At 46.1% G+C, this 131,549-nt stretch overlaps 5 protein-coding genes across 18 annotated transcripts; 3 read left to right on the forward strand and 2 right to left on the reverse strand.

Moving 5' to 3' along the window:
• Positions 1–14,722: 14,722 nt before the first annotated feature.
• Positions 14,723–42,435, reverse strand: C27H12orf4 (chromosome 27 C12orf4 homolog). 3 transcript variants are annotated; one of them, XM_004596352.4, is made up of 14 exons: positions 42,278–42,435; positions 39,312–39,506; positions 37,176–37,321; positions 35,068–35,249; positions 31,431–31,530; positions 31,211–31,332; positions 28,558–28,664; positions 28,012–28,209; positions 26,023–26,151; positions 23,759–23,833; positions 21,451–21,653; positions 17,456–17,513; positions 15,851–15,918; positions 14,723–15,262 (listed from the first exon to the last, which is right to left on the reverse strand). In XM_004596352.4, exons 2-14 carry the CDS (start codon positions 39,502–39,504, stop codon positions 15,170–15,172), a joined length of 1,674 nt encoding a protein of 557 aa, XP_004596409.2. In that variant the 5' UTR covers positions 39,505–39,506; positions 42,278–42,435; the 3' UTR covers positions 14,723–15,169. The 3 variants fall into 3 exon arrangements, with proteins under 3 accessions (XP_004596409.2, XP_058512104.1, XP_058512105.1); XM_058656121.1 differs by lacking the exon at positions 42,278–42,435 and adding an exon at positions 42,001–42,260; XM_058656122.1 differs by lacking the exon at positions 42,278–42,435 and adding an exon at positions 39,683–39,701.
• Positions 42,436–42,753: 318 nt separating this feature from the next.
• RAD51AP1 (RAD51 associated protein 1) lies at positions 42,754–54,307 on the forward strand. The gene is made up of 9 exons (XM_004596353.2): positions 42,754–42,782; positions 45,300–45,349; positions 46,806–46,947; positions 48,067–48,176; positions 49,665–49,751; positions 50,220–50,399; positions 52,061–52,225; positions 53,459–53,605; positions 54,171–54,307. The coding sequence occupies exons 1-9, from the start codon at positions 42,766–42,768 to the stop codon at positions 54,305–54,307; spliced, it is 1,035 nt and encodes a 344-aa protein (XP_004596410.2). The 5' UTR covers positions 42,754–42,765.
• On the forward strand, positions 54,227–87,084 carry DYRK4 (dual specificity tyrosine phosphorylation regulated kinase 4). Of its 12 annotated transcripts, none has more exons than XM_058656111.1 (15): positions 54,227–54,358; positions 62,095–62,188; positions 63,696–63,725; positions 64,506–64,622; positions 65,311–65,449; positions 67,530–67,693; positions 70,167–70,303; positions 70,612–70,752; positions 72,519–72,657; positions 75,056–75,137; positions 78,270–78,442; positions 80,684–80,744; positions 82,923–83,052; positions 85,396–85,571; positions 86,803–87,083. In XM_058656111.1, exons 2-15 carry the CDS (start codon positions 62,102–62,104, stop codon positions 87,042–87,044), a joined length of 1,818 nt encoding a protein of 605 aa, XP_058512094.1. In that variant the 5' UTR covers positions 54,227–54,358; positions 62,095–62,101; the 3' UTR covers positions 87,045–87,083. The 12 variants fall into 12 exon arrangements, with proteins under 12 accessions (XP_058512094.1, XP_058512092.1, XP_058512093.1 ...); XM_058656109.1 differs by lacking the exon at positions 54,227–54,358 and adding an exon at positions 57,129–57,237 and having other exon boundaries at positions 86,803–87,084; XM_058656112.1 differs by lacking the exon at positions 54,227–54,358 and adding an exon at positions 57,862–57,932.
• A 1,125-nt stretch (positions 87,085–88,209) lies between these two features.
• Positions 88,210–96,040, reverse strand: AKAP3 (A-kinase anchoring protein 3). Its single transcript, XM_058656108.1, has 3 exons — positions 95,945–96,040; positions 90,614–92,947; positions 88,210–88,591 (listed from the first exon to the last, which is right to left on the reverse strand). The coding sequence occupies exons 1-3, from the start codon at positions 96,038–96,040 to the stop codon at positions 88,436–88,438; spliced, it is 2,586 nt and encodes an 861-aa protein (XP_058512091.1). The 3' UTR covers positions 88,210–88,435.
• A 7,052-nt stretch (positions 96,041–103,092) lies between these two features.
• Positions 103,093–121,347, forward strand: NDUFA9 (NADH:ubiquinone oxidoreductase subunit A9). Its single transcript, XM_058655968.1, has 11 exons — positions 103,093–103,239; positions 104,610–104,780; positions 105,072–105,169; positions 107,232–107,323; positions 108,352–108,493; positions 110,928–111,030; positions 112,413–112,480; positions 113,548–113,624; positions 116,739–116,834; positions 118,727–118,793; positions 121,071–121,347. Exons 1-11 carry the CDS (start codon positions 103,191–103,193, stop codon positions 121,242–121,244), a joined length of 1,137 nt encoding a protein of 378 aa, XP_058511951.1. The 5' UTR covers positions 103,093–103,190; the 3' UTR covers positions 121,245–121,347.
• The last annotated feature ends 10,202 nt before the right edge of the window (positions 121,348–131,549 follow it).

Genomic DNA, 131,549 nt, shown 5'->3' on the forward strand with positions numbered 1-131,549 from the left:
ATACAGTGGATGTGTTATTTAAATAAACACTGAATGAAAGTCTTCTGGATTAGCTCCCTGCTAATGCTCCTGAGAAGCTGGCCCAAGATCTTGGACCCCTGCACCCTTGTGGGAGACCTGGAAGAAGCTCCTGGCTTCTGGCTTCGGAGCAGCCCTGCTCTGGCTATTGCAGCCTTTTGGGTTGTGAACCAGCAATGGAAGATCTCTTTCTGATTTGAATGAAGATTTCTTTTTTCACTCTGCATCTCTTTTTCTCTCTCTTTGTCTCTTGTCCTTAAAAATAAATAAGCAGTTTGTGGCATGGGAAAGCAGTCGAGGATGGCCCAAAGATTTGGGACCCTGCAGCCGCGTGGGAGACCTGGAGGAAGAGGTTCCAGGTTCCCGGCATCGGATCGGCACGCACCGGCCGTTGCGGCTCACTTGGGGAGTGAATCATCGGATGGAAGATCTTCCTCTCTGTCTCTCCTCCTCTCTGTATATCTGACTGTAATAAAATAAATAAATCTTTAAAAAAATATAAAAAAAAAATAAGCAGTTAAAGGAAGGGAGCGAAGGAGGGAGGGAGGACGGAAGGAAGGAAGGAAGGAAGGAAGACGGAAGGAAGGAAAGAAAGAAAAGAGAAGGAGAAATAAAGGTTTTCCTAGAGAAAAATTGAGGAAATTTATTGTCTGCAAACTTTACTTGCGAGAAATTTAAAGGGAAATTTTTTAGAGAGTGGAAAACACAATGTAAATGAGAATCTTGGAACTAAAAAAAAAACATCAAAGAAAGAATAAATGAAGTTAAAAAACTTAAAAATTATTGTCCTTATTCTAGTTTTACCAGATGTCAATCATGTATTACGTATACTGATGTGTATAGTATGTGTATGTATAGGTGAAATGAGTGATAACTTTAATGTAGGTCATGGGAGGCACGTTAGGAATATTCTGTTATTCTAAGGCACTTCACTGTCGGTGAAGAGAGGTCATTTAAAAGCGGACTTGGATTAGTTGTCAGTGGATATTACAAACTAAAGGACAACTGCTAAAAATGTAAAACAGAAGTATAGCTGATATGCCAAGGAGAGAAAATGGAATCATACAAACACATCAGTTAAAACTATAAAAAGGCATCAAGACGAGAAGACAAAATGAGAACAGTGAATATAAAACAGTGACAAATATGAGATATATGAAACCAATTGCATGACAACCATTTTAAATTCCAGTGGTCCAAATTAGGAGACAAAAATGTTCAGAGTTCATATAAAAACAAGACGCAATTAGCAGTCCCCTTTATATGTAAAGACAACTATTGGATTAGAAAAATAAGAATGGGGCCTGGCGCGGTATTTAGCAGATAAAGTCCTTGTGTTGCAAGGGCAGGGATCCCATATGGGTGCCGGTCCGTGTTCTGGTGGCTCTGCTTCCCATCTGGGAAAGCAGTCAAGGATGGCCCAAAGCCTTGGATTCCTGCATCCGCTTGGGAGACCCGGAAAATGTTCCTGACTCCTGGCTTCAGATCAGCACAGCACCGGCCGTTGTGTCTGCTTGGGGAGTGAACCATCGGACAGAAGATCTTCCTCTCTGTCTCTCCTCCTCTCTGTATATCTGACTTTGCAATAAAAATAAATAAATCTTGGGGGAAAAAAAGCAGATTGTGTAAGTTTCTCATTTGGTTCTCTTTTGAAAGTATTTTGGCCTTTTTGGATCTTTCCATTTCCGGTACCAGTCCTTTATGCTAGCTCTTGAAAGGCATTGAAGTTTCTACCTTGTTTTCTGGGACGCCTTCTCAGGGGGAAGCTGCCTGGCTGCCACATTTGGAGGACACTCAAGTCACCAGTGGAGAAGTGAGAGCTAGAACCACAAGCCAGCTCCTACTCAGGGGACCTGCGATACCTGTCAGCCCTTCAGATGCCTGCTGTCTGGCTGAAACTTGACTGGACCTTCCATGAAGCCAGGGCCAGGAGCCAGCCCACCTAGCCAGGGCCATTCTGGAGTTCCTGAGTCAGACACTAGCAGATAGAACATGTGCTTATTTTCATCTGCCGTCATTGGGTTTTGTGTTCATTTGTTACACAAATGATCAATATAGTTAGCGAAGCCTTTTGTGTTAGGACTCACATTTTGACTTCTCAGCTTTTGATGTCCACTGTGTTCCTTGCACATGCTCCTAGTGCTTGAGGCTTGCTCCACAAATGGCTCCAACAGGGGTTCTTAGCCACCGCGTCCCCAGATGTCCCCAAGCTGTGCCGCTTCCTTGCCTCTGCTTTGTGTCTCCATCCTGATTAAGCACTTGGCCTACAAATGTCAAGAGTTTTCAAAATGAGCTTCCCATAGGAAGAAACCACTCATGGCCTAGCTGATTACTACCTGCAAGCCAAGCCCACCCTCTACCCGATTTTGTAAATACAGTTTCATCTGAATACAGCCAGGCTTGTTTGTAACACATTCTTGGTCTGCCAGAGCAAGGGCAGGGTTGAATGGTTGTAACAGCAACCAAATATAGACTTTGAGCTGAAGAGTTTGTGATCCAAGACTTGGGGTTTCCCTCTCTCTTGCTCTTTTTTGGGGGTAAGATTTATTTAATTCATATTTAATTTATTTGAAAGACAGAGTTACAGAGAGGAGGGGGAGGTAGAGAACTCTTCCATCTTCTGGTTGGTTGACCACTCACCCTCGCAGCCTCCCACCCATGACTGTAGTCCAGGGCTGGGGCAGACCAGTGCCAGGAGCTCCTTCCAGATCTCCCACGTGGATGCAAGGGTTCAAGCACCTGGACTGTGCTCTGCTGCCTTTCATGCGCTTGCAACTGCATAGCAAGTGAAATGGCCGGGACTCAAACCAGTGCCCGTATGCTGGTGTTGCAGGCTGTCCTTCCATCTCCCATGCCAGAATGCCAACACCTAGGGATTCTAATATTTCACATTATGTTCCACCCCACACAGGACTCAGGCTACAAAACTACTGCAGTTAAATGGGCACAGCCCCTCTCCACTTGGCGACAGTCACCTTTATTAACCAGAGGTTCGGGATTCACCTCTGTCATCTCACCTCTGCCCCATGCGAATCATCAGTTTCTTGCAGACAGTTCTGCTGCAGTTTCTGTCTTGTTTGTGCTGGAGTTCTCAATCCAGAGAAATGGGCGCCTAGTTCTTGATTTTCTTTCTCCCATTCCTTTCTCTTCCCTACTTCTTCCTTCCCTCTCACCCCCAAAGAGTGGGTAATATCACACATACAAGAAAACTCCTAACATTTAAACTTGGTACACATAGATTGAAAAGCAGTACAAGGAAGTGGAAGATTTTGGTTCTGGAAGCAGACAGACACACACACACATGCACACAGACGCAGACAGAGCCAGGCAAGGGTGGCATGGAGGTTCTCTCCCTGTCACGTAATCACAGAGCATCCCTCAGCTCTGGCCCTTCGAAGCGGAAGAGGAACAAGAGTCATTCCAGCTATTACAGAGTCCTAGACACCAAATGAAACACTCTGCTGTAAATTGTATATAATCAGTGAGGAAGGCTTTCATTTCTCTGTGGTTACAAATGACGCTTTTCCTTCCTCTTGTCTAAGAGGAAAAAACTGGTTTAGATCAGTCTGGGGGAGTTGCATTTGGCCGAGATGGCCAAAAGCTTCCCTGGATCTTAAAAGGGCCCCTGTCCTCCGTAGAGTCATGGAAAATCTTTGTCTCTTTTCTTATGCCCACTTCTCTTTTCCTCTTGCACACAGGGTTTTTTTTCCTTCTTTTTCTTTCTTTCTTTTTCTTTTTTTGCCCTTGGGACAAAACACACAGACTACAAAGTGGTGGAAATTTTCAGATGGTTGGAAGTGATGGGTGAGGATTGCTAACGCCTGCCCATCCTAATGCATTTGTGCAATTCTAGGCACAAGTGCCCGCCCTCTGGGAGCCTGCAGTCCTGTAGGGAGACCAGCTGTTTGTAGGAGCTTGAGGATGTGCAGATGTCTGAATCCCAGGAAGCACAGATGGGGAGGGATTATCTGACACTGTTTCCCCTCAGGTTTTGTACCTGTGGGCAGCTGGGGATGCGCTGTAGTGATGGGTGAGGTTGGAATGTCCTCGGTAGTCCAGTCTCTGGATCCCGGCTGCTCTTCCAATATATATTCCTCTTAGCTCCACACCGGGAAGGATTCTGAGAAGGCTAGATCCACTCTGCCCAGGGAATGAAGTCTTTCAGAATGGAGGAAGAATTACATACACAAAAGTGTTGGAAACCTAAGAGAGGAAAACAGAGTTTTGCACTGTGCAGAAAAGAGAACAGGGAGTTCCTAAGGAAAAAAAGAGAAGACAACATGATGTGGAAGCCAGAGTTCACGCGCTGAGCTGCGTGGGGCGGGCGGGCAGGGACAGCAAGGCCTGCCGTCCTACACAGTGGAAGCTGTTCCATCCTCTCGACTAGTTCCTACCACCCCACTTGTGTTTTTGTCTTCCATTTACGTTTTGTTCCCATCTACTCACTGCTGTTTTCTGTATTTCATTCTGAGTTCATTAAGTCTATGCTAGTTGATCCCTCTCTCATGTTTGTATCAATTAGTCATTGACACCATTTTTCTGTCTTTGGAAGGATTCTATAACATGATATATTTACTTCTCAATAGTTTTTATTTTCTTTCACCCATCTCACTACCTGTTTCATCTGTTTCTCTTCCCTGTTTATTATATGTTAAAGATTTAGTTGTCTTACTTAAAAGGCAGAAAATTAGAGATAGATAGATAGATAGATAGATGTCTTGCATCCTATGATTCATTCTCCAAATGGCCATAATAGCCAGGGCTCAATCAGGCCAAAACTAAGTACCAGGAAACCCATCCTGATCCCCTACATGGGTGATAGGGGCTCACCCAACTGGGCCATCTCTGCTGCTTTTCCAGGTGTATTCGTAGGGAGCTAGATAGGAAGTGGAGCAGCCAGGACTTGAACCAGAGCTTCAGTACAGGATACTGGTGTCGTAAGTGGCAATCTAAGCTGCTGTGCCATAAAAGCAGCCACCATTTGTTTTTATTTTCATATTATTTCTCTTTTGTGTACAAATGATATCAATGTTAAATTATTTCATCCTCAGAATTTAGCCAACAGATGCCATATCATATATATATATGGATATATGTGCATATATATATATATATATAGATATGGATATATACACACATACTCTAAAGACTCCACAAAAAGCTGTCCAATCAAATTTAATAAGGTTGCAGCATACAAAATTAATAGCATTTCTATACACTAATAATGGACTACTCAAAAGGCAATAAACAATCTCATTTAGAATATCATAAAAATAAATAACTAGTTAGGAATATATTTAATACCAAAGAGGTAAAAGACCTGTATACTGAAAAGCATAAAATATCAATGAAAGAAATTAAAGAAGACAAAAATAAACGGAAAGATATCCTGTGTTCATGGAGTGGAAAAAGTAGCATTGTTACAAAAATCAAAGTAATCTCAGTCAAATCTCAATGATTTTTTTCTTACAGAAGAAGATACAAATTCTAAAATTCATGCGAAATTACAAAAGGCTCCAAACAATCAAAGCAAATTGAGTTAAAAATAACAAAGCTGGAGGCAACACACTGCTTGGTCTCAAATCTATCACAAAGCTTTAGAACTCAAAACAGCATGGTACTGGTAAAAACAAGCAGCAATAACAAATACCCAGACACCTGGACCAGTAGAACAGAGAGTCTGAAAACAAACACACTCAGTTATGATGCGTTGATTTCTGACAAAGGTACAAAAAACACCAACAGGGAAAACAATATTTCACAGATCAATCATGTCAAGAAAACTCAATGTCCATATGCAACACTGAACAAAAAGCAACTAAAAGTTAATTGCAGGCTTTGATGCAAGACCTGGCACTACAAAATTAGGAGGAGGAAACCTTCTTGACATGAGTCTCATCCAGACTTTCTTAGATCTGATCTCGCTATAGCATAGACAACAAAAGCAAAAAATAGACAAATGGGATTGCATCAAACGAAGATGCTTCCTATAAAATGGGAGAGAATATGTGGGAGCCAAATGCTTGGTGTGAAATGTATTTACAACACAAAAGGGATTTAAATACCTCACTAGTTAAAAAAAAATGACTGAATTTAAGAACAGGCAAAGGATCTGAAGAGACATTTCTCAAAAGAAAGCATGGCAAGAAATACCTAAAAATAAGGCTTGTCATCACTCTTCATTAGAGAAATGCAGGCTGAAACCACAGTGAGACATCTCTCATCTGTTAGGACAGTGTTAGCCGAACAGCATGAGCTAGTGTTGACAAGGAGCTAGGGAAAGACACTTGTACCTAGTTGGTGCTAATGTAAACGACTACAATCACTATGGAAAACAGTATGGCACTTCCTCAAACAATTAAAATTAGAATTATCATACATGCCAGCAATTTCACTTCTGGTCACATATCCAAAGGAAATGAAATCGATTATGTTGAAAACATGCATCCATCCGTGTTTATCGCAGAGCCATTCACATGAACCAAGATATGGGATGAATTTTAAATGCCCATGAACTCAGGAATGCATACACATACTATTCAGCCTTGAAAAAGCAGGCAACTGGGACTGACATGGTGGTCTAGCGGTTAAAGTCCTTGCCTTGAATGCAACGGGATCCCAAACGGGCACTGGTTCTAATCCCAGCAGCCCTGCTTCCCATCCAGCTACCTGCTTGTGGCCTGGGAAAGCAGTCGAGGACAGCTCAAAGCCTTGGGACCCTGCACTTGCATGGGAGACCCGGAAGAGGCTCCTGGCTTCTGGCTCCTGGCTTCGGATCAGCTCAGTTCTGGCCATTGCAGCTACTTGGGGAGTGAATCATTGGATAGAAGACCTTCGTCTTTGTCTCTCCTATCTGTATAACTGACTTTGAAAGGCAACCAGGGCTGGCGCTGTGGTAAGTGGGCGAAGCCACCACCCACAGCAGTGATAACCCAAGACAGCACTGATTTTCCTGGCCTGGCTGCTGTACCACTTACGATCAAGCCGCTGGTCATGCACCTGGAAGGAGCCTGGTCCTCTGAACACACCTGGGAGACCCAGATGAAGCTCTTGCTTTCAGCATGGCTCAATCTCGACTCCTAGGAAATTTGAGGAGTGAATCAGCAGATGGTGGATCTTTCTCTCCCTTCTTTCCTCCCCTCTCCTCTCTGTAACTCTGCCTTCTAAACAGATCTTCAAAAATCTTAGAGTATTGATTCCTTCAGACTACAAGTCCTCTTTGCGCTGTAATATTCTGGCTTTTTCTTTTTTTATTGAGATTCTTTTTAAAAAAAGATTTATTTATTTTATTGGAAAGTCAGTTATACAGAGAGAGGAGGAGAGACAGAGAGGAATATCTTCCATCCACTGATTCATTCTCCAAGTGGCCACAATGGCTGGAGCTGAGCCGATCTGAAGCCAGAAGCCAGGAGACTCTGTCGGGTCTCCCACATGGGTACAGGGTTCCAAGGACTTGAGCTGTCCTCGACTGCTTTCCCAGGCCACAAGCAGGGAGCTGGATGGGAAGCAGGGCTGCTGGGATTAGAACTAACACTCATATGGGATCCTGCCATGTAAAAGGCAAGGACTCTAGCCACTAAGCTACTGCGCTGGACCTATTAGCATGCATTCTTTAGACTGGCTGTTCCTTGAAAGAAGGGTCCCTTTTTTTTTTTTTTAATTCTTGTAGCTCAGCATCCCTAACAGTGCCTGCTACTGAGTGAATATACTTAGAAAACTATATGACTAAAAGAAGAAATGACATTTTCTATTCTCAAAATGGCTCACAAACACCTGTCTTACTTTTTTCAACTAGACCATAAAGGCCTGTAGGAAGCATTTTAAACAGCGTTTGTTTGCCACAGGACACATGGCTGACCCTTCAGCAGCTTGGTAATCCATTGGTTTGGCAGAGAATATTGTCCGTTTTACACTCTGTCTGGATGGTGAGGAGAGTCCCCAGGATGCCCGGGGGCATGGTGGCTGCTCCACCCCTAACCACAGTGGCTCATGGTCCACCACTTTTGGCATTCACAACAGCATTTGGAAAGAGATGTAGTAATTCCCCCACCCCCAACTTGGGGCTTATTTTTAAAGTCAGTGGCTGAGAGTGCTTACAGGATATAGTGACAGAGCTGAGAGCTCTGAGTTGCCTGCCGGAGGGGTTGGGTGCTAACCAAGCACAGATACGGTACTGAGTACTTAATTCTGGGCCTCTGTTGCCCTGGAGGAAGAAGTCAAGCCAAAAGAGAAGGGTCGATATGTTCCCCAGACAGATCACTATTTCCATGGAGTTACAGCTACCTAACTGGTTATCATTTTCCAAGCCCTAAAGTTTCAAGACTAGAGCCAGGCCAACAAGAGGGTCACAGACCTTTCATTCGCTCCGTGGAAACTACAGTTTTCTTTGGGGGGCTGTGTGTGCCTTGTACTCTGCTAAGCATTAGAGTTCAAAATGTGGATGTGACAATTTCTGTCCTTCAAGAGGTGACAGAGAGGTGATGAGACTGATAGAGAAATGAACAAATAAAGATATTCATTTGGGAGGTGCAAAAATGGTGGTAAAGAACTAAGCAACCCAGATTCAGAGTCCCTGAAGGAGCAGCATCTAAGATGCAGCCTGGGGATGAACCGAAGGAAGTCACACAGAAGGAGGGAACATTCCAGAGAACAGAGTATGTGGTATCCAAGAGATGAAAGAAAATAGCATATCCATAAATCTGAAGGACAGTTGCCCAAAGCAGAGGTCACCACATAATGGCCAGTGAGCCAACTCCGGCCAGCCACCTGTTGCTTTGATTAAAACTGGGGCATGGTGGAAGAATTGGCAACTGGAGACTGGGAGACAAACTGTGAAAGGACTTGGAAATTGGCTTAAGAGAGTTCACTCTTTAATAGCAAGAGGAAGCACTGACATATTTGAGGGAGGGACGTGGCATGATGATATGGAGTTTCAGATAGTGATGTTGTTATTGAGACTGGGAGAGGAAGCAAAATCGGAATTGAGAAGACCAGTTGGTAGAATGTACATAGGCAAGAAATGGTGATCTTGATCATGCAGATGCCAGTGGGATGCAGAGAATTGGACCAAAAGATAACAAGGAGTTGATGATTACTTGGGTATGGGAGTGTGGAAGGATGGTTCATGAGGCCAACTTTCTGTTTGGAATTTTTCCAAGGCAAGGAAGATGCTGCGGTAGTGATCCAATAGTCCATTGAGAGCAGTGGATTTCTGCTAGCTCCTTGAATGCTCTAGAATCTCTATTGTTTCATGACTTTAGATGTAGAAACTCTGCCACCAGGCAGGCCTCCCCTTACAATGCAGTTGTTTTATGCATTCTGTCTACACACACTGCAAACTTCATTAGATATTGTTGTACTTCTTAAAGCGTTCAATCCTCAAACCCACTTTAAAGAACTCAAAAGGAAAAACATTATTTATCCAGATAGTCACCATTCATATTGGTTTTCCTCCATTCCTTATGTTCCAAGTTTTCTCCTGAAATTCATTTTCCTTTTACCTGCGGAACTTCCTATCAGCAATATTTGTAAAAGACGTCTCCAGAATTCCCTTTCTTCCCCTTCTGACTCGTCCCTGCTTCACCTTCCTTCCTGAAGCGTATTTTCATAGGACACAGCATTTGTTGGCAGCCTTTGCGAACGTGGTTCTACTTTCTGGCTTTCAAGTTCCTGAGAAGGCATCTGTTGTTATTCAGCTTGGGGATCTTTCTGTCTCTCCTTTTCTCAGTAAATCTGCCTTTTCAATACAAATTGTCTTTTTAAAAAATAGATAAAAAGAACAAAGAAAAGTGTTTGGTCCCATTGTCCCCGTCTCCTCCATAATCACCACACAGATGAGTGACTTTCAGGTTCTCTAAACGCCTTTCATCCTGGGACATCGTCTCCATAACTCCCTCACTTTTCATCCTCCTGCTTTCGCTACCATCTGTAAGCCAGGAAACATCTCATTGGTTCCTGTTAAGAAAGTCAAAAGAGATGACCTAGCGAAGCATTTCCTCGTTACAGCTGGAGTAGGAGATTCCAGAACTACTTCATACTATTGTTATGTCTACCATCCAGGTTCACCCGATACAAATATGACAGTTCATCCTGCTCCACTCGTCCAGGGTTAGTCACCTACCCTGTGACTTCCTCCTGACATTCTAACCTGCCCTGTCTTTTGTATCCGAAGCTCCTGCCATTGCTGGCACAGGTGGCATGCTGTCTGCCTGCCAGGTGGATTTGTGCTTGACCTGTGAAGACTGACAAGGGCTCGCAGAGGACATCCACTCATGTACTGGAAAGACAGGGCTAGGCCATCTGTTCTCCAGGGGTTCAACATCTCTCTTGCCCCAGTGCGCTGCTAAGGCTTCTATTCTGACTCGCGCAGCATTTGCCTCTGCTTTTTGCTGCCCTGACCGTAGCCCCTCAGTACATGCCGGCTGCTACAGTGCTTTCTCACCAACCCAGCTCTGCTGTCAGCTCCTTGAGGACACCGTGTTTCAAGTGACTCGGTATCCCTACTATTCAGTGAAAGGAAGGAAGGGAAAGAGAAAGGTGAGACAGGAAGGAAGCAAAGAAGGGGCGACGGGAAGGAAGGAAGGAAGGAAGGATAATAGCAACAACTATTTATAGAATGACTATATGCCAGGCAGTATGCACTTTCTTATTTAATCCTTCCAACTACTCAGTGAGGTAGATACTATTATTAATTTCTCCTAGTTTATAGGGGAGAAAGCATGCCTGGGAGGGTTAGGCAATACACCCAATGTAACACCCCCAGGGAATAAAATTGGAGCCAACGCTGGAGCCAGCTTAATTCTGCCTCTTGATCTCTGATGCTATACGCTGACTCAAGAGTCTCTGAGCACAGACCAGCTAATAATCAGAAACTGAGATTTGTTACAAAGAAAGGAAAAGGGAAGTTCTGAAGAGAGGGAAGGGGGAAGAAGCCGTCAATGCAGCCTCCTGATGCAGCGGCCATCCCTAACCTGCCACAGAAACACGTCTCCAGACAGGACGCGGTGGCTGCTTGCGAGTGTGTTCCAGCTCTCACTCTCCAAGTATTTCTACAAGCAGCTCTTAAGTGCGTTTGTGCTGACAGCACACCTGTATTGTCTGTGCTCATTATTCAGTAGTTACGTTCAACAGCCACCTTGAACAGTGGCTGGCATTGTGGTGCATCCAGTTTCAAGCTTCATCTTGCAATGCCAGCATCCCCTATGGGATGACTGCCCTGCTTTTGACATAACATTCTTACTAACGCATCTGGAGAGGCAGCAGCAGATGGCTCCCGTACCTGGGCCCCTTCTATGCATGTGGGAGAGTCAGATGGAATTTCAGGCCCCTGCGTTTGGCCTGGCCCAAGCTGTTGTGGGCATTTTGGAAGGGAACCAGCTGATGGTAGATCTCTCCTCCCTCCTCTTTGTGCTGCTGTTCGAGTAGATGAAAATACGTAAATAAAACTTCAAACAACCAAATTACTGAATACTAAACCATTGCTCTTAGAATAACAGGGTTAGGGCCCGGCAGGCGTGGCCTAACAGCTAAGTCCTCGCCTTGAATGCACCGGGATCCCATATGGGCACCGGTTCTAGTTCCGGCAGCTCCACTTCCCATCCAGCTCCCTGCTTGTGGCCTGCGAAAGCAGCTGAGGACGGCCCAAGGCTTTGGGACCCTTCACCCGTGTGGGAGACCTGGAAAGAAGTTCCTGGTACCCGGCTTCGGATCAGCGCAGTACCGGCTGTTGCGGCAGACTTGGGGAGTGAATCATCGGACGGAAGATCTTCCTCTGTCTCTCCTCCTCTCTGTATATCCGCCTTTCCAATAAAAAAAAAAAAAAAAAAAAAAAAAAAGAATAACAGGGTTAGATTCATGCGAAATGCGAACCTCTGTTTACACTTTCATCATCTGACCAATACATAAGCTTCTATTGGTTGTGTTTCTATTTAGACATTTTATTTAATATCTACTGATGATGATTTTTACACAGATGTTGGTTCTTTCGAACTAAGCAATCCGATTTCATCGAAGTGAGAAAAGTCCGTCTTAGAAAAGCAACCCCTTCTGCTTAGAAACTGCAAAATTGCTGAGTCTCTGCAGTGTGAGTTCTGTCCTTACATGAGAGAACCACAGATTCTTTGAACAGGAACATTCTTGTGAATTCCTCTGTTCTTTGAAAAAAACCTCGCTGCATCTCAGCAGCATTCTCCAGGCTGCAGTGCCGAGGACTGTGCACGAAGAGCCGATTGCCTCCCAGGCAAGTCGGGCTGCTCCCACTGGCATTCTTTTTCATGCATTTCTTCTATTCTGGTCACAATCGCATGCAGAGGAAGAGTTGGTACTGCACCCCTAGGTCAATGACAATGCACGGTTTGGTGTTTTAAGAGCAGAGAGGGGAAAAAATCAGGACAGAGCAGCACAGAACCCTCAGGCTCACTGCTCCTGCCTCTTTTCCACGGCATATTCGAAAAAAAATTTTAAAAAAATTTTTAATGTTGTTTACTTAGTTGATTAGAGTGGGAAGGGTAGATTAGGGGGGAAGTAGATGAGATCCTTAATTCCAGATTTTCTTTTTCTTCTTCTTGTATCTGAGGGAAGGAAGGGAAATAAAGGGAGAAGCCACACCCAGCCTCCCAACCACCTCAGTACCCGGAGATGGGGAAAAGCTATCCAATGTCATCCCAGGGTCCCCAGTGTGGAGCATGCTCTGAGAGTTATGCTCAAGTGGTTTTGATAGTTCTGACATGCTGTTGATCTCCCCATTCCAAGGATGAGAAAATTCTTCCAAGGTCCATTGGCTGACTTAGTACACCTTAAGGGTCTCCATTTGCCCAGAGATTTGCTGTCAATGTTTGGCTGGGGTAATTGGCCAATTTGTTCTGCCTTCCTTCCTCTGTTATGGTGCCAGATGTCCTCTGCAGGCTCCAATGGACTGCCATATCCTCCATGTGCATCTGGGTATACCATCCACTGCTCAATCTAAGCCACTCAGTAGGCCCAGTTCTGACACAAGCACTCCACAGTCAGACCACAGATCCCACAATTCTCCCTATGGTTGGAATTCTGAGTCCAGCAGTTCAGGTGGGGGTGGATTTCCAAAAAATACCTTGTTTGAGGAGATTCCAGACCTGACTCGTGTGTGCTTGCTAGTATGGGGCCCAGCTCTGTCCATCACCCACATCAGCCTATGCACACACTGGTAGTTGCAATTACTGGCTCAGCTGTCTCCATAAACCAATGGATGCTGCGGCCCAGCCCAACCCTGCTCACCACACGCTTGGCCCTCATGTGAACCAGCAGGTGCTGCAGCCTAGTCGGAGTGACCCCCCATTAACTCTCATTCCTGTGCTTACCAGTAATGCAGATTGGTTCATTCTGTCCCACATCCCATTCAGCTCTCATACACAGCAATGGACATTGAAGCCTAGCTTAACTGAACTGACCGCACTATCTAGCCTACAGTCTTGCCGGTGAGTGCCACCATCTGTGTTAGCCAGGTCCACTCCCAGCCCTGGTTCTCATGCTCACAGGTGAGAGCTGCAGCCCATTAGAGAGGTGCCCAGTTTCTGTACCAGGTCCACTCCCTATCCTGAATCTTGCATTCTCCAGTTGGTCCTTCAGTCTAGCTTGACGGGATTTTCCAAGAGTTGTGATCAGCTTCTCCCAGTTTCTTGGCCATTTCTCATCACTCTGTTCTGCTCCTATCTGCACCGCGGACACTGAATGTCAGTCAGCCTGTGAACTGAATCAGTCTGCCACGGCTTGACACTATCCCTGCCCGCAGCTGTATTAGTCTCACTGAGAACAATACAGTCTCAGCACAGACTCTGAGGGGAGAAAAAAAAAAAAAAAAAAAAAAGAGAAAACCAACTGTCTTGGTATAATCACTGAGCTCGCAGACGATCTGCCAAGTGCTCGGTCTGATGGGCATTCTGCTGGGTAGATGCCTCTTGAGTGTTCTCTAAGCACTGCAGCTTGACACAAGGAAGCCAGGACACACTGAGTTATGCAGAGCACTGTGTATGGACACTGCTTTCTATACAGCTTACTGCATTTAGAAATACCAATAGAGTGTGTGCTTCTTGTTTCTGGGATCAAGCTGTGCCATGTCATCACAATGCCGAAGACCCTCCATCTCATCCTCTTGGCTGGCTACCTCGTCTGCACACTGCTTTGATGTCTGTGTGCATTTGTCAATGCCTTGGTTTAACGTCATGGTGGGTCACGGCGGATGGGTTGAGGAAGGGGTAAAGGAGGGATACAGCGTGCCTGGGAAGGAAACACCAGAGGAAGAAAGGGAAGCAGTAGACACAGGAGTGGGGACCCGTTACCGCAAAGCAATGCAAGGAGAGAGATGAAGCGACCCGAGAAAGTAGGAAGTAAGACAAGTAAAAGATGATTCTCCTTGTCCAATCGTCGTCACGTTGATGAGGACTCAAGTGCGGCCAGGTGGTGGTTTAGAAGAGCTTTACAGAAGGCTTGCAAGAAAGAACACTACTTTCCCAGCCCACGCGATGCTATTAATAGACCAGAGCAGGGCACAGAGGGAAGCTGAGACACAGGTAAAGAATCCGAAGCCTTTTCTGGTTCTAACTTACACGACCTCGGAAAGCGGAGACTGAAAGCCCGACATTCAAGGAGGACAATTTAAACCAGCGCGCCTGTCTCGTACGTTTGCTTCGACAAGAAAGATTTCCACGAGAAGTCTATACTTACAAAGTCTATACTTACAAAGTCTCTTTCGGGATCTTTAGATTTTGATTTGGCAAATGGGAAAGGCAGATCTTGCATGTGTAACGGCTTGCACCTGATACAACTCAAGCCCATTTAAAAAAAAAAAAATGTAAGCGTCTCTCCAAAAATGTAGCCAACAGTTTCCTGAGGCAGGTGTGTACCGGGCTGCGACACTGCAAGGTTGAATACACACCAGTGTTCAGGAGGGGCGGTGATGGTAGAAAAGAGAGAGGTTCTTTCACAAACAAATGTGTAAGGTGGGGACCGAGCCCTGGGTCCCTGCAGGATGGAAAGCTTCGGGACGCGTAGCAGACATGGTGTGGTGGTTTGATTTGCGGCTTGGGCTGGGTGCCTTTCTCTTGACAGAACCCTGCATAGCTCGAGTTCCTGGAGAGCCTCGCAGTCCTCCTCTGCCAGCGCGTCCGCCTCCCAGGGCCTAGTGCTTGGATGTCAGCGTCAGCGTGGAGGAAACCCTGAAGATCTGGGGCAGCATGTTGCTGAGCTGGTAAAACATCTCTTCAGAAATACTCTGTATGAAGTTTAAAAAAAAGTGTGCATTTGTTAAACCACCACAGACTTTTTTTTTTAATGTTAGAAGTACTTTAAAATATGAACTTCGTTCCTGATATGGGGTGCCAGCCTTGGGATGGATCTTTTACGATGGATTTAGTTGCATGGCTGTGGACTTGAGCTGTTTTTCTGGCTCTGTCCTGAGAGTTTGTTTTCTGTCAAGTGAGATTGATTATTGGGAAAAAAAAATCCCTAGGGAACGCTAGTGCAACCCTGATTAAAAAACCGCTCGTTTGGCTAAATTCTAGGCAGCATACAGACACAGTCCTCGAGAACGCCCTTACTCATGAACGCTGTGTAATCCACACAGCATGCATGAGGAGAAAACCCGGGAAAAATCAAGCAAGTTTGGTTGGGGGCTGAATGAAAGATCTCTTGACAGTAAACCAAGTGCCTGATGGCATCCAAATGCTTCTCTTAAAAATACAACAAGTGTTAGCACTTGAATGTTACACTTGGGAATTCAGGGCAGTATTCCCAGCTGTACATGTGGGACACAGTCTAGAACAGAGATAGAACTGGGGTGAGAGACACGCAGGTCACGCACCTGTGGAACCAGAAACTGCACCGTCCTGGAGATGCCGCCATCCCACGAAGCCATTTCCATCATGAACCCTAAAACAGAAAGCGAGCGTTGCTGCGTTGTGGGTTCTGGCCACCAAACCTGCCAGTCAGGTCCTGGGCCAATGTGAATATTCATACTGCGGGGGTGGTTTCCAGGCTGGCCTTTTTAGGCAGCTGCTGGTCACTGGGAAGGCTCCCCCTGCACGACAGACCAATCCTCTGGGCCACAGATTGTTTTTGTTTTGTTTTTGCTAATTTTTAAAAAAATCATTTATTTATATTGGAAAGGCAGATCAGATTTACAAAGAGAAGGAGAGACAGAGATCTTCCATCTACTTCTTCATTCCCCAATTGGTCGTCATGGCCAGAGCTGAGCCAATCCAGAGCCAGGGGCTTCTTCCAGGTCTCCTATGCAGGTTCAGGGGCCTAAGGCTTTGGGCCGTCCTCCCCTACTGCCTTCCTGGGCCACAAGCCGGGAGCTGGAAGGGAAGTGGAGCAGCCAGGACATGAACTGGTGCTCACATGAGATGCCGGCAGGGGCAAGGTGAAGATGCAGCCATTGAGCCAAGGTGCCAGGCCCTCCACACAGGATTTAACAGGGCTCGGCCGGCACACACTGGGGATTTCCTATTAGTACAGAATATTTAGGGCCTGTTAACTGAAGGGGCTGAGATTATTACAAGCTAATTAAGGACCTGGCGCCGTGGCCTAGCAGCTAAAGTCCTTGCCTTGAATCTCATATGGGCGCTGGTTCTAAATCCGGCAGCTCCACTTCCCACCCAGCTCTCTGCTTGCACCTGGGAAAGCAGTCGAGGACAGCCCAAAACCTTGGGACCCTGCACAAAAGTGGGAGACCTGGAGAAGGTTCCTGGATCCTGGCTTTGATTGACTCAGCACTGGCCATTGCGTCCGCTTGGGGAGTGAACCATCAGACAGATCTTCCTCTGTCTCTTCTCCTCTCTGTATATCTGACTTTGTAATAAAAATAAATAAAGCTTTTTTTTTTTTAAAAAAAAGCTAACTAAATATGTGCTCACTATTTTTTGCTTTTGAAGAAAATGAAAGCCAGAATCACAGCAAAATATATAACAGAAAACAAAACCTCTTCTTCATTAGTATTATTTTAGAAGGGCTGGAGATATACTTGTGATAAAAAAAAAAAAAAGGAAAAATCATTCTAAAAAAATTTTCTTGCTGGACATGTTGGTGAAGTGGCAGAGGACAGATATAACATCCACATGGCTTCTTCCAGGCTGTTTCACATTCAGTATCTGGAAAGAGGCGTTGGTGTTGCGGTGTAGCACGTTAAACTGTGGCCTCGGAGTCTACAGTGCCAGCATCCCATGTGGGTGCCCACTTGAGTCCTGGCTGCTCCCTCTTAACGTGCCCGGGAAAGCAGTGGAGGGCAGCCCAAGTCCTCGGGCCCCTGCACCCACACGGGAAACCTGGAAGAAGCTCCTGGCTTCAGACCAGCTGCGTTCCAGCCCTCACAGTTACTTAGGGGAGTAAACGACAGATGGAGGATCTCTTGGTCTTTCCAAGTTACAACCAATCAACCAATCCTTCCTGTTGGCAGAAGGGTACTCACCTTTGACACACTTAAACACCAGCTCGGCTCTCCTTAAACACCAGGGTATAGTCATTTCCTAACAAGAGAAGCAAAACAAATACTTCGTAAAACATGAAACAGGCTCAGAACGGGGCTTGTACATCCCATGAATAGATTCCTGTTGCTCCTTGCTAAGTGTGACTGTCTTGCCTCTATTTCTTGGATGAGATGTTTTGGCTGTTATACCACATCTGTTACAATGCCAACCAATGTGATTAGCCTAGTAAATATAACCAAAACAAACAGATCCTTAAATCATACATCATCAATTCTGTAGGCAAATATAAGTGACATGGGGATTGGTTACTATGTTCAGCAGCTTCATTCGTATTTCTGGATAATAATGAAACAAAATGCTTGCTCTGTATATCGTATGCTGTTAAAAAAATGTAATGTTAATGAACAGCTCATCCCAGTCATCTCACAAACCAATTCATTTCTCTACTCTTCTTTCTAACCTTGCCCAGATGTGTGCACCATGTCTGCATGAGACTGCAGACATACGTTTCACAGTTTCCACAATACGATTAGTGGTTATGTCATTTTAAGATTTACTTCATTTGACAGGTTGGTTTTTTTTTTTTTTTTTAGGATTTATTTATTTTTACTGGAAAGGCAGATATACAGAGAAGAAGAGAGACAGAAAGATCTTCTGTCCAATGGTTCACTCCCCAAGTGGCCACAACGGTTGGAGCCGAGCCAATCCGAAGCCAGAAGCCAGGAATCCCCTCAGGGTCTCCCACATGGGTGCAGGGTCCCAAGGCTTTGGGCCGTCCTTGACTGCTGTCCCAGGCCACAAGCAGGGAGCTGGATGGGAGGTGCAGCAGCAGGGAAATGAACCCATGTCCATATGGGATCCCGGGTGTGTAAGGTGAGGATTTTTTTTAAAGTCAGAGTTAAGAGGGCAGAGGAGAGACAGGGAGAGGAAGGAGGGAAGGATAGGAAAGGGAGAGGAGAAGCAGAGAGAGGAGAAAGGAGGAGAGGGAGTCGGAGACACAGCAGATAACACGTACAATGGGGACTTCACTGTTTGTCTTGGGGGAGCAAACTCTGCCTTTGTTTATTATTTTCACATTCAAGAGCAACAGAGTAGGTACAACAACCTTGGAAAGGTATGGAGCGATATCCACCAGAAGTAAATGTGTACATACCCTGAGGCCGACAGAAATAGCAAAGATATGTACTAGAAGCAACAGGAGCCATAAAAATCAAAATCTGAGAGCTACCCAAATGTGCAAAAGTAGTAGACTATCTAAATAACTGTGGCTTCAATCACACAATGAGATAATATGCAAACACGAGTGTGGACCCTCCACGGCCACACACAACACGGATAAACCTCATGGATAATCCTGAACGGGAGAAGGCCAGAAACAAGATCGACTACAAAACGAAGCCTGATGAACTCTGGCTTCTGGGGTGAACCAGTGGTCATCTTTGCAGAGGACCTTCCTGGGGTGCTGGGAGCGTGCTGCTTCATGACCTGGGTGCTGGCTGTGTAGATGCTCAGACCGCTGACAACGGAAGCTATGGACTTCTACGAGTATGTGTGTATTGTGCGCCGATAAAAAGTTTGAAAACAACCACGTAACTAAAACCTTTAAGCTCTGACTTACTCAACATATTAGCGTGAAAGCTAAAACGAAGGGACAATGCCCAGATTCCTGGCTTGCAGCTTCATTTCTCTTGGATTACACTGATTCTGGTAAGAGAGTTTTCTTCAGATCACCAAGATGTACAGTGATAAAACTGGTGTGTCTTTCCCCATGCTGATAGGTTTCTTCTTCATTTTCTTTTAAAATGTAATTACACCCTTCTACAGCTCTTTTTCCTATCAGAGCACATGAACTCTTTCAGACGCTGTCATTATCTTACAATAAACAAAATGTGGTAAAATACACGTCCAGCATTTCCGTTTGCTGGAGGAAGCAAGCACCGCCGGAACACGCTCTGTGATGCTTGCACGGAAGTGAAAACAAATACTACCTCTATATCCTGGGTAGTGTTTGTCCCTGCTTGGAGAATAAACCTCTTGACCTGGATGGATGTTTCCATACAAATATGGGAGCATGGTGGCTCAGTAAACTTCTGTCTGTTGAATTGGACACTTAGGAAGTGAACTTAATGATCTGCAGGTGGCTGTCCCGATTTAAAACAAGTAACTTTTGCAACATTGTGGGAGACAGAATGCTAGTAGAATCAGATGTCTGGAAGTGAAATCCAACTTAGTGGCTTTTGGAAACACTGTTTTTGAGGTTGTTTCCCACCTACATAGGACCATTTTTATAAACTGGTTAACCAGGAGTCCAGCTGCATGGATGGCTGGAAGGCTCCTTGGGGCAGAATTTGTCATAAACTTTGTCACTCTCCAAATTCCCTTTTATAGACTGAATGGACCAGTGAATGATGACTTGACAATGGCTAGAAATTTCTGATGAACTTCAAACTTCTCAAAGCTGCAGTGGGCAAAGAACACGGTCGTCCTTCCTCCCGATGCCATGTTAGGCATGACCCAGGCTATGGAAGTGAACAGAACGAGAAGTTAGGGAGCATGACAGATCTTCTATAGGATGGAACCAGTATTCCCCTCGATCACAACAATGATGTGTTTGTGAAAAACAACACTGGGTGACACCAAGTGGGAAATAATTCAGAATCACCCTGTTTCACATGGAAGGGATCCTATGTATGTAACAAGCAAGGCTTCTTACAACGCAACAGTCTAGCTGGGGCTTAATGTGAAAAGCAAGGCACGCAAGCTCTTACATTGCCGTCTATAATCTCACATTTCTACCAACCTCTTACTTATTTTGGTGAGTTTACTTTGAATGACCAATAATCAAACTTGTTCCTGACATTTACAAACTCTACTTGTGGCAGAAGGCCATTTTTCCTGATTTCAAGACACGGCCTCCTTAAAAGAGCCTCCTGACGCTGGCCTCTCTGCGCCAGGTGGACGGCTGGCTGCCAAGGAGGCCTCCTCTGCCCTTTGGGTCTCAAGCCCCTTTGTTCCTCCACTGCTTAAACCTGACCTTTAGTCCCTGTGCTATTTGTACCAATTACCTCCTACACCCAGTTGTTAGGTGAGTGAAGGGAAAAAGCAGGAAGGTGAGACAGTCATGAAAAGAGAATTGTTTTTTTCAAAATAGAAAATGTTAGCTCAATACATTACATAATAAAGCAAGGTAAGATTATATCACGTGTTAACTCCATGTTAACAGCTGCTTTGCGTCACCTTGCATCTCCTGTCGCTACTGAAATGTACGGAGAGAATACAATCCTGATATTACCTTAGCCCGAATGTGTGTGGGCGGGAAATGAATGCAACTGAAGACAAACACGAGGGAGAAGCAAGAGGGGGCAGCAAAGGAGGGGCAAGGGGAGGGACACAGGTCATGGCCAAAGACGAAAACCAGATTGATTTTATGCTTCACCTATTGTGGTTCAGTACCACAATGGTTTTAAGAGTTAACTCAGTTTGGGCTGGTGTGGTAACCTAGTGGCTGAGGTCCTTGCCTTGCATGCGCTGGGATTCCATATGGGCACTGGTTCGTGTCCTGGCTGCTCCACTTCCCATCCAGCTCCCTGCCTGTGGCCTGGGAAAGCAGTGGAGGATGCTCCCACCCTGCACCCAGGTGTGAGACCCAGAGGAAGCTCCAGGCTCTCGGCTCTGGATCAGCTCAGCTCCGGCCATTGCGGCCACTTGAGAAGTGAACCAGCAGATGGAAGATCTTTCTGTCTCTCTTACTCTGTAAAACTGACTTTCCAATAAAAATGAACAAATCTTAAAAAAAATTATTCAGTTTTGTGCTTTTGTCACCTAACACTGTTGATTAGATAGGAGATACAAAGGTCCATTGATTAAAAAAAAAAGCTGTAAAAATGTACAGCAGATTATTATATAATACTAATATCCAGAATATTCAGCCATACTGATAAATTCGTAAGATCATAGGAATGTTCTAGCTACTTACCTCAGACATGTCATGGACCAGCAGGAGAGGAATGCTTATGGTGGTGATGTCATGGGTGCAGCAAACTTTGAGGATATTTCGCAGTCCCATAATGGCTGGATCCCGAGCAGTGATATTCCCCGATTTGACATTGTCATCCACACAGAGGTGAAAAGCAACATGGATTTCTGAGAGATTAGAATGCCGGGTGATGTAAAATTCCCCTGGGGATGACAAGCACGGGCACGGTTTTTATGGCGTCCTTCACATCCCCCCCGTTGGACCGGCGCAGGCGGCAGCAGGGCCCTGCGGGGGCTGAGAGCGCCCATGCCTGCTGCTCCTTTATTCTTGGAATGAGGGGGAGAACTTCCTCCGCAATCGGCTGGCAAACAGGTCTGAAGTGACCAGCAGGTGGCAAACAAACGGAAGCATTTCTGATCTAAATGCTTCCTTCAAACGTGAAACTCGACCTACAGAACTTTTTATTTGATTGCTTGTTTTTCTCATGATCTTCCGCTAGTCAGTTATTCAGGGCGGAAACACAGAGGCTGTCCTTCATTGCTTCCCCGCAAGCCCTCAATGCCCGCGTCCCCACCTACGACGCCATCCACCACTGCCCGAGGTATTTTCAGTCCCACTGCCAACAGCGAGCCCTGAGCGTTCTACCTTTGCCACCGTCACGCCTGCTCATGCTTTCATCCTCTGCCACCCAGAGACATTCTCTTCACTGGTTTCTCTGCCTTCATTCCTTGCCCGTCTGTAAGCCATTTCTTAGCTCTAGCCACAGTAACTTCAGTATAAACCATATTATATAACTCTCTCACTTAAAATCATCTGACAGGCTCACATTAGATTTAGACAAACCAAACTGGGACCAGTGGTCATGTTGTGGCAGGGTGGGTTAAACATTCCATACGGGTGCCGTTACTGTTCTAGCTGTGCATGAAATAGGAAAAGCAATGCCTGACTGCTTTCCTGGTAAGGTTGTTGTGACAATTAAATGACATCATCGTAAATATTTAGCTAATGAGAGAGTAAGCCTCTGCTTAAAAAAGCTCTGGTAGAGCTTTTTCTATACAGCTACAAGTTTTAAATAGTTTGTGCTTTCCATCTCTTTCCATTTCTTTGAACTCTTGGTCGTGTAGACATTCTTTAATTAAGTGAAAGTTCAGATGTTACTATAGTATCTTTCTGTGAATAGTCTAATACTCCTTTTCTAACAGACACACCCTCCTGATTTGGCAGGTGGTAATGAAACACTAATCAGCACTTCACCCCCAAAAAAGAGCAAGGAAGCAAACCCAGTCATCAAGGGCTAAGCTGCTATAAACCTGCTCATCGGGATCTCCAGAATAGCAAGAAGACCGGCACATTTTAAGAAAGCCACAAAATATGGATGATTGAAATTCTGGATCTGTGAAGAGAAACAATAAATCCTTCACTACAGGTATTTTTAGACGGCGAGGAGGACGGTTTCCTGTTCCACAAGGTGGAGGAAGCAGCACGCGGTGATGCTAACATCGTCCCCGAGGCAGGTGGTCTGCAGGTGGGAGGGAGCTCGGGGGCCGAGGACCACAAGCCGGCTGGCTACGATGGACGGGGTGAATACCAGAAATGGGTGTAAGACTCACTTACGTGAAATGGAATGCGACCCACATGACAAAGATCTGGGGAAGGAAATGCAAGGAAACTATCTTAAAGGAGAATGGAAAACTACCCAAAGGTGGTTATTGCTTGAAAATTCTGTAAAATGTACTATTCACTCTAAGACAATTACCACATGCATAGCACACAAATAGGCCTTCCTTGGTATACTCCGTTATACAAACATGACTAACGGTCAACAGCATGAATTAAAGCAGAAAAAGGGTTAACTGACCGAAATTCCACTTGTTAAAATAATACATACCCAAGAATAAAAGAAATGCAAAGCAGGGAAATGGAAATAAGCCTTTACATGCGATGACCCATGTTCTCCTACAAGTTCAAGTAATGTGCCATTATTTGTATTTCAAATATAGTTCTTGACCTATTCCTTAGGGAACTAAGAAACAATGTAGCAAAGAAAATATGAAATAGCAAAATAATTCATGCAACTTTCATTGTTTTTTCAATGAAGCATTTCTTCTTGTACAGAGTTTGGAAGAAATACAAGAATTAAAGATTTACATCAGAGAATACCCATGAAAGTGCACTGTGTAGTGCAAAGTGTTCCTTCAGACTGAAATACTGACATTTTATAATGTGCATGATAAGGAGTTTTGTTTCCAAGCTAAGATTTGAATGAACATGATTAGAAGAACATAGTCTTAAAATAAGTAACACTCACCAGGTAAAATATTTAAATAGCTTCTGTTAGTATTCTTGGATTTATCGTCGCTTCCTCCGTTCTGGTTTCCAGAATCTGTTCATGAGATAATGCAAGGTGAAGGAAGATAATAACATATGAAAGCGCATGACTACTTCTGTTTCCAAAACAATCATGATGACAGCAAGAATTTCTGAAGGATTGCTGTGTGCCAGATGCTGGGCTATAAACTTGATGTGGAGGATCAAGAACCTTTTTTTACGACACCCCTATAAGCAGGACCTTTGACACAGGCACTACCGCCACCTTCATTTTACCAATCAGCAACAGAGGGCCTGGTGCCATGTTCCAGTAGCTAAACACTCCACTTGGCTGCCAGGATCCCACACGAGCACCAGTCTGTGTTCTGGCTGCTCCACTTCCCACCCAGCTCCCTGCTTGTGGCCTGGGAAAGTCATAGAGGATGGTCTAAGGCCTTGGGAACCTGTACTCGTGTGGGAGACCTAGAAGAAGCTCCTGGCTCCTGGCTTTAGGTGGGCTCAATTCTGGCCACTGTGGCCACTTGGGCAGTAAACCAGTGGCCAGAAGTGACTTCTCTCTGTAAATTTGTCTTTCCAATAAAAATAAATAAATGCATACATCTTTTTTTAAAAACAAGCAACAGAGGCTCAGACAGGCTAATCACCTAAGCAGTGATGTACTGCTTTTATCTGATTAGGCAAGTGGTGGAAGTCAGCTTGGGGCTCATCTACTCAGCTTCTAGGTCCTATGGCCTTCACCTCTTGTCAGCACTCCTCCACCTGAGAGATGCAGGGTACTAAAGTATACACAGAATGACTTCATCAGATAGTTGCGGTGTGGCCAGTTCTATTCTTAGAGTCTGAGTCACTGTTGTTGATAGTAAGTTGCTCAGGACTGCAAGGAACGGTTCATAGCATCAGGAGTTGCTTCGTGGTCAGCTCATTCCTGAAATTTATTTTTTATCTGACACTTTATATATTCATTTAATCTCAGAGAGTGAGATTATTTCAAACGGGACAAATTGTTCAGATATTCAATAGCTTTTCTTATTTTTTTCTTTTAAAGTTATGTTTCTTAGAAGGATAAAGATTGGTAAACTAAGTATTAAAACTGAACATACATTATTAAGGTTGAATGTAAACTACTTTACACACATACATACATACACTTTCACTGGAAGACAGATCTTAATTTCAGAAGAATAACATTAGAATCCATAAATGCAAAATGAATATTAGCTTTCAAAGTAATTATATATGTGCACATATATTTTTATTATATTTTATTATATAATTTATTTGACAGGTAGATGACATAGAGGGAGGGAGGAGGGAGGGTAGAGGGGGAAGGAGAGGACAGAGAGGTCTTTGGTCCTCGGGTTCCCTCCAGAAACGCCCCGAAAAGCCAGGACTGAACCCGGCCAAACTCAGAAGCCAGGAACTCCACCCAGTTTCCCAAACTAGTGACAGGAGACCAAGCACTTGAGCCATCTTCCACTGCCTCCCATGTGCAGATCAGAGGCTGGATCCAAAGTGGAAGTGGGACTCAAACTCTGACATTTGGACAAAAATCTTCATCTGCTGCCCTGCCCCTCCATGGCTGCAATGACTGGAGCTGACTGGCCTGAAGCCAGGCCCCAGGAGTGTCTTCCGGCCTCCCACATGCGTGCAGGAGCACTGAACTCGGGCCATGCCCTGTTACACTCAAAGTTTTACACTTTGGAGCAACTGCATTTCAGATTTTCTGAGGGCTGCTTGCAGGAAAACATCCAGCAAAGGATTCCCCAATCTGAAACGCTTCTGGTCCCAAGTGTCTCAGATAAGGAAGGGATGCCCAATGTGAATTTAGCGAGGAAGTTATACTGCAGATAGACACAGAAAACACATTGTGATTGAAAAAAAAAACCTCTCGTAATTGAGGCCATGCGACTTAAAGATGGAACACAGAAAGGATTCACTGAGCCCTGTTGTTTTCACTCTAAGAATGGTATCAAAAGATGACCAACTTGTCACTGAGTGCCTGCTTCTAGCTCCACTGGAGGACTCAAATCCAAAAGGAATTTTCACTGGGAATCCTGACAACAATTATCCCAGAAAAGGAAAGGAAGAGCAGAGTTCCAGCTTCGGATGCTCTTAACTTCCTCCTTCCAACTTCCAGAAACACAATTTCCCATGTATGACTTCAGTGCTGACGCGTACACCACTGGCTCTATTTGGACAGTATATACCGGAAGGGACGTTCTGAAGAAGTGGAATTTTACTGACCATGTGAGTCTTTCAGTTTACTCCTGCGCTGGGTGCTAGCATAAAGGACCACCTGCTGGACAACTTCCAATTGCTCTTCAATCCGGGGGAAGTGGAAGTCGGTGCACTCCTGGCAAACTGTGGCAAAATCTAAGGGACACAAAACATTTACAAACTTCTAAAGGTGAACTGTCACATGTGCGGTTTGTTTCTTACAGACATGAAGTACCGGAGAGATAAGAAAAAACCCTCAAAAGCAGGATTTCTTACACTTGTCCTTTCAGTATATTGCCTTTAATTAGGGTGTAGTAATTTCACCTTTTTAAAAAATTAATAAATATTTATTTATTTATTTATTTTAATAGAAAAGTCAGAATAAGTTTATGAAGAGAAGAAGAGACAGAGAGGAAGATCTTCTATCCACTGGTTAACTGTCCAGGCGGCTGCAAAGGCCAGAGCTGAGCTGAGCCGAAGCCAGGAGCCAGGAGTGTCTTCCCAGCTTCCCACACGGGTGCAGGGTACCATGGCTTTGGGCCGTCTTCGACTGCTCTGCCAGGCCACAGGCAGGGAGATGGATGGGAAGTGGGGCAGCTGGGACATAAACCAGCACCCATATGGGATCCTGGCACTTGCCAGAAGAGGATTCAACCACTGAGCCATCATATTGGGCCCAGTAATTTTATTTTGATCAGAATTTAGCCCTTCTACTACTCAAAATGAGTAAACAAGTAACAGACAAGACATTTTAATATAAGGTCAATACAATTCATGTCTTTTTAAAATAACAGACACTTTGATCATAATATACCCCCTAAAAGTGCTGAAAAAACTGAAAAAGCAAATAAATTCTGTTTAAGCTTATTTCAAAGGTATAAATGTCAATGTATTTCATATAATCAAACATTTACAAATAATAATGAAAAGTAATGTTACTAAGAGGGCAAATAGCATTTTATCTAGCATATTTAAGAGGTAGATTATTAGAAAAAAAAAGCAAAAAGAAAAGTGTACAAACTAAAGGCAGCGACTTTTTCTAAATTGAAAAATATATTTCTATCTTGATTGCTTTTTGCCTGAATGGACATAAGAACTCTAGATGAACAGAACAGAATTTTAATAAAAATTAAATACTGGGCCTTGTGCGGTAGCCTAGCGGCTAAAGTCCTCGCCTTGAACGCGCCAGATCCCATATGGGCGCCGGTTCTAATCCCAGCAGCTCCACTTCCCATCCAGCTCCCTGCTTGTGGCCTGGGAAAGCAGTCGAGGACGGCCCAATGCATTGGGACCCTGCACCCGCGTGGGAGACCTGGAAGAAGTTCCTGGTACCTGGCTTTGTTAAGGCTCAGTTCCAGCTGTTGTGGCCACTTGGGGAGTGAATCAATGGATGGAAGATCTTCCTTTCTGTCTCTCCTTCTCTCTGTAGATCTGACTTTCTGTAGGAGGACATTGTGACCCTAGAAGGTCAGCAAGCACAGGATTACAGGTGATTGGATAATATCTGTATGAGAATAACCGACTGGCTACCTTTTGTATACCAATTGGATATCATGTGTATAAGAACAGTTGAGTGGACAGCATGTGTATGAGAACACTTGCTGCAATATACAAGACAAAAGGAGTTCCAAACAAAAGCATAGAAAGTTGATGGATTTTGTTGATAAGCTCAATACCTCCTCCCTTATCCCATATGACCCTCAGTGTATAAAGTCTGATGCCATCAGTCAGACTTCATCAGGCTCCATGCACCAAGCCCATCGCTGCGGGACAGCAACAACTTTCCAGTAAAGTAAGTAAATCAATCTTTAAAAAAGTAAATACTATGAGGAACTCTACAAATGCCGAAAAACAAAACAAATCTAAAACAGCCATGCTTGGATATGACTCTGAGTGGTCTACCTGAGTATCTGAGGTGATTACACTGTTTTTCAGTTTTTCCATACTTCTTTTCTTTGTTAGAATGATAGTATAATTAGAAATTTATGGAAATAAATACATACGATGTTAGCTTACCTCTTTTAATACCACTGTACGAGTTAACTCGGTTATCCACTAGTAACACCAGGCCGCACAGCGACGTGGAGTAGAGCGAGAGCGCCGTCTGTAGCCGATGCAGCCTCACTCCGGTCCGGTGCTTCCTCTTATGCTTACAGAAGTCCAGCATGTCTGCTCTGAGCAGCCTCAAGTTATGCATGGTCTTCAGCTGGGCTCCTGCAAGGGGCAGAGGACAGGCTGAGCAGACACCAAGCACTGCAGACACTCAGCACAGCAGCGTACGGGTCTCTACAGCAAGGACAGACTATCTGTGCTACACTTAAGGATTAAAGACAGGCCTCAGCACTTCCCATGTTAATCGCGATTATAACTTTATCTGCAAAATAAAAAAAATGTAAGCTACAGTGGGAAACCTTCAGCGAACAAACCACAGACTTGCTGGAACAGCACAGAATGAGAAATTAAAAAAACAAACACGGGCACACTCGGACGCGAGGGATGTTTCTGTTACAGTATAAACTGTACGACAAATTAAAACGGTGGAAGAGGAAATGACGCGCTTACCTAAATGGATGGTAAAACTTTCTTCTAGCTTTCTCTGTTCCTCATAAATCCTTCCGGCTGCTTCTTCAGATTCTCTGTACTGACTTGGTTGAACTTTAATTTCTTCACTGAAATTAATAAAATTATTGATAATGCTTTGTTTGCATGTTTGTGAAAAACTTTTCTTACAGGAAAGCAAGACTTTTGGTAAAAAGACAGAAAACTGAACAGCTGAAAATAGTGCTGAAGTGATTTCTAAACTTTCATCTACGGTGATGTAAGACTGTGACAGCAGGTTCTAGAATGCCTGCCTGCTCTTTCAACTCCCTACACACAGCAGGGAATGTGGGGTATTCAGGAATTACAATAGGAATCGGTATATGACCACACAATACTTCTTAGTGTCCTATGAGAATTATATAAAAGGACTAAAATTGTTATTTTAAAATCAGTTATGTATACTACAGCCACACAATTTAACTATACCAGGGGTAACTTGAGGCAAAATCAGAAGACAGATGAAGTGATAACAATGAGAATTTTGAAAGTTAAACAAGATAACCAAAACGAACAGTGTTCACTGGACACATACACATCCTCTGGTCTTTGCTACTTCCTGTGTCTTAGCCTCCAACACTCCCCTCCCGCTACAAGGCTCCTCTGTCTGCCTTGCTCTTCAGGTTTCCATGGAGGCGTCAAAGCTGTACAACAGCACTATGCAAACATTATCGCACACTGGAGACAGTCTGTAACAGCCTTTCATTCCAGTGACTCATTTTAAAAAATATTTATTTATTTTTATTGGAAAGGCAGATATACAGAGAGAAGGAGAGGCAGAAAGATCTTTTATCTGCTGGTTCACTCCCCAAGTGGTTGAAATGACTGGAGGTGATCCGATCCAAGCCAGGAGCCAGGAGCCAGGAACCTCCTCTGGGTCTCCCATGCGGGTATAGGGTCCCAAGGCTTTGGGCCGTCCTCGACTGCTTTCCCAGGCCACAAGCAGGGAGCTGGAAGGGAAGTGAAGCACCCAGAATATGAGGCGGTGCCCCTATGGGATCCTGGAGCATACAAGGCGAGGACTTTAGCTATTGTACTGTCCCCTAAATGACTAAATTTTCAAGTTGATTTCAGATTCACTAAACTGGCTTCCTTAGTAAATATGATAAATTTAAATTTCAAAATAAATGTCCTCATGTTAGGATATAGCAAGCCACCAGAGAATGCTGTGCCCACTCACAAGAAAAAGCCAGGTATTCACAAAATCATAATTACAGGGGAGTCTATCAGGGACTTAAGCCAACAGAGTAAAGGGAATTCCGAAGCATGGCACCCCTATCCAAGCACGGATAGGTCGGTCCAAATTTCCATCTTTTCAGAGTATGGTGGGAAAAGGTTAAAACAGAAGGCTGTTGGACAGAAATGTGACGGCTGTGCATATGCGCGCCCGTGTGCACACACCACCACCAAGAGTTACAGCTGCCAAGAGGAACAGACTTACAGGGGTCCCGCGTGTTGGGACTTACAGAAAAGGACTTCCAAACAGCTATTAATATGCTAGAAGATCTAGTGGAAAAGACAGGCAATGCACACAGGGTCTCTGAGCTAGTGAAATTATTGAGTTTACTACTGTGGTGGGTACACGTCACCATATATTTGCCCAAACTCTTACAATCTGTTAATGACTCATGTAGGAAGCATGCACCCCACATCAGCGCTGGGGAAGTCCCAGCTCCCCAGCAACGCTCTTGGGGAGCGGCAGGTGATGGTCTGGGGACCGGATGGAAATGGAGTTCCTGCCTCCTGGATTGGGGCTGACGCAGTCTGGACAGTTGTAAGCTTTCCCGGAGTGAGTCAAGAGATAAAAGATCTCCCTCTCTTAAAATCAACGAACTGTTTACATAAACAATGGATTTCAGGTGATGACGACGCATCAGCATGGTTTCTCAGTTGTAAAAAATATACCACTCCATTAAGAGATGCTGGAAATGAGGGAGGCTACGCATGCATCGGTCACTGGGCACATTCCTACACCTAAAATGACTCGAAATTACTCTAAAAGCTTTTCTTCAATTAAAAAAAATATTTAATAGATTCCACTCAATTCACTATTTGAAACAGAATGCTAAGAAAATGAAAAGATAGAGGAGGAAATATCTGTAAAACACATACTTAAAGTATGCAGAATAAAGACCTCCCACAATCAATAATAATAGTAAAAAAAAAAAAAAACCACAAACAAAAGACATGTATGGAAAATCAGCCCGTGGGGACACAGTCAACGTTCAGTCACCAGGGAATGCAAAGTACACTTGCTATGAGATATTACCACAAAAACTGCTGGTGTGGCCAAACAGCAGACAGCAATTTGAAGAGGTAAGAGGTAAGACTGGAATTTATGTGTGCATAGCTAAAAGATCTCTATAGCTGAAGTTCAACGGGGGAATACTACTATCTTAAAGGAACCAATGATTCCCCACGCGGCCCTGTCCACCACCCAAAACAATTCACATAAAAGCAGTAGGAGAAAAAGTGTTAAAAGCAGCATAAAGTGTTCTGGAATGTTCATCGGATACTCAAAGAAAATACACAACTATTAAGGTTAAATTGTTCAGTAACTATACTGTCATTAACATGGACTTTCATATGAATAAGAGCAAAACATGAAGGATTCTACCTGAGGGAGCTGTTGTTGGGGTTTTTGAGGTCTTGGTGAAGTTTAATCACCCATTCCTGATACTCCTGTTTTTGGATGGCCGTTGACTGTTTTAATTCATTCGACCATTTGTTCTCTAAGTCCTAAAAGAGACAGCGTGACAACTGATGAATGTTTCACAAAACTAAACAAGCACACAAAAATGCAATCATGCATCTACAAGTCCCTGTATTTCACTTACTTGCTGGGATTCAAAATGCTGAGCAGCCAGCGAATTTACATCTTGATCCGTCAGAGACTTTCCCAATTCCTGCATTACCTTCTCCATTTCAATACCCTGTCTGAAACATAAGTGATCAGATACATTCACCAAGCTTTCAAAGCACATGACCACTTCACAGTCATTGAAATATCTCTACAAAGTGAAAATAAAAACATTTATCTTGCAGGAATAACATGCTGGAATGGAAAATACAATACCTCGAAATCACTTGGAATCCTTGAGAGTGGAGATAAAGAAATAACAATGATAATGTCACAGAATATTAATAGTTGCACAGCAAAATTTTTAAAAAAGGTTTTGTTTATTTGAAAGGCAGAGTTAGAAACTTTCCATCTGCTGTTTCAGCTTCCCAAATGGCGACAATGGTCAAGGTTGGGCCAGGCGCAAGCCAGGAGCCTGGAGCTGCGTCCGGGCAGCAGGCCTTCCATGCGGGCAGCAGGGCCCATGCAGGCAGCAGGCCTTCCATGCGGGCAGCAGGGCCCATGCGGGCAGCAGGCCTTCCATGCGGGCAGCAAGGCCCATGCGGGCAGCAGGCCTTCCATGCGGGCAGCAGGGCCCATGCGGGCAGCAGGCCTTCCATGCGGGCAGCAGGGCCCTCTGTACCAGGGGCCATCTTCTGCTGCCTTCCCAAGTGCATTAGCAGCGGGCTGGATCCAAAGCAAAGTAATGGGGATTTGAACCTGTGCACACATGGGATGCTACCCCTGTTAAGTGTCAGCTTAATTCACAGCAACATCCTGGCCCCTGTACAGCTAAATTTTAATCTAAATTGAATACATAAATTAAAATAGTCATAATCCAAGTGAACTTGCAGATATCATAGCTAATGTTGAAAAGTTCAGACCTACTTTCATCTGCAAATTTCCTCATATTCTACAACTCCAGCTTACATAGATTTTCTAGTTATTTGTGTAAGTGACTACAACCTCTAAGTTTGTTATATCTAGAAGCTGTCTGTTGGGTTCTGTACGTGAAACTGTTACTAAGTCAAAAAAATTACCCTTTCCAGAGGCATGTAAAATATGGCCTGAACACGTGCTATCATCCTACATTCTTCATTTACCCAAATAAATCATATACAGAAATTTACAGGAAGAGCTAACCCATGATGTGAGAGGTATAGATAATGCTGATTTAGGGAGGAGCAGGTGTAGGGACTAGGAGGGCATGACATAAGTTTCTGAAACATTCTGGAACTACTCTCCGCCTTGACCGAGACGACACTTCCACGCACATGCTTGCTTTGTGTAAACTGCTCTGTGTACACCCACTTTGCTGCCTTTTCTGCCTTTTCTGCATGAATAGTATATTTTCCTAAATAAGTTCATTAAAAACTTTTCCAATTAAAAAAATTATCTTCTGACATAAATTTATTCGAAGAGCTTGTTCTCAAATATATTCCAAATAAACCAGGAAAGAACAGAACGCAGACAAAAACCAAAAGGATATTTACTATCATTCTGGTCAAGAAAGTTGTTTCTAAAAGTGAATTGGTATGTGTAACTAAGATGCTAATAGATATACAAGCAAGGAAGTGCACTCAAGCAAGCTGTATACACATTACTAAATACACTTTCCGGCCCTCAGGAGCCAGCGCCACTTCACCTACTTAGCTCCAATGCGGATGATTCTCTCAGCTCTAATAACGACCACAGGCCAAGTGAAGACGACTTCTGCAAGTGAAATTTTTACTCACAAATGGAAACAACTGTTCAACATTTATAAGTAAAAACCTATATAGCTATATACATGACACATGTTCCCTCTAGTGGATAAAAAGTATTACTGTCATTTGGAAAGGTAAAAGGATATATAGAACCTGGTTTGCTGAAAAAGAGCAAATTTCCTCTAAGGAAAGAAGAGACAAATAAGAACCCGGCAAATGACACACCATGAGCATCTGTTTCAACTCAATGTGCCCAAAATGCAAGCAGCTTAGACAGGCAATGATGCAGCTTCCTTGTGATGAAGACCCAAGGGTATGTTACCATATTTCAGATAAGATCCTAGCTACAAACTGGCTCAGTGTGTCAGCTGTGACAACTCTGCTAAATGGTTTACGCTGAAAACAGAGGAAACAGAAGCTCCTCAGGGCTATACTGATGTCTGCCAAGACACTGTCCTCTGAAGATGCAAAGTGGCATTAAAACGGAAGTCATGCAGCAGTCATGCTGATAACCTCAGCAGTAAATAGCCCTACCTGAGGAACGTAAGCTTTCCCTTGGTGAGCCAACAGCTCAGATACATGAAACAGGAAAAAAAAAAAAAACCCACAAAGCTCTACCAAGAAATCTGGCTAAAGGGCACTTGCAATAACAAACCAAAACAAACCCCTATTAAAATAAACAAAACAAATAAACACTTGATAGAAGGGAAAGAATTAAATGCTGGGGGCTGGGGATGTGGTGCAGGGGGCTAAGCCGTAACCATGGCTTGTGATGGGGCCCAGCTGCCCCACTACTGACCTTGCCCTCTGCTGAGGCATCTGGCACCCAGGCCAGAGAGCAGGATGGCAGCTCTGGGTTCGTGACTTGAGCCTGGCTCTGCCCCAAGCTGTGGCCACGCAAGCAGCCAATCAGCAGGTGAAAGAGTGCACTCCTTCTGCCTCGCCCTCTCTCTACCACTCTATCTTTTGAATGAATAAAATCTTTTTTTTTTTTAAAAGAATTAAGCATTGGTAAATACAGATAATGAGTTCATTCAGCTTTCCAACAGATGATGAATCAGGAAGAACAGGCATCTTCTTCTGATTTAGGAAAACAGAACCAGCATGGACTACTGATACTGAGAGCCAGACACGGGAACAGGCTGCAAATCCAGCTCGGAAATCCACGGGCTAACGCAAGGTGCTGCAGGGGCAGCCAGGGTGGGATCTACCGACGTGCTCCAGTGAGCAGAGGGAGTGTAAGACTCAGAAACAGAATCAATGCAAGGACATGTGACTAAGGCCCAGCAGAAAAGTCAAACAGACGAAATTTAATGGAAAGCAATTAAGTGTGACAAATTACATATTCGTATATTTTTAAAAAATCTAGTTCTTCATTTTGCTCTTTAAGAAGAACACATTCACAAGTTTATTTTGCCACAAAACAAAGAGACAGAAAAAAAATACTGTAGTTTTCTCAAGGACAGTCCTCAAGCAGTCGAGGATGGCCCAAAGCCTTGGGACCCTGCACCCATGTGGGAGACTCAGAAGAAGCTCCCAGCTCCTGGCTGCAGATCAGGTCAGCTCTGGCCACTGCGGCTATTTGGGGAGCAAATTTTGTGGATGAAAGATCTGTCTTTCCTTTTCTTTGGAAATCAACCTTTCCAATAAAAATAAAGCTTTTTAAAAATAACAACAGAGAAAAGAGATAAGAAATGAGATTACGTAAGATCAAGATAATTTATGAGGTGAACTGCTTCAGAAGTTCTGTGATCCTACAAGATCTTTCTGGTTGAAATGATAGAATTAAAAGTACCAGACATCTAATTTCCAACACTAAAGACGTTCTTGTATCTCTACTTTTAATTCTGTGACAAACTCCAAGTCATTCAGCAAGCCGCTATGCTCACACACGTGGCATGGCCTGTCAGTGCCAGCAAGGTGAAGTACCTCTCTCTTAACTTCTTCAGTTCCACGTCTCTTTCGCCAATCAGTTCTGAGATGCTGACGAAGTAATTGTGCTCCAGGTTTAGGAGTGTCTCAGAGGCGGGAGAGTGAATGAGCTCATGGTACACGTCGGCAAAATCCTCATCCCAGCTGGGCTCCTCGGGCCGCGCGTGTTCCAGCGTGGTCTGCAGGGGGACACACGGCATCCTTCGTTAACACACTAGAGACAGGACCAATGGGATGCGTTCATTCCTGTATGTCAAACAAGGAGAGACTGTATGCATGTTACACAGGATTATAAATGTGTGCTATGTAGGATATATATGTGTGTGTTATGTATGTATTTATGTTATATAGGATTACTTGAGCACAGAAAAACTGGGAGGGAATCTAAGGTAAGTTGTTAATAATATCAGATACCTGGCAACAGAGACGAAGGGGGAGGATTAAGGTAGAAGAGATAGAAGTGCTTACAATTTTTAAAAAATATTATGCTATTATCCCATTTCTATGAAATAGCACACACACAAACACACACAGGGATAATCACTAAAATGCTAATGCGGCTACTTCAGGACAGTGGGGATGCAGAATATTTATATTCTAATGCATAACAATAAGTTGCACATACTAATCATACAACCAGAAAAATATTCCTTATTAAAATTCATTGTTAAAAAAAAGGTTTTGGAGGTTATATGATAAACTTTTGAAAAAGTTTATTGACTTATTTACTCGAAAAAACAGAGTCACAGAGAGAGAGAGAGGATGAGAGACGAGAGAGAGATCTCATGGTTCTCAGCCATCAGCTGCCCCCTAGCCTCACTTCCTCTCCCATGTAATTTACATTCTGTCAACTGGCCTCCAACCACTGTCCTGCCAATAGCCTCATTTCCCTGGACTGATAATCCACCTAGCAAAAACCCTGATCTTAATCATTTTCTCTGTAACTACAGATCGGTTGTAGAGAGCTATAGCAGAAAAACTACAAAACTCCAGAGTATGGTAGTAAACTGGTGTCACTCCACCCTTATGATTCAATGATGTCTGACGATTCTATCATTTGCTGCTCAGTTCTCTGCTCAAACACCTCATGATCTGATCACTCTAAGCCACACCTCATCCAAACAAGCCATCTTTCTTATTTCTCAAACAAAGTTGAAACGCTCAAAACAGAATATCCTCTACGTCCTGTTACCAATTTTATAAAAAAGATAAAACCACCTTTCCTAATTCTCTTTTGCTATTTTGGAAGAAGTTACGATTAATTCTCTACTGGTGCTCACGACTCCATTCCCTGCAGCTGTCAACCATCCCACGTCCAACACAAAACCGACCCGTGATCCTGCATCGACACTCAGCAAGTGCCACAGCCTTCTCTCTTCCATAAACAACCGACTCATTGTTGCTACTTCCACACACCCACACTTTCTTAGGGTCCCTGAAATCCAGTTGTTTTTTCCACCTACACTCCACAGAAATTGATCCTGATCCTTCCCCAGAGGAGTTGAATTGATAAACCAAACTGATAATTGGAGTCTTTACTTCTAGGCATTTTATCAGTTTATCTGGTAATGTTGTTCTTTCTTCATAAATAAAATAGAGATGTGCATTAGAATCAGTGCCATTCTAAGACTTTATGAAAAGGGGTTGTTTAAATAGAAGAATGATGGCATCATAAAAACAATCCTAACAACGAAGCTAGAGGATGAAATTAATCCAAAATTTAAAGTGAACTACTGTTAATTTAGGGCTGTTGGGTACATTAGAATTTCAGACAAATAGTATATAATTGTTTGGTAGAACTACGCACCATGTAATATGTGGAATTTATTTACACTAAAACTTACTCATTTGCCTGAAATTCTAATTTGGCTAGGTGTCGTGTGTTTTGCAGCCTCTCACGAGTGTTAAATCAGATGTGTGTTGACCTGGGTGCTCACCTGACCTCGCAAGGAGGGACATCAGCCGAAACATGTGTGGTCCATGACCAGTGGGTGTGGAGAGAAAAAAGCATGCTACTACCACTACAGTATTATCTTAACCCTTAAAAAAATCCTCATGCAAGTCCAGAGTATCCTCAGAACGTCCAGTCTGATCCATGTCCTCACCTCAGCGTATGCTTTGGCCCATGCACTTGCCAGCTGGTGCAGGTCCACTTCCCCCGACTTCACAGCATCCAGGCAGGCTTCAGCCTCGGTGTCATAATCTCGCAGGGATTCTTCCTCTATGAACTGGCTCAGCGCTTCTTTGAGGTCTGGCACGGGGTCAACAAAGCCATCACAAACCAGCAGAAGATTATACCCAGCTAAACAATCCAACAGGAAATTCTACTTTGTTCAGACTATTACTGTTAATAGAATCTCAAAAAAAATTGGCTTACAGGGTCATTTAATTAATCATATCATTATTTTCTCTACTCTTACAGGTTATGGCATGGAGAAAGGTCAAAATCCTTTATCCTTACGTGTAACTGGATATTAATTACATAATTTTAATAACTTAAGGCCTGATTTCAGTTTAAAGCACAGCAGGTGTAAGTACATAAAGGAAAACACACATATTTTGAGGGTTTGAAGATTATTGTACTAAAGGGAGCAAGTTTCCTGTATAACTTTAAAAGGTTTCTTGATGGGCCTGGCACAATGACTCAGTTGGCTAAATCCTTATCTTGCAAGTGCCAGGATCCCATATGGGTGCCAATTTGTGTCTCAACTGTTCCACCTCCCACCCAGCTCCCAGCGTGTGGCCTGGGAAAGTAGCAGAGGAGGGCCCAAATCCATGGGACCCCACATCCACATGGGAGACCCAGAAGAAGCTCCCGGTTCCCGGCTGGGGCTCAGCTCAGCTTTGGCCATTACAGCCATTTGGGGAGTGAAGCAGCTGATGGAAGACCTCTCTGTCTCTTCTCTATAAATCTGCCTTTGAGATAAAAATAAATAAATCTCAAAAAAGTAATAAAAGGAAAATTGCTACCTCTCTTGAATTTGAATGAGAAACTAATTAGCATATTAAAGCCGATTTACTTCAAATGATTCATGGTTTCAATCAAAGGAAAGAGCACTGCAAAACAGAAGTCCTGATGTCCGAGTTCCGGCCTTGGCTCTGTCACTACCACTGTTGACTTTGGACAAGCAGTTTACAACTTTCATGTACAGTTATCCGAATGCCGTAGTTATTGCACTCTGTTACAACAGGCTGAAGTGCCACTCCCAGAGGTCCTGGCCAATCAGGAATGAGAATGGATTCACAATTGCCATGCTGTTCTCTTCCTTTCTTCAAAAAGATCTTTTTATTTAGTTTAAAGGAAGAATTACAGAGAAAGTGGGAGAGACAAAAAGATGTTCCATCCGCTGGCTCACCCTTCAGATGGCCACAGGGAATAGCACTGGGCTAGGGCAACGCCAGGAGCCAGCAGCTTCATCCAGGTCTGCCCTGGGTGCGGCAGGGGCCCAGACACTTGGATTACCTTCGGCTGCTTTTCGCAGGTTTATTAGCAGAGAGCATCCAGACTGGAAGTGGAGCAGCCGGGACAGGAACCATGGTGGCTTTCCCCACGACACCACAGTGTCAGCCCCAGAACTGGTTCTAACAGTTCATAGGTGATGCTGTCGCTGCTGACTAGCAGACCACATTTTCAGAACTTCTGCCTTGGGGTAAAGAACTGAACCTCTTCACACCCCAGCTTCCTTCTTGGTATGGTGATAACCCCAGAAAGTTTCTAGGTTCCCTTTGAATGCTAAGTCCCTATCCTCAATATTAAATATTTTTCTAGTCTGTGAGAGAGAACACAGATCTTTCTAAATGGTATCACAGATTGCTTCATGGGCTAATTCAGCAAAGACAGGTCTTCTTCCATGTGATTTGGAAACTTGATGAACAGAACACTCAAAATGCAGCCAACTGAAGCAAGGTAATTCTATCATGTCATCATTAGTTAGAACCGGAACTCCTCAGGAATCCGTCCCCAACTAAATTGAGGGTAAGTCCCCCACCCCAGACTTTGTAGCTAACATTTCGTTACATAATTTTTATCCTCAATTGCTTTACAAAGAATTGCAAGGGTTAGAGGCGAAACACTCAAACAAAGGTATGGGGAAGCTTTCGTGTTCTTAGAAGCAGTGAAACAGTTCATATTCCATGACTTCTCAATGCTCCTTAGGTTCTTGCTGTCTAATACAAAACACCTAATGAAAGAAGCGGCAGGAAAACAGGAACGCACGGTTAGCTAAGAGGTCAGTCCTCACCGTTTTCTACAAAGCTCGGCAAGTTGTGCAATGGCAACAGACGTCCACAAAGGTGGCTGGCGTTCTCTTGAATGGGGAATTGGAGGGGCACCCTCAGTTCCAAGCATTCTTTCCCTATTTTGAATTCATACACAAATTCCCTGTCTTTGTGGCCGACTCTTTCTCTGTTTTTCTTCATAGTTTGTGACGGCATTTCTATAAATGAACAACAATAACGACAAAGCAATGGGTTATAAGTACATAAAGGGACCATGATGTTTCAGTATTGCTATAGGATTTCTAAGAAATGTTTCACTATTCTTAGATTTTATCTGTGGGGCTCTGATCCAATTATCCTACTTTCCCCCAAGTGGTTAACACTGTATTTTCACTTTGTGATAAAATAAAGCACTGCTTCTTAAAGAAAAAAAATTCTTTAAAACTTCCTTTGAGGGGGAAAAAAAACCATGCTCACCAATGGCTGCCCTCTTAGGTGGAGTGCCCAGTGCTACAGGAACATGGAGAGGAAGGCAAGGCGGATTCGCAGGAAGAGGTGCAGAGATGAGACAGGCATGGAGCTTACAGATCAGGGGTGTAAACAAAGTTACAGAAATGAACCCGTGACCTTGAGAGTACTAGGGGTGGGGTCATGAGAGCCAACTGGTGAAGGGCCGGTAGGGAAGTGTTAGAAAGACCTGCACATAAATAGCAGAGAAAAAGCAGAGGATGCTTCCCACAAGGCGAACTGGACACTCTGCAGTAGGAAACTACTTAAAGGGAGTATGAATCAACCTCGGGTACAAAGATTTATTCATCAGCATCCTAATGGGAGACTCTGTAGCAAGGCATCCATCCCTTCATGAAACCAGTTCCACAGTGAAGTCACAATCACCCTTCTAAAAATAAAAAAAAAAAAATCCACAACTACACTCATCTCATCACACGGTTCATCGTCTTAATGTCTTGATGGCGTCCAGCTGTTCTCAAGGGGAAACGCAAATGCCTTAAGCCAGCTGACCACATCCCTCCTCGACTCCCCAAGCTCTGCAGCACTCTCCTCTGACACACAAAGCCACACACGCTAGGTTCACACTCAACTTTAGCCAACTCCAAACTCCCCTTCCCATCTCCACTTTCCGATTTCCTCTTTACAGCACGCTTATTGGTCTGACTACTCCTGGATGACAAGTACTTCTCCAGGCATTCAGCTTGTAGGCACCCCACACCATCCAGAAAGCTGCTGTCAACTCTCACAAACTAGACTGGGTCCCCACTGCAAGCTCTCACATCACTACTCTCCATGTATTTGCATCATGGCTTCTGCGGCAAGCCATCTCTCATTCTTGAGGGGACAATGTTTTCCAGTGGTATATTCTTTCTTCTTGAACTCTAATGTGTCAGGTAGGATGTTGGGAATACAATGGCAAGACCCAATAAACACTTATTTAATTCTGCAATGTTTTCATTTTTATGATACTGGGGAAATGAAGAAACCAAGTATTCTCACTCTTCTCTAAAAAGAAGCCACCTCCTGGGAACGCAGTAGAGGATGCCCCAAGGTCTTGGACCCTGCACCCACATGGGAAACCTAGAAGAAAAAAGAAGGGCCTGGTGCAGTAGCCTAGTGGCTAAAGTCCTCGCCTTGCACATGCCCAGGATCCCATATGGGCGACGGTGTGTATACTGGCAGCCCTGCTTCCCATCCAGCTCCCTGCCTGTGGCCTGGAAAAGCAATCCAGGACAACCCAAGACCTTGAGATCCTGCACCAGTGCAGGAGACCCAGAAGAGGCTCCTGGCTTTGTTAAGGCTCAGCTCCGGCTGTTGTGGCCACTTGGGAAGTGAACCAGTAGATCAAAGATCTTCCTCTCTGGCTCTCCTCCTCTCTGTATATCTGCCTTTCCAATAAAAATAACTAAATCTTAAAAAGAAAAAAGCTACCTGAAGCACAATACAAAGGACCTTTCAGGGTGGTTGGGAGGGATTTGATACATTGTCCTGATTATAATTTTAAATGTTCATGTAGGCTATATGCAAAGATGATATCTGTTTCATACTGATACCAACAGAAAGTACTTCTGCCTAGACTGAATTTTAACTACCATTTGTCAAATGCAAAGCAGTGACAACATGTACATCAACATAGCTATCAAAAGCAGCTCCTCTATTCAATGATTCAGAAATTCCATTCTGAATCTTGTCTGAATTACATTAAACTGTTAAACTGATCTTTATGGCCCATGGAAGCACGACTCCATCTCTCCATATGTTAGCCTCTCTCCACTTAAAACGCTGCCCCACCTCCTCCTAAAACTCACTGGGCATCCCAGACGCCCCACCATCTAATGCCTGCTTGCACCTATAGCTTCATCTCTACTAGGGTACACCCAGGGCTTTGGCCACTGTTGAAAGAAAGCAGGGTTAGTGCAAAGAGAACAGGCCCCTGTCATACAAGCAGTTCAAATTCCGCCTCTACAGTCGACTTGCTTTCTCAACAACTGTCAAATGGAGATACCGCCATCAACACGCAGCACTGTCTAAAGGATCCTGCAATACACGTAAAACACCTGACAAACTTAACCTCAGAAAGTGGAAGACAGAAACATTAGGCACACATCCGTCTAAAATCCACGGCTCCCCGAGAACATAGAACAGAACCGAACGCTGTCGCCGGGAATTCAAAGTTCCAGAAACAGGGGCTCCAGACCTCACCGAGCTCACAGAAGCAAAGCCACCAGCTCTGGCTTCCACCGGTTCAACATTCAGACTTGCACTGCCCCTCCGATTTAAATGGCTCGCGGTATCTTTTTGTGCCCTGGCCTCCCCTTGGGCAGCCGTGAAATCACCCAAGGAACAAAAGTGGGAACGGAGGAGGGGTGGGCCTAAGGAAAGAGCGGAGTCCGCGGCTTGCAGGGGTCAGGGAGACACGCTCGTCTGCCGCACGGCTCCCCGTCCGAAGCGGACCCCCAGCTCCTAGCTTCCGTCTTACCTCGCACTGGACCCCAAGCAGTCCGCACCCTCGGAGCTGTCAGGAAACCTGGGCAAGAGGCAAACGTCAGCTGACCGCAATGTTGTTTTCACAGCCAGCACATCAGCCGCGGCAGATTCGCTCACAGCTTTTCCGATTTTCTGGCACCTGGTATCAGAATTCTCCTGGGGCTCATTTTTGTCTCCGTAGACCTAGACTCAATCATGAGAAAAAATAAAGAAAATGCAGGCATGTGCACTGCTACTGGTGGAGTGGCTCTCTCAGTGACGAAAGTGCAGCGACAGAGCCTCTGGCTGGCCGGATGCAGAAGGGCTGCGCCTGGGGACGGCGCGCAGTGCGCTCAGGGCGCACGCGCCCCGGCGGGATGGCCCGTGCGGATTGGCCGGCTGCAGGCGGCGGGGCGGGGAGCCTGGGTCTCTGGCTTTGAGCGGGAACTGAAACTGCCGCGGCGGACTGGAAGAAGCGGACAGCTGCCTAGAGACGGGGCCATGGTGCGGCCCGTGAGGTGAGTGGCGTCCAGCCTGGATGCGGACACGGAGCAGGAGGGCCCTGTGGACCGGTCCTGCACGTGGATGGAGGGAAAGGCCGGCGACGCGGGTGGAATGGGTCCTGGTCTCCCGGGAAAACCATCTATCCTAGCGTCCTAAGCCTTCCCCGACTGTTGGCCCCACTTCGCGGCTGTGGCCATGTCCTCTGACCCCCTCGGAAGGAGAGCATCTCCCAGCGTTTGGAGAGCGCGTTACGAGAGATCGAACGCCCGCCTGGGTGTGACTTCATTGGCACGTCGCTGCTAATGCTTCGGTATAATGTGTCAATCTTCCTCGTTGGTCGGTTGACAGTTCCTAGGTCCGTGTAGCTGCTGTGAGTCCCACAGCTTGTTAGCAACTCAGTGCTCAACCCTAAGCCTCCGACTCGGGATGCTCCGCGCTTTCCATGAACTTCCTCACGATCGGATCACCAACGCCTTTAGTGAGGTTATTGGTTATATCCGCTGCGTCTATGTTGCCCTAGGTGCTGGAGGTTACGTTCTCGAGGGTGGGGGAGACGAGAGGTTAGGGGGCCCGAAATAAGCATTTACGGAGCAGAAGAGGAAAACCGCGATGCAAATAGAATGGTTAGGACGTGCTTTCTAAGGGTAGAGTACGTGTGATCGATAAACACGAACCAAGAGGAGGAACTAGTCGCGTCAAAACAGGGGACCCTTCAGGTGACACGGGGGAGTGGGGGCCAGGCCGGCTGAATTGTAGCGTTCATGTAGGGGAGGTGTCTAGGGGATTAGGGTGGAGAATAGCAGGTGTCTTGAGTTGGTAGGATCTTCTCAGCGTCAGGAAGTTTAGATTTTATCTCAATTCCAGTGGAAAGTCAGTAGAGATTTTTCTGTCCTAGGAGGAGAGAGGAGTTTAATTTTGTCTTTCCAACGATTCTTGGCAGCTGGTGGAGAATGAGGGGGAGGGGAGTGTGACCTGCACGGGAGCAGGGATACACTTGGTAGGCTGTGAGGACATGGGGGTGGTGGTCTGGAGGGGGTCTGGAGGGGGTTCTTATTGGTGTACGTGGAATGGAACGTGAAGTTGGTAGATTTTGCTGATGGAACCTGGTCGTGAATGGATGTGGCAGTAATCTCTGCGATGAAATGCGGGCACCCGCATGGGATGCTGGCACTGCAGGCAAAGGCTAAGCCACCTTCCAGGTCCCTTCATGATTGCATTTTTTACTGTCGACCATTCAGAGGGGGGGGGGGGGGGTAAATGAATTCTACTTCCACTTACGGATATGCTTGATAATGCAGTAGGAGTTACTGTATTCATTCTATTTCAACCATGAGTCTTCTCTTATTCAAATAAGCTTTCGATTTCATTTTACTATTATTGAATCTCAGAACATCTAAGACCAAGGACTCCTCATCGTATGTGCCTGATTTCTTGGGCTCTGCAGAGTGGGCGAGCAACCCGAGCACTCTGTTTTACTGGTGTGAGGCAATGGTAGCAGACCTGAAGCCCTGCACCTGCGGCAGATGGCCCAAGGAGTAGCACCTGTGAGATTGGGGTGTCAGTGGCGTGTGTTTCTTTGTCGTGGAACATCGTTACTGCTTGAAGGAACAGCCAACCTGCCAGCTGGATTATTCACACTAGAACATTTGCACCATAGAAAGAGACCAAGACTAGAAGTCCCTGTCACTCAGCGCTTAGACGCCCGGAAGTAGGAAATGCAAATTTTTTTGTTCCACTTTTAGCATATGTGCTGCCGCAGAGAGCGCAGATATTTTAATTTTTTCTGATACCCTCTCATGTGGTTTAAAGATTGGTTTCAGTTGGCAGGAACAAGGTCACTTACACTTGAAGAGCCACTGCACGATGAAAGCAGTATTTTATGTTGTGGACAGATGAAAAAGAATGGATTGTCATATGCACAAGTTTGTATCTAGCAAGGCTGATAGAATGCATCTAAAACACAAGTGTTCGTGCAAGAGGAACTCACAGGTGCCCAGTAGCAATTAAGCAGCATATAAATTGTAATCGTTAATTATATGGATTTTTCCTACTTTGCCAACTTATCCAAACTTTTTCCGTATCCGGTAAGTCAGGTATACTATACAAGTTGCCTTCAAAAAGTTGGTGGAAAATGCAGATTATGAAAGAATTCTGCATGGAGTTAAATTTTCATTTTTGCTCCAAAATCAACTTGTCTTTTCAGCTCCATTTTTTTTTTTTTTTCAAATAAGCTGGGAGATGCTGTCCTTCCGAGGGGGTCAGCAGAGGACATGGCCACGGCCGCGAAGTGGGGCCAAGAGTCGGGGAAGGTTTAGGATGCTAGGATAGATGGTTTTCATGCACTTCATCCTTTGAACTAGTTCGGCTAATATTAAATCCCTGTTGTAAAAATACAGATGTTTTTTAGGTAAGCATTTTTTCAGAGAGTTCGGACACATTTTTGATTATTTGAGACTGTTAGTTGTCGTAGGAATTGGGGTGTAGGTGAGGGAGCCATGTGGGTTGACGCCTCTCTTCTCTCTTGGTCCTAGGCAGAAGAAACCCGTCAACTACTCACAGTTTGAAGACTCTGACAGCGATGGTAAGTGGAACCTATTTTTGTGTTAAGATGTACAGTTGTGTTTCCTCGGAATATGTACCACATTTGTAACTCACAGATGAGACGTTCTCCAATTGCATTTGAAGTTAGTCTGGCGAAAGAATGGCCCAAGGAGCCTGAGTAGTGGCGCTGATAAGGACCCTGACAGGAGTGGTGTCCGTGCGTGACAGATGAACACGCGGGGCCGAGCTGTGTTCTTGGGCTGTTTCTGATTCAATTTCACCTCCTGCTTTCCCCAGAGAAGGAACTGTGCCTTTATGAGATGCAGACGCGTTAGAGGATTTTATAAGAATTTCCATTAATTGCAGTATAAAACAAGACCAGGAAGAAAGGCAGGCCTTCAGCTTTGCTGTGTGGGTCCTGTGTTTGCTCATCTCTGCTGCCAAAGCGCTCAGAGGGTTGAAGAACTTCACAGTAGATAACATCATACTTTGAAGTAGATATTCTAGTTCTTTCTGAGACCTCTGGAGTTTTCTGTGTGTGAAATATTTAGAAATTTCTGGGTTTGAAGGAATCTGCTTTTGCCCGGGACACAACCTTATGTACGTACGCCTAGAGCTCGGAAGAAATAGTGTGCAGTGTAATTTTTACCTATTTGTTCCTGTCATCAGTCAGTCAGTCAGCAAATACGTGTAAGTTGCCATTTACGTTCCAGACACGAAGCATTGCTTGAGGATACAGGAGGCTGTTAAGTTTACACCCCTACATGGGAAGGCACGTAAGAGGAGCATGTATTAATAATAAGTGCCAAAGTATATGATTAAGCCTACCTTGGCCCTGAGGGTGTGGTGTGCTCACACGGGTCATGTATGTTTAAAAGCTGCAGCAGCAATTCTACATTGAGTATCCAGGGAAGAACTGCATTCATTCCGAGGACTGGTGAGACCAGCAACGCAAGCAGCAAACCCGTGAGGAACAGGACTAGGCTGGGAACGAGCGTCTCTGTGCCGGAAGTTACTTTGGTTAGGAGCCTAGGAAGATGGATGTGGTGGTGAACAGGGAAAATCCTGCTGTAAGAGGAGTTCCCGCCCCGTCCTGACGGGCCTTCCTTCCTGTGGAGGAAGAGGGAATGGGCCCTGGGAGGCGTTGGACTGCACTGGGAAGTTGCCATAGAAATAATCCCCTTCTGTTTTGTTTGATATGATAAGATGCGGCAGTTTTCCTAAGGCCTTTGCAAGTTCTTGCAGGCATATGTTTTACATGTATATGCTACCTTAATTGCCCTTGCCATTTTTAAAGTAAATTGATTTTTGCTGGATTGCTATTTTTCAACAAGGCCGCCAAAGCAACGAGAGGCTAAAACAGAAGAGTTAGAATGCAAGACAAACAAAACCATGCTGGCCATGATTTTCAAATTGTAGAAAGTATACTTGAATACCCACTGTAACGAACTCAGCGGCTAAAATGTTATCTTTATTTTCAATTCTTACATAAATAGATGATTTCGTCTCAGCAAATGTACCTCTGCACAAGAAATCCAGAACAGCCCCAAAGGAGGTTAAACCAGACAAGCCAAAGTCAAACGTGAAGAATCTCCAGGTGGAAGACATTGCACCCCAAGAGAAGACCCCTAAAAAAAGGTGAGAGGTAAGACAGACAGGAAGGATGTGGGATTAGAGGCATTCGTTGGAAAGCGGCGCTGGACTCCAGCTTGCAGTTTACGTTAGAACTCATGGAAACACAGTCTTACTTTGTGTATGTAGGAGAACTTGCCAAAATTTATCCCTTCTGACCAGCTGACTTGAAACTTGAAAAAGGGAAACATAGACTTAAATATTCAGACAATAATCATTCCAAAGCTTACCAGCTGTGGATGGCTGCCACAAGACCACAAGCCTGTCTCCGAAGTCCTCAAATCATACAAGACCACGTGGTTTAAAGGGACAGTTCTAAGGACTGAGGTATGTAGCTTTCTGCAAGGAAATGGGATTTTCCTTGTTACAGGAGTTTATCAGTAAGAAGGTCTTGGAGTTTCCAGACTAGACCCAGAATAATTTCTGTGAGGGAGCTGAGAGAGTGAAGGAAGTCCTAAGAGATCCCCAAATGTGTTGCAGGAAGAGGAGATACGGCAAAGAAGAGTGTGAGTGGGTTATGAATATATAGTGTATTATTGCATTATGAGAAGTTAATTAACATAGGAAAACGTACCCTGGATCATGCTTTTATCTTTCCCCTTCTTTATTTTTAAGACTCTTGCACTGTATTTTGAATATAGGGAAAAAACAACCCGAGGGTGAGAAAATCTTTACAAGTAATATGAAAGAAAATGAATCAGTGTGAAAACATGTTTTTGTGCGGGGTCCGTGCCACTTGTAAGGCTGTCAGCCAGTGTCCGAGTGCCCGTTTGAGTGCCAGCTGCTCCACTTCTCTTGCTGCCTCCTGCTAATGTGGCTGCAAAGGCAGTGGAAGACAGCCTAAGTCCCTTGGTCGCTGCCCACGTGGGGGGCGCGAGCACTTCCTGTCTCCTGCTTCTCCCTGTCCTGGCCCTGGTTATTGGAACCCTCTGGGTGATGGAGTGGACGATCTCTCTGCGTCTTTCCCTCTCTGACATGCTGTCTTGCAAGAAAATAATTGAGAAAAATGTATTTTTTAATGTAATTAGCAACTCTTAAATAGTTACCTAGAAAAAATCTGAGACTGGGCTGTTTAGCTAGCTTGATGTTTCTGAAAGCCCATCGTTATTTGTGTTTCTACTGCAGGATGGCTCTGGATGATAAACTCTACCAGAGGGACTTGGAGGTGGCACTCGCTCTGTCCGTGAAGGAGCTTCCGCCCATCACCGCAGGTGTGCAGAAGTCTCAGGGTAAATGTATGCTTTTCTCTGTTGAACTTGGAAACTGACCACTTTTGGGTCTTCACAAACTTTGGAGCCTTAGGATTTAGGATAATCAGTTGGCTGCGGTTGGATTCCATTGCTGTCCAGCCGTGCACGTCTCGTAGCCATTCACGCATCTCTGCTTAGCACTCAGCTGGAGCAGATGGACCATGAGCCCAGGTGTTCAAATTCTGTCTGAATACAGAATAAAAATTGAATTTCTTGACCAGATGAATTGAACTATCAGATCCTAACAATCTGCCTCCCTTTTCTCCAAATCCAAATCAGTGGCACGTGTGGTAGCAGTAATTTTTTATTATAACATAAAGATAGAGATGCTGGTCAGTTTCAGAGCCCGGTTGAGTGACATCTAGATGGCTCTGGATTTTGTTGGTTTTCCTGGCAGCCGGGCAGCAGGTGGTCAGTGCTGACACTGCGCAGACAGACATTATTCCTGGAAAACACAACTCGGGCTGCCAACACGCTTTTCAGATGAAATTGTTTGGGCCTAACTTCTTCCCTAGGGGGAAGATGGTTTAATCCATTATTCAGAGGTACAACTTGCGTTTTATTTTTTCTTTTGGTGTGTTTGTTTTTCAAATCAGTACTGCCTCATATTTAAAAATAAAACAGTTTGATTAGCAAGACGAAAAGGGAAGAGGCGTTGAACACTAACCTTCATGCGTCACATCCACAGTTGAGATGTTGAATTCCGTCCCTCTTACAAAGACACTGTGGAAAGTACAGCAGGAGTCCCTTAGAAGTATCACTAAAAAGTGTCACTACTCGTTTAATGACACTCTTTTTGGCACTGGCATTAGTACCAATTATCACAACTTAAAATGCCCCTAAAACACTTCAGCTTATGCTAAGGTTATTATAGTGACTGGGGAGTCTCTATGTTCAGAAAAGTGTGAACTTGCCTATACAGCTGTGATTGTTAATATTTATCAATTATTTATAATAGGCAGTTTCCACATGAGCTCAACGTTTCATCTCCCGTAATAACCTAAGTGATTATTTTTAATCTCCATATTATACCTGAAAAAATCAAGCCTAGAATAGCAACTTGCGTATCGTCACATAGCCAGTGTCACATGGGCAAGCCTGAATCTGCCCCGAGTTTCTCCTTTTAGGGCACGAACCACCCATAGGTTAAGCGCTCAGGGAAGCTCATGGGGCCAGTTGTGTGTGGGAACTCTATGTCTATCTAGATGCAGTTCTATTGTAACACTAATCTTCTAACTTTGAGGTCAGAGGTGGGGAACCTCTTTGTTTCAGCCAAGAGCCATTTGGGTATTTATGACATCACTCATGGGTCATGAGCTTAAAAATTGGCCTGCTACAGACGTAGTGGATTTTGAGTGCCGCCTGCCTTTGCTTTGTCAGGGCCATAAAGGATTGCAGGCTTTGTACGGTCTGTCTGCCAGGCGTTCCCCACTCTAGCACATCTGAGTTTCTTCTCTTATTCCTCATATATAGACATGCTGAAATGCAACAGCGGTGAAACAGACACAATGGAAAAGCCTCCACGTATCTCTAATTGCAGTGTGACCAGTGATTCTATAGGTAAGGTTTTTTTTATATATTAGTAATTATTTTTTCAACAGTGCTACTTTCCTGACTTGTATTGAAAGTCCTGAAACTGTGGTTAGAAATAGGGTCTTTAATTTTTCGGGGGTCTCCTTACCTGCGAGCCTTTGTGCCTTGTGCGCTGGTCTCGTACACGCAGACTTGCCCAGCTGGGGGGTTGTAGCCGTCCTGGCTGCTGGTCTGGAGTGGTTGACCCCAGAAGAAAGGGCGTGCACCTTCCCAGTTCCGGTTTGAAACTTCCTGAGCAAAAACTCAGTGTAGGTCTTGGGCTAATCTTTCACACCAGCTTGTGTTGCCAGGGTAACGATGTATGACCGAGACTGGGCTACCTAGGTATAATTAAAAGCAGAGGAAGGGACGGATGTGTGAAAGTCCATCCTGCTGTTCCCGAAATGATTGCTGCTGCCGGGAGTCTCCCGTTGACTTCTTATGCCTCTCCCGAAGATTTGGATACAGTTACTGAGGAGGACGACGTTTTGGATACAGTTACTGAGGAGGACGACGTCGGCAGGGCCACCAGGAAACGCAAGGCAGCATCCGACGCTGAGCTGCGGCAGAGGAAGACCCTCGAGGAAGAAGGCGATGGCGACAGTACAAGTGACATGGAACCGGAGTTTGCAACCAGTAAGTCATATCCTGATTAAAAAAAAAAAAAATGAGCTCCAAGGAAGCAGGAGAGCATTCCCCGGAGTTACCGGTACACTTAGAGCGCGTGCTGCACCTCTGGGTGTGCGCAGTGGAGAAACACACAGGACAGGTGAGTTCAGCTGTGTGTAGGAGGCACCCTCCAAACCAGGCCTTGAAAAAGTGAGTCACGGTTAGGCAGACGGAAAGGCTGGAATAGCATCTCAGACTGCTCGACGTCACAGGGCAGCAGACAGCACATGCGCAGAGACAGAAGCCCGCTGGGGACGAGTGTCAGAGAGGAGGCTCACGGGCAAGGAGCTCAGACCCACGCACAAGTCATTTTTACAGCTGGTGGAAACTCATGACATTTGGCAGCGAAAGTGTTCTGTCTCAGTGTTCAAAAATTAGGTCAAATGGGCTCGTTAAAGTACAAACTTCAGGCTGACGTCAAGTGAGTCAACCAGAGGTGCCAGAGTCTCCCCTCATGTGCTTTCTGATAGGATCCAGTATAAAGTACAGGCAGTCACCCAGGAAGTATATTCTCACCACAGAAAAGGGCAGGAGTTAATCTAATCAAGCCTTGAGAGCAAAGCTCCAGCCCACAGAAAGTGCGAGATCAGCTAGAAGCAGGAAGGGAGAAACAAAGAAGGCCACAGAAAAATCCCCAATGGAGGACATTCTGTAGGACAGCTGACCTGGTCACTTCATGTCAGAGTCACGGGCGAAGGGAAGAAGGTGTTGCTCTATACGAGAAGTTGAATGCAGACTACATAGAATGTGATACCAAGACACCTGTTCGTCATGTCGGAATGGCATTGTTACATGAGAAAGTGTCCATGTTTTCTAAAGTATGTGGGAATATAATAAGGTGATGCTTTGGGTTCGTTTTACTATTCTGCAGAAGAGAGGAGAAAGAGTGAAAGACATGGAGGCAGGCCCGCTGGCGGGGCCGAACGTGCAGCAGGGCCGTGGGACTGGAACCCACACCCGTATGGAATACAGGCAGCAGCTTACCCGCTGTGCCACAGCCCTGTTAGTTATTGTCAGTACTTTTTAGATTGGCTCGATCTGCACATCAGCCCCATTAATGTACTTATCACCACCCTCCCTTTTTAAAAACAATTTATTTTTATTTGAAGGGGAGAGTTACAAAGAGAAGGAGAGACAGAGAGTGGTCTTCCATCTGCTGTTTCATCCCCTAGATGTCTACCAGCTGGAGCTAAGCCAGTCTGGAGCCAGGAGCTTCCTCTAGGTCTCCCCCATGGGCACAGGAGCCGCTTTCCACTGCTTTCCCAGGCCATAAGCAGGGAGCTGGATGGGAAGTGGAGCAGCCGGGACATAAACTGGCATCCTTATGGGATACCAGCACTGCTGCAGGTGGAGGCTTAGCCTACTGTGCCATGACACCAGCCCCACTTGTTCGCTCTCTTGAGGTGAGGAAGCAGAGACGTAGTGAAGACATAGACCTGTGTGAGGGCATGCGATAGGAAGTGGAGGGGCTGGGATTCAAAGCCCAGGTACCCAGGATGTCAGCCCCTGCAGTGTTCTGCCCCAGCACAGAGACGTCCAGGAGCGTGGTGCCAACGCTGGGGTTATGGTGCGGTGTGGAGAGCTGTGCTCTGTGGCACCCAGGTAAGGTATGCACTCTCATGTCGTAGGTGAAGATCCCACAGATGACTCTGATTATGGACAGAGTGAAGATAACGATGAAAACTTCACCGTGAGAAAAAGTAAAGTTAAAGAAATTAAAAAACGGGGAGTGCAGGCGAAATCCCCAGGAGGAAAGAAAGAGAAGAAATCTAAGTCCAAGAGCAGCGCTTCGGGTGAGCTCGCCCCCGACTATTTAATGTTATCAAGTCTGCTTGGTTTTGTGTGGTGTATGCGCAGCGTCTGTCTCATCCTGGCCTTTGTTCCTTGCGAGTTCAAGTGCTTTCAGGGAAGCAGGAGAGGGCCAGGCAAGGGTGGAACGCAGAGAGCGAGCCTTGCTCCAATTTGCTGTGCATTGCCCTTCACGCCTCACAGCCGCCCTCTGGTGGCTGTGGCAGAGTAGCTAAATCGTTTGAGATTTGAGGATTTTAAATCTGCTGTTTGAACCCAAGTGTGTCATTCAGAGGCAAGCTCCAGCTGCTGGACCACGTTTTATCCCGTATCCATCTTAGTTCAGGCCCTCAGCTGAATTCCCATAGTGGCCTGCAGAGTCACCTGCTTGCCCTACCCTACCACCAGAACGATGTTTGCAAAAGGCAGTCACTTCATGCCTCCTTTTCTTGGAGTCCTGAGTGATCCACGGGATCCAAGATCAACAGAAGTGATGGCCCGCTGTCTGCCGCCTTCCTGCTGCGGCCGCGCTGAGTCCGTGCCGCCTCTGCAGCTTGTCTCATTCTTCAGTTCTGCATGCTCTGCTCCCCCTGGTGACTGCTCAGCTCAGCCACTTGATTTGAGCCTTGATTGGGCTCAGACCGCCCGCACATCTCCGTGGGACTTGTAGGCATATAGACCAGACTAGCTTCCTGTCCCACTGGGCATGCCTCTGGCGTCCGTCGTTTTTCTTAACACACTGCACTGGACACATGTCTCCATTTTCTTATCCTTCCCTCTCAAGTGACCAGTCCGTTAGAGCCTCCTTCAGAGCTGGATCCGTGGGTAGCGCAATATTCTGTGTCATTCTAGCACAGCATTTCATTGATACCTGCAAATGAGAACATGATTATATAACAGTTCAAGTACAGACTTTGCAGTCAGATCTGATTTCTAATCCTGGCTCAGACATTGACTAGCGATCACACTACAGGCACGTTACGTTAGCCCCTCCATTCTGTACCAGCATCGTTGGAGAGGGTGAAAGGCAGTGTATTCTTATTACACCGCCTGGCATATAAATGCTCTCCAGAGGCAGGTAGCGTTGGGCACTCAGCAAATGTTTCCACATCTGTGATTCTGCCTTTTGAATTTGGGGTAGGTTTGTGTCATTCTGTAATGTTTATGCATATGTGCTAGACGTAAAGATTTTACCTTCTAATCTAACAAAGTCTTCTATGTATGTTTTTCCAAATAAGTGACTTCAGTCAGCTCTGCTGCAGCTGCTGTCGAAACCAAACAGTCTCCAGCCAAGCAGGTGTACTTCCCTGCAGAGGCCGCCAGGAAGCCGCTGCAAACCTACAACGCTGCAGCCGAAAGCAGGAGGCCCAAGTGGGTCCCCCCAGGTACGGCGCGTGCATGCGGTCAAGGGCAGGGACCTCTGGTGGATCTTTTTATTCTCCCCCCAGGTGTAAACGCAAGTATCTGAGCCATTTCCCCAGCTTATTAATATTGTTTTAAAAATAAGCTTTAAGTTGCTAATCTTCGCTTATTTAGCCATTCCTTCTTTCTTATTATCCAAATCGTTTATTTTTTTCCTCCCAATATTAAAAATTCTCAAGTCTAGTCCTTGGCAGAAAGAACCACTGTGTTAAGAGATTGGTGAAATCTGTATGGTATTTTCTGTTTTTCTGAGCAGCGTTCCCTGCTCTTGGCGTTCATGTTGCACCTTTCATGGTTGGTGTTTGGTGCCGTAGCTTGGCTCCCAGGAACGAGGACAGATAGACAGTGCTGCTCGTTGGGGCTCTCCGCTCTTCAGATCCAGTTTATTGGTGAATGTCCGCTAGAAAGCAGAGTGATGCTTGCGTGTGTGTGTGCGTGCGTGTGTGTGTGTTGTCTTCTGCTGCTTATAAATTAGTGAGGAGGAAGAGGCGTCAGACATGGTCCGTGTCACTTCCTGCTCTCTTTCAGCGGCGTCTGGATGCAGCAGCGCCAGCAGCAGCCCGCTCGCAGGAGCCACGGTGAAATCACCAAACCAGAGTCTCCGCCTTGGCCTGTCCCGGTTGGCTCGAGTTAAACCTTTGCACCCAAGTGCCGCCAGTAGCTGAGGGAGCTGGCAAAGAAAGATGCGCTGCAGAGGACCTCAGCTTTCCCCATGTGTATCTGTTTGATTTGTGTTCATCTCCGTGTTTGAGGGGGACATTGCACCATAGCGTGTTGTGTCGTATAAACGTTCTCTCTGTTGGTGGTTCTGTTCTCCATAAAGCTATTCAAGCCTTCAGGAAAAGGTTTGTTTATATGACTTACCTGCTCACGCCGCTGCCCTCTGAGGAGCACGTCCTGTCTTGCACATAGGAAGTCCCTGTCGGTGTGTGACCTTCGGTGTGACAGGGAGGGAGGTCGCGTCCCGTGCTGTCCCAGCCAGTGCACGACCCTTCACCCTGCCTGGATCATCTGGCCACGGGAAGCACATCCGTTTCTTTCAGGTGACATTTCTGACAGTTTCCAATGCTGACAGTTTCATTAATGTTCAGTTTTATTGCAGAGATGTTTTGTATTCTACCCAAATCGTTTTGCAGTGAGAATTGAGGATTATTTTGCAGGTCACAGTGATCGAAGTAGTCTGTGGATCCAAAATAGATGCTCACTGTGTGGCGAATAGAATTGACATTTTATGAAGTCGTCTTTGTCAAAGCCTTTAATAAAAGTGAACGTGCTGGTTTGTTCGATCCCTTTTCAGATATCCATCTGTGATTGGGTACGTTTCCTGAAGTCCTTGCAGGAATGTGAGCCTCCGTTGTACCATAACCGGGGGCAGCTGTTTCATAACCATGTGATGTTAAGCTGGTGCCCTGAAGAGAGGCTATGTGTACTCGGTCAGCTGTATTATTACATTAGGTAACCCCGCTCTTCAGGAAGCAGAGAGCTGAATCTGTTGTAAGAACTGTAATGTGTACTTTGTATTTATGGTAAGAATTTCAGTGACCTCCAGCATGATAACCTAGCAGCTAAAGTCCTCACCTTGCACACACTGGGATCCCATATGAGTGCTGGTTCTAATCCCTGCAGCCCTGCTTCCCATCCAGCTCCCTGCTTGTGGCCTGGGAAAGCAGTCGAGGACGGCCCAAAACTTTGGGACCCTGCACACGCGTGGGAGACCTGGAAGAAGCTCCTGGCTCCTGACTTCAGCACAGCTCAGCTCTGGCCACTGCAGTCACTTGCGGTCTCTTGGGGGAGTAAATATTCAGACAGAAGATCTTTCCACCCTGTCTCTCCTCCTCTCTATATATCTCACTTTCCAATGAAAATAAATAAGTCTTTAAAAAAAAAATTCAATGACTTCCTGATTACTTTTTAATGAAAAATTTCAGATCATATTAACCCTTTAAAATATCTGAGTTCTTGCTTTATGGAAACATCTTGTGTGCAAAATGAGCAATTTCAAGTTATGATTAAAGTGCACGTTTGCATGTTGATTTTCTGCATTTTCCCCTTATCTAGAACATTTTGTTTATCACCTCACCTGCCTAGCCACTCAGCTTCTAGAACTGTATCTTTGGGCCTGGCGCAGTGGCCTTGTGGCTCAAGTCCTTACCTTGCACACACCGCGATCCTGTATGGCCACCAGTTTGTTTCCTAGCGGTCCTGCTTCCCACCCAGCACCCTGCTCGTGGCCTGGGAAGGCAGTCAAGGATGCACCCAAAGCCTTGGGACTCTGCACCCATGTGGGGGACCCAGAAGAGGCTCTGGGCTCCTGGCTTTGGTCAGCTCAGCTCCAGCCATGGCAGCCACTTGAGAAGTGAATCAGTGGATAGAAGGAAGATCTTTGTCTCTTTGTCTGCTTTCCCCTCCCCCCCCCAAAAGCCAAATATAGCTTTAAAAAAAAAAAATACCTTCTAGCCCTGAGCAACTTTCTGGTCCAGCTCAGCAGTATACATCGAGAGCCCGTTAGGAGCCGGTGCCATTGACTGGTCAGGTGGCATCAGCTTGACGAGCCAGCTTTGCCATCTTGCTGCACATTCATGGTTTCTTGTGATCTAATACTTCTCGAAGCGGCCTGGCTGGAAGGAGCAGTGGTTCCTGCTGCCGAGCCTGGTGTCCTTGGCTTCCAAGCCCTGCTCATCATACCCTGATGGAAGCATCCTACTTTGGGGGTCATGTGCCCCCTTTAAACCTTTTCTTCCCACCTCCCTGCCTGCTGGTCGCTGTTTGGCTGGTTTGTATTCTTTCCTGTCCCCTACACCCACTTCTCTCACTACAGTGTGCTCTTCCTGACGCTGAAACATCCTCGCTGGTTTGTTCCAACAGGACTGCTTGCAGTGCACACGCATTCACCTTAGCCTGTCTGGCTGCCAGGCTGCAGTGCGGCTGGCTGGCCGCCACCTGCCTCTTCAACCTGGTCACGCCTGCCCACACGCAACTTTGACCCCTGCTCCTGAGTGCGGGCAGAAGTACCCAGCGTTCTTGTGGCTGTGGCTCTTCAGATTTGTTCTTTCTTGCATTCTTTCCGTGGCTGATCACTATTTTCTTTTAAGATTTATTTATTTTCATTGGAAAGGTAGATCTACAGAGAGAAGGTGAGACAAAGATCTTCCATCCACTGGTTCACTCCCTGGAAGACTTTAATGGCCAGAGCTGAGCTGAGAGCCAGGAGTCTCTTCCGGGTCTCCCTCATGGGTACGGGGTTCCAAAGACTGCTTTCCCAGGCCATATGCAGGGAGTCGGATCGGAAATGGAGCAGCAGGGACGTGAACCGGCATCCATCTGGGTTGCTGGCACTTGAAGGTGGAAGATTAGCGTGTTAAGCCACAGCGCCTGCCCACTATGCCCATGTTTAAGGTGCTGTATTTGGGACCCGACCAGAACCTAAGCCCTTTCAGTCCTAAGAGTCACAAAAAGGGCGGAAACCGTCTCCATGGCGACGGGCAGGGGGTGTGGCCTCACCGACCAGGTCGGGTGACCTACCCTAGCGCCCTGGGCGGGCGGTCTGCGCCAGCCTCATGCAGCTCCTCCCACCCCCGACGCCCACCGGAACAGAGTAAGGGCTTGGGAGCGGGACGGGGCTAGGATGGGTCGAGCTCTCTGGCCGGAGCCACCTGGGGCCCAGCGAGGCCTTGGGGCCAGGGCTAGGAAGGCCTCCGAAGTGAGGTGTGGGCGCACAGAGAGGGGCGGCCTAACTGAGAGCTTCCCTTCAGGCACGCCATCCTGGGGAGCGCCCCCCAGAACCTCCCTCGGGCCCTCCCCAGTCAATAGAATGTCGCCTCCTCCGGGGTTAGGGCATTCCTCGGAACTCCTGGCGACCTTCCCGGAACCTGTGCTTCCAAGCCTGACCCAACACTTCGCGCGCGACACTGCGTCCTGCCACCGGGGCCTTCCCTGCCAGTCTGTTCTCGGGTTATTCACCAGCGGGTCCGCGGCCACGGGCCTCAAGGTTTGCCCACGCGCCGGGGCTGCCCGCTAACAAAGAGCACGCAGAGGTGGTGCGTGTTCCGCCCCCGGCAGCCACGCGCTCGCCGCGCTCCCGCTCCGCCGAGCTCCCAGCCTCAGCAATGCTTTCTCTTGGAGAAAACCAACCTGCCACAACAGCAGCTGCCGGGCGCCGCAAACATCTGCCAGGGCTGCGGAACTCCTCTGACTGACAGCGTCCCCAGACCCTGCTGTTGAGGCTTAAAGCCCTGGCAAAAGGTCGGGCCCAGTGGAAGGGATAAGTGTGGCATGAGCCAACGTGTGGTGGTGAGTATGTGCCAACGAGGTGTTCCAGGGAATGCTGCGAACCTGCGCAGAGGATGCTGGGTGGCAGACCCACCAAGCTTTTTCCTCACTGAGCGTTCTCCTGCTTTGTATTCGTTGCAAATGGGCTAAATGTACAGACTTCTCAAAGCTGCAGAGGACCCAGTGCCGGAAGTTAGAAGTCGTAGGGTCTTTTGTTTGTTTTAAGTCTTATTTATTCTCTTGCAAAATCAGACATACAGAGAAGAGGAGAGACAGTGAGGAAGATCTTTGGTCTGATGATTCACTCCCCAAGTGACTGCAATGGCCAGTGCTGAGCCAATCTGAGGCCAGGAGCCTGGAGCCTCTTCCAGGTCTCCCACACAGGTGCAGGGTCCCAAAACTTTGGGCCGTCCTGGACTGTTTTCCCAGGCCACAAGCAGGGAGCTGGATGGGAAGTGGGGCTGCTGGGATTAGAACCGGCGCCCATATGGGATCCCGGTGTGTGCAAGGTGAGGACTTTAGCTGCTAGGCCACCGCGCCAGACCCAGAAGTTTTAGTTTTGAACCCCACGTGAGTATGTTGTGATGACTTAAAAGGGCAAAACTTGACATAGACTGTATTAATGAGTAGATAATTAATAGTTAACTCTAATAGTTAATTGATTTGTAATTAATGCATGGCTAATAGTTAATAACAGCGAATGGAGTCTGGCAAAGAATGTCAAAGTCTTGTCGCCTGACTTAGCACTGATTAGACCACAAGCTAGACTCTAGAATACAGGAGCTACTTTAAGAGAAGTCGTGTAGAGTTAAAAATAAAAGCAGTTACAACCTTGGCCCTCTGCCAGGCCTGGGTTCTCTCTCCCAGAAGAAGGGTTCGAAAAAGACAAAGTAGAGAAGCCCTAAGAATGCCTGGAGACAAGCAGGTGCAAAGGAGGGAAAAACACTTTTTACTGTTCAAGTTCTGAACATTCTAGAATGCTCGTGTAGAAGAGAAGGTTGATAGCAAGGAGAGGTGTGGAATACTTTGCTCAATAAGGTTTTCCAACACACATTTTACCCAATACCAGCCGTCCATTATCAGCAGAGTGGACAGTGGGTTGCCCAGAAAAACAGCACACTGTGTCATGGAAGTATCCCTGCATAGCTAGGGTCATTGGCAGGGGTGCCATCAGGAGGCCCACCGCCGTGGGAGAATGAGTAAGATGGTCCTTAACACCTCCACCTGCTCAAAAGAGTGTGAGTGAATTCCCAAGCGTTTCAGAGCCTTGTGCAGTGGGGCCCGGAAGTGCTCACAGGCAGCTGCGTGCGCCAGTTAAAGGCATGGATGCATGGCCTCCCAAGTGCAGAAATGCAGCAGGGAGTCCGTGTGTCGTACATGGCCGCGGCGTGTGCCTCCTAGCAGCCCCAGTGTCATGATGATCTAATCATAATGGAGAAAACTCAAGAAACCCGTTTCCTCTGTGGTCATGGAAGTACTGTCTCCCCAGAAAGGGCGTATGTATGGATTAACATGCAGCATGGCGTTGTGGGAACACTGTGTATGTGTGTGTGTATGTGTGTGTGTGCGCGCGCGCGCGTGTGCTTGTCTTGCCCTCCAGACTTCCAGCTCCTTGCAAACCAGGATGATGTGCTCAGTAGCTGGCAGAGGTTCATTCTGTAACATGTTTTGATTAGTCTCACCTGTTTGAGATCTCTTTCTTCGGTAGAGTTGTACAAAACAAGTCACTGTCCTCACTCTTGGAAGCCATTTAAACAACGACAACAAAACCTCACAGGACAAACCAAGAAACCAGATTAGTTTCTGCAAAAAGACAGTCACCCATTGATGACCCTCCCAGTAAGTGAGACCATGGATTCCTGCTTAAACATTAACCCTGATCCATTACTGTGTGTAGAGGTCTGAGCCACAGAGTATTCTTAAGGCTGAGGCTGTGGGGGGAGGGGATAGCCTCATCTCCGAGCATGTATGATGGCATCAACAATCATACTACGCAAGCATTTCATGTCAATTGCACATGGGAACCGCAGACATGTCAGTTTACTCAGCTTATCAGAACTCTGAAGATTGCAATTCCAAGTGTTCCAATGTTTTTACTTTACAGACTAATATTTAAATAACCTAATAATCATTTCAAGTCACGCTTGTCATCCTTACCCCTCAAGAGATTCCAAATCAAAGTGAAACTAAAATAGTTGCACCCCCAGGTAATTAAAACTGCTGACTGACAAAAAATGAGCTCCAGAGATAAGCTGTGCTATGGGAGTCCAGAGGCTAGAGTTTGGTGTTGAGAGCTAGGGAAACTGGCCTGCGTGTTAGGTAAAGAAAATAAGGAACTGGAATTTTCAGTTCAGCTCAGTTTAGCTCTCCACAGCAGCACGCACTATAGCGCTGACACTTCATGTTCAATCCTCCATGCAGCAAGATACAAGCAACATGAAAGTATTTTAATTCTTTCTCCCATGTGGTTTACCACACGTAAAAGATAAACATTTGCAAGGCTGTGAGTAGGGATTAAATGTTATTGTTGGAAACCAGATTGATTGTGCCAAGGCACACTCTGGCATGTTGGATAACCCCAGAACTAGCCATGGCCGGGAAAATGTAGATTAAAGTCCAACACAGTGATTTCCCCCCCCCCAGGTTCTAACAATCTTTTCACAGAAGAAAGATTACATTTAGAACTGGAAGGGACTTGAGAGGTTTTCTGGTCCGTTCTTATCATTTTACAATTGTGAAAACAGTTCAGAGAAAGCAGTTGACTCCTTTAAAGCAGAGGCGGTCTTTGTGGGGCAGCCCTGAGTCTGGCGCCCAAGTCCAGTGCGTGCTCCGTCTGTTAGCCTACAGACCTGCCAGAACTGAACAAAGAGTTCTATTTGGAGAAGTGCATCTGGACTCTCAGGGTCTCCCACATCTGGGTGCAGCAGCTTCTAATACAGAGTCCTGTTGCAATTGGTTTCCTCTTGTGTCACAATGGCACAACCCCATGTCCATTCGATGGCCAAAATTCCAGCTGTTGCATCTCCCAGATAAATTCCAAAGTATGTAATTTTTTTTCACCACTGTGTTCGTAGCATCATCCACCCCTTCTGATTTCTGGCAAAGGCAGTGCTCTTCCGTGCCTTTTGTTCTTTCAGTAGCCTCCTTCACCTGCCTCAGTCCTGGCCCTGCCTTGGCAGCTCTCCCGGTGGAGCTGGGATGGGCTCCGGGAGCGCTCACACTGCCCTGTGTAAACGCAACCATCGTGAGCATTGTAGTGCTCTGTTACCATGCTCCTCCTCTCCTGGGTGCCCGGTTCTGGAACACGGAGACTACGTCTGGTGTCTTGGGGGATGTCTGTCTCAGCAAAAAGGAGGGCAGGAAGGAAAAAGAAGGAAGTAAGACTGTGTTTGTTAGCAAACAATGATTATTCCCTTCAGTTTTGTGTACGGCTTTTCATTGTGTATGTTCCGTGCCTTTGGGATCAATTGAACCTTCCCTTTCACCTCTCCTAGCCCCGCTCTGACCTATCACAGTGTGTTTCTTCCAGATTCTCCTCTGGACCACATGCAAGCACCTTACTTTTACTCAAGAAATAATTTGGGGTCATGCCACACACATTGTCCTACTGTGTTTGCTCAATACATCGGAGTGTAGATTAAGATTAACCTCATTTCTTAACAACTGTATCTCTTGTAAATCTCCACTTCAACTCGATTGCATAGAAGGCTGCAAGGTTTTTCATCTTGCTGTATATTATTTGCAAAGCTGTCTCCAAATGCGTGTGCAAAGACAGCCAAATGAGGTCCTAGCAAAGCTGTTCTAGCAACCGTCCCCCTTTCTTGTTCTATAACCACTAGGCCATCCTAGTAGCCAGCTAATTTATGCGTATGGTAGGGGAATATCATCACAGTGAGAGGGTGAGGGTTATTTGGCAATTAGTTCGGGGAAAAGGGGTCTTTTGGGCTTGACGTCTAACAGCGGACCTCCTAATCACCCCCTCTTCCTCCTGTCACTCCCTCTGCCCTCAGAGGGACCTAAACCACCAGAAGGGGGGGAGGAGGACAAGTGAAACTCGGCCTTCATTTTAGTCCAGTCATCTTGCTTTCTTCGGACCAGCCCAGCTTCCTTCCACCTGTGGGGTGGAGGGGCATCACTCTTTACTCGCACCACTGACTCATTTTTTGACTCTTCCCTCCCACAGGACTCAAATGGACGCTAAAAAGCCACTGAAACAAAGTTTGACGACGCTCCCAATTTTGAAAACCAGGAAGAAACAAAATTTCACCTCTGTGAAGGTAAATGTCCTTTCATTTCGACTGGGGAAGAGAGGTGTCCTCATGAAAACTTGAGAACTCCAAACCGTGGGGACACTCTCGGGCCCCAAATATCTCTGAGGACTGTGTGAAGGGGCCAGGGTGTGGAGGACCATGCTGGTTGGCAAAGCCAGGTCTAGGCAGGCAGGAGCCTGCAGATGCGCAACTGTGGAACAAGACCTTCATCTAACAGGTAGCTCGTATGTGAGTTCCATAGTGTCTTTTATTTCATTTTGTTTCTTGGGACCACACTGGAGTGCAAAAATAGTTCTCGACAAATATTATTTAAGAACACTCCCAGGAAATGTCTGAGTTTTGTTTGGGTGCTTGGTTTTTGCCCAATGCATACAAGCATAGTAATGACCAGCCCTCATTGTCCATATTGCTAGAGTTGAAAATGAATAGCTTAGTGGATCTTAACCTTGCTTTCATGTTTAGAAGAGGCCAAGGAAATTTTAAAACCAGAATTTCTAGGAGTCCTGGACATTGTTTTTCAAAAGCTCTTCGCTATCATGTGGGAACAGATGTCTTTTAATACATTCATTATGTCATCAACTCTCAAGTATTTGCTGGTTGTAAGACTGGGAACTGTGCATACATCCCCTGGTGGTGGTTCTATTAAATGAGAGGTGAGAGCGTGAACATGCTGGCTGGCTGATGCTGGGGGCCAATCAGTACTGATTCCTCTGCCCTTGTCTTACCCTTTTCCTCCCTCCTCTCCTTCCATATAATGGATGGGTTTCTAAGTGAATACAAAAGAACACCCTTTCTGTTATTTCATCAATACTCCCTATTAAAAGTCACAAAACCCAAGCTGACCACTTGGTATTGCAAAGGCATGCAAATTACAGTCAAAGCTGCAATAGCCAGTATGCTCTAGGTTTTCAAGGTGATCCACTGGGATTTGTGATTATTAATCCACCTTTCCTTTATTTTTTAATTAGACCTATTTTTGTTTGGAAAGCAGAACTACGGAGAGAAATAGGGATAAGGTGAGGAGAGGTGAAGAGAGAAAGAGCGAGCTTCCTCCTGCTGTTTCACTTCCCAGATGGCCACAATGGCTGAAACCAGGAGCCAGGAACTTCTCCTCGGTCTCCCATGTGGGGCTTCAGTGTTACAATCACTTGGACCACCTTCCACGAGTTTTCCCAGGCCATTAGCAGGGAGCTGTACTGGAAGTGGAGCAGCTGCAGCATGAACTGGTGCTCATCTGGGATGCTGGCATCACAGGCAGCAGTGTAACCTGCCTTGCTACATCATCTGCCCCAGACGCACCTTTTCAATGCACATGGGGACTCAAACTACAAGAACGTGTAATGAGCCCATCAGTAAAATGTTAAGGCATAGACTATAACCACAAACAGTCTTGGCTCGATGCCATTGGCGGCTCAATGACAAGCACATTGTACTGTGAGGTGTCCGTGTTGAGGGGTGGATTTGGAGTGCTGGAGGGAGCAGAGGACTTACATACTTTTTCCTGTTCTCTCAGGACCCCACTGTTGCTCCTGAGATCTACGTTGTAAGTACCGATGGCCTCGCTCTGCCATCCTTGCGCGTGGTCAGCTTTTTTTGCATCTTCTTTTAATAATGTTTTGAGGATCTTATCACCCCATTTCACCAAGGTGACACTGAGACCCAAAGAGAGGAATCAGAGTGCCTAAAGACACTCAGCTAGGGCCCGGCGGCGTGGCCTAGTGGCTAAAGTCCTCTCCTTGAACGCCCCGGGATCCCATATGGGCGCCGGTTCTAGTCCCGGCAGCTCCACTTCCCATCCAGCTCCCTGCTTGTGGCCTGGGAAAGCAGTCGAGGACGGCCCAAAGCTTTGGGACCCTGCACCCGTGTGGGAGACCCAGAAAAGGTTCCTGGTTCCCAGCTTCGGATCAGCACGCACTGGCTGTTGCGTCTCACTTGGGGGGTGAATATTGGAATGGTAATAATAAGGATTCGCTGCGGAGTACTCCACACTGCCGTCTTCCCTGACCCAACAGAAGCCTTATGAGCAGGTCTCCATAGCTGTCCTCGTAGTGATGGAATAAACAAGGCACAGAGAAGAAGTTCACATGACCTCTTTGAGGTCTAGAGATTGTCATGGTGGGGCACAAATTCCAACTCAAAGAGTCCATCACCTAGATTATTCTGTCCTCTGAAACCTGCTTTTCTGAGAACGTTAAAAGCAGATTTGAGCTCAGATTTCAAGGAAAACCCGTCTTTCCTTTACTGAGAGTGTTAGAAGGTCTAACACCCGAGGACACTTTCTTGCCTGAGATTTCCATAACTTATCCTATTTCTCCCTATGTAGAACAAAAACACCAGCATTGCCTCACTCCCTTTTGTGGATACCAAGGGGAAGAAAAACATGGTTAGCTTCCCATGCATCAGCAACAAAATCCTGCTGAGGCCACCTCTGCTCCATCAGGTGAGTAGGCTGATGGACCTGCCTCGGCAGTCAAGTGAAAGCCCTAACTTCGGTCTGTAACCAGGTTTGGAACATCCCAGGATGGAGGTGGAAGCAAGTACAGTGTCAAGGCAAGAGCTGCTTTCTAGTCTTGTTCTCACTCATTACAAGAAGGTGAGCTTGACTGAATATGTCATTGACCTTCCGTCATCCACAGTGTGGGTTCTCAATAAACCACAAACTTGTTGAGAAGTTCTGGTATATCAACGATAGAATGACATACAATATTAGTTTCCTCCTGTCATTTTTTTTTCTGTGCTAGGACCAAATGACACATTCTAGGGGGAGTATCAAAATAAAGAGGTGGCATCAGCTCCTAAAATCAAGCTTTGGTGCCATTGGGCAAGTCAGCTTTATCTAGTGGGGAACTAGCCTTCCCAAATGAAACCTCGTTGCCCTCTCTGCCTGCAGTGACATATTGCTGAGTTTGTCCACTGTATACTGTGATGTACCTGGGTCTCCCAGGGCATAATGGAAGAGTCAGACAGACACTTTTTTTTAAAAGAGGAAGATTGAACAAAATTATTTTCTTTTAAGGTCCCTGGATATGTGTGTGCTGGGCCAGATAAATGGTTTGTGACCAACCCCACCCCACCCCAGAGAAACTTCAGTAGTTCTCTATTGCTAACTTCTTTTTCCCTTTGGACAGGAAAATCAAGCTCACAATCATGTGCTGGCCTCTGAGCTCAAGGCTTTAGAGACATCTTACCACTCTGGCATTAAAAAGCAAGATAGCAAGTCAGAGGAGAAATCGCCAAGGAAACACAAGGTGCCCCTGACAGCAACAGGTATGCTTTTGGGGCAGCAACAAGGTGTGAGTGTTTTGGGGTGGTTATGGGTGGTTGGGTTGTTCAGAGCTGAGCTGAGCCGATCTGGAAAGGGCTAAGCTGCCAGGTGTGAGAGTTGTGAGACCAAGAGAAAGTAGAAATGAAGTCTTCAGTCTCTTCCTGGGGTTGTAGAAGCAACAGTTCAACCAAGAGAAAGTGTCAGCTCTCTAGTACCCTGGGTCAAACATCAGATGCATGGGCACTGACTGGCTTCCCAGGGATCTCCAACAGAAGGCTCCTGCCACCTTATAGACCCAGGGACTAGGCAGAAGAGAGAAGGGGGGAAGTGTAAGTCAAAAATAGAGAAAAATGCCACACTTTCTCCTTTTGTAGAGGAGGTCTTGGCAGAGATGGCTGAGACAGCCTTTGAGGGGGGTTCCTGGCCTAGGAATATAGATAAGGGCATGGACAGCTCAGGGGCCTAGTCTTTGGCTAGAACCCACTTCAGAGTGTGCCATGCCTTGGCTATACACCAGATCTGGTGAGGGAATGGCAGCTGAAAAATATTACACAAAGGTATATGACTGGAAGGCAGACCCCTGTGGGATTCAGAGACCTATAAGCTGTGAGGATCCAAAGGAAGAGACCCAAATCCATGGAGCACCTCCGCTGTCCAGTGCTTGCAGCTCTGTGACCACAGCATTGAAATTGAAATTTATTGTGCTGCTGCTGCTTAGACAAGAACAAGAGCTGCCCATGACGACGCACTTCCAGTTCTGAGCTAGTGCCAGGTGCCTTTACAGAATTGGTATCTGCCTCCATAAGCTTTTGCGGGAGTTCTGCTTTCTTCCTCTGGGAGAACATGATGGCTACATGACTGTGCAGCTCCCATGGGAGGACAGGGGTCTTATCCTTCTTGAGTGTTATTGCTTCTCCTTGAGGTTCCTTCTATAACTCTTCAGAGACTCAGCAATCACATGATCGTGAGTTCTCTTCTGGGAGCACTCCTCTATTAAAGTATGAATTTCATCCCCAGCCCTTCACCCCTCTGGCTAAACATCAACATCCTGCTCTGATCTGAGCAATGCAGAGAAGAACGAAGGCAACTCCTTCCTTGCAGTGTGAGCTTCCCACTAGCTGAGCTACTGATCTGGATGGGAGCACTTCCTGGATTTTCCAAGTTGCACTTCTGTTACCCATTTGGTCTTTGAAAACAATCGTGGTTTCAGACACTCTCGGCATAGATAATTTGTGTAGCCTGGTTCCACCTCAACTTGAGCAGATGCCTCCTTAAGAGCATAGGAGAAAATTTCACAGACTTTGCATGCAGTAGGAACTTAACCTAGCAGCTAAGACGCCCACATAGCATACCACATCATAATACTTGGATTGAAGTCTTGACTTCCTTTCCCAGCTCCAGCTTCCAGCTAGTATAGACTCCGGGAGGCAGTGGTAATGACCCAGGTAACTGAGTCTCTGTCCTGTAATTGAGTTCTTGGTTCCTGGCTCCGGCCCTGACCCATCTGTCACCCTTGTGGGCATTTGGCAAATGAAATAGTGCATGGGAGCACTCTTGGTGTCTCATAAGCATATCAATATTTAAAAGTAGAATGTGTGGAAAATGGGATTAACACATACATTTATTTTGGTGCAAAATGATCTTGAAATCCATGCATGTAGAGGTGTTCAAAAAATGTCAATGAAAACACCTAGTATGAAAAAAGTATCTGTAGATTTAAACATTTTTGTACTGAAATAAATGTATCTTTTAATTCCATGAACAATATGATAAATGCTCAGACTATTATTGATCCTAAATTTACTTTTGATTTTTTTTTTTAATGCATGCTGCTGCAACCCATAGTTCTTTGAGGGAAGAAATGACCCCTTTTCCTGCCTTTGGGTTTTGCTGAAATAAGCACCTGGCCTTGAGCCTGGCCCTCGTGACCGCCCTGTGTGAGGTTCTAGGTGCATGAGTCTCTATAAACCATCTAGCTGAGGTCAGGCTCAGGAACAAGCAGGGAGGCGGGCCGTAATCTGTACCCCAGGCAAATCCCTTCATCACCTCAACTAACTGATGGCTGTAGTGTTTTTCACACAGAGGCCCTAAAGTTTTTTAAGAACCAGCTGTCTTTTTATGAACGAAGTGAAATCCTGGGCTATACTGAGCTATGGTTCCTGGGGCTTGAAGCTGACAAGCTCAACATGGCTCCCGAGAAACTGAGCAAGACAAGTTTTGATGATGAAAATGGCTCCTACATGAAGGTAACGGGGGAAGTGGATTGTGGGAAACGTGAGGGCTTGTGAGCAGGATATTGCCTGGAAAGGAAAGGTATTTCAGAATAAGAGATAGCAGGGACCAGTAGGTTCGAGACCGAAGAAATGCCATGTTTAAACATAGAAAGGTGTGCGAATTGGTATGTCAAATGCATTATTAACAGAACATTGATTTTGTTCAGGAGTATTTGGGATAACAGGTACACATCTGGATGACCTCTCACAGGCGAAGTCCTGCACTCACTGGGAAAGACCAGATTGGAGTCAGATGAGCTCCCCAGTACTTGCTTTGTCATTGCCTCCATATAATCCCACACTGCGTGATTATATGCACTCTCTTCTATTTTACAGTGACTCTCCCTCTCTGCCACTCCCAAACAAAAACATGTTGGTCCCTGAAGTCTCTAGTGTTTAGTACTTAACTTCAGTCTGCTTTCCAAAAACTGATTCCAGGAACTCTTTCTTTTTCTCTTGGACTGTGTCTCTGGGGTAGTGTGAGGTTTCCCAGGGATAGTACAGTGCCTCTTTCCAGCCTGAAGATGAAATCTAGGCAGTGATTCCCATTTCTGAGAGTGTCTGAATGTGTGAGGCTTGGTTCACAGGCTGCAGGCTCTGAAAAGTTTCCTTTTCTGCACGTTTCTTCACAAGTCGGTTTTAGGAGTCAGCATGACTTGGTCAAAGAGGTGGATTTTCTTAATAGCATTCAGAGGCATGCTTCTCAGGCTTCACTAGTACACACACCACTTGGAAAACTTGTTAAAACCGGCAGGTGTGAAGGGACACCTGGAATTTAGTATTTCCAAAACGTTTTCCAGATGACGTCTGGATTTTCAGCTCTTTGAGCCACACTTGGAGAACCAGGGATTTAGTTTTTATCACCTAGACTCCATCTACAGCCATGGTTCTCAACATTCTTGGGTCAAAGATTTTTGGGGGGAGTCTATAAAAACTACAGAGCTTCATGCCAGAAAAGGCAGCATTCACATACAGAAAATTTCATGGAGTCAGCAGATCCTTGCTTTAGAATCCTCAATATAAGCCTACCCTCCACTTTAGACACACTTAATCCCTTCATCCCTGCTGTATCCCTCACCCCAACCTACCTGAGCCCGGGCCTCTAAGAATTCTCTAAGGATGTCAGTACTGCCTTCCATTAATTTGCTATAACTCTGTCCCTCAATATCAAATCTTAGAGAGCTGCTCTTTCCAATGGGAAGAGGGGGATTATGTATACTTTCCGTGAGCCCCAATTCTCCATCCGTATTGCATTTCAGAGCACACGCACACACTGCACGTCACCACATTCTCCCCTGTGACTAGGTCCCAACCACACATTTATACTCCCATCTTGAGAAACCATGCACGAACATCCTTCACACCTCCCAAGTTCCTGGCTGCAGTGCTAGCCATCAGAAAATCACAGAGCTTGAAGATTTTAAAGACCATCTTATATAGATTCTTCAGTTTTCAGATGAGCGCTCTGGCCACCCATGGGGACTAAGTGGCACATCTGAAGTTTTCAATCAAAAATGGCCTGTGAAAATTTTTGACTAATCAATCACCTGTTCCCTAGGAGAGAAATGGGTGATTCTGGCTCTCGGAAAATATTTTACTTTTTAACCAAGAAATGTCAAAGTTCTGGATTGTTGTCTCTGGGATAGGGCTAAATCTGATTAAGCCAAAGGGGCAACCAAATCTGATCAAGAAGCAGCAAAGCAGGCATGAAGAGTGTTGATTTGCTGACACATCAAAGGTCAGAAATAGAACTTCAAGGCCTACACTGTGGTATAGCAGGGTGGTGAACTGCTGCCAGAGACACTGTCATCCCATATAGGTGCCAGTTCAAGACCCAGGTCCTCCACTTCTCATTTAGCTCCCCACTAATGTGCCTGGGAAGGCAGCAAGAGATGGCCCAACTGCTTGGGCCCATGCCACCCATTTGAGACACCCAGATGGAACTCCTGGCTCCTGGCCTTGGGCCTGGTCCAGTCCTGATTTGTGTGACCATTTGGGGGAATGAATCAGCAGATGGAAGATCTCTTTCTTACTGTACTTTAAAAAAAAAGCTTCCCCCCAATTGGAACTCTATTCAACTTTAACAGTCATGGAATTTCCTAACAGGAAGGTACCTTCAGAGCTACTTTGTTCAGTCCTCTTACACTATAGGTCCTAAGATATGGAGAAAACTAGAGGAACAGAACTTGAATCCAAGTTTACTGAATGCCATGTGAAGTGCTTTGCATTCTTGGCCATGGACAAGCCTGTGGGTAGTCTGGGGGCCAGGCAATAGCCGAATCATTGCAGCAACAGTGAGATGAGGGTGAGGGTGGTACAGTGTTCAATGTGGTTCAGAAAACTCCCCACAGACATGAGCCATGAGCCAGCTGGGGATGGGTCCCCTGAGTCAGAGACTCGCCAGGTCCTGGAACTCTGCTCCTCACACCTGGCCTGGCTTCCGCAGGTCCTACACGACCACATTGCTTATCGCTATGAGGTCCTGGAGATGATCGGGAAAGGGTCCTTTGGACAGGTGGCCAAGTGCATGGATCACAAAAACAATGAGTTGGTGGCCCTGAAAATCATCAGGAACAAGAAGAGGTGTGGCTTGTGGATGGTGTAGGTCAAAGATGCAGGGACCCTGCATATGGGCACCCTTTTCCTCTGGTCTTTCTCTTCCCTTTCCTCTTTCACTACCTCTATCTGGATGCTTCCAAGTAGGGTCAAAGGGTAAATGAGAAAGTGGCGAGTTTGTGATGCTTTCTGCTACCCTAGACCATCTTATTGGGATCTCAGGGAGGGACTAAGGACCCGGGCTCAGAGCTAAGGCATAACATGATACCTGTATTTTCTGTCTCCATGTCTTTTTTTCCCTGCCCTTCCCCCCACCCCCTCTGCCATTGCCTAAGATTCCACCATCAGGCCCTGGTGGAGCTGAAGATCCTGGAAGCTCTCAGAAGGAAGGACAAAGACAACACCTACAACGTGGTGCACATGAAGGACTTTTTCTACTTCCGCAATCACCTCTGTATCACCTTTGAACTCTTGGGGTCAGCTGCTATGTTTAATAATTTGCTTTCACTTGAGAAGTTACTTAAGTGACAGATGGGAAACTTGGAGGTCAGAATACTGGCTTTTCCTGGGTGTGACTAGCATTGGTAATGAGTTAGAGTGGACACAGTAGCCGCTCACTGATCCAGAAATTCCAGGAGTAAGGATGCTGGGACCAAGAAAGTTGCTGTCTCACCGGGTCCTTCTGTCCGCCTGTCCTGGGTATAATGGCCTACAATGTGCTTCCTTGGGCTGGGTGCTGACTCGATGAAACAGCCAGAACAAGGTCTTGGCTCCCAACAGCTAAACTGAAATATGTGGGAAAACACTTTATTCGGCTGCCATTGGCTTCCCAACTGAAGAATCTGGATAAGACAATCATTACAATCTTCAAGCTCTGTGATTTTCTGATGACTAGCACTGCACCCAGGGCAGAGATTTAAACCTTAAAAAATGCAGCTAGGTATTCAGAAAAAGGGTTTTGAGCCTGACCAAATAAGGACATTTTTAGTAAAAGGGTAGAACGCTGATAATTAGATGGCCTGGTCTGACTGAATATCGAAGCTGAAAAGTTAACACTAACTGTGGAGGCATGCAAATTTGATGACTTCTCTCTGAAAGGGTTGCCTGCCGCAGTTTAAATAAAACCCAAAAGCCAGAGTGCATTTAGCCAAGGAGAATAATGGTGGGTGAGCTCTCAGATGCCAGTGTTACTGGATTCACTGAGCTCTCGCGATGTCTTTACTGATGGTGGGATTACCCTAGCCAAGGGAAAGCTGGCATCTCACCATTTCTGGTGCTTACAAAAGTGTGGTTGATTCTCCATTGGGAATAGGTGAATTATCTTCTTACTGACAAACTGGATAGCCCAGGTTGCCCTCCTAGACCCTTCATCACAGTGTCCAGACAGGTTCTCATGGTACTTGAATGAATTCTGAGAGGTCCAGATATGGGGAGCAAGAAACCAAACTCCAAATAGGCTGATGAGCCTCCCTGGGTTACAGGTCAGAATGGAATCATTTCTCCAGTGCATCCCTCCCTAAAGCCTGGGGGTCAGTTCATCATAGAAAATGGAAGATTGGGAGGAGCCAGCAGGATACAACAGACAGGATCATTTCTGGATTCTGCTATTTCTTGAATATCCCAAGCTGACAGCTCAAAATAAGGCTTTCTTTTTTCCTATGTCTTCCATAGGCATGCAACAATTGCAAGGCAGGGGCTTCTTTATAATATCTGAGGCTTCAGCCACCCTGGAGAGCTGGTTCTCCGGCATGAGCAAGCACTGTTTCCTGCACGGCCATGATAGAACAGGACCACGCAGCCACACCTGCTTATGTTGGGGCAGGAGCTCTGCATCTTGGCTCCATCCCATATTTCCACTGTCTCGCTCCTTGTCCAAACACAGCCTTATTTTCTTGGATTGGCGGGGGGGTGGCGCTGCTGGATCAAGTGACTTTTACAGGCTTTCTAGATTTGTGCCAAAGGCCCGAAGAATGGCTAATATGACAGAAGTCTGGTCCAACCTCTTGGCGCACAAGCATAGCCCTGTGCTTGTCACATAAGGGGACATCTGAGAGGCCAGCCCAGTTGAGCTTCATCCTGGGCCTGCCATGAATCAGGAACCCGGAGTGAATAGGACATAAAAGGGCTATCTTCCTGTTGAGTTGACTCTCGAGTGAGAGCAGGTGGCAGGTATGAACTCAGTCCGATCCTTTGGACACCTATACCATCAGCTTCTCTCTCTCTCTCTCTCTCTTTTCCCCAGAATCAACTTGTATGAGTTGATGAAGAACAACAGCTTTCAAGGTTTCAGTCTGTCGATAGTTCGGCGCTTCACCCTCTCCCTTTTGAAGTGCTTACAGATGCTTTACGTAGAGAAAATCATCCACTGTGACCTCAAACCTGTGAGTACAATCTCCATCCCACCGCAGGAGCACATTCCCTCAATTCTCTGGCGGTGGCTGGAGCAGGCAGCATGGCTGAGATTCCAGAGTGGAAGCCAAGCAGTCCTATAGACGGGTTCTGTTGGTCCAGTGGGCTGCAGGGAAGCCACAGGCCCAAATCCTGAGCAAGTGAAGAGAGCAGGGCTGTCATGGAGACAGACAAGGGCAGGAAGACCTGAAGGTTGGCCTCCAGAAGGGTTACGGAAGTCTAGGAACATGTTTTCTTGACTGCCTTTTGTTTTGTAGAACCATTTTGCCACAAACCCCACATAGACCAAGGTCTGTTCTCCGAGTGGGTGTGTCCCTCCCACAGTTGTTCCTATAGGCCCACTCCCTTCGTGTTCTTGCTTCCCTATCTGCCTCTCCCACGGCACCACGACGAGATCCCCCAAGGTCCAGACCACGTCTGTTCACTCTCACGTGCCCGGGAGCTCACACGATACTCAGTAAGAACAATGATAAGCAGACACTCTTCCTCACTGTTGTCTCTCCAACTGCAAAGATGGTTTGAATTTTTTTTTTTGAAAACTGTAATTCATGGGGTGGGGGATAGGGTGAGGCTGCTATTTTATAATCAAGGATTATTAAGCCAGAAACAACTTCTGGATGGATTAGGAGAGTGGCATGTGAAATACAGTACACTGACTGACTGTCCACATCCAAGTTTGTAATTTGCAGCTCTTTTTATTATTATTGTTATTATTATTGGAAAGTCCAGGTATACAGAGAGGAGGAGAGACAGAGGAAGATCTTCCATCTGCTGGTTCACTCCCCAAGTGAACGCAATGGCTGGGAGCTGAGCTGAGCTGAAGTCAGGAGCCTGGAGCTTCTTCCAGGTCTCCTATGTGGGTGCAGGGTCCCAAGGCCTTGGGTTGTCCCCAACTGTCCCAGGCCACAAGCAGGGAGCTGGATGGGAAGCGGGGCTGCCAGGATTAGAACTGGCACCCATATGGGATCCTGGTGCATGCAAGGTGAGGACTTTAGCTGCTAGGCTACAGCGCTAGGCCCTAATTTGCAGCTCTTAGAGGTCACAAACATCCAGGGGCTTTGAGCTTAGGGAACTGACACTCAACCAAGGAAATTCACAAGACACTCAATAGTCAGAATTATCAGGTAACAAATTTCCTTGAGAAATAAAGTAGACTAAAACAAGCTTGTCTTTATATGGAAATACACAGAGTCAGGAAATTACTAAGATTGTTTTAAGACATGTAGAGACATGCTTTTACAGGGTGCAATGTGATGTTTATTTTCTTGTATATATTGTGTTTGGGCTGGCAAGGCAATTGTACTTATCTTTTTAAGGATTTAACATTTCTTTGAAATGAAAGCACACACAATCCTATCTACCAGGTTCTTAAATAGAGAAACACACAGCATATGAGTGTGACCTGTAGTCACCCTGCTACACAGTGAACCTCAGAACTACCCACTCCTAGCTAGCGAGAACCTCCTACCTGGCAAGCTTTCCCCATCCCTCCCTGCCCCCTTCCATTGCCACCCTCTGATAACCACCGTTATATTTGCCTCTTTTTAAAAAATAGATTGATGTATGTTTATGAGAGAGTCACACAGAGAGAAGGCAAGAAAGAGGAAGAGATATCTCCTGTGCTGGTTCATTCTCCAAATGGCTGCAGTGACTGAGGCTGTGGCTGGGCCAGGCCAAAGCCAGGAGCCAGAAGCTTCCTTGTGTCTCTCATGGGAGTGGCAGGGGCCCAAACTTGGACCGTCTTTTACTGCTTTTCCTAAGACATTAGCAGGAAGTTGGAACTGCTTGTGTGACATTGAGATCCTTGAGTACATGAGTGCAGGTTTAATCTCCCAGCCTTTGCCAGGACACACTCATGCGGAGAGCACAGGCAGAACATTGCCTGCTTATCCACGACTATACTGAAACACTTGGTTTCACATTTCCCCAAAATCAGCCCAGGAATGGTTGCCTTTGAGACATGAGGAGTCTTCTGCTGTCCTAGCAGTATGCTAATGAGGGCAGATAATGGAAGCATCAAAGAAATCTAGGCAGTGGCATTCATCCGTCCTTATAAAAGCAAGGTGCAGAACCAGAAGCCAAAGCTACAGCCACCGTCTTCAGGAATTACACAATTGTAATGAGTAGAGAAGTGAAGTGTTTGCTGAAGAAATGCTGCAAATCAGTGCTGACTGGGTCCCGGTAAGGGGTACAGATTACGTGTCAGCTGGGGTGTCAGTGGAAGGGGAAGATGACGAGATGTGGAGAAGGTGGGGAAGATCTTTGGAAGTGGCCATGTTTGTACTGGGCCCTGAAGGCTGGACAGAATTTGGGTAAACAGAGTTAGAGCAACCTAATCCAAACTTGACGAATGTCTTATCTTGTTTGTAGGAAAATATAGTGCTCTATCAAAGGGGCCAAGTCTCTGTCAAAGTTATTGACTTTGGATCAAGCTGTTTTGAACACCAGAAAGGTAGGCCCCGTGCCAATGTCTCGGTCTGAGTCTTCCCTTCATGCCTGAGGTCGCCTGATTTCGATGCTCAGCAAGAGTGTGTGATTTTTGAACATGATACTTCACTTGTTTAAGTTCAGGTTTTCTCACCTATAAACAGAAAGTTGGGTTCAAACAGCTTGGAAGCTGTCCTAGTCTGTGGGTCTGTGGGTCTAATAAGACTGGGTCCCAGAAACTAACTAGATGTGTATCAGAATCATTCAAGGACTCTGACAAATCGTAGTTTTCAGGGTCCCATCCCAGATGTTCAATGTCCAAATTTCTGGGAATTTGGGCTGTAGAAAGCAAAACCATTCTAGAGTTTGACTGCTTTGGCCTTACTAGACTTTTAAGATTTTTTAATTTGTTCATGTGTGAGAGTGAGAGAGAGGGTGGGGAGAGAGACAAAGAATCTATCCACTGGTTCACTCCGAAAATGCCCCAGAGCTGGGCCGGGATTTCCAGGATCTTGGACTCCATTTGCATGTCTTCTGTGGGTGGCAGTGACCCTGGTACTTGAACCATCACCTGATGCTTCCCAAGATGTGCATTAGTAGGAAGTGAGATCAGAAGTGGAGCATCTGTGACTCCAGCCAGGTATTGCAGTATGGGGGTGTGGGATGTGGGCGTTCCCAATGCTGACTTATCTGCTGTACCACAAACACCCCCCACCCAGATTTAGCAGGCTTTATAGGCTTTGCAAGCTAGAATTCAGTGAGTAGCCCTGGTGGAAAAGGACCACAAGACCACATTTCCACAGGCGTAGGAACAGGAGCTAAATCCAGCAATCAGATTCCAAAGTGATCATTTCATTTCATGCTATATTTTTGTTTGTGTGCATTCTAAGTTCACTGCCACATAGCAGAGAAAATATACGCTATTTGTCCTTTTGGGACTAGCTTCTCTCTCTCTCTCTTTCTCTCTCTCTCTCTCTCTCCCTCTCTGTAACTCTGTCCTTCAAATAAAATAAAATAATCACAGCAGCCTCTCTAAGCTTTTGGAAGGACCAGATAGATGTTTCCAAGCACAGTGCAAAATCACGTTTGAGGATGTGTAATTTTTGTCTTTTGTGTGTGGATCCTATGAGAAATCCCAGCTAGAAAACATTGCCTCCCACAAAGAACTGGAACGTTTATTTTTCTCAGGTTCTGAAAGCTGTGTAACCTGCTAGGCAGCATTCGTTTTGAGTCCTAAGATACTCGGATCTGAACACTCTGCTTCTCTATGTATTTTCTGAATTCCCTTTTTATCTTAAATAGTGAGAGTTTACCTTTTTAAATATTTAGTTTTTATTTGAAAAGCAGACTTAGAGAGAGAAGGAATAACAGAGGTCTTCCATCTGCTGGTTCACTCCCCAGATGGTCTCAACAGCCCTGAACTGAGGTGATCTGAAGCTGGGAACCAGGAGCTTCTTCTGGGTCTCCCACATGGGTGTAGGGACCCAAGGACTTGAATCATCCTCTGCTGTTTTCCTAGGAAATAAACACGGAGCTGGATAGGAAGTAGAGAAGTCAGGACTAGAACCAGCGCTCATATGGGATGCTGGCACCACAGGTGGAGGATTAGCCTGTTGAGTCACTAAGCTGGCCCCTGACTTTCTTTCTGTATCGGATGTGGCCCTAGCATTAGATTGTCTGATTTTAAATTTTGGCTTTTGGCCTTGCACCTAAAGTCCTCACTTTGAAAGAGCCAGGATCCCATATGGGCACCAGTTCTAATCCCTGCAGCCCTGCTCCCATCCAGCTCCCTGCTTGTGGCCTGGGAAAGCAGTCAAGGACGGCCCAAAGCCTTGGGATCCTGTACCCACATGAGAGACCTGGAAGAAGCTCCGGGCTCCTGGCTTCAGATTGGCTCAGCTCCCAGGGATGGGGGATAGTCATTTGATGACTCCTTAGAGATCCTGATGTGGGGAAGAGTATTCTGAGGGTGTTGCTTGAGTGGTGTTGATAGCCCCAAGACATTGGTGGTTTTGTTGCTCCAAAGTTGAGAAAATCTTTCCAAGGAATATTGGTTGACCAGGTCCACCTCAGTGCATGCACCAACCCAGACACATGCTGCAAAACTTGGCCAGGAGAGTTGTCCAACCTATTCTGCTTTTCATCCTCTGATGAGGAGCTTGACACCCGCTGCTGGCCTAGATGGGCTGGCCATCACGTCCCCCATGTGCATATGGACATGCTGTCCACTGCACAGGTATCAGCAGCTGAGGAGGCCCAGTCCTGATACATGCACTCCAAGGTTGGACCACTATATATGATTTTCCCTGTGGCTGGGGTATGTTCTGTTTTATCTCTTATTTTTTTAATTAATTAATTTATTTTATTATTTCATTATACAGTTCCATAGGCTCCGGGATTTCCGTTTCCCCTTCCTCACTAATTTCCCCAATGTCATTACAATATAGTTCTTCACAGTCAGTCATAAGTCCATTTTTCTGCTGTTTAAGTGTATCCTGACATTGTAGGCATGGACAATGACAGAGGGGCGAGCATCCTATTCTCAAGATACGTTCAGCAGTTTCATCAAGCGTCCATCTTTGATTTGGAAGTAGTGATGTATACTGCATGTATCTTCACATCTTTATGTGATGGTCTATACTACACAGTCACTAGACATCCCTTTAAACAACAAGCCGTGAAACAAAATCACCAACAGAGAGAAAAATAGAAAACTTACAACATGAGGCTAAATGACATGCTACTGAATGACCAATGTGTCACTGAAGAAATGCAAAAGAAAAGCAAAGACTTTCTTGAAGCAAACGATGCAACTGTGTGACCTATGACACAAGAGTCATTCAATAGTGTGTTAACTTGGCCGACTTAGTTTGGCATCTCTGAAATGGGTGCTCCTTTGGAACTCCTGTTAAGCGGGAATAACATCACCAAGTAATCAAATTGCTAGGACGGTTGGATGTGACATCTCCCATGTGACTCGTGAATTCTGGCCTGAAGTCACAAGTCTCTCTAAAAGCTCATAGGATAAAACTGGACTGAAATCTAAGTTCTCAGTCACCCTCCACCATGAAGCTATCCATGCAGCTTGAGAAGAATGTTCTGGGAAAGGAGATTTTTTTTTTTCCATGTGAGTTTTTCTCCCTCTTAACTCTCTCAGTCTACACCTATATTCAAAGCCGGTTCTACCGGTCGCCAGAAGTGATCCTGGGCCTGCCCTACAACATGGCCATCGACATGTGGAGCCTGGGCTGCATCATGGCAGAGCTATACACTGGTTACCCTCTGTTTGCTGGGGAGGATGAAGTGGAGCAGCTGGCCTGCATCATGGAGGTGAGGAGGTGGGCTGGCCACTAGCGTGGTGAGGTCTGCACGATGTTGGGTTCATCACACCTGCTGAGGGCTGGTCTGGGTTGACTGTTCTCTATGGTGCATTATTGAGTTGACCTGTAATACTTTCACTGAGAACTTAAATAACTGCAACGAATGACAATTGCACCATCATCTAAATAATGACATTTTTAAATTCAAGCTTTTATATTTCTTTTTCACAAGAATAAAAAAGTATGTGTGTGGGGGTGTGGCAGAAACTGATAGAAAAACTTGCCTCAAAAGTATGTGAACAAACTCTCCTTTAAGAGTTGGACCTTTCTTTTTCTGTTTTGTCCTCGAACAAACTCTCATTTCTATTCTACTTCTTCCATGGAGCATTCTTCCAATTTCATTTATATTTTGAAGCCGATTCATTACTGTAACATAAACATTTTTCACATCAGCGTACACTCCACGTGTGAAAGATTTGCTTCTGGTGAATGATTAAAATACAAGTAGTGTGCAACTCTTGGTAAAAACAAAAAAACTTACCAAACATAAAATATGAAAGTTTATTGAGTGAAAAAACAAAAACAAGGTAGGCCAGCTTTTCTCTTTTTCTACCTGATTCCTGTACCAATAGGTGAACACTACTTCTTGTGGGAATCAACAGCCTCAGGAGCGAGCCATTCCCTCAGTTGGCCACATAGATGAGAACCCTGGAAAGAAGGCTACTCCCCGGGGGTCCCCTAATTCTGTCACTCCTTTGATTTCCATGTGAACAACCAACGGATTACATCATCAAAACTTACTGTATGACCTGTCAGTTGACAACGTGATGATGATCTTGTTGAACACAAATAACTGGAAATTATCTGACTTATTTATAAATGTATTGTGCAGTCATTGACTAGTCACAATCTTTATGAGAAGACTATCAACTCTCTGCTGTGACACAGTGCATCAGATGGTCTTCACTGCTAACTTACCCTTTCACTGAAACAACTTGCTGTTGCAAATGTTACGCTTTACAGTTTGCCCAGTAAACGAAGATATTTTGACAGCAAAAAGTCTTCATGTATGTATGAGAGTATTTTGCAATGTTTGTGGAAAATGGAATGAAAACATACCTAGTTTGGTGCAAACATTGTTGAAATCCATGTATTTAAGGAATCTTCAAAAAGATCATATGAAGTATGTATTGTGAGAATTCTGCGCATGATTTTGACATTCTCTGCACCAAAATGAGCTTGTCGTATTAGACTTTTCTGTTAGCTTTTTGAAGTCGCCCAGCATCTGTCTTCATGTATGAGACATTTCTGTTGTCTAGATTGTCTCAAAGTGACAAGAGACAAGCATACCCTTGAAAATCACCCACTCTAAGTAATTTCACTTCATGGATCAAATGAACAATAAAAGATCAAAGGAATTTAGGTACACGTAGCCTTTCCACAATAGCTGTATTGGATTGAACACTAATCCAGAGCCAGCAAGCCTGGGGACTAGCCCTGGATGTGTCTCTTTGGCAAGTCACTGCCCCACCTTATGCTGTAAAATGAGAGGTTCAAAGCAGGTAGCTTCCAAGGTTAATAATGAGTGATTCTGAGAAACATCCATGAGCTGTTGCTACTCCCCTAGCCAAGAGGATGGGGCGTTAAGGGTGAATGTTCTCACTGTCTCGGTACTTGCTCGGCGGCCTCTTGACACCACCTAGGGGCTGAGGAGCGCAAGAGCAGGGTCATGCTGGGAGCTCTACAGCAAGGAGAGAGGACCAGGGTGGCAGGTGATCCTGGGTTTGTCTACTCCCTAGAAGTTGCAATAGGGCCAAGGGAACAAGTAGGTGCTACACTTTTCCAGAGAGTGTTTTGTAAAAGTGGTGCCACACCCATTGAGTGATTTTCATCCCATCTATCTGCCCTCCCAGGGTTACATATTGGGATATAACATCCCTTAAATCAGTTCTGCATGTCCTGACAATGAGATCTGGCTGCCATCAGCGGTGGTCTACCTCTATTTGGTGCTGATGCCTGTTTAGAATATAGCATGGCCCGTGTGGATTCTTAGGATCCTGGAACAGCCCTGGATTAGGAGTGTAAAGACCCAGGCTCTGAGTCTGCTCAGCCACCGACTTGGTGTTACCGTTGAATATCCTTGGGCACTCACTCGCGGGAGGTGAAGTCTGGCCAAGTGCTGCCTAGCTCTAACAGCCTTTGAATCAGTGACTCCACAGAGAGTGAAGCAGCTTCACTGTACTTGTTGAAGGTGCTGGGCCTGCCGCCAGCCAGCTTTATCCAGACGGCTTCGAGGAGACAGACGTTCTTTGGTGAGTCCCAAGATCTAATTCTCTTTCTCCTGTTGTGTCCAGTGGGGGAATCACAAGCCTTCAGGACATTCCCCTGTGTCCTAGGTAGTCAGACTGCACACCAAAACAAGCGGTCATTAGGAGCTCCTCCAAGAAACGTCATCATAATAAATATGTTGAGAAATGACACCAAATAGGCTTGGCAGAGATGGAGTGCATTTGGGATGGGGGGCTGGGATCGCATCGGAAATGAGGACCCAACAATGAACAATGAAAACGGACAGGGCAAAACCGTGGGCAGCCTCATGCCCAGACAATTCATCAACAGGCATTAGGAAGCTGTTCCCCTTCCCCAGGCACCTTGCCCTCCCACACTTTGCACTGTGCAAAGAAACCAAGAGCAGAAGCTTGCTTTCAATAGCAGTGGAAAATTCCTTTTTTAAAAAAAAAAAAGCTTATTTTATTATTTTAGGATACAGTTCTATAGGCTCTGGGATTTCCGCTCCTCCTTCCCTATGTTTCTACCCCTTCCCCCTATTTCCCCTACAGAAAGATTCCATTGTTACATGCTGTCATTAACAGAGCATCCATCTTTCCCCCCAGACCTTTACTCTCTCAGGTTCATTGCCTCCCTGGTGTAACACATGTAAGCAATGGCTAATGAGGATAGTTTTGCTTAGATGTGCTGTGGCCAGTGGATAATAATCAGGCCACCTATATAATTGCTGGAATTAGGCCTCATTTATAGCCTCCTGCTGCCCCTCTCATTGTAACTGCCCGAAGCAATAGATAAAGTCCCAGGCCTAAATCCCTTTGGAGAAGTACAAGAGGCTAAGGGATCTCTGGATAGAAAAGGGGACAGTGGTCAGGTGGAGCAAAACCAGACAGGAAGGAGAAGGGCACTCCACAGATGGGAACTCTTGATCACCTGGAACAACACTGCTGAGCGACAGCTGTTGTCAGCTTAGCTCACAGACACGTCGAGCAACCCCAGTCATTCCTAACTCCGTTACCTCTGATCTCCAACAAGGGTGCTCTCAGAGGCAAATGCTATCATCTCTTTCCACTTCTCCATGAATACAAGGATCAGTAACACCCCTTATGAGGGTCCTCCAGGAACGTCCTGTGGGGACGGGAGTTAGGCTGTAGACGACTTGGTCTAATTTGGTAAAAAGCCACAGCCTGAAGTCATGCCATAGCTGCAAGCTCCCCTAGTCCCACTCTCAGGAGTCCTTGGACCTCCCGTGATCCTGAAACGTTGAAGGCCCGCCAACTCCTCCATTCTATTTTCATGCTAAGGCTGTTCATGCACCCTGATGAGCTTGGTCCCATCCCATGCCAATCCAATGGTTGAATCTTTTAAAATCACCCAGTAATCATGGGTGGGGCTTTGAAGACCTTGCTTCTGGGCAGCGCAGTGTCCGGGTTGCCTTAGAGCCGTGCCTGCACGCTAAGATTTCAACCAGGAGTGTAAGATGCAAGGCGGAGGACCCGGTTGACTTTTCAGGATAACTTACCACAGAGCGATGCGACTGCTCTGTTGATCCCCCATGTGCTTTTCCCACTCACGACTTCAATTCAGCCTTTTGAATTTTGAAGGAATTGGTGGCGAGGAAGCCTAGCATGAGGAAAAATCAATAGCTCAACTTTTCTTCCACCAAATCCTTCATTGCATCTCAATAGGAAATAGAAGAAAGGGACTTCAGATGGGAAAATGAAGAAAGTCATTCTCCCCAAATAACTTTCTTATTCTGCACCATGGGAGTCTCCAGTTCTTACTTTATCGGACTAGCAGGAGAAAAGAAAGGGCAAACTTATAGACAATCTGAAAATGGACATTATCCTTTTTGTTCAAGGCTGAGTGTTTCTGTCACTTCAGATCTATTTTGTTACCTGGATTAATGTGAAACAATATCAATGGTTTTATCTGGGGAGAAGGTAGTGGGATGGATACAGAGAGCTTGATGAATTACAGGGGAGCAGTGTCTCTGAGTTTGTCGTATACGCTGATTAGTCTGCACATGGTCATTTCAGACTGAGACTCTGGGTGTGTTTGTACTAAAGAGCAGGGGGTGGGAATGGGAGCAGGTGAGAGAGGCAGACCACCTAAGCACTGTAAAGGTCACTCCAGGGGACAGCTGGGATGCGACCCGGATTATCTCTGTCTGGAACTAAACACGAAACGTTATATCTCTCAAGATTCCCAAGGGTTTCCTAGAACCATAGCCAACAACAGAGGGAAGAAAAGATATCCAGATTCCAAGGATCTCACGATGGTGCTGAAAACCTATGACGCCAGCTTCCTGGACTTTCTCAGAAAGTGTTTAGTGTGAGTTTGTTGGCCTATCTTTGCCTCTGGCTTTCCGGTTAAACACTTAAGTCTTTCACACCTCTGCCAGTGGAAGTCTGAGGCTGGAAAAAACCTCAGAAAAATGTAGACGATAAATCCTGATAACAGAGTGTTTCAAGTCACCCAACTGCTGTCACAGCTGCTGTCTCCCCACACGGCTCTCTTCCTGTGTGCTTGTCACAGCAGATGATCTTCATTTTGCCAAAATGCAAATGGATTAGGTAACTTGTCCTGGATCCCACAGTGTGTAGGGGAAGTGTGCCATCTTTCTGGCCTCAAGCTGCATGGGCTCAGTGGCATTGTGGGCAAATCCTAGATGCTTTCTGCTTCCGAGATCCGAAGCCAGCCTCTTCAGCGTGCCTCTTGTCACCCTTTGCACAGACACCCAGTGTCAAGTGGAGTCTGGGCTTGTTCTGTTTCTTCCCATTCCCCCCACCCCCCGCCAATGATTTTGTGTTCCACTCTTGTGTTAGGGGATTAGAGAGGAGAGTTGGCTGTAAACCATTTGCTGTGTACAGTTTTTTTACACTCTGTTTTGCATCTAATAAATTCAATCACATATTATGTCTTTGCAAATTGGGTCCTGTGCCTAATGTTAAATCTTTACTGGTTAGGTCCTATGCCTTAGTGAAGTCATCGTGGGAAAAAAAGGATCTGGCATATAGAGTGCCCAGAATAATGCCCAGTATAGAAGGTGTTTGGAAAATGCTAACTTGTATTACTGTTTTACTGCTGTTAAAGAAGTTTTACAAGTTTGTGTCCACCGAATGGCTGGTCAATTAGCTGCATAGTCCTTGGCAAGTCATTTCTCTTTCAGCTCAGTCTCCTTTTCTGTAACATGAGTGACAGAAGTGGGTTCCTCCCAGGGACCCCTGAGCTGTGTCAGTTCTGTGACTGTTTAGTATTTTTAAAAACAAGACTATCTTTTTACTCTGTGCTATACTGGGGGTGGAGTAGTGGTAGTAAACTGCTCTCCTGGCATTTGTGGAATTTATGGAAGGAAGCTATCTGGTATGCCAAAGTGCTGCCACCAAAGAGGGGCATGTTGCACACTCACCTGAACCATCAGGGATCCTGTACCCTACCTTTACCCTGAACATGCCTCAGCCTCTTGCTGAAGCTCTACCTCACAAAGGACAGAAACTGGGTCAAGAGACGAGATATTCAGAAACCCCAACCATCTGGAACATAGCTCCGTACTAAGAATGATGATTACTGCAAAGATCTCTCTCACAACTTGGAAGAGGCAGCCAAACTGATGTGACCTGCTTCATTATCTACATTTTGCTGGTTAGCAGACCTTGGGCATGAAAGCAATTTTGAGTCAAATCTGATGATAAGGATAAGGAATGAAGGCCCTGTGTCTAGATTTTGTAGGCCAACTCCATAGCGCAAGAGAGGGGAGATGCTGTCTACTGAGCAGTTAACTTGGCAACGCAATGGGAGCTGGAGTCATTTAAGGCCTGAGTGAGTGTAGGATGTTAATGCCTTTTCTCTCCCATTAGAAGCTAGTCCCGTGTAGCAGACAACTGCTGACTTTTCCCATCTCGGAAGGTGATCAGCTGGTGAAAACCACTGTATGTGATCAATAGTCAGAAAAATGTTTTCAGATAATTGAAGGACTCTGGCATGAAGGATTAGTTATTTGATTCTGTATAGTGCTAATGATTAGGCTTAAGACCTATTAAAACTTACCAGGAAATAAGCCAGTTTTGACTCACCAAAAAATAAAAGACTTTTAAAGAGTTGGAGTTTGGGAAAACAGAACAGGTGCTTCTGTGAGTTAGCATCATGATGCTAAAAAGACTCCAGAACGGCAAGAAGAATCCAGGTCAGAAATGTGATTGCTGCATTAAAAGTTTGCCTGAATTATACCTGGGACCTCTTGTACATCCTAACATCCTGGAATTCTGTGCTTTCCTTTGTGGTTTATTTTGAGGCCCAAATCCTGTAGTGAGAGAGAATTGAGCCGAGGTACCTCCTCGGTTTTTATCTTCTCAGTCTATCACACTCTATAGCTCATTGTAATCATTTCTTAGAAGGGAGTTTTGCAATCTTAGAATTCCTAGGAATTCTGTAAGACTGAGATGCTAATGTACTCCCCATCTTGTCACAAATTTTTTTTTTCTGAAAAGAGTATTTCTGATAGTTTTTTCCTAGGAACTTTTCAAATGTATGTACTAGTCTCCTTTCTGTGATTGTTTTGAAATTGAATTGGAGTGAAAATATACTTATTTGGTTTAAAAATGTTTTAACCTTCAAAGTAAGGCAGGGCATCGGTCCACAGCGGTCACCCCACCCTGGGCTTTGTTGGTCCCGCAGGTGGGATCCTTCTTTGAGAATGACCCCCGACCAGGCCCTCAAACACGCTTGGATTCATGAATCACGAAACCTCAGAACACGAGCCAGGCCCCAGGCCCTGAGGAAATCCAGCTTCTGCTTCCCCTCTGAGACAAGGAAGGACAAGGTTCAAGGATCTCAACTTGCCAGTAGAAAAGGTACAGCCCCCCCAAGAACCCCTAGTTCAGAAGCCAGGCCTTCCTGGAAGATTTGCAGGCTACCATCGTCCCTGAATTCAATCTGTGATCATTCTTTTTTTTAAGATTTTTTTTTAAATTGGAAAATTAGATATACAGAGAGGAGGAGACACAGAGAGGAAGATCTTTCCTCCAATGATTCACTCCCCAGCAGCTGCAAGGGCCAGAGCTGAGCTGATCAGAAGCCAGGAACCCAGAGCCTTTTCTGGATATCCTACTTGGGTGCAGAGTCCCAAGGCTTTGGGCAGTGAGCTGAATGGGAAGCAGGGCTGCGGGGATTAGAATGGCACCCATCTGGGATACCGGGCACGTAGGGCGAAGACTTTAGCTGCTAGACTACGGCACGGGGCTTAACCTGCGATCATTTTTCTAGCTCTATCCTATTTTGGAGATTTTCCACTTTAGGGAACTTGGTTTATTTTTTTTTCCCCCACCCTCATCATTTCCCATTGTCCTCAATTCCTTTACCTCTCCCCTCTTTCACTGTGTGTAGTAAGTTTATGCCTTATATTTACATTTTGAATTTTTCTCAGTGACAGATTATGGGATCTTACAAAGCTTTTAATATGCCAGAGAGCCCAGTGGTTAATACAGGTCCTTGGTGTCAGGTTTCCAGGGATTAGGTTCTGGCTGTATCAGTCGTCCCAGGGCCGTGGGCAGTACCTACTCTCTGTAGGTCAGTCTGTTCATTAGGAGACAGAGGGATGTCTACTCTCCAGGGAGGCTTAGAATAACATCCAGTCACAGGATGTGCTCTACAGTGAACTAGTTTTTAAAAATATTTAATCTTCATGTACTTGAAAGCCAGAATATGAGGAGCAAAGAGAGAGAATCTTCCATCCATTGGTTCACTGTCCAAATGACCTCAACAGCAAGGACTGGCCCAGGCTGAAGGCGGAAGCCCATGATTCCACCTGGATCTGCCACCTGTGTGGCTACCCTGCTGTCTCCCACGAGGCGTTAGCAGGAAGCTTCACTGGGAAGTGGATAGCCTGGATTTGAACTGGCACTTGATAGGCAATGCTAACACCCCAAGCAGTAGCTTAGCTTGTTGCGCTATGCATGCCCCTTATATAGCATTACAACCATGATTTCCCCAAGGTGATTTACAGCTTGCTGGACATCCAGAATATATAATAATTACATTTGCACACACGTTTTTTTCCCCCCGTCTTGTTTCTCTTTCACGCAGATGAGAGGAACAAAGAGAAGACAGAGAAAATAAAACACAGAGCCACTAAGCATATTCAGAAGTCAAGTGATCTGCAGGACTCTGGCCAGCATGCAACGGACACGGTCCAGCTGCCTCACCTGGCAGAAGCGTCTAGGAAATCAGAGGTAGTCATCGGGGCAGACGCAGCTGTGACCTCTGCAGGACAGCAAAGCAAAAGCTCCTCCCCCAAGAACATGAACATTTTACCACCCATTGTCTGACTCCTGCTGAGGGTGTGTCCCGTTCCCTTCCTACAATACTTCAAATTGTTGCTTTTTTTAAATGCATAAAGGTTTGTTTGAAAAGGAAAAGAAAACTCTAGTCACATGGCCAATTGACATGATTTCCTTAAAGAGAGGAGAGAAGTGATGTCCTTGCACTGAAACTCAATCCTTATTTATTTATTGTTTTTGGAGGAGGTGGGGTGAAGGGATAGTTTTAAATATTCAATGCCATGGCACCATTAACAAAAGTCTGAGTAAAATAAAAAAAAGTCCTTGTCTATGGCTACCAACCTATGTCAGCTAGGATTTATGACATTACTATAAATTTATACATATATATGTATATATATATAGGTTTTCATTCATGGTTCCTGTCTCATGACTTTCCTCCTCTACCGCAACCTTCCAAGTTAGAACTAGGATGTCTCTTCTCCCAGAGCAGGTCAAAGAAACTACAATATTCCTGTGTTTTCAGCTGGATATGAAGAAATTCTGAGACCTCAGTTGGTCTGAGAGAGCTGTGTGGACCCTCATCTTGGAAGGGGTCCTTCCCCACGCCTTGGGGAAAGCGGCACTGCCCAGAGGCTGCGGACAGTCAAGGGCAGAAGAGTCAACAGCAAGGCTGTGCTGGGCGTGTCCAGCCAGTCCGTTAGCATAAGGGTGTGTCTCAGCAGGTGGCCCGTCTGGGTCCCACAGACAGGAAGCCAAGGAAATGGCATCAGAACCCAGGCCTTGGGATCACTGTGGGGGCTGCTGTCTAACCGTGGGCAAAGCTGAAAAGGACAGTTGTTTGGAGCTCAACAGAGAAAAGCCAGGAAGCCAAGTCCTTGACATCATAATTAGAATGATTTTGATTGGGTATTAGGAACTACTTTCTTCTTCTCGTGATTATAAAAGGCTCAAGTGAATTCTTGAATGTTTTTGGTTTCTTTGAAGGGGAGAGTTTCATTTGGGGCAGGGAGTACAAAGGAAGAGGTTGAAAGCTGTGGCATAGGGACAGGCCACACATCAGACCCAGTGCCCTTTGCCAGTGGCTCTTGGCCCAGCACTAGTTTGCCTCTGCCATCTGATTCATTTTCTCCACTCTTGAGATTTCTTTTCTTTTTTTTTTTTTTACCTTGTGGTCCCACTGGATCCCAAGGAAACCAAACACCTAGAGCCCTTGAATTGTAATTTTTTAATTTTATGTCCTTGCTCGCATGGACAGGAAAATCTGCAAAATCCAGTGACTAGCATAAGATGACATGTCTCTGACGTGAGTGGTATGGAGATAATGTGAGGCCTCTGAGAGGATGTGGGGGGATGGGAGTGAAGAGGAAGGATGGAGGGAGGGAGGGAGGAAGGACTGGGCCCACCACTGCAACAGGAGGAGCAGTGTGTGGTGCCCCTCACAGGTTCAGCATCAGCCAGTCCAGCAGCTGCAGCCGCGTGACGTTTCCCACTGCCTCATCCAGCTGTCGCTCCTTCTCATAGCGTAGCACCGACTGCAGGACCTCACCCACGCTGCGGCCTTTGTCCACAGCGGCCGCCGAGAGCTGAAGCAGCTGTGGAAAGGAAAGGAAACAGGAGTGGAGGGCCAGGGCATCCCTACTGTGAGCCGGAAAGGACTTGCCCAGGGTGAAAATCAAGGGGTCAGGACAACTGTGGGCTACGTAGTGGCTTCTAGAAGGGACACAAGATAGATGTAGAGACAATCTCCTTAACTGTTAAGTATGCTGGGTTCTTTGACATAAGAAAGTTGATGAGGATACCCTGAAAGAAGAGACATTAACACCCAGCTGTCTGCAACACAGAAAACGAGGCTGCTCATTAAGACTAAATTCTCCTGTTATTATTGTTGTTTTGTTTTGTTCTTCCCTACAAGGCTGTACTTCCATTGAGTTGTGCATCAAGGGTGTTCTTGCACTCCAACGATTCTAAGGCTCTGTGTTTACTTGATGCCATAAACACCCCCCATGATTGCCCTAAGATTCAAGGGTGAGACGGACAACATTCCAAGGACAAATGTGGATGCTGTCATCCATGCCTGACAGACCAGAGAATACTGCAATGTTAGAACAGGAAGACTCCTCAGCATTCATTTCAGCCTCAGGGCAGTGTTACCCCCAGGGAGGTGCAGAGATGATCAGAACCATGCTGTCAGCAGTCAGAGCCAAAACTTACATCCAGGTTCCAGGGCTCCATGTTTATTTCTGTTTCCAAGTATACAAAAGGAGAAACAGTCAGTGCAGCTATTGCATGAACACAGTACACTGCTATTCACGTGGGTTATGAAGGTCACAAACTATCTCAGGTAACAAGGTTGTGGGTTTATGCTTGCTGTTCTTGACAGTTGATGAGAAAGGACCAAAGAGCCAATAAGCCATTTATTAGGAGCCTTTTTAGAAGGAAAACTTTGCACCTAAGAAACTGAAGTCCATGTGAGTAGTACTGAGCAAAAAACAGAGAAATAAAAGGTATAAATAACAGCCAAATAGAAATTTTGAAACTAAAGAAAAGGGCAGTAAGTCTAAAACATGTTCTGTGCTTGAGCATGAATGTGAACACACACACACACACACACACACACACACAAATCCCCTGGATATTTTGCTAGAAGGGAGACTCGTTGAATAGGTCTGGAGGAATTGTACACTTTTCACCATCTCCCCGGTGATACCTTTGTGTAGCAAGTATTCTCTTGCTAAGACTAAAATCAAGATCACATTAGGCTAATCTGAATGCATATAATCCAGGGTCTTTCTACTCAGCAGATCAACCCAATGTTGAGAGTTACCAATATCGCTTATAAAACAGAGAAAGCGTCTTTCTCCCATCTACTGGTTTCTATGATGATTTTTTTCCTACATAATCTCAGCTTCCTCAGTCACCCCTCAACTATTTAAGAGGAGATAGAGAGATCCGCTTGCCCTGGCATGGAGCAGCAGCTTGGGGGAGTGTGCCTGCATTCCAGACTCAAACCTTCCCTGGGGTGAGGAATTCCACCAGGTAGGAGCAAGGACTCAGCAGGTTTACTAATTCTTAACAGTAATAACACTGACAAGTTGGCTTCACAGCCTGTCTTAAGTATCAGCTGATTTGAGACTTATGGGGGTGGGGGGAACTCTTCCAATCCCAGCACTGTTTGGATGACAAACTAAGAGGGTAACGTCAGACTAGAAAAGGACTTCTCATCCATGTACCCACCCAACACTTACCCCGGGATTACTTTCCAGCAGCTCCATCTCATTCACTAGGCAATGCTGTCATATCCAAAAGCCGGCCTACCTAGCCCAGAGTCCAGCGAATTCCTAATTACGTCACCACGTTTCTTGCAGGTTCCTCATCTACAGGCTCCCACCAATAAACTGAGGAAAACATATTATCTCACCCTTTACCCTGTTCTTATACCTCTACAGGGCCAAGCCTGATTTTGTGTTATCTATTACCTCGGTTGACACACACAAGCTCACTTTCCTATTGTTCCTGTTCTACCTATCATTCCTGAGGCTGTCTTCCCATTCAGAAAGGAAACCCAAAGGACCCTTTCTCATGCTTCCCTTATGCCGCTCACTTTTCATCCTCACCTTCTCCTGGATCCCTTCATCATCACCAGCAAAGTACAAAATCGGCACGTTGAGCTCCGAGGCAGCGACCCACTGCAGGACGGCTTGGAGTTGCTTGTTCTGAACGGTATCCGTGAGGTTGTGATTACTGACTATCACCTTGGGTGCACATCCTTCGAAGGGCTGTCCTGAAATGCCTCTCAATTCATTATGGATGGCTTGGTAGGCGTTCTGCAGAAGAGCTTCTGCCGTCTCTGTGCCTTTCACTGGCAAACACTCATATAGATTATCGGGGAAGGCAGAATTCGGCCTGCTGGCATCCCCGGACTTGTCATCGGACAGTTCTGCTAAGGGAGAGTCACAAGAATTGGCAATGATGAGACACAACTTCATCACAGAGTCCATCAAGTGTTCGACCATCTGCCCGTTCACTTGGCCATCGGGCTGGTTGGCGACCATCTTGGTCAACCCAGAAAAGGTACTACTGGTCTCACAGCTTTCATCAACTTTGATGGGAGAAGGTGTGATGGGTCTCTCACAGTAGTGCCTGACTTCCTCCTTAGCTGACTGTTCTGGTGTCTTGGGTTCAGGGTTTTTGTCACTCTTGAAGATGGTCTCACCAAGTAAGTTTCGGATAAAGTTGAAGAAAACGCTCATGAGGTCCTTCTTTTCTGCTTGTTCTTGGTCACATACCACATGAGGGATCTTAATACTGGGCTCATCAGGAATTACAGGGCACTTCTTGGTGGGAAGGTTGGTGGTGCTCGCAGCTTCGAGGAAGCTCTGGGGATCCATCTTTCCGCCCTGGGCGAGGTGGTACTGAATGAGAAGTAGAGCAGATACAATCAGATCTTTGGCCCAGGAGTCTGACTCACACATGAAATTTTCAGGATTCTCTGGGTGTTGCAGCAGAGGACTGAGGCAGCAGTTTTCCTGAGTGATTTCAAAAGGAATGTCTGGTGTCAGCTTACACTGCTTGTTGGGATCCAAAAATGCTGCACGCTCAAAACCTGGAGATGTGCATTCTTTACGGTGACTTTTATGCCACATGGAGAGTCCCTCTTTGATAATGTGCTCACCCAAAGTCTCAGCACAGGACTTCTTCTCGGGTTTGGGAGCAGGATACATCTTTTCTCTCAACTTGGCTTCAGATCTCATTGCAAAGTTGACATTGCAGTGTCTAGGGTCCCCCATTCCTTTCGTGGACATCACAGAATAACTCTCTCGCTTGTCCTTAGTTTTCCGGAGGTTCTCAGGGAATTTCTTAGTGAACATCACCGTGTAGAGCTTGCCCAGCATGGCATCCATGATGTCTGTGGCCTTCTGGCTTCCATGACAGAAGAAGCTTCTTTTTACAGCTGAGACAAAGTCCGTGTCCGTCATGAGGGTCCCTGTGACGTTGTGGAGATTCTTCATGAAGGAGTCAATGAGATCTGAGACCACTTCTTTAGCATGCTTGATTAGGACCTTCTTCAGCAGGATGGTGGCAATGGTTGTATCTTTCACCTGGATCCTCAAGGTCTTCATGATGGAGACCATCATGTCAGACACCACGCTATTGGCATAGGTCATGATCCCTTGACTGATGGATGTGGTAAAGTCATCAGGCCTTTCCTGCCCCCTGAATAGCCTTCTCTCACCAAGTAATCTTCCACCCTCTCGGGCGTCCCCTGCATTACGAGACTCAAATACTTCCTTGTAGAAGAAAGACTTTCTGGAAACAGGCTTGTCATCTGAACCCTTGCTTTCCCTGGTGGTCTCTTTGATCTTCAGAGTGGACTTCTTCTTCAAGCTCGGCAGATTGGAAGATCCAGAGCCTCTGTCTCCGGAGCCAGGAGCCTTGTCCGAGTCACCGCTCCTGGAACATGCAGACACAGTCTCATTCACCAGCTCGGATGCTACCTTACTCAGGCTTTTGGTGGGTGCGGGTTCATCCCCCATGTACAGGGACTGATGAATACATTTTTTTTCTGAGCCATCAATCTTCTCGTTGATCTCTTTGCGGGCCATGGCTATCACTAGATTCGTAAGGCGGTTGGCGTAGAAGGAGACTTCATCTACTGACTTTCCATTGCCAGGCAGAGCACCAGGACCCTGGGAAGGGATCTCTTTGTGAGTTACCTCAAAGTGCAGTTTCCCTGGGATGCCCTTGCTGGTGGTGTTGTAGGCATCCATGTAGAAACCTCGTTGTGAGTCTCCTGCGTTGGCCATGCCTTCAGCCAGTGTTGATTCTCCAGGCTTGAACCTAACATCTTGGAACCCTGCTGTACTTTTCTCCAAGTCTCGACGGAGCCAGCTGAGCACTCGCACAGGATCTTTGGAGACTTCCTTGAGAGCAGACAAGGACTCCTCTGACTATGACAAAGATAGGGAAGGTTCAGGACAACCTCAAAAGTCAGTTACAAGACCTTACTACTCCTTTCTCCCCCGCTCACTGCCCTAAGCTTGCATCATCACACAAAAGAGTCAGCAACATCTACAGATGTTGTACAGCTTACTGTGTACCAGGAACCATTCTAGGTTGGTATCTTAAGACCATTATCTCACGTAATACTGTTCTCACAACAAACTTGAATGGTAGCTCTCATATCATCCTCATGTGGACCAGAACATGAAGAACTGCCAGGCTGAGTTACTCATCTGATGTTGTCAGTGGAGCAGAATTTCCAATTTGGCCAGCCTACTTTCAATGCCTACACTCTCAGCTATTACATTCTATTGCTTCTCATAACATACAAGTGGTCTTCATGGAGAGACAGACATTTGGCACAGAGGTTAAGACATGGCTTCAGAGACCTGCATCCCCTGACTCCATGTTCTGGCTAATGTGCACCTTGGGAGGCAATAGATAATGACTCAGGTGGTTGGTTAGCTCCTTGCCACCCAAGTCAGAGACCCAGATTGAGTTCCTGGCTTCCTCAGAACTGGTTCTCATTGAGCAAAAAACCAAAGGATTTTTGTTTCTTTGGTTTACCATAGAAACTGACCTGCCTCCCTCTCCACCCCACAAAACACAAAATAAAAAACTAAGTAGGAGCAGTTTTAGTTGTCCTTTACAGTCACTGAAGATGGACTAGAGTATCTTACTATTCTAAGTACTTTTTAAAGGCTAAACATAGCTAGACCAAGTAGATTCTGGACAAATAAGAGAAGCTGGGTAATAAAATCTATGTTTCACAAATGTTTTAAGATAATTGAGAATAGAGAGATACATAAACAGAGTATTCTCATGCACTGGTTTACCCGTCAGATGCCTGCAATGGCTTGGACTTGGCCAGGCTGAAGCCAGGATCTGGGAATTCAGTCAAGGTCTCTTACTGGGGTTCTGGCAGGTGCACAAATACTTACCCTTATCTGTTGACTCCCAGATTGGTCATTAGTAAGAGGCTGGAAATCAGGAGCCCAGTCGAGACTCAAACCCAGTCATTCCAGTATGGGATCTGGGCATTCCAACTGGTATTTTAAAAACTGCAAAAAGTTCATTTGTTTGTTTTTCTTTTTCTAAAAAAAACTTACCTCTAAAGTGACAAACAGGGTTGTTATCTGCCAGCTGACTCCACAATAGCCTGCAATGACTAACGGACAGCTGAACTCATATCAGATCTTCCACGTGGGTGGCAGGGACCCAATCACTTAGCCATTACTGCTGCCTCTTAGGGCCTGCTCCAGTCAGGAGACTGGAGTCAAGAAGTGGACCTGGATAGCCCATCCATGTGTTCTGGTATGAAACACCAGGTATCCTAACTGGCACCTTAACTACTTAGGCTAAAGACCTGTCCTTGACAAATGCTGATACTGGAGATGTGGATTACAGTACTGATTCCATTTGCCTATGAGTTTCTTAAAGGAGTGATTAATTTTCTATTAATCACTATTAATTCTATTAATTTTCTGGCTCTAACGTTCAGCACATTGTCTCTGTACACAAATGATCTTTCACTCTAAATTCATCCTTCTTTGGGATATCAGAACTGGATCCTTTAGACATTTTGACATTTCTCTTTTGGCAGTAGAGGGCATTGAGGGGCAGTGCACAGCAAAGGGAAGTGGCAGCGGCCTCCTTTCTGGTGACCCTTGTGGGGCTTCCTGTGGCAGGTGGAGCCTGGAAGACAGCCTTGGCTGGGGGAAGAGGATACTTTTATGAATCAGGAGTTTCTTTCTTTGCAACTTTCTCAGTCTAGTAACTGTTCTCTGTGTTTGATATTTCTGGAACTCCCAGAGAGCTCTTTCATGCTTCCAGTAGTTAAACAGAAAATGATTTCTTCCTTAATAACTGGTACAGTTTCTATATTCTGACTTGACCCTGACTTTACAGGGCCTGATACTAACTAAATAAATGTTGAATGATGAAGACATAATGAGAATGTAACCAAAAGTTTAGAACTTTGAGAACTAAGGCAACCCCACCTTTCAGAAAATCTATCCTGGGCCCAGCGCAGTGGCCTAGCAGCTAAAGTCCTTGCCTTGAACACACCGGGAATCCCATATGGGCTCCAGTTCTAATCCCGGCAGCCCCGCTTCCCATCCAGCTCCCTGCTTGTGGCCTGGGAAAGCAGCTGAGGAAGGCCAAAACCTTGGGAACCTGCACCCGCGTGGGAGACCCGGAAGAGCTCCTGGCTTCAGACTGGCGCAGCTCCAGCCGTTGTGGTCACTTGGGGAGTGAATCATCAGATGGAAGATATTTCCCTCTGTCTCTCCTCCATTCTCCCTATATATCTGACTTTGCAATAAAAATAAATTTTTTTTTTTTAAAAAAGCAGATCTATCCTGCGAGCCTTGCAGTCATTCACTTTTGATTTCTATCTGATGGGAAAAAAAACAAAATTTTATAGCTCTTTTATGAATTACAGCATATTATTGTCTAAAAATACACATATGATAAGCATTTTTTCTCAAAACTTTCTCATAGAGAAACTCATTTTTCTCCTAAGAACCATACTTTCAAAAATAAAATATAAGTGTCTGTGACATCCCCACATATTACTGGTGTGAAAAAGAGGTTGAACTTGGGCCCAGCGCAGTATGCTAGTGGCTAAAATCCTTGCATAGTACGCACCAGGATCCCATATGGCACTGGTTTGTGTCCCGGCAGCCCTGCTTCCCATGCAGCTCCCTGCTGGCCTGGGAAGCAGTATAGGATGGCCCAAAGCCTTGCAGTCCTGCACCCGTGTGGGAGAGCCGGAAGAAGCTCCTGGCTCCTGGCTTCGGATCGGCTCAGGTCTGGTCGTTGCAGTCGCTTGTGGGGTGAATCAATGGACAGAAGATCTTCATCTCTGTCTCTCCTCCTCTCTGTGTATCTGACTTTCCAATAAAATAAGTTTGTTTTTTTTTCAACTGGAGGTTGAACCTTACCATTTTCCAGTCTTGGATTTGATTGTCTCCAGGTGAATAGACATCAACTTTGCATACTCCATTTTGGCTTTGTAACCAGTCCACCCTCTCTGACATCTGGAAGAAGAACAAAAAAAATGAGGAAGGCTCATCTGGCAGGCAGAAGATATGAACCTAAAGGAGAACCAAGGTGAATGGTGGAGGAGTGAAAAATAGCAGTGATGTCTTCATTACTCCACCTGACCCCAAAGCTAACTTAGATCCACCGGGCTCTGGATATCTTCTCAGCTCTCAACTGCAGAAATATCTTACACAAGTTTGCATCTCTAGCATTCAGCTTCGTGCCTGGCACAAGCTGTAGGTACTTAATAATTTTTCCCATGAATGTATATCAGCAGCCAAGTCTGTATTTCTTCACCGTATCTATTTCCCTCAATTCTCAATGGATTCTCAAACACAACGTGACCAAAACAGGACGAATATACCTCTCCCTTGCCAGGTCTGGTTTCTTCCAGCTCTCTCTCTCGCTCTCTTTCTCTCGCTCGCTTGCTCTCTCTCTGTTTTTAAGGAAACAGCTGTTTTATTTTTAGTTGATTCTTAGAGCACTGTCTTCATACTGGCAGTGAATAGGAGCTCTTCCTTAAGAACAGCCCATCCTCTGACTAGCCAGCCAAGGATCTTGGGGGAACTGTCTCCATGGCAACACCAGAAGGGAAATATATGTACCATCCAAGGTCCACAGATGCAGTGGTATCTTTGCTGATGATTCTTTCCCAGCCCTGCTAACACTCTGCTCTATCTACCACCATCTGCCTCCTAGGCTTAGGAGCCCGAAAGGTGAACTTCATACTACTTCTATCCACTATGTACTCTTCTATCTACTACTCTCTTTTCTAATTTGTAGCCATTTTTCTTAAACCAATTGATTGCACTCGCTGCTTTCTTTGTCTTGTGGCACAGCTTAGTATCACAGTCCCCGTTTCGTATATTCTTTGGCTGTCTTCCCAATTTTCCATAGCACTGTATCTTTGAGAAACATAGCCAACTGTGATGACTTCAGTTTTCCCCCCGATTATCTGAAAGTGAGAAGCTTCTTCTGTCGTCTTTCCTCCATGCACCCACTTCCAGGCTTTACGCTGATCCTCCTTCCTCCGTCACAAATGTTCCCAGATCTGTACTTGCTCAGTAAGTGGAGTGGAATAAGACGGCTGGTTTTCCTCATCTTTACCAAATAGTCATATACCTTTCTATTGTGATTCCAACAAAATATTTGCTTGATACTCTTTTATAATAAAATGCAATATCTTAACCTAGCTTTTTTGGAACGCAACTGTGTTTTATGAAGAATTTCTTGAAATAACTGGAATATTACTAGGGGATGAGAATCTACCTTACGTGGAAATATTTGCTTTCTAGGATTTTGGACAATGGTGTGGTACACAGCCTCATTCAAAATAAAGTCAACACACACAATACTGTTTGGGATGGCTGCACTCCACGTTGGAGTGTCTGGTTTCCTGATTCCAGCTTCCTGCTGACGCACATCCTGGGAGGCATCAGGTGCTAACCAGACAGCTGGATCCCTGACACCCGTGTATGTGGGAGACAGGGATTGAATTGCTGGCTCCTTGCTTCAGGAGCTGTTGCAGGTACTTGGGCAGTGAATTTACTCGTGGAAGCTCTATATGCATGCCTCTCTGTGTCTCTCTTTCTCTCTGCCTCTCAAAGTAAGAACACATTTCAAAAATTAAATCAAAGACAGGTCAAATACATGACTTAAACTTACATATGAAGATGTACCATCTTTGTCATACACAATATTAAAAGGGAAATGTCAGCTCTTTAAAGAGCTGTTTGCCTTTGGTTAGATATCTGTTTTTCTTAATCTGGGTGATTACTTATGTACCTCCAGAACCGAGAGAGTTCCTGGACCAGGGCTTGTTTGGAAAGACTCTTCGAGCAAGACAGCTCAGGTCCAATCTGAGCATCACTCATTCTCTTTTGACATTTTTTTCTGAGATGAGCCTCCTAATGTCCTTTTGATATCTTACTGAACGTTCATGGCTTTAGCAAGGAAGCAGTTAAGGTCTATGCAGCTAAATCTTGTATTGCCCTCAGCAACTCACTATTACGTGAAAACATTTTCATGCTTATGTAAGAATGAAAGGATAGTTAGTTATTTGGTCTAAGAACGGGAAGTCTAAGAGACAGGTTCTAGATTGCGGATAGTGTGGGACCCAGAAAAATGTCTCTTAACGTCTAGCTTATATTTCATCCAAATGAGTTGCCTCTAGTAGAAAAACAACAGAATCCATAGGACCTACTGCTTTAGTTGAGCTCTGTGCTGCAATTAAAGAGGAAAGACATTAAGTACAAAAGGTGAGGAAATGCTGTGATCACTTACTGTTCCTGAGGACAGGTCCTGAGACGGGAAGAACACTCTCCACTAGCTTGCTGTTGAATTCACAATCCCTGAGTTTACCCACCCCTGCTGCCATGTAATATAAGGAATCTGCAACGGAAACACACACACACACACACACATAAAAGGGGACCAATTTTACATTTAATTCTTGGTTATTTCCATTATCACATAATGATTTTCATTTATTCATTATGTTCTTATGCACACGCAGACAAAGCACAAAATGACATTCACATTTCACAAAGGGAGAGGATTTATATCTAATCTTGCTACATTCTGAAAGTTCTCAGATGACAAAAAAGTGGTTCTTTCTGGTAAATGATTTTTTTAGATGAATATTCTTCATCTCCACTTTTTGAATCACTGGTATAGAAACTTATTTAGCCAGGAGGACATTGCAAAGTTTCTATGCTAGTCTCAAACCTGCCTGAATAGAGAGAATCAACAGCTAGAGTGGAGAAAAGCAGCCTTGATTTCACAGATCACAAACACTTGAATAGCAGATCTGATGAAGTGCTCCTTCATCAGACTTTCCACCATATTTAGTTTCAAACTTTGCACTCTCTCAGGTATTTTAATGACTTGTGTATAGTTCATCTCTTTGCTAGATGGCTTCCTGAGAGCAGAGACATTTTCTTATTCCTCTTGGTGTCCCCCATATTGTTTTTAAAAAGATTTATTTATTTTTATTGGAAAGGCAGATAAACAGAGAGGAGGAGAGACAGAGAGAAAGATCTTCCGTCTGATGGTTCACCCCCAAGCAGCCGCAATGACTGGAGCTGAGCCAATCCAAAGCCAGGAGTTCAGAGCTTCTTCCAGGTCTGCCATGTGGGTGCAGGGTCCCAAATCTTTGGGCCATCCTCTACTGCTTTCCCAGGCCACAAACAGGGAGCTGGATGCGAAGCAGGGCTGCTGGGATTAGAACTGGCATCCATATGGGATCCTGCTACATGCTATGCAAGGACTTTAGCCACTAGGCTACTGTGCTGGGCCCAGTATTCCCCATATTAACTAGTACTTTAACATGGTGCTTCAATGTTTGCTAAAAGAATTGTGCCCATTTCTAACTGCAGATTTCTCATTTTCCCCCCTTTCTTAAATAGGGGAATCTGAGAAAAAAACAAGAAATAACTTGCTCAAATTTGCCATGGGGATACAGCACAGATCCACACATTCCTGATCCTGTGGCTCTCTTTTAAGTCCATATTCCCCTAGTAACTATGTCTTTCTCTGGAGCCCTATCAGCACCAATGCAGACACACACGACTCACAGGCAGACATTTCCTGCCCTTTCCCAGTCCCATTGTCTACCCACAGCTTCAGAAATAACGAGGAGTGGCAGAACATGGATGAGAATTGAACTGAGAGCTATACCAGCCCGAGCTTACTCTTAGGGCATGAGAAAGAAGAAGAAAAATCTCTTGGATTAGGCAAGCATTCACAAGTCAACCAAGCCTGCTCCTTCAGGGTAAAACTGGGAAACAAGGACTAAACTCTCATGTCATCAAAGGGTGACCAATGAAATCTGCACAAGCTCATACCACAATCAACAGTTTCATAGCAAAGAGGGTAGGCCTGGTGGCAAGGATGCTGATGGACCCATTTGCTTCCAGAGGACTCCGAGGTGAACTGTTAACTACCGGGCAGAAAAACAAGGTCAGGTTGCCCATCCCTCATTACTGAATTCTCTCTGAACACAGAGGGTCAGCAAATGGGCTATTTGGTGAGTGTGAGGGGTCTTCTTACCTCTGTAACACTGGAGTAGTGAAGCACAGAAGACTCCAGAATATATTTTTAAAGTCAATGAAGATGCTGGGATGTTCTTACTCAGCTCAAGATCTTGTTTTCTCCCAGAGCCTTCCATGCACCTCCCCCTTGTTGGGACCAGGGAGTGACATCAGAATCACAGCTGACGATGTCACTGTCTCCATGGTAACAGTGACATATATCAGAAATTGCCTTGTGGTCAAATGGCTGAAAGGAGGGATGATGATATATTGCCAGTTCGGATGTTTAATGTGGAAGGACTGTTTGTCTTGACTAATTCTCCCCGTGGAGTGTTTTAGATGGGGAGTTGGAACAGCAAAATTTTCCCAGTGGGTTTTATCTAACATAGCAGGATGACTAGGGAAAAACAAGTCCTGATCGCTTCAGTGGAGAACACAAAATTAAAAATTAAAAAAAAAAATGGAGGATTGACATCAGCTTCTTCTGCAAAGCCCAGGAACCACTTGCACTTTGATTCTTATTTGTAATCACCTTGCCTTTTGTAAAACACAAAAACTAGAAGAATTTATTCTGACATACTTTGCTTGAAGTGACCATCTCTAGAATAAAATGTCTCATCATGGCCAGACACAGGAACATCAATCCATGTTGGGATAAATCTAGCCAAGGGAAGCTTGGCTGAAAACGAATTCTAGGCCTACGGAGAAACTTTACTGAACAGTGCATTCTCTTTGGCAATTCTCTTAGGTCCTCTGTATGCATTAAATATAGGATTAACATACAGGAGAATATGTCAAATGTTTATGAAAAAAGATAACTTTACTACTGTGTGGGAATTTTTGAAATACATGTGATTTTTTGTAAAAAAAAAAAGTACAATACCCATGAACTTTTCCAAGTACACTCACACAGTCTTTAGAATGCCAAAACTTCTAATTTAAATTGAACAGATTCCAGTTGATGGGCTTACCACAGCCTTCCTTCAATGAAGTTATTTAACTGTTGATCTTTTTCATTAGGTCTCAATTTCTTCATCGTTTAAAATAAAGACATTGGGGTCGGTGTTGTGGCTCAACAGGCTAATCCTCCACTTGCAAGTGCCAGCATCCCTTATGAGTGCCAATTCATGTCTCAGCTGCTCTGTTTCCCATCCAGCTCCCTGCCTGTGGCCTGGGAAAGTAGCGGAGGATGGCCCAAGGCCTTGGATACCTGTACCCATGTGGAAGGACCAGGAGAAGCTCTTAGATTCTGGATTCAGATCAGCTCAGCTCTGGCTGCTGTGGCCATTTGGAGAGTGAACCAGTGGATGGAAGATCTATCTTTCTCAGTTTCTCCTTCTCTCTGTAATTCTGCCTTTTAAACAATAATAAATCAATCTCCAAAGTGAAATAAAGATGCTGGGTGTGTTGATAGCTTAAGACCCCTTGGGGCTGTTTGATTTTGAAGTTTTACTGACATTTAGACAGTAATGCACATGCCTGCACATCTAGCATTTGGTAGCTGACAACACACCTTCACATCCACCTATCATGGAACTGTCACAATAACGTCCCGAGGTAACAGAGCAGTTACTTTCCCTGTGACTCACCTGTAAAGGTTTATCTAGGTCAAAAGTAACACATGGTACAACTGGGGCTGCAACTTAACATTTTAGGGGCTGACTGGTTTTTCAATTGTACCATGACACCTTGAAATCTGAATTGAGAACCCAAAACAGTGTCTGCTGTACATGGATTGTAATGTTCTACAGAGTTTAGGAAGTTGCTGACAATACAGGGGGACTTGCACAGTGTTAATATTCACAATGAACCCAGAGTCAAGCACATTTTAAGTGCTAAGTGAACGTATGATGAAGCCAAGCAACTGAAAGTGCAACATTACCAAACTCCTCTGACAAAACAAGGGCTTCTTCTGATTCAATTTGGTGGGTGACACTTTGATGAACAGTAGGGCTGGGGTAAATGGAAATAAGTCATTTACAAGTCTAGTAACAACCAATTCAACTCACCAGCGGCCTATTGTCTATTTCGGCAACACCCTCTCTGAAAATACAAGACACCGCCAGAATCACTAAGTCTAGAAAGATCCCCTCAAATAAGTTATTTCCTGGCAAGCTCAGGGTCTGTCTTCTATTCAGAGGTCTTAAGAGGCCGGCCAGAACAAAGTACTGTATTTGAAAATGATCTTTCTAGAATCTCCTCAGGATCCAGAATACTGTCAATTTCCAAAGGGATTCATAGTTACAAACGTAAAACCACCAGCTGCCCTGGAGTGTCCTGTGCAGTCTCCCCTCAGCTGGACGGCCACCCACAGCCACTAACATTAGCCAGCCTTCAGCAAGTTCACACTCTTCCAGAGGCTCACTCAAGGATTCCTGGACTCACAGGTCAAGTGGTGCTGAGCGCTGAGACAAGCACATGAAACAAAGCCAACACTGGGCTGGGTGGATGCTCCCCCCCTGCAGAGGAACCTGAGGAGCCTCTATGTGCACCGCTTCGAGCTAGAAAAAACACAGCCGCAAATGCAAAGGCTGTGAAAGGAGAGGGGGCTTGCAAACTCGAGCTACATTTGCTAATTTGGGGGCCTGGGGCAGTGTCCCAGAGGCTAAAGTTACTGCCCATAGGGGTGCTGTCTCTAATCCCGGCTGCCCCGCTTCCCGGCCAGAGAGCGAATCTCCCGACGGAAGATCTTCTACTCTTTCTTTCCTCCTCTCTGTATATCTGACTTTCCAATAAAGATAAATCTTAGAGCCCCCTCATTCCTCATTCCCACTTTCCCGCTCTCTGTCCCCGCCTCCGGCTACCCAAGGTCTTCCAGAACGGCTCGCTTTTGGCATTTTCAGGGAACGTGGAACTGCCCACTACTTGGCTTTCTGAGAATTCGTACACGCTGCAGTCAGAGGCCTTGTGACCCTGGATAGTACGAGGTCCTTCCTCGGCTCTCCTCAGCCTCCTCCCCGGGACGGTCTCACCCTTCCACAACTTGCTGAGCGCCACCCCTCCCCCGGGTTTTCCGGCCAGCGCATGTGCAGACAGTAGGACCCGCCGCCGTTTGACCCAGCTGAGGAGCCGTAGTCTCGGCTGCCTAGTCGGCCGTGGGGGCTTGTGGGAGAAGATGGCGGCTGCCCTGCACCACAGGGTTGTCCGGGCTTGGCCAATGTCACGTAAGTGTGAGGGAGGGGAGCGGTTGTCTTGTCCGGAGGGTCCGAGAAAAGGGACATCTGGAGTTTGCTGCTGGGTAGGCGTCTCGCCGAATCCAGCGCGCGTTGTTCCAGGGCCGGAGCTGCCTGGGGCTGCGTGTCTCCTCGCCGCCTCACGGTTGCACCCTTGGCAAACGGACGCGAGACCTTGAGCGGCCCGAGGGAGAGAGGAGGGACGCGGGGTGGACACGGTCATCTAGAGAACCGGAGTGTGAGATGCTCGTGCGGGGCGAGGGGTGGGCGTCTGCGGGCTGCTGACGAACGCGTTCGCCGAATGGCTTCGGTCTCAACTTGAGGTTCTTGATGCTGCAATAAAAAAACCAAACCAAACCAAACCAAAACAAAACCGAGCCTGTTAACACGTCAGAGGATGAAACCCAGTGATAATTGTAAAAGTGATATTAAAAAAAAAAAAAAGAAGCATCCCCACCGGTCAGGTGCGGAACTGGGGAGAGAAGAATGGAGACCTTAGAATTTGTCGGGTTAATTTGTCTTTTTCTTCCACTCTAAAAATCTAACAGCGTATTCTTCCAGAGGCTGGGAGAGCAAGAAACTTAGCAATAGAGTAAAGCTTCGTTATCCTTTACCCTGTCCTCTTCCACAAGCTTGCTCCCTCCCCCCCACCGGTTGAATTTTCCCGCCATGTACAAGAGGAATTAGTGAGTTATGAAGCTACATCCATACCGTATAACTTTCTGGAATAATCACAGTGGCTGCATACCAGACATTTCCAAGTGCTTTAACAAATGCTTTATAATCTGTCTGAATATATTGATACTACATGGAACATGAATTGAATTTTAAAATCAATACTTAGAAAAGGAGTGCATTGTTCATTATGTTAATCTGGACTGTTGATTTATATTGAAGTTGGAAAACAATGATTTTTCAACAAACTTAATCAGTACATAATGTTGTATGCATTAGGTTTTTCAGAGCTTTTCCCAAAAACACTTTGTCCAGGAATCCTTCCTTCTCCATGATAACATGACTTGTCACTCCTTTACTTCATGTGCTGGACGTCTTTCACTGTGGGGTTTTATACTGTCCTAACCTGTAATTATTTAATGTTTCTTGAAAAGTATGATTTCCCTCCCTAGGTAAATTTCATGTTGTAAGGCATAAGGTTTCCGTTCTAGTGGTTGTATATTCACTCAGGTCCTTTGGATTCTGTGTGGCAGTGGTCTCTGCTTGTTTTTGCCCTTGGTCCTTACATTGGTCAAGTCCCGAGGGCAGGATGCTGTCACAGGTGTCGTGGGAGAGAAGCACTCAGTAGGCACAGTTGCTTCCGTGCTGGTATTTACCCTTTTCGTGTGCTGTGGATCTTTTTTAAGGTTCTGCTGTCACCGCACTGGCCACCTCCGCGTGTCACGGCCCAGCCCGTCGCCTTCTTCACCACGCCCTCATACCTCATGGCCAAGGCGGGCGGTCCTCAGTCAGCGGGCTCGTGGCCACCGTGTTTGGGGCCACGGGGTTCCTGGGCCGATACGTCGTCAACCACCTGGGTGAGTCTGAAGTACCTGTCTGTCGTTCGCTGGCTGTCAGCCACTTATTGGGAATACCTCATGAGCGGCCATGAGCTGTGTCCCTTCATTTTAACAATACTACAGATCACTCCTGTCTCCGATTTATGTGATTTTTACAGTATGCCCAAGTTGTGACAGAGGGTAAGATATGTCTTACGGAGTGTAATGGCAGTTCAGTGATCACACTGGAGCTTCGGTGTTTCCAGACTGCCGCTGTATACTGCACCTCTATGATGCTCATGCTGCTCTTGGTTTCAATCCACCTTTTAGGACGTATGGGATCCCAGGTGATCGTACCCTACCGGTGTGACATGTACGACATCATGCACCTTCGTCCCATGGGGGATCTGGGCCAGATTATCTTCCTGGTAAGAACCCTCCTGGCTGGGTGTTTTAAGTTGACAGGTGTCCATCACTATGACGTTTTTCAGAAAGAGTCTCTTTTTACTGACCCCATTTCCTCCCAAAGTGGGTCAAGGGCATTTCACGTTTAAATTCCTGTGTTTTTGTATTTCAGCACTGGATTTTTAGATCAGCAGTTGGCCTGACAGTTCTTAGAGTTTGTCACAATTACTCATTTCTGCCTATGTGAGCCCAGAAGCCGCCATTGACAGTAAACGGATGGGCGTAGCTATGTCTCAGTGAAACTTGTTTTTCGGAATTGGGCTGTAGGTCAGATTTGCCCTGAGTGTCAGAGTTAGCCAGCTGCCACAGGACATCTGTGCTGTCCAGTGGTGGCCGTTCCTGGACGTGTCTGTTGAATTCTTGAAAGATAGGAAGTCTGAACTGAGATGTGCTATAAACTCAGTGTAGGCACAAGATTCCAGAAACTTCCTGTGCGGAAAATGATACACAATGGTTTTGTTTTTAATTTGTCATACGTTGAAATACTACTTGTATATATTAAGTTACTAAACTGAATCTCACCCTGTTCTTTTATATATGGTTAGTAGGAATTGCTGAATGATGTGTGTACCTCCTGTTATATTTATGTGCGACATTGCTTCTGTAGACAGAAAGCACCACAAGCAGGGCATTTTGTCCTTCCTGAACCTTCCCCGTTGTCTGTCTCTAAGTTACAGGTTGTTCCTTCATGTTGGTAGTTGCCATTGGAGCAAGGCAGGTGCAAGGGAGTGAGGAAAGTTAGGGTAAGTGGGAGGACAGGGAAGGGAGTGGAAATGTGTGAGACCCTTTTGCTCGTGCGGGGTTGGTGAGCCCTGCTGCATGTCCCTCAGTGCAGCAGGATGCCTGGTTCCTCAGAGTCGGGCCTCCCCATGGGCCTGCAGCCGGGGCCCCATGCCTGGGCGTACTGTTGCCTTCACTAAGCCTCTGCTCTCATTGTCACCTGGGGAACTGACCTCTTAGATTTACTTGCTTTTCCTTTTCCAAAGTGTTTCGTAAAGATCCTTCGGGCAAACCTCATTTGCTGTTACGTTGTGACCCTGCTTGCCTCTGTTCTCCTCTGCCTCTCCTTTTTCCCTTGTCCTGTTTTCCTGTTTTCCGTCTTAGCCTTCTCTCTTCCATTGCACTGATGTATGCACATATACGTAGTATTTGGCATAGAAAATTCTTACTACTCGTTTTCTAATACTTACATAGCATTGACTTTCCATTTTAACACGGATCCTGGCCTGGTCACTTTGCAGGTTTACTTAAGGTAACCCAGCTGCTATTGTGGACAAACGTATCACTTTGACTTCAGTGCTAAATGCGCTGTAAATCTACTGAGTCCCCAGACCCGTTGGCTCATTTTGAAATTTTATTTCATTTTTATTTTATAATCCAGTTTCATAGACTCAAGAATTTCCCCTTTCTCCTCCCCAATTCCTCCCTCCCCACCAATTTCCCCTTTATGACTACAGTAGTATAGTTCATTTTGCAAATTTTTAGCAGCCAGTTGGATTGGAAGTAGAGAAGGCAGGAGGGCTTAAACTGGTGCTAGTTTGGGATGCTGACAATGCAGGTGGCAGCTTAACATGCTGTACCACAATGCCAGCTTCATGTTTCCCAATTTTTCAAGTAAGAGTGACTAATTCAGTTATAAAAGAGGGAAGAGTAAAGAGAACTAGAAAGCAGTCATGAAGACTCTCCTGTGTTCCATCAGCTGCCAGAGGGGAAGTGCGCTTACTGCCGAAGTAACCCTTGGGTGTTTGGCTTTTGAAGGGAGACTGGACGGCTGGATTTCTTTACTTGACGACTGGGAGAATCGGGTGGACAAAAGCCAATGTGCTTCGTTAAAGAGAAACAGCGACTCTCCCAGTTCTCCCAGTTCCTTTGATGAGTTGGCCTCCAGCACAGTCAGGGACTTGGCCTGGGTTGTGGCCTGAGCAGCCCGTATCCGGCAGTACTCTGTGCTCCCGGGGGGCTGCGGAGGTGTGGGGGCTCGGCGTCACTCCTGGGGCTTCACCTGACGGGCTGCTGCTCCTACAGGAATGGAACGGCAGGGACAAAGACTCGATCCGGAGGGCGGTGCAGCACAGCAACGTGGTCGTCAACCTTGTCGGACGGGAATGGGAGACCAGGTCAGCCTTGGGCACACATTTCTTCTCTGCAGAACTCCCGTCTTGGGCTCCGCTGGATGTTAACTGGGCACCTTGTTGGTGCTCACTTAGTCCCTCAGTCAGGGCTGATGGAGCACCAGGGGTGCTCCTCAGGAGCATTTAGCCTTTGTGTTTGTTTGAATGTTTGTGTTTAGCCTTTGTATGGGCTGTTTATGTACAAACTGATGCATTTCACTTTAAAGAGACGGAGACAAGTTACCTGTTTACTGTTTAACTCTCCAGATGTGCACAGCAGCCAGGGCTGGGCCAGGCTGAAACCAGGATCTCAATACATTCCAGGTCTCCCACATGGGTGACTGAGACCCAGGTGTCTGAGCTGTCCCCTGCTGTCCCCTCGGGTGTGCGCTGGCAGGAAGCTGGAGCCAGGAGCGGTGCCAGGAACTGGACCAGGCTTGCCACTGTGAGACAGATGGCAGGCGTCCCGAGCAGCATCGTAACCACTGGGCTGGATGCTTAGCTCTAAACGGAGTTTTAATCCTGTACTTTCACAGTACTTTGTTCACAGTTTTCTTCCCCCCCAACACTTGGCTAATGTTTGGCTTAGATTCGTGTATGTGTATTTGTCTCATCAAATATGTTTTAAGTCTTGGATGGCACAGAGCATCTTACTCATCTTCATATCCTCTTTATGGGTAGCACAGTGGAAGCATTAGTTAATGGTACTAACTCGGTAACTGCTGGTTAGCATCTCCCTTTTCACCCCCCTACTTCCCTTCTGTTTGCTAGCAAGTGCAGCGCAGCTTGTTAAAGAGCCCCGAGAGCACGGAGTTGTCAGTGCCGAGTAGATAAGCTTGACATTGTGCTCAGGAATGACAGCCGGGCTAGAAAACTTGGGAAGACCATGAATTTGGGCGTTAAGTGAAATCATTACTGTTTAAAAGTGTAGCTATTAGGAATTTCAGTATGGCTAGGAAAACCAGCTTATCACAGAAAACTTTGAAATCCTGCGTCCCATTTCTAACTAATCACATTTGTTTTCTTTGTTTCAGAAACTTTGATTTTGAGGATGTTTTCGTGAAGATTCCCCAAGCAATTGCTCAAGTGTCCAAGGAAGCTGGGGTTGAAAGATTCATCCATGTTTCACATCTGAATGCTGATATCAAAAGTCCTTCCAGATACCTGAGAAATAAGGTATCAAGTTGATGTGGGGCATGTTTCAGAGAGCTAGTTCCTAAGGATCTCAGAGCTGATTGAAGTGACAAGTGTTTCTCATCTGACCCTGCATGTTCCCAGTTGGGTGATGGTGTGTGTGTTGTCTTCTGACCTCCTGGTTGACTGCTGTCCAGGGAATCCTGCTGAGGGGTCCCCAGGTGGATTGATATTGTTGGCCTGCCTGCATAGGCATCAGGTAGCTCTGGGATGTGGTAGGATCAGGCAGAAACATCATAAAAGCTAGAGTAGGCTTTCTGCTAGGGAGTCAAACTTGTTTATCCTCCTGTGGTTAAAGGACCATTTTTTGTTCTCTGACTCCTTGCCTAGTTGTGGTTTTTATGCGCTGTCCCCCCCGCCCTTTAAAAAGTTTATTTGTTTGAAAGGCAGAGTAATAAAGAGAAAGATAGCATAGATCCGCTGGTTCACTCCCCCTAAATGGCTGTACCTTCCAGGGCTGATCCAGACCGAAGCCAGGAGCCAGGGATTCCATTCAGGTTTCCCACGTGGGTAGCAGGGGCCCAGGTATTTGGGCTGGATTGGAAGCCAGGGCAGATGGGACTCAAACTGGTGCTGCCAGGTGGGATGCCAGCATGGCAGGTGGCAGCCTAGCTCACTGCAGCACAGCGCTTTTCCAAAGGTGGTGTGAAGGCTGTGAATGGTGGGTAAGCACTGCCAGGGGACGGCTGTTCTTGTAGCACTGCCAGTTCTCTAGTTACCTTCCACACGAGGTGAGACCGTCTCCAGGGGCGTAACGTGCACATCAGTAGCTTTAAAGTTTCCTTATGTAATTCCAAGTGACAGTTCCAACATTGAGGAACACTGTGTAGCTCGAGGCAGAAGAAGAGGGTCCAGCTGGGCACTTTGTTCCTCAGGTGCACTGCGCATGTGCTTTCCGTCCAGGCAACGGTGGCAAGTGGTGGTTTAAGATCCTGGGGTTTCAAACAGATCTGGGAAGAAATGAAAGGTTTGAAAGTCAGCGGCCTTTGATGTTCATTGCAGTAGTAGGGGAAGCACAGGATGTTTTTGTAAGGAAATGAGGCGGAGAAAAGACCCAGGGGAGTGCCAGGGGTGAGTGATCAGCAGAGGAGGAGGCACCTGCAAAAACCAAAACAAACACAAAAGATTATGCCACGGTGGACATGGTGAGGTGGAAGGCAAAGCAGGAGCGTGTGGTGCGTTAAATGAGGACTGTGAAGTCGCTCGTCTATTGACGTGGAGGTCAGCTGTGATCCTAAAAAAATCGTTTCTGCACAAACGTTGAAGCGGGACCCGGTGTACAGGTGAGTGAAGAGCGACGTAGAGCAGAGGCAGTGAGAGCGAGAGAAGCGTGTTTTCAAGCACTCTGGTTGATGAGACAAGGAAGGGGGCTGCTTGGAAAGCAGAGAGGCGGGGGGTGTGGATATGAGATGGAGGGTTGTTCGTTTGCCTTGGCCAAGGCTTGCGGGGAGGTGCTGGCCACGAGAGCGAGACTGAAGGTAGGGGAGAGAGCCAAGTGGACAGGTTCCTGACGAGGTGAAAGGAGGCGAGCTCTGAAACCCTGGTGACAACATTGCTCATCCTGGAGGAGAAAGTGTTCCTGGGCTTGCTGGTTTTTACAGTGAGCTGGAGGTGTCTTTTTGCCTGCTCTGTTAATTTTGTGTTTGAATTCGGAATGTGAAGTCATTTTCTGATGGGAAAGAAAGGGAGTCTGAAGTTGTAAGAGCTAAAACGTGTGAAGCTGTGAGAGACCACGCCAGCTAGAAGGGAACACTGTTCCTGGCAGGGAGCTGGGCTGTTGGCAACAACCAGAGCGCCTCCAACTAGGAGGGCACACGGGAGCTGCAAACACTCTGATTTTTGTTCTTCCCCTTTTTTTTATTTTTTAAGAAAATGTTCTTTGTTAAAGATTTATTAGTTTTTTGGTGGGGGAGGCAGATATACAGAATGGAGGAGAGACAGATGTTCTGTCCAGTGGTTTACTCCCCCACGTGGCTGCAACGGCTGGACCTGTGCCAGTCTGAAGCCAGGGGTCCGGAGCCTCTTCTGGGTCTCCCACGCGGGTGCAGGGCCCCAAGGCTTGGGCCATCCTCAACTGCTTTCCCAGGCCACAGGCAGGGTGCTGGATGGGAAACGGGACTGCTGGGATTAGAACTGGAGCCCTTATGGGATCCTGGCGCGTTCAAGGCGAGGACTTTAGCCGCTGTGCTATCTTGTTGGGCCCCTTTCTTCCTCTTTAAGCATCCCTAAATACAAACAGGAAGAAACCCAACAGCAACCACAAAAGGGGCAAAGCATTAACACTGTAATATGGTCTCACATGACTATCTTCATATGGAGAAAGAATTGTCCTGACAGTGCAAGAAGGATGTAAGTTTTGCTCACTTGTCCCAGAACTTTGAACTCTTACAGTAGATGCTTTATTTTGTTCTTTAAGGCTGTTGGAGAGAACGCAGTGAGAGATGTATTTCCAGAAGCCACTATCATAAAGCCATCGGACATCTTCGGAAGAGAGGACAGATTCCTCAACCATTTTGCTAGTACGTATTCTTTATAGTAGAAGGATGCTGACTAAGTAGGCTTGAGTTGAGTACAAACTAATTCTCTGATTCAACAGGCTGGCTATATTCTTGCCCATTTACCTTTTCATCCCCTGATATTATGTTTCCTTTTTTAAAAAATTCTTTATCTTTTTTGTTGTTGTTGTTGGCCATCCTTCACAGGCAGGTGGCTGGATGGGAAGTGTAGCAGCCGTATAGGAACTGTCCCGTATAGGATGCACATACAGGATGCCAGCTGCCGCCTGGAGGCAGAGGATTATCCAGTTGAGCCAATGCGCTGGCCCCAATGTTACATCTTCGTAGTTGATGAATTCCCTCCTTTGATCTTTGCAGCTCAGATGAATGGAAACTGCGTGGCCTAGAACGTCTGCGGCTTGAGTTTACATTTTGGCCTAATTAACTTTGTCGAGATGGTAGAATATTACTCAGAATTATTCTCGCTGCCCTAACATCCCTCATGTTTCCTGAGCTATCCCTTCCTCCTCCTGTCATGAGTGATTGACCGCAGTGAATCTGGGTAGTACCTCCAAAGTTTTTTCTTTTCCAGAACATCACAGAGTTGGGATCAGCCATGTAGCTTGTAGCCTTCGAGACTGTCTTTCGTGGAGCAGTGTGCGCTAAGGTCTCCTGTGTGGCTGAGTCATACTGCCTTTTATGGACGTGCCAGTTTACCCAGTTTTGTTATTTTTTTAAACGGTGTCATTATTTTTATTGTAAAGTCAGATTTACAGAGAAAAGGAGAGACAGAGAGAAAGATCTTTCATCCACTGGTTCACTCCCCAACTGGCCACAATAACTAGAGCTGAGCCGATGCAAAGCCAGCAACCAGGAAGGAGCCTCCTTCGGGTCTCCCACGTGGGTGCAGGGTCCTAAGGCCTTGGGCCATCCATGACTGCTTTCCCAGGCCACAAGCAGGGAGCTGGATGGGAAGTAGGGCAGCCGGTATATGAACTGGCACCCCATATAGGATCCCCGCACATGAAAGGCCAGGTCTTAGCCACTAGGCTACTGCGCTGGGCCCTAGTTTTGTTATTTTTGTCACATTGCTTTTATCACTGTATTGTTTCATCTGTCAGTTCTTGCGTGGGTTCTTGGAGTGGGCTGCATTTGTGGTGTGGTCTTGTGGATGGTCAGGCAGTAGCATCACGGAGCAGATGACCAGTTGGCAGGCCATTGACTGCTCTGCTCTCTGCATTGTTTTCGTTTGCATGTGTATCATCTGAGGAACAAATGGCTGCTCCTTTTACAGTCCTCAGCTTCCTCAGAATCGACGACACTGGTCTCTCGTGTGCTGTTCTGTTGCTCCGTGTATTGGTGCGTTGCAGCACAGGCCTCCTAAGGATGCTTCTCATGCCTTCCAGATACCCGCTGGTTTGGTGGTGTGCCTCTCATCTCCTTGGGCAAGAAGACAGTGAAGCAGCCAGTATATGTGAGTACCCCGGGTGAAGCACAGTACAAGCTTGAGCTCAAATCGGGTTTGGGTAATTAATTTTCTGGTTTCGTTCTAATCCAGTAACCATCTTTTTTGTCTTTGTCACGTTGTTTTAATTGGCTACCTCTCAGCTAAGAGTACATGTTTTGTCAGAGTCTCCCCTAGTTTATTCCTTCGAGAAAAACGTATTGAACCCTCAGTGCACCCAACATGGGGGCTGTGTCACTGGGGTTATCACATAACTGCAGAAACACATTGCTAACCTCAGTGGGGCTAATGTGATGATGTAATGTGAGAGGGAGAGGGTTTATATATTAAGTCAGAGGGACACCTGATCTAGCCTTGGGCCTGTCAGAGGAAATGTTCCCTAAGGTGACCCCTGATGGACTAGTGACAGTCTTAAGTCTGGTGAGGGGACCTGGGAAGAGTGTCCTGCAGGGGAGACAGCTGGTCTGCGTGTGCAGAGGTGAGGTGCCACCAGCTCCTGTCGGACGCTGAGTCGCAAGCTCTCAGTGGTGGCTCCTTTGGCACTTTCCCCCAGCTGTTCTTCGTGTTGAGCCTGTCGCAGTGGGGTGGCGGCATCCTGTCCTCTAGCCTCTAGATGCTACGGCACCACCCCCAGCTGCAACAACCAAAAATGTCTCCAGCCAGTTGCCATGTTGGATAGAAAGCCATGTTGCTCCTTCTGAAAGTCAGAATGGCAGAGTGTCAGCAGGTCTGTGTCTCTCGACTTGCGTTTAAGATGGCTTTGGGGCAGAGCTGGGGGAGAGCAGGGAAGGATGTTGTGGCCCAGGCCAGCAGGAGGGTCTTGAGCCTCCCAGTGATCAGTGTGTCCTTACCAGGAAAGTGCTCCAGGGGCCTTCTCCAAGCAGAGTCATTGAGCTCTCTTGCAGAGGTAGTGTGTGTTTCGTTTGTCTTGTAAGAAGCTTTCTGGAAACAGACAGTTGTGTTATTTTCATGTTGTCACATAATCAGTATTGCCTGATCTCCTTTCTTGCTTTGTTGTTTTCCTCCCTTCTTATCTCACTTCGCTCTTTTTCAGTAGTTGTTGTAATTTATTGTAGGTTGTAGATGTGTCCAAAGGAATTGTGAATGCGATTAAGGATGCAGATGCCAAAGGAAAAACCTTTGTCTTCAGTGGGTAAGTGTCCAGAGCTTGACTTTAAAGTTTTCAACTAGTAAGTAACAGGAATAAATGGGCAGAACTGGCGCTTGGAACATTGCCTGCTTGCTCCTTAGTCGGTACGGCTCGAAATCAGAAGCAGTTACTACAGTCTCTGCCAGGCTCCAGTAGGTCATTCTTGGTTGACGTAATGCTGGGACAAGTAATACTAGACACGTAATGTCATCATTTTTCCAAGAAAATTATAGATTGTTATTTACACTTTTCTTCTTGTCTGTTTAGCACTAGCAAAATTTCTGCTTCCCCCCCCCTTTTTTTTAAAGATTTATTTGTTTTTATTGGAAAGTCAGATTTACAGAGAAGAGGATCTTCTGTCTGCTGATTCATTCTCCAAGTGGCTGCAATGACTAGAGCTGAGCCGATCTGAAGCCAGGAGCCAGGAGCTTCTTTTGGGTCTCCCATGTGGGTGCAGGATCCCAAGGCTTTGGACCGTCCTTGACTGCTTTTCCAGGCCACAAGCAAGGAGCTGGATGGAAAGTGGGGCCATGGGGATTAGAACCAGTGCCCATATGGGATCCTGGTACATGCAAGGCGAGGGCTTTAGCTGCTAGGCTACCGCACTGAGCCCTTACCTGGTGTTTTGAGTCTAACTCAAAGGCATTAGACCTTAATTCTGCTCCTAGGTTTTGTATATTTATAAATTTTATTGCACTGTTCCATTTATATGCCACTCATTTATTACATATCTGTGGACACATCTACACTCACAAGAACTGGTAAGCCCGGCAGTGTCACAGTGTGGACGATCAACAGAATGGCGCTGCTGAAGAGCCGTGAACGAGCACGGGAGAAGACAGGACAGCCTTACCTGCAGGAGCGCCGAAAAGGATAGAATGCTTACGAACAAAGTTAACAATGAAAGCACAAGGTTGATGCTCTGGGCATTACCAAGCAGTGCTGTGAGACATTATGGAGCATCTTGCAAACGAAGCTGGACCGGTGTCTTTTATGCCCATGGTTTGAGAGGCAGTCATATTGTTAAAATGACAGTTTCCCCCAAAATAGTCTGGAGGCTGACTCAGTCCTGTAAAAATCCCAGCAGATGTGTTTCTGGGGTAAATTGACAAATTTCCTGTGGTAATGCAAAAGACCCAGGCTACCTGAAAGCATCAAGCTTCCCAATTTTGTAGCTTGCTCTGAAGCTTTAGTTGCCAGGCCAGTGTGGTACTGATGTGAGGACAGACACAGAGGTCGGGTACCCAGGACTGATAGCCCCAAATCAACCTTGTGTGCTAACGGCTAAGCACGTTTTGGTAGAGCTGGTACCATGACACTTCCCTGAGGGAAAGATTCTCTTTCCAACAAAGTGTTCCAATATCCGCATGAAAAGAGATGAAATGAGACTTTTGCTTCACACTGTATGTGAATGAATAAATCCACTCAAAAGTCAGAGACCTGTATGTGAGAGTTAAAATTATAACAGTTTTACAAGAGACTAGAAGATTTTCTTCACCTTAGATTAGACAAAAAGTTTTTAACTATGATACCAAAAACATGATCCACAAGAAAAAAAAATTGATGTATTAGATTTCATCAAAAGTGAAAGCTTTTATATTTGCTTTTTAATTTAAAAATGTATTATTTGTTTTTAAATTTTTTTGTGTACTTATTTGACTGGCAGAGTGATGAGGGAGGGGACAGAGAGAGACAGCTGTTCCATCCGTTGGTTCACTCCTCAAATGGCCAGTAGCAGCTGGGACTGAGCTAGCCTGAAGCCAGGAGCCAGAAAATGCACTCAGGTGCCCCTCTGGAGTGGCGGGAGAGCTGTTTGAGCCGTCCTGTTCTGCTCTCCAGGTTATTAATAAGAGCTGGACTCGAGGCACAGTCACCTTCTCTCTTTTTCTCTGTTGGCATTCAGGGACAGCCCCACGCAGTACCTGCTCCACAAACTTCTGTATTTCAAATAACACCGTTAAAAAAAAGGAACAACCCTGCCACAGACTGAAAAAGTGTTTGTTAATTTAACATTCAGATCCAGGTTTATTGGGTTATAGATTTTTTTTTCTGTTTAAAGATTTACGTATCGTGAAAGTCAGAATTCTGGAGAGGGCGACAGAGATCGCTTCCACTCCTTGGCTCCCTGGGTGGCGGCAGTGACAGCCTGGGCCAGCTGGAAGGTAGAGCTGAGAGCTTCGTCGGCCTCCCCACGTGGATGCAAGGGCCCAAACACTGAGGCCGTCTTCCACCGCTTCGCTCTGACCATTAGCTGGGCGGCTGGATCAGGTGGAACAGCCAGCACACAAACCGGTACCCGTAGGGGATACTGGCTTCCTGGGCATTGGCTTTACCCATGTGCCACCGTGCTCATCTGGGTTATGGAAATGTGGGAGTCCCTTCTCACTGGACTGTGAGAAGGCTGTTAACTGAAAGTGAGGAGGAGGCGGGACGGAAGAAAAGGTCGTAAGTGTAGGATTACCAGGCAGAACCCGGTGTGCCATTTGAGAGTGCTGATCGGAGGTGTAAGGCTGAGGCAGTTAGCTCAGCAGTTATCTCAGCTGTATTTTCCGTGTGATTCTGTCCTGCCTGGAGTTCAGGCCCAGAGGAGGCAGATACTGGACATGACCCAGAGTAAGGGTTTGGCTGGCTGAGTACGGTGCAGAAGAGCAGTTGATAGAAACACTTCAGAAATACTCCCCAGAAGCCTTGCTGTTTCAAAATATACTTTGACCCAGTTCTACTTCTAGAAATTTATTTTAAATACATGGAATCTTCTAAATACATGATCGTGACACAAATATTTGCAATAATGTTTATTAAAATACTATTTTATAGGAGAAAAAGATATTAATAGCTTAAATAGCTATAAGCTGTAAATTGATAAAGCAATTATTATATTCAATCCAATAATAGGCATATGAATATTTAATCACATAGAATGACTGTGATGTTAGCTTTGTTCTCTTTAGTAGTGGGATTATGGGTGCTAATCTGCTTATGCTCATCTGTTTTTATTGCATATGTATTTACCTTTTCATCATAAAAATGTTGGTGTGGGCATTGAGCAGAGTGGTTAAACTGCTAGTTGGAATGCCCACGTCCCGTGTTTAAGAACTGTCTGTTTGCTTTTGGAAGGCCAAATCGGTACCTGCTCTTTGACCTGGTGCGGTACATCTATGCTGTGGCTCACAGACCCTTCCTCCCGTACCCCATGCCGCATTTCGCCTACCGGTGAGTACAGTGCTGCTTTTGCGTCCCCTCCGTTAAAGAGCTGACTTGACACATTTGGAACTAGTGCCTGCCTAGAAGTGCAGGGTTCTGTCTGTGGTGCAGTGCAGGGCCAGGGTCTGGTGCCTTGTGCCCTGGTGCGAGCTGAGAACGAGTCGGGCATCTAGGAAAGGGGCGTGTAGATTGGTGCAAATGACAGAAACTGTGTGCGAGGGAGCCTACAGCTACAGTCTTCAAACTCCAGTGCAAGCTTGGAACCGGTTTATAGAAGGAAGCCGTCGGCAGAGGGCGCCTCTTGGTGAGTCAGTGTGGCTGTGGTTGTGGAAGGAGCCAGGGCAGCTCAGCTCTGTCCTGTGACTGCCTTGTCTTCTTGGTTTAAAGTCTTGAACTTAATCATGTCACCCTGAATGGCGTGGTCAGGGAGGTCTTCACATACGATTTGTCAGAAACTGATTTATAAACCAGTGTGACAGTTCACTCTTCTCCTTCGTTTGCTTAGTCATTCCACAAATGTTTGATGTTCTTAGGCAGTGTATTAAGTGCTAAGCAATTACAACAAACCTTCAAAAAGCTTGTGGTCTGATGTGGGACTTAGAAGGACAGATAGGATGCAGAGTGGTGACTGTTTATTGAGTGGTCTGTCCTTTGGCCTGTTTGACTTGATCTCATTTGATCCTCACACTGACTTAAGGATGTAGGGCCCCTGAAAGCAGAGGCCACAGAGGATGCGGACTGCCTCCTCTAGAGGACCAGCTGAGTGTGAGAGTCAGTCAGAGAGGCACAGGAAGAGTGCTCAGACAGTGACAAGAAGGAAGAAGATGGGGTGTTTCAGGGAGGGGATGGATGTTGTAAGAGGGGCATTGCTGTGTTTCTTGTGTTTGCACCAGAGCAGAGCCGGGCCCAGAGTGGGTGCTCTTGTTGGGTCATGGACGCGAATGGACCAGCACCTGTCCCCGTGACCAGTGCTGTAGAGTAGATTCCAGGGCTGTTGGTGAGAGTGAAGTGGTGTGGCCACACTGGATCCCTATAAGGGATGCTCTTTGGCAGGCAGGTTGGTCCGGAGCTAAGATGTTATTGTTGTTGGAGAAATTCTAAGCAGTCTTTTTTTTTCTCCCAACATTTATTTACACCACTCATTAGAATAATGGTTTTCTATTTAAAAGCTGCAGAACCCTGTATTCAATGAATATTTGCCCAGAGGCCCTTCTGGTAAATCAGATAAAAAAGTACAAGTGATCTAGTTGTAGTGAGGTGCTCAGAGCATGTACTCTCAACCCCCGGCCCCTTACCCCTCAGGGGCTGGTTGGAAAGCCACTTCTCTGAGCACAGTTTCGGCAGGCCTAGGGATGACGTGGCCGGGCAGCCCTCACTGTTCACTGCAGAGCGCAGTGGAGTCCTCAAGGCAGGTGGCCCCTCTAGTCCTCTTGCTGACTTGACTGTGGGTCTTAGTCTTCCCTCTGCTGTTGGTGTTTTGGTTCCTAGGGCCCCCACACCTAGAGTTGTATGTCACAGCTGGCACACTGTTCCACTTGCCCTGCGTCTTTCATGGCAGCAGGCTGGCTTATCTGTGGTTTGGAGGACATTGGTTTTCACAGATTTGGGTGAAAGTTGGGTCTTGTCTGTCGGCTTTGTTGGTTTTGGCTCTTTGTTTAAGATGCATAGTCTCTCGAGGAGAACAGTGGTGCCAGTAATTACAGTGATCATGTGGGTTGGCTTGATGGGAAACAGACTAAAAAGCAGAGGTAGCCTCCGGGTGGTAGCACCTGGATGTAAGATATTTACAAAGACCTCAGAGAGTGCCTGCCTTGGCACAGGCCTGTGGCCCTTAGAGGCTGGCTTCAGCATTGGGCACAGGGACACTTAAGCATCTGTGCCATCTGTATTCCTTCTCCCAGGATGATAGCAAGACTCTTTGAAATCACTCCATTTGAGCCCTGGACCACGCGTGACAAAGTGGAGCGGGTGAGTGTGCATGTGGTTGGCATCCTAGAAGCTGGGCAGATGGCTGTGGGCACTGGAGAGTCGGGATCTCGCTATGCTTGCTTGCTTGCTTGCTTTCTTGGAGTTTCCACGCTCTTGTCTGTGATGTTGCTTCCGGCTCAGGCCAGTCTCTCTAGTCATGTGAAGCAGGTCATCTGTCCACCTCTGTGGTGGCCCAGGTCGGGGTGGCTCTGATTTGTTTCAGCCCAGCATTGCTAGGTCGTTGCCAAGCAGCACATAACCATGCCTAAATTGCATAGTTGTTCCCCTTGTTTTTCCCTGATTTTGTTTATTTTTTAAAGATTGATTTATTTTTATTGGGAAGGCAGATTTACAGAGAGAAGGAGACATAGAGAAAGATCTTCCATCTGCTGGTTCACTCCCCAAGTGGTTGCAATAACCAGAGCTGAGCTGATCAGAAGCCAAGAGCCAGAAGCCTCCTTGGGGTCTCCCACGTGGGTGGCGGGTCCCTAGGCCTTAGGCTGTCCTTGACTGCTTTACCAAGCCACAAGCAGGGCGTTGGTGGGAAGTGAAGCCGCAGGGACGTGAACTGGTGTCCCTGTGGGAGGCTGGTGCTTGCACGCGCAGATTAGCCAGTGGAGCCATTGTGTGTGTCCTGTCTCTCGCTTATTTTAAGGGCCAAACCACCTTCGTGGTTCCCGACCAGCTTCGTCTGCTAAAACCTGCTGCAGTGGCAGGTGTGCTCCATGCCTGCCTTGTCACATAGCATCAGCGACGTGTGACATCGAGCACTCGACACGGGACCAGTGTGGCCACAGAAATGAAACTTGAATTTTAGTTAATTTTAACTAATTTAAACTTGAATTGAAAGTGGACCTTTGGCTCCTGGCTTTCTGCGTTGGCACAGGTCTAGCCCTGCAGCCAGGGCCCTGTAGACAGTACGTGCCAGAGCCCACTCCTCCCTGTTCCTGCTTTTTTTTGAAATAGTTTTAATTCTCAAACTTTATCATCTTTTCTTTCTTTCCTGTTCCTTTTGTGTTTTTTGGGAAGACTTATTTATTTGAAAGAGGGAGAGACAGAGATCTTTTCATTCATTAGTTCACTTTCCAAATGGCTGCAATGGCCCTGGGGGGTCCAGGCCCAAGCCAGGAGCCAGGAGCTGCTTCTGGGTCTCCTGTGTGAGTGCAGGAGCTCAAGCACTGGGCAGTCCTGTGCTTTTCCAGGGACATTAGTGGGGAGCTGGGTCAGAAGAGGGGCAGCCGGGACTAGAACTAGCACCCGTAAGGCAGCACCTTAACCCACCATCCCAGAGCACCAGTTCACAGAGATGTAGAGTGTCTCCTTGGCTCGGTTCTGATATTCCTAATCAGACAGCCAGGCTTCTTACTCAGCTCATTTCCTGCCACCTTCCTCGTCCCTCCAAAACGGTGAATCCACAGCCTCGAGTCTTTCCTGCCATCTCCCATCAGCCCCTGCTGTGCACAGGTGCTTCTGGGGAGGATGCAAAGTAAAAATAAACTCTACAGTAGCTCCTCTGCCTCTGACGGCCTCTGGACCGTGGACTGGTGTTGACAGGTAGCAGTGGAGTGGTCCTGTCAGTGTCGTGTAACGGCTGATGGGTAGAGAAGATGAGAAAGGCTGGTCCAGACACTGCAGCGCTTGATAAAAGAATGACAGACATTTGGTGAAGGATTAGTGCTGTCCCCACTTGCAAATTGGTTCTGTTAATTTGCTTTTTACAAAATCTGGGACCTTTGGTCTTATATTTCATTCCCCTTAGCTACAAAACAAAAGGGGTTTGTTTGTTAGCTCTGTAGAGAGCATTGGTCCCCTGGGCTAGGTTCACCGGAACAGCTGAGGAGCACATGGGCTGGTTACCCCTCCACAGTGAGGAGCGGGTCCTGCCTATTCTTGTTAATGTAGGTGTGAGATGCTGTGCGCAGGCACAGTGTGCTAGGGAAGGGGCCTGCTCTGTCTCGCCGCCCTTGCTCCCGAGTCCCCCTGTGAAGCCAGCCCCGGCCCATGCCATCGGAGACTTGTACATCTGGGGTGCAGATGGGCTTGGGTTTTTATTTATTGGATGGCTCATCTGCAGTGTGTCCTGTGCTCACAGATAGTCCTGAGAGACGTGGTGATCTGACTTTTTCCCTCACTCACCCTCCTCTTTAAGCCAGGAGTCTCTCCATGTGTTCTTAGAAGGCAGTGAGGTCTCAGTTGAGCAGTAAGAGTTTGCTGTGGGGGCACTTTGTGTTCCTGATGAATGTTCAGCATCCTCTCTGGTCCTTTGTTTATTCAAAGAATTACATCACAGACAAGATGTTGCCACATCTGCCCGGCTTGGAAGACCTCGGCATCCAGGCGACACCGCTGGAGCTCAAGGCCATTGAGGTGCTGCGGCGTCATCGCACCTACCGCTGGCTGTCTGCCGAAATTGAGGATGCAAAGCCGTCCAAGATCGTCACTGCCCCCTGAGCAGCCCTGGGGCACTTAGGTGCTGATGGGCAGGCGACCTACATTCTTTAGGGAGTCTGTACATAGTCGTAAAGATCCCTCTATTAAAACATCTGAAGCTAAATTCTGCATCGTTTTATTTATTGATCTATAAAATGAGAAATCTAGTCACACTGCAGACTTGAAGATAATTTTCTTTAGGCAGTTACCCTTCCTTCTGTAGGCACCATATGCATGGATTCAACCAACTACAACAAATCAGAAATAATTGAAAAAATTTGCTTCCATACTGAACATACAGAGGGTCTGTTTTTCTGGTTATTACTTCCTAGATGATGCAGCGTAACAGCTGTTCATATAATGTATTGTATTAGGGGTTATAAATAGTTCTGAAATGGTTGAAGGTATGGAGAAGATGTATATGGGAAACATGCAAATGCTGCACCATAAGGGACTTGGGCCTCCACAGATGTTGGTATCTGGCAGGTGTAAAAGAAGACCCTGGACCAATCTCCAGAAGTCGAGGGACAACGATGTGTACCTAATAATGATGTACAAATCTTTGGCTTTTTGAAATGTCTTTAAGATTTGAATTTCCCTGTGGCAAGCCACTTCTAGCATCTATTCTGGAAGACAGGGACCCCTCTTTAATTTCAAAATATTGTGACGAACTGAATACCTGACTGTAATTTGTTCTTCATTAGTTGAGGAAGCTGCAGTGTATCGTAACCAGTCGGAATTTACTCACACTGAAGATGTTCTTAAAATTTATTTTAGTGATATCTGCACACATTGGAAAAAACAGTGTGCAGGGACGTGAGCGTTGCCTGGGGCCTGGTTGGTCAGGCCTGTCACGGGAAGTTGTGGCTGCTGCCCTGGACCTGAGCTCTCCGAGCCCTCCAGCAAGAGCTGTGCCCAAGTTTAAGGTGATTACGATCACGAAGCTGGGTTGTTGAGACGCGCCCCACAACTATAGAATCGACATTTCGAGGGCCCAGGAATTTCATTTTCATGAAATGTACTGATTTATACTCACATGAGATCCAGTTTAGTAGACAAAGGAGGCCAGCTCTGTATTTTTTCTGTCTTCTGTTACTTTGGATGACACCCCATAAGCCAGTCGGTAGGCACACAAATGGGCAGAATTAATCTGATACAAAGTGATTTTTCTGTAATGGACTGTATCTTGTACAACGTCTAACCTGCTACTAGTACCATTTCCCATCTCTGTAGCTTGTGGCACTGGTTAAGAAGCTACTGCCCTCAACCCTTACAAGTTGAAGCTGACCCATGAGAGAGCAGGCTAACGGGTATTGACATGTGCAGCGTATGTCACGCAGGGAGCTGGATGGGAAGGGGGGCAGCCAGGGCACAAACCAGCACTCATGCTCGATGCCAGCAAATGCAGGTGAAGGATTAGCCTGTTGAACCACCACACTGCCCCCTCAATATAGATTTTTTAAGTTTCCTGGATGGGAGCGTATCAGTTCAGAAGTTTCAAATTATGTAATTTATTGCAGTAAAAATACCATTTTTTAAGCTCATAAATTTATAAACAATCAATTTATAAACTTAGTGGATGTAGCAATTGCTTTTAAGGAGTTCCTACAATTGAGTTACTTAAACTTCCTAAGATATTTTAAACTGCATTTTAAAATAAATTCATTAAGTTTGTAACTGACTAATATACAAAACCTTGCCATATACTTAACAACATTCTAGTCAAACTAATTAATAGCATAGATAAGAATCGTAAAGTCTGGTGTCGTGATACTGTTTATAGACCATGAGATTCTCACACTTTAAAGACTAAATTAATGAAGTACATATTTTAAATTGGAATCACAAGCACTCGCTTTGGCAACACAGCCGCTCAGATTGGAATCAGAAGATGAACCAGATGGCAATGCTAAATTTGGTATCTGGCGTGGTGACGCTGAGGGTGAAGCCACTGCCTGTGGTACCCGCACCCCATATTGCAATGCCGGTTTTGCTTCCGATCCAGCTCCTGCTAATGTGCCTAGGAAAGTAGTGGAAGATGGCTCAAGTACTTGGCGCATCTGCCACTCCCGTGGGAGACCCAAACGGAGCTCCTGGCTCCTGGCTTCAGCCTGAACTCGCCTTGGCTAGGCAGCCATCTGGGGAGTGAAGAAGCGGTGGGAGATTTCTTTTTCTCTCCCTCTCTTCTTGTCACTATGCCTTTTCAATAAACAAATATTTAAAATGCATAAAAGTATTGGCTGCATTGTAAATGCTTTAAAGACTATAAGCACGAGACAGGGATGGTCTACCTTATTCATGATCTGATAAGCCTTTCAGAGTCTGCTAGGCAAGGACTTTAGCCACTAGGCTACTGTGCCGGACCCAAAAGGACTATTCTCAAAGTAGGGAATGCCATTGCTTGTCTGAATCCATACTTTGGTTTCCTGACTGAATAAGCATGAAGCAGTGGTCACTCCTGAGAGGGAGAGGAGACCTCTGTTTTTCGAACAGAAACGGTGGCTTCTGGAAGGCATGTTGCCCGGTTATTAGGTAGCTGAGTTACTGTCTGACTTGGCTCTCTGTGGCTCCACCATGGATATTTTCTTCCAGGAAGGGGTTAAAGCTGCTCAGGAACAGGAGGTGGTCAGCTGTGTTTTCTAAAAGGCTGTGGAGCCCAGGGGGCAGCATTGGCCAATGGCAGACTTCTCTGAGGGCAAGGTTGGAGGCAGAAGGAGAACCAGAGCTGTGGGGTGTGAAGGTTGGAGGTGGCAGGAATGATGATTGAGAGAGGGACAGAGATGGCACCAGTAGAGGAGTGAATCAGGTGTGAAGTCTGAGCCCAGCTGCCCCGTGGGTGGAGGGCAGAGGGCAGTGGGGTACAGGGCTGGCTGAGTGTGGGGAAGCACTGGAAGGCGGATCTCAGGCTGTCTGTGTCTGTGGCTTGGGCTTTGTCAGTGAAATGTGGTTCTGCAGTGAGGAGCGGCATGGGTCCCCTGACCGCTGACCTCTGCAGCAACGCGGAGCACAGGGTTCAATTCCCTTTCAGAGGGTAGTTCCCCGGGCCTTTGAGAAGGGCCACCGGAGACTGGAAAGAGATGGGCACCTCAAAGTCGTCGGCCAGAGAATGCGATGGTTTCTGAAGAGCATGCTGTAAAGGAAGTGGGGAGCAGGGACCCCACGTTAGGTAGCAACCTGTCTAGGATTTAATCAAGCCCAAGGGGAGTGTGGAGGCCTGGCTGGGCCCGAATGTTGGAGACCCTTTTGGTGAGCAGGTGGTGGTGCTGGTGGAGAGGCTGGGCACCCTTGGTGGACCTTGGCCCTGGAGACAGGTGCAGCATTTGAACATCATGGGAGATTAGGCCCAAGCGTTAGGCTGGTGTGGGCTGATGATGGTAGCAGGATCTCAGCTTTCCGGGAAGATCTGCCTAGTGGAAGGCAAGGTGCAGTAGGACAGGAATTTGTGTCTGTCGTGTTCATTGCTTGGTTCCTGGCACCTGCAGCCGTGCCATGCTTCCGTGCACCTCACGAGCATGAGGGAGTGAGGAAGATCCTTGTCCTATTGTTTGATAAGAGCTCCATCTGAGCCTGTTTTGTTCTGGTCTTGTACAGACAATTGTGTGGCCGGATCTCAGGTTTGGTATCATTAGGATGCCCAGTCGCGGCCATTCTCTTCAAGATGACCACTTTGATGTGCTTTGCTTTATAACAAAAGGCTTATTTATTTGAAAGAGAGAGTGCTTCTGTCCACTGCTTCACTCCCCAAATGGCCACAGTGGCATAGCTGAGCTGGTTTGAAACTGGAAGCCTGGAGCTTCTTCCAGGTCTCCCGGGTAGAAGCAGGGGCCTAAGCACTTTTCCCCAAGGTGTGTTAGTAGGAAGCTGGATTGGAAGTGGAGCAGCCATGGCTTAATATGTTGCTCTGCTATGAGATGCCGGCAGCATGCACGTTACAGGCCGTGGCTCGGCCGCCGGCCCTGTGTGTTCACGTCTTCACGCCCCAAGCTCGGTGGCCCAGGCGCTTCTCCTCTCAGATCTGGATGAGGGTAAGAGGGGATTGTGGGAAAGGAGTGCCTGTGCAGGGCAAAGTTCTTCACTGATTGGACTTTCTCAGCACCGATGTGTACAGCAGCCCCCACGTGTGGGTGGGATGGAGGAGGTGGTGATGATGGTCTGTCACAGTAACTGAAGCTGTAGGCATAGATGTAAAGAATAAAGTATCTCATGAATAAAACATCGCCCATGAACACCTTAGCACAAATTAAAGTAGTTCTTCACAGATAAGGATGACAGTGACGGGGTGAATAATTTATGCAGGTGGTTTGTGTGTGGGGCCTCGGGGAGGGTGCTGGGGCAGGACAGGGTTGACGTGGGAGTTGGGTGGAAGCAGCGGAAAGAATTTCACAGGAAGAAGTGAATTCACAGAAGAAGCAAGGGGATTCAGATGATCTGGGCCAGCCTCCACATTTTATAAATAAGGGATTGGTGGAAAACACGAGAGGAGTGTCAGCCTTGTAGCACATGGGTGGCAAAAAGCAAACAAACCATTTCCAGGGCCAGGCAGGATCACAGGAAATGGAAATGCAGGGGGAAATTTGTACTGGAGTCCAGTATTTTCTGGAGTCCAGGTTTTAGAACAATGTAGCAACCTGGGTATGTGATTCCGGGTCCACGTGAACTGTCTGACCATGTTGGGAGCTGGGGATCACTAGGAGCCACGTGGGGACAAGGGCCTGGGAGCCACGTGGGGACGAGGGCCTGGGAGCCACGTGGGGACGAGGGCCTGGGAGCCACGTGGGGACGAGGGCCAGCTGTCCTCCCTTCCCCCCCATGTGTACAGTTATGTTGAGATTTCTGCTGCTGGGGCTCTTCTGGGAGTTGGATGTAATGTCTTATCATGTTCCACATGAAAGAACTGAACAAAATCTGTAACGAGACTTCTAGAAAATAGCTTATTTGAAAGTTTTGATTTTTTTTTTGAACTTCAGTTCAGAAGTTATCCTTTAACCATAGGGAATGTGACGAACAAGGCAGCCTGTCCCTCTTCGTACCTGCTGACTGGAGATGAGAATTGTCAAAAGGCATAATTGCAGGAACAATTTCATTCATCTTTTTTTTTAAAAGATTTATTTATTTTTATTACAAAGTCAGATATACAGAGAAGAGAGACAGAGAGGAAGATCTTCCATCCGATGATTCACTCCCCAAGTGACTGCAATGGCTGGAGCTGCGCCAATCTGAAGCCAGGAGCTCTTCCAGGTCTCTCACACGGGTGCAGGGTTCCAAAGCATTGGGCCGTCCTCGACTGCTTTCCCAGGCCACAAGCAGGGAGCTGGATGGGAAGTGGAGCTGCCGGGATTAGAACCTGCACCCATATGGGATTCCGGTGCGTTCAAGGCGAGGACTTTAGCCACAAAGCCACTGTGCCGGGCCCAATTTCATTCATCTTAATTAGCTTTTATTTATTATGCTTTACAGAAAGAAGGAAAGAGATCTTCCACCTGCTGGTTTATCTCCCATGGCCACAGTGGCCAGAGCTGAGCAGATCCAAAGCCAGGAGTCAGGAGAGTCTTCTGCGTCTCTCACGTGGATGCAGGGACCCAAGGACTTGAACCATCCTCTGCTGCTTTCCCAGGCCATAAGCAGGGAGCTGGATGGAAAGTGGAGCAACCAGGACATGAACCAGCACCTATTTGGAATTCCAGTGCTGGCAGGTGGAGGTTTAGCTTGCAAGGCCACCATGCTGGCCTGGTACTTCATTCTGTACAAGAGAATCAGTGTTCCTGTGGACTAGGTGGAGGAGTTTGCTTTCTCTGTAGACAGAGACAGTCTGAAAAAAAACCTCCTTGCAAGGTGGAGACAGACAATAGAAAACTGACGGGGAGCTGACCTAGAGGCAGCAAGGCAGCCACCACCAGGCTGCAGCGTCTGGGTTTGTTTCTCAGCTCTGGCTCCTGGCTCCAGCCTCCTGCCAGTGCAGGCCCTGGGAGGCAGCACTGACGGCTCAACTAGTTGAGTTCCTGCCGCTTTCCTGAAAGACCGGGCTTGTGTTCCTGGCTCTCGGTGTGGGTACTCACCCAGACTCAGCTGCGGCAGGCGTTTGAGGGGTGACCCTGCAAATTAGAGCTTTCTTTCTCTGTCCCTCTGCCTCTCAGATACAAAAGAAATGAAAGAAGAAATGTAACTGACTTTCAGGTTATTTTTGGTTACTTTTTTCTCAGCAGAACAGCGGCAGTGGGGTTTAGCTGTTATGTGATTGTTCTCTAATTTGATTTCTTGGAAGCTCAGATTATAGCTTAGCTTCAGCTTGGTGATGTGCAACCATAGCATGAGTTATTCCATTTTGATGTTTGGCCTGATTTTTGGAGTCCAGTGGGAGAGTTTAGCCTAAAACAAGGTACTCTTCCACTTTTTACTTAAAAGGCCAGTGTTGCCACATCTCCAATTTTTCAAGGGATTCCCAAAAGCTAATTATGGTGAATGTGTGAAACCTCTTTACTTTTAATTATTGACAGCTGGTTGAAAAAGGAAAAGAAAAAGTGTCCTGCGTGCTCAGGGAAACTCACTGGTGGCTGGACCTGTCCACTTGGGTGCGTGGTTGGGTCAGGAAAGCAGCAGGGAACTGGGACGCAAAGAGTGGCTAGGCTCGAGTTGATGCTTGCCACGTGTGTGGCAAAGGCTTGTTATTCACTTCGCTTCCTCTCTCGTCATGTACACCATCATGTCATTTCACTTCATTATAACAGGGAGGGTGAGTACAAGGCAGCAAGATATTGAGAGAGAGAGAGAGAGGTCATATTCATGTAGCTTTTATTATACTATGTTATAATTCTCCTGTTATTGTAACCACTTGCTATATCTAATATACAATAAGGATTATTATGAGTGTTTATATATAAGAAACGCTTGACTTACACAGGTGTCCCTTGTGGGTGACAGGAAGTCAAGTAATTGAGCCATCACCTGCTACATCCCATGGTGCACCTTAACAGGACATTGCAATGGAGAGTGACATTGGGACTTGACCTTCTATGGGATGCAGGTGGCCTGAGAAGCAGCTTAACTGCTTTGCCAGATGCTTGCCTGTGGTTGCAATTCTTTTTTTGAAGCAGCTCATCACTTCTGTAGGTTGAAGCCTTCCTTCTGTACTTTCTCATACTCTGGCCACAGATTTGAACAAGATACTCAAGTGGGAGCAGGAAGGCGTAAGGAGGACAGAAGCATCTGCTCTGCTAGATCACTACTCATCTTCTGAGGCCTCCACCATTCCCAGACGTACGCTCTGGAGTTCTGGAGCCGTGTAGGGGATGGTGGGAAAGCCCACTGGCAAAACACCCTTGGAGAGAAAGCTTCCAAGAATAACTTGCCCTAGAAATTGGCAGGAGAGGAACCTTGTGGCAGACTGCCCAGGGTGGTGGGTTTGGGGTGGGAAGAAGGGCCCCCAAGGCTTCATCTCCAGCTGTGTTGGGGTAGGAGAAGGAACACAGAGAGTGGCGAAGAGTTCTTTCCCAGACCAGCTTCAGCCCTCATGCACAGAGCCTTTCTTTTGTAAAGCCATCTACCAGTTTGAAAGTCATGGCCATTCCTCATCTGGATCCTTCAGCGGTGTTCCCTCAAGCTAGGATACCAGTTTGTGTATTCTCGCTCATCTGAAAGACGCACAGGATGATCGGCCTCACACTTTGGCTCATACCATTTCCTGAAAAGGCGTGAGAAACTTTAGACGTGATAGCCTCCGTGGGACAGAAGGGAGTCTATTTCCGGAGAGCTGGAAATATGGCAAAATCCCTAAATCAGTTGTCTCATGTGTTTCTCTCCTTGCCTCCCAAATAATCTCACCGTGCCGTTAACAATGGCCAAGAAAAGGCACAGTGGTAGTAAGAGCTGTCCCAAATTCACCCCTAGTCCTGACCACCCCCACGCCTGGGTGGAAATAGCATCCTCTGGTCATTCCACTATGCAGACACACGCCATCACTGCTCTATGTGTGTAGCTTCCTCGGCCATCTACAGACATCTCACTCACTGTCTCCTTTCTGGCCCTTGGTGATGCTGGGCATCCTCCCCACTTCAGATGTGTCTGGAGTCGTCCTGCCTGGGTTGGGGCTAGTCCGAGGTCTGCAGCTAGGAGCTGAGTGCCAAAGAGGCAGGAAAAGAGCACTAGGAGATCATTTGAAGAGTCAGCGGCTCCTCTAACTCTCCTATTTTGTCTGCACTTTCAAAAGGCACTGTCACCCCCAGAGGTCCACAAAGGCCAAACACGGACTGGCGTTGAATCTGGGAGCAGAGAACTCAATTGAAGTCTTGTTTTTGGCTGGTAGGAATCCAGTTACTCTTTTTTGCCAATTGATTCCTTTATGTGTCGTAAAGGCACAAGGAATGAGAGAAAGACAAAAAGAGACAAAGATCCTCCACTCGCTGCTTCATTCTCCAAGTGGCTGCACAGCCAGCGAGGGCTGTGCCGGAACAAATCCAAGGGCCCGGAACTGCATCAGGATCTCCCATGTGGGTGGCAGGCCCAAGGACTTTCTCTTCAGAGAGAAGGAAAATAATGGAGATTGGAAACTTAGCCCTACATAAAATAAGGTGGAGTACAGGACAAGGAATTAGTAAACAGATTTTCTCATTTCTAATTGATCTCACAGATACTTGCCTATTCAGGATAATATTAAGAACAGTGTTTTCATATTACATGTCATGTGGCCCTGTGATATAATGTGTGTTATGTGTAACAGAAACGTGAAAGCAAGGATGCAGGGAACAGGAGCAAGGACTTAGGAATGCTTCGTTGTTAGGCATTTGCAGCATCTGAGAAGCAGAGAAGTGTCGTCTGAAAGTGAACGTGGATTGCAGACTCTGGCATCCACTAACAGGAAGTGAAAGAACTGTGGATGAGAAGTTTAAAAGAGAAGGAAAATGGAATGATGTATGTACTCAACCAGAACCACAGACAGTGAAAAGAGCGGAAGACAAAGCAGGGACAGAGAACAAGACCAACACACAGAAAATGGGCCAACTATGGGGACGTTAATCCAGCTATCTGAAATAATCGCTTTCGAACATTCATGATCGAAATACACTTACTAAGAGGCACGGACTGTCAGAGCAGATCAACAGTAGCACTCTGGTATGTGTGCTGTCTGCCAGAGATCTGCTTTAAATGAAAAGACACTCTGTAAGAAGGCACAGGGGTAGAGAAAGGTAGACTATGTGTTGCCAGATACATTTTTTTAAAGACTTATTTTATTTGTATTGGAAAGTCAGATATACAGAGAGGAGGAGAGACAGAGAGGAAGATCTTCCATCTGCATATTCACTCCCCAAGCAGCCACGACGGCTGGCCCTGTGCCAATCTGAAGCCAGGGGTCCGGAGCCTCTTCTGGGTCTCCCACGCGAGTGCAGGGTCCCAAGGCTTTGGGCTGTCCTCAACTGCTTGCCCAGGACTCAAGTAGGGAGCTGCATGGGAAGCAGGGTTGCTGGGATTTGAACTGGCACCCATATAGGATCACAGAACTTACAAGGCAAGGATTTTAGCTACTGGGCTACTGTGCCAGGCCCAGTAGCCATATACATTTAAAGCAAGCGTCTGAGCAAGCAAACTCTCAAGGGATCATGAGGGGGTATTGCATAATGACAGAATGATCAATACTCTAGGAAGACATAATAGCACTTAACATGTAGGCACTAGAAAATCATAGCGCCCAAGTACACGAGATGGATTACATCAAGGAGAAAAATCAATGAATCAGCCATTATAGCTGGAGACTTGAGCAGTGTTCTGTCGGTCACAGGCAGATCTACCAGGCAGATGGAGCATAATTGGACCTCATTGTTGATACTCTCTATAACACATTATGATGCGGTGTAGTCACCTGATGTATCCATGGACCACTAGCATGAGCTATCTGATACTGTTATCCAAGCCATTGGATATTAACCATACGTTTGAGTCTGGGGTCTGATTTTGTTGACTGCTTTTCTTGTTTGTGAGTTGCATGTTTTTGCCTCTTCACGTGCTCTATGACTTAGGGTTACACCGTGGATTGTTGTAAAGCATCTCGGTTGTCTGCCTTCAAAGAGAGCGGCATTTTGTTCTGTCTCGTGAGCACCTTGACAACTCCTGACGCTCTGCAGATCTGCTTGTAGGCTTTGTTGAATAGGGCCCTGGAGGACAGGCCCCGTTATCCCTACTTCCTTTCAGTATACACAGGACATCATAGAAGAGCATTCCCCTTTGAGTGCCTCTCAAGACTGTGGGGCCTCCAGTATCCCATTAGAACCTCAGTCTGTAGCAGTAGCTCTCGGCTCAATCTTGTGTGTCTCCCTGAGCCTAGTCAGTTCTATGCTG

Source organism: Ochotona princeps, chromosome 27 (assembly GCF_030435755.1).
Source record: "Ochotona princeps isolate mOchPri1 chromosome 27, mOchPri1.hap1, whole genome shotgun sequence".
NCBI classification, from domain to species: Eukaryota; Metazoa; Chordata; class Mammalia; order Lagomorpha; family Ochotonidae; genus Ochotona; species Ochotona princeps.

What these genes read in the sequence shown, in the direction of transcription:
- C27H12orf4 (XM_004596352.4), bottom strand. Translation starts at nt 39,504, where the DNA reads ATGCCGTCACAAACTATGAAGAAAAACAGAGAAAGAGTCGGCCACAAA. An exon ending in GTACAGTGGTATTAAAAGAG is followed by an intron (nt 26,152 to 28,011) that starts GTAAGCTAACAT and finishes TGTGTCCCTTAG; the next exon opens with ATTTTGCCACAGTTTGCCAG. An exon ending in TGCAGTTTCTGGTTCCACAG is followed by an intron (nt 15,263 to 15,850) that starts GTGCGTGACCTG and finishes AACTTCATACAG; the next exon opens with AGTATTTCTGAAGAGATGTT.
- RAD51AP1 (XM_004596353.2), top strand. An exon ending in TGAAGACTCTGACAGCGATG is followed by an intron (nt 45,350 to 46,805) that starts GTAAGTGGAACC and finishes TTACATAAATAG; the next exon opens with ATGATTTCGTCTCAGCAAAT. An exon ending in GTCCAAGAGCAGCGCTTCGG is followed by an intron (nt 52,226 to 53,458) that starts GTGAGCTCGCCC and finishes TTTCCAAATAAG; the next exon opens with TGACTTCAGTCAGCTCTGCT.
- DYRK4 (XM_058656109.1), top strand. Translation starts at nt 57,200, where the DNA reads ATGCAGCTCCTCCCACCCCCGACGCCCACCGGAACAGA. An exon ending in TTGCTCCTGAGATCTACGTT is followed by an intron (nt 63,726 to 64,505) that starts GTAAGTACCGAT and finishes CTCCCTATGTAG; the next exon opens with AACAAAAACACCAGCATTGC. An exon ending in GGTGCCCCTGACAGCAACAG is followed by an intron (nt 65,450 to 67,529) that starts GTATGCTTTTGG and finishes TTTTTCACACAG; the next exon opens with AGGCCCTAAAGTTTTTTAAG.
- AKAP3 (XM_058656108.1), bottom strand. Translation starts at nt 96,040, where the DNA reads ATGTCAGAGAGGGTGGACTGGTTACAAAGCCAAAATGGAGTATGCAAA. An exon ending in AAATCCAAGACTGGAAAATG is followed by an intron (nt 92,948 to 95,944) that starts GTAAGGTTCAAC and finishes TCTTTGTCATAG; the next exon opens with TCAGAGGAGTCCTTGTCTGC. An exon ending in ATGAAGGGATCCAGGAGAAG is followed by an intron (nt 88,592 to 90,613) that starts GTGAGGATGAAA and finishes TCCTTTCCACAG; the next exon opens with CTGCTTCAGCTCTCGGCGGC.
- NDUFA9 (XM_058655968.1), top strand. Translation starts at nt 103,191, where the DNA reads ATGGCGGCTGCCCTGCACCACAGGGTTGTCCGGGCTTGGCCAATGTCA. An exon ending in ATACGTCGTCAACCACCTGG is followed by an intron (nt 104,781 to 105,071) that starts GTGAGTCTGAAG and finishes TCCACCTTTTAG; the next exon opens with GACGTATGGGATCCCAGGTG. An exon ending in ATGCCGCATTTCGCCTACCG is followed by an intron (nt 116,835 to 118,726) that starts GTGAGTACAGTG and finishes TCCTTCTCCCAG; the next exon opens with GATGATAGCAAGACTCTTTG.